Source organism: Brachycentrus maculatus, unplaced genomic scaffold (genome assembly GCF_059751285.1).
Source record: "Brachycentrus maculatus isolate JH-2025_06_01 unplaced genomic scaffold, ASM5975128v1 h1tg000624l, whole genome shotgun sequence".
Lineage (NCBI taxonomy): Eukaryota > Metazoa > Arthropoda > Insecta > Trichoptera > Brachycentridae > Brachycentrus > Brachycentrus maculatus.
In genome coordinates, this window is record NW_028281361.1 from 841,676 (window position 1) to 985,854 (window position 144,179).

General features: G+C 33.8%; 10 protein-coding genes and 1 pseudogene across 18 annotated transcripts in view; 5 read left to right on the forward strand and 6 right to left on the reverse strand.

Annotated features, from left to right (window-relative positions):
* The first annotated feature begins 1,474 nt into the window (after positions 1-1,474).
* Positions 1,475-12,628, forward strand: ry (xanthine dehydrogenase rosy). Its single transcript, XM_088273986.1, has 8 exons — positions 1,475-1,642; positions 4,742-4,896; positions 5,423-7,583; positions 8,250-8,558; positions 9,580-9,917; positions 10,673-11,477; positions 12,068-12,235; positions 12,390-12,628. Exons 1-8 carry the CDS (start codon positions 1,586-1,588, stop codon positions 12,438-12,440), a joined length of 4,044 nt encoding a protein of 1,347 aa, XP_088130112.1. The 5' UTR covers positions 1,475-1,585; the 3' UTR covers positions 12,441-12,628.
* Positions 12,629-13,699: 1,071 nt separating this feature from the next.
* On the reverse strand, positions 13,700-22,522 carry LOC148300981 (prolyl 4-hydroxylase subunit alpha-1-like). The gene is made up of 9 exons (XM_088274015.1): positions 22,372-22,522; positions 21,431-21,609; positions 19,699-19,817; positions 19,202-19,302; positions 18,402-18,555; positions 17,954-18,178; positions 16,466-16,534; positions 16,183-16,348; positions 13,700-13,827 (listed from the first exon to the last, which is right to left on the reverse strand). The coding sequence occupies exons 1-9, from the start codon at positions 22,398-22,400 to the stop codon at positions 13,700-13,702; spliced, it is 1,170 nt and encodes a 389-aa protein (XP_088130141.1). The 5' UTR covers positions 22,401-22,522.
* Positions 22,523-28,613: 6,091 nt separating this feature from the next.
* On the reverse strand, positions 28,614-38,746 carry LOC148300982 (prolyl 4-hydroxylase subunit alpha-1-like). The gene is made up of 12 exons (XM_088274023.1): positions 38,610-38,746; positions 37,795-37,971; positions 36,835-36,983; positions 36,124-36,280; positions 35,348-35,526; positions 34,887-35,005; positions 34,458-34,549; positions 33,717-33,870; positions 32,513-32,737; positions 30,813-30,872; positions 30,566-30,731; positions 28,614-29,128 (listed from the first exon to the last, which is right to left on the reverse strand). Exons 2-12 carry the CDS (start codon positions 37,965-37,967, stop codon positions 28,995-28,997), a joined length of 1,608 nt encoding a protein of 535 aa, XP_088130149.1. The 5' UTR covers positions 37,968-37,971; positions 38,610-38,746; the 3' UTR covers positions 28,614-28,994.
* Positions 38,747-48,085: 9,339 nt separating this feature from the next.
* On the reverse strand, positions 48,086-61,329 carry LOC148300983 (transmembrane protein 145). The gene is made up of 8 exons (XM_088274024.1): positions 60,749-61,329; positions 59,150-59,461; positions 54,501-54,660; positions 54,087-54,224; positions 53,455-53,561; positions 52,683-52,831; positions 51,049-51,153; positions 48,086-48,466 (listed from the first exon to the last, which is right to left on the reverse strand). The coding sequence occupies exons 1-8, from the start codon at positions 61,228-61,230 to the stop codon at positions 48,237-48,239; spliced, it is 1,683 nt and encodes a 560-aa protein (XP_088130150.1). The 5' UTR covers positions 61,231-61,329; the 3' UTR covers positions 48,086-48,236.
* Positions 61,330-63,087: 1,758 nt separating this feature from the next.
* On the forward strand, positions 63,088-87,658 carry LOC148300984 (terminal uridylyltransferase Tailor-like). 7 transcript variants are annotated; one of them, XM_088274027.1, is made up of 10 exons: positions 63,088-63,262; positions 70,406-70,548; positions 71,362-71,485; positions 73,313-73,569; positions 76,700-76,850; positions 79,084-79,216; positions 80,973-81,114; positions 81,677-82,093; positions 83,358-83,482; positions 85,354-87,658. In XM_088274027.1, the coding sequence occupies exons 3-10, from the start codon at positions 71,481-71,483 to the stop codon at positions 85,705-85,707; spliced, it is 1,584 nt and encodes a 527-aa protein (XP_088130153.1). In that variant the 5' UTR covers positions 63,088-63,262; positions 70,406-70,548; positions 71,362-71,480; the 3' UTR covers positions 85,708-87,658. The 7 variants fall into 7 exon arrangements, with proteins under 7 accessions (XP_088130153.1, XP_088130156.1, XP_088130151.1 ...); XM_088274030.1 differs by having other exon boundaries at positions 73,443-73,569; XM_088274025.1 differs by having other exon boundaries at positions 71,437-71,485.
* Positions 63,297-66,353, forward strand: LOC148300985 (mesoderm induction early response protein 1). Its single transcript, XM_088274033.1, has one exon. The coding sequence runs from the start codon at positions 63,783-63,785 to the stop codon at positions 65,013-65,015; it is 1,233 nt and encodes a 410-aa protein (XP_088130159.1). The 5' UTR covers positions 63,297-63,782; the 3' UTR covers positions 65,016-66,353.
* A 5,426-nt stretch (positions 87,659-93,084) lies between the features above and the next one.
* On the reverse strand, positions 93,085-105,016 carry LOC148300986 (uncharacterized). Of its 2 annotated transcripts, none has more exons than XM_088274013.1 (13): positions 104,946-105,016; positions 104,686-104,821; positions 104,466-104,609; positions 103,609-103,698; positions 102,483-102,585; positions 101,480-101,698; positions 101,069-101,230; positions 99,837-99,951; positions 97,471-97,689; positions 95,639-95,732; positions 94,226-94,392; positions 93,890-93,985; positions 93,085-93,360 (listed from the first exon to the last, which is right to left on the reverse strand). In XM_088274013.1, the coding sequence occupies exons 2-13, from the start codon at positions 104,818-104,820 to the stop codon at positions 93,216-93,218; spliced, it is 1,689 nt and encodes a 562-aa protein (XP_088130139.1). In that variant the 5' UTR covers position 104,821; positions 104,946-105,016; the 3' UTR covers positions 93,085-93,215. The 2 variants fall into 2 exon arrangements, 1 of the variants encoding a protein (XP_088130139.1); XR_015838866.1 differs by having other exon boundaries at positions 93,320-93,360; positions 95,686-95,732; positions 104,946-104,999.
* A 3,666-nt stretch (positions 105,017-108,682) lies between these two features.
* Positions 108,683-117,528, forward strand: senju (UDP-galactose transporter senju; the record flags this gene model as incomplete). Its single annotated transcript, XM_088274014.1, has 4 exons — positions 108,683-108,695; positions 111,187-111,304; positions 113,201-113,387; positions 113,742-117,528. Coding segments are annotated over 4 exons (996 nt in total), but the record flags the coding sequence as incomplete, so codon positions are not given.
* Positions 117,529-119,183: 1,655 nt separating this feature from the next.
* Positions 119,184-128,200, reverse strand: alc (5'-AMP-activated protein kinase subunit beta-1). Its single transcript, XM_088273996.1, has 5 exons — positions 127,740-128,200; positions 126,462-126,608; positions 123,954-124,085; positions 121,714-121,812; positions 119,184-121,522 (listed from the first exon to the last, which is right to left on the reverse strand). Exons 1-5 carry the CDS (start codon positions 128,061-128,063, stop codon positions 121,376-121,378), a joined length of 849 nt encoding a protein of 282 aa, XP_088130122.1. The 5' UTR covers positions 128,064-128,200; the 3' UTR covers positions 119,184-121,375.
* Positions 128,201-129,510: 1,310 nt separating this feature from the next.
* LOC148300989 (ELAV-like protein 3 pseudogene) lies at positions 129,511-130,918 on the forward strand (annotated as a pseudogene). The gene has a single exon (XR_015838861.1). The product of XR_015838861.1 is annotated as an ELAV-like protein 3 pseudogene (transcript).
* A 5,530-nt stretch (positions 130,919-136,448) lies between these two features.
* The window catches only part of LOC148300990 (PR domain zinc finger protein 10-like), a 23,068-nt gene continuing 15,337 nt past the window's right edge, over positions 136,449-144,179 (reverse strand). Inside the window, exons 15-22 of the mRNA XM_088273964.1 lie at positions 144,178-144,179; positions 143,888-144,012; positions 143,677-143,794; positions 142,629-142,748; positions 139,457-139,619; positions 138,441-138,622; positions 137,110-137,253; positions 136,449-137,022 (exon numbers count right to left, since the gene is read on the reverse strand). The exon at positions 144,178-144,179 is cut by the window's right edge and continues 212 nt beyond it. Coding sequence (XP_088130090.1) covers positions 136,594-137,022; positions 137,110-137,253; positions 138,441-138,622; positions 139,457-139,619; positions 142,629-142,748; positions 143,677-143,794; positions 143,888-144,012; positions 144,178-144,179 — 1,283 coding nt within the window. The 3' untranslated portion in view covers positions 136,449-136,593. The remainder of the gene's footprint in view (positions 137,023-137,109; positions 137,254-138,440; positions 138,623-139,456; positions 139,620-142,628; positions 142,749-143,676; positions 143,795-143,887; positions 144,013-144,177) is intronic.

The following is a 144,179-nucleotide window of genomic DNA, read 5'->3' on the forward strand; positions in this document are numbered from 1 at the left end:
TCCCCCATCTAAAGACTAGCAATCATTTGATTTCCTTGACCCCGATGTCAAAGATAACTTTTACATCAAGAAGTCGACTCTTATTGAACATGTCATAACTAATAAACAGTATCATTCATTCACACATGGGTAAAGCAAATATGAACTGGAATAGTATACTATTTCCATTACAAAATAGAATCCCGTTAAAAAGTATATTTGTTTTGTATTTTATTATATAATCTATTATTATCTTAATATGACATTTCTTAGTATCAATAAATTTAATATGGCATTTCTTAATTTCAATAAATTAAAAAATATATATCCCGGGTTATATTTGGTTCACGCATGCGATAACTGCATTATTTGATTAGTAAATTTCCATAATGTTGTAACAAATAGGGTTACCGATAAAAGAAAAACAAAATCTTCCACAATAAATCACCAAAAACAATGTGATTTACAATTACAGATTATTTAAAATAAAATAAAACCTTTTCAACAGTTACTATGTTGATTAGGTTCTGGAACCGATAATCGAAGATGATAAATCTAATTTCATGACAAGGGCATGATAGAAAGATCTTTTTTTTAATTTTCAATAATTATTTAAATACTATGGGGTTTTCGATACAGCTGAAAAAACATAGTTTCTTGTTATGACTTGTTCCTATTCTGTTATTTTTTTGTTATGCAATAGCATAGCAAAAAATTATAGATCAATCTAGTACTGGCTATTGTCTCTTTGGGGTCCAGTGCGGATTTTTTTAATAGTGTTCCTTTTGGGGACAAAATCCACCTCTACCCCCCTCCCTCAAAGGTACTGGTTTCATCTCTGTTTTATAGAACAGAGATGAAACTAAACTATGTAAAGTAGTAAAAGATAATAATAATATAGTAATTCCGTAATTCTGAATATAGAAATAGTTAAAACATCAATATAGGATAAAAGGCTTCCAATATATTCCATTTGAAATAAAAGAGGGTGGTTCAATAAAAAAGTTCGATTTATTTATTATTTATTTACTTCTTTGAATATTTTCATTGCGTTTATACAATATTTTAAGGAGTGGAGAAAAAAACAGATCTGTAGATTTATTGTCTAAAAACGGAGAAAAAGAAATATTCATAGTAATCCGCATATTATCTTCAAGACTTATAATAATTGATTTTATTATCATGTGCTCTTAAAAAGAATCTCAAGAGTGAAAAGAATACTGGTGATTTTTGAAAAATAATAATTTTTTAACCACTAAAAAATGCGCATAACATTTATGTGACAGCCCTGTTTACTAGTATCAAATTCTGCCTAATACCGTTATCTCAGGCATTGTTGATAAACTTGTGATCTCTTGACGAGATTAAGCCAACCTCTTGTAAATACAATCATATCTCTCGGAGAACCATAGCAATAATTTGCTAACTGCGGAAAAGTCATCCGACTGGTATTTTGAATATTACGTACATCGACCATTGAAGTTATTTCTTATTCAGTCTCGTTTCTCGTTTCGACCGCCGACGAGGTGCAACTTGTTCGTCCGCGTGTCCGGTTTTACATTCCTTTCAAACACTTTATGGTTTCGTGTCGCAGTTTCGGATTACAATGTCCGGGGAATCGCCAGTCGCCACGACTTTGACGTTTTTCGTAAACGGAAAAAAGGTAACCTCAACTTTGTGCAAATTAATTTGAATGATTTTATGCTATCATTTGTTTGTTTTGTGTTGATAATGCAGTACCAGATAATGATATTAGTTTATTTTTTTCGTATAATGACTATTATTATTATTATTTCTTTAAAAAAATATGGACTTGTGAAGGTTGATAGTGTGTAATGTGTAATTGTATTTATTATTGTAAATTATAAAACGATTTTTCACCTCTTTAAAATTTTGTTTTATCTTTTATGACTTTTTTTTAAACATGAGGAATTTCCATTCCAGGCGCCAGAAAACTTTGAAGACGGCGCTTAAAAATACGACTATTATTTGTGAACAGGGTTGGCAAAAATATAAAATATTTAATAATTTTATTTTAAAATTTTAATTTTATTCAGGATTTCTTCTATTTTTATTATGAAAACATTATAATTTAGGTCAAGTGAGCAAACTCATTAGAATAATAAAATTCTCTTCTAACCCTTACCCGCACACATTGGTGCATGGGGCATTACATAAGATCGACGAAATAATAATAATAATAATTTTGGATAATTTATATAGCACCATTTTCGTGTTATCTTAATCGTTAATTCAGGGTGATATGAAATAAATAAATATTTTTACATATATTATTTTGATCCCCCTGGGAATTGGACTGTGGTCCCATGGTCAATGTATACTCTGAGTCAAAGTTTCTGGGTTTTGAGACCACTGTACCACAACCTTGTTCCTATTTTTCAATAATGGGCTGCTTGGGGCTTAAAAAAATTAAATTGTAATATTTTTGTATATAATGAGAACACAAATATCGAATTTAAAAAAAAAAACAAACTAAGACCTTCAGCAGACAGCCAAAAGTGCTGACTGTGATTTTAGTTTTAAAAAATAACTATCCAAATAATGTGATATTGTTAGAAAATATTAATTACTTTATTTCATATTAACTACCTACCTATTTATATCTTATCTTAACTCTTATAATACTGTGTTAGTAACATCAACAAAAAAGCAATTTCTTACCTGATAAAAAAGCTATAAAAATTATAAAATTGTAAATGTCCCATGTTTTCTTTATGTTTTTAACTTTGTCTTGCTGCTAATCTATTGTAAGTATCGTGTTAGTACTTAGGCAACAATTTGTGTATACCCATTACCATTTTGAAGATGTCTTCTATGCGAAAGCGCTCGGTAGTCAGATCAAATTTGATAAAATGAATTTCTGATGAAATTCCATTGTAATGTAATTATATAGTATTGTAATGAATTGAATATATTATCCATTAAAATATCAAAAATACTAAAAAGAAATCACAACTCTTAGAAATTTATTTTTAATAATAAACCTTTTTACTTATGTAAAACTTGGAAATTACGCCGTAATAGGAGCATTTGCATGTTCTCAAAGTGTTATTTTAGATAAATTTACTCCCTGCAACATTTTTTTACTTTTCTTTGACACTTATTCACACCCAAATGGTGCAAACGGCACGACATCGGATTGATACAGTGTTAAATTGATTGTCAATTACACAAAGTAATTAGTCCAGAGCTTCAGATCCTTAAGTGTAGGAGTAGAATTTATTTAATGAGTTCCAGATCATGGTAGGATATGATGAAAGACATAACTGCTGTATAAGAAAGGAAAGGGAGCAGGAACGGTAAGTATGAAAAGAAGAATTTTTTCAATTTTGTTAAAGTTATCTCAATCGTTAGCACATGAAGGAAAGATGATCAGCCCTCCGCTTAAGGTACCAGTCCAGAGTAATATTGAATAAATATTAGAGTGAACAAATCACTTACATTTATTTGATCCCCCCCCCTGGGAATCGAACCCGGAACCTCCTGAACTGTAGCCGAGCCTGCTGACCATTACACTACAGAGGCGGACAGCTATGATTGATATTCAAACATTTAATGAAAACGAATATATAAACTGTTTATTTCCATACAAGTATTTTATGCGCAATGGTTTACGCAATAAAAATATAAACCTGTTATGATAATGTTAAATTGTTGACTATATTAAATTATCAGTTTAATCATGACTTTTGTAACTGTTGGGCAAATTGTTCTATCAACCTAATAAATGTAAAAACAATATCATGTGATGGTGAAATTTTCTCTTTGTCGATTTTATCATTTCACGTGATGCACCTTTCTATATTTATCTAGAATGTATAGTTTGGAAGTATCTCTTATGAAGAAAATGTGCTGTGGAAACTAGTTGGATCTTTATACTATAAATTAATTTATTTCGTCATACACATATCCACAATTTTAAATTACAACAATGTTTTCAATAATTACAAGTTATTTCTAACTTGCAATTATTTATTATTGAAATGATAATAATTTCAATAATTTATAACAACTGATGCCAGCCACAAGAGAATGAGTAACAAATCGCTCACTCCTTTTAAGAAAGTCACAAATAAAAAACTTGATTTTTCAGTAGAACGTTTTTAAAGTTTAAAAATATAATACAATGTATTAAAAATAAATACCAAGCCACTTATTGAACTTTTTACTGTTCAACAGATTTTTTTAGGTAAAACCTGAAGGTTTTTTCTCCATTAGAAAAATATTTAGTATATTTAAAAAAATAATCAAACAATACCTTTTCTTCAAAATGCAAAAACAACACTTCTGCCCTGTAGCGGGTAAATATTAAGTCAAAACTATGCCTCTTTTGCTGGGATATAATACATTTTCTGGGCATTCCAAAAACATCTTACTTAAACTTAAAATCGTCGATTTTTTATTTGTGACGTTCTTGAAAGGAGTGCAACTACTTTAGATGCAACTACTTTTCAGTAGTTGCATCTAAAGCGCTATAACTTTGTTTGGTAGTCATGTACATTAATGTACATTGATATACATAAACAAATTGCCAAGGCTTCGTTCCGTCTAATTGGAATGGTCTTATGTTGTATGCTTCAAATACATCTCCTAAAAAGTAGTTACTTTTTTATCACACTTTTTTAGATAGCATCAATCAATATGATGAATAGCAATAATTTTTTTTTAGTCTCTAGTCAAAAATATTGTTAATTTTCAGGTTTTATTCATTCCTTATAAAGTAAACGAAATGATCTTGCAGGTAGTTGAAGACAATCCGGACCCAGAATGGACGCTGCTGCATTACCTGCGGCGGAAACTTGGACTGTGTGGAACCAAACTGGGATGCGCAGAGGGCGGCTGTGGCGCTTGCACTGTTATGGTCTCCAAATATGACAGGAGTGACAACAAGATCATGTATCCTTACCAACATTATGTTTTCTGAGTTTATCATTCACTTCAAAAATGTTTTGTATTTACATATAGACTTGCCGTCACTTGATGGTACTCACAGTCACATAAACAGATAATTTTTTTTTATTATTTTTTTTTAAAAAAGAGAAATATTTATGTTTTTTTTATTATTAACACAAATATTTCAATTTCATACTATTTCTGTGAGCCTAAGCGGCTCATTATTAGAAATAGGTATCAAATTGTGGTAGAGTTGGTTCAAACCGAGAAACTCTGACTTAAGAGTCCGCGACACTAACCACGGGACCACAACCCGACACGAAGTAGTGATTTGTGTAGTAAAGTGAATATAGAATTGCTTTACTTAATTAATAAATATCATTTAGTGACAGAGCGTCAATTTACCTTAGCATAAATGTGACTTCATAAAAATTACCAATAATGTACTATTATTGGTAATTTTTATTCTTACCTCTTTAAACACAAAAATAAATAATTTTGCTATATTTTTCTGACTTAAATTAATCAGACATTTAGCGGTAAATGCTTGCCTGGCTCCAGTATGCTCGATGCACGGACTAGCAGTCACAACAGTAGAAGGAATCGGATCTACCAAGACTCGTTTACATCCCGTCCAGGAGCGTATCGCCAAGGCACACGGCTCTCAGTGCGGCTTCTGCACACCGGGAATCGTAATGTCCATGTACACTTTATTAAGAAGTATGCCCAAACCATCCTACAAAGACTTGGAAGTCACTTTTCAAGGTAATTTATGCCGCTGCACAGGCTACAGACCAATCATCGAAGGATATAAAACATTTACTGAAGAATGGGAGAATCATCAGATACTCGCTCAAAATTCCAATGGTGTATGCGGCATGGGGGACAAATGTTGCCGAAACCCACAGAACGCCGCGCCAAGCGGGGATGAAGCCCAAGACACTTTCTCTTCTAATAATTTTGTGCCATATGATCCATCGCAAGAACCAATTTTTCCCCCAGAACTAAAGCTATCATCCGAATACGACTCCCAAAAACTGATTTTTAAAGGAACAAATGTCACTTGGTATCGCCCAAAACAATTGACAGACCTTCTCAAACTCAAATCTATCCATAAAGAAGCCAAAATAGTTACTGGGAATACCGAAGTCGGAGTAGAAGTTAAATTTAAAAATTGTACCTACCCAGTCATCATAATGCCAAACCATGTTCCCGAACTCAATGTTATTAGAGTTTTGGATGATGGCATATTATTGGGGGCGGCAGTTACACTGACCAACATGGAATCTGCTATGAGTTCATTGATAGCAACGTTACCACCGTTCAAAACCAGAATTTTCAAAGCCATTGTCGATATGTTGTATTGGTTTGCGGGAAAGCAAATTAGAAATGTGGCCGCTGTGGGGGGGAATATAATGACAGGCAGCCCTATTTCTGATTTAAATCCTATCTTTATGGCGGCTGGTGTTATTTTGACATTCGAAAGTTCCAGAAAGCAGAGGAAACTTGTGATGGATCATTCGTTCTTCACTGGCTACAGAAAAAACATTTCGGAACAAGATGAAGTGTTAGTTTCTATCAAAGTACCTTATACTAAAGAGAATCAATATTTCAAAGCGTACAAACAGGCAAAACGAAGAGACGATGATATAGCAATAGTCAACATGGCTGTGGATGTCAAGTTTGATATGAAAAATGGAGCCATTATTGACATGAACCTCGCCTTTGGAGGAATGGCACCTATTACTGTTGTAGCCAGAAACACTACCACAAGTCTTATAGGGCTACATTGGAATGAAAACATGATGAAGAAGGCATTTGATAGTTTGATAAATGAGTTACCATTGTCTCCATCCGCACCCGGTGGAATGATTCAATACAGGCGTTCTTTAACACTGAGTTTGTTTTTCAAAGCATATTTAGAAATTGCTAATGAGCTATCTGGAGAAAACGTACCCCATGTGGATCAAATTTCTGATCGTGACATTAGTGGAATAGGGGGTTTTGACCACACCACCTTAAAATCTTCCCAATACTTTCAACTGACTTCCGATGAACAGTCAGGCGTAGATCCGGTTGGCCGTCCCGTAGTTCACGCTTCAGGCTTGAAGCAGGCTACAGGAGAAGCCGTCTACTGCGATGACATGACACCATTAGAAGACGAACTGTATCTTGCGCATGTTCTGTCTACTAGAGCTCATGCCAACATTGTATCGATAGATGCGAGTGAAGCTCTCGCCATGTCGGGTGTTGTATCATTTTTATCGGCGTCGGATATCGATGAAAAGATGAATAATATGGGCCCTCTAGTTCACGATGAAGAGTTATTCATTTCCAAGAAAGTAACCAGCCAAGGACAAACTATAGGAGTCGTACTTGCCGAGACCCAAGCGATTGCTCAAAAAGCAGCCAAGGCCGTCAAAGTGACATACGAGGATTTGAAACCGGTACTCGTTACAATCAAAGACGCTATTGATGCTAAATCTTATATCCCCGGCAGTCCCAAGAGGATTGTGAGAGGCGATGTTGAAACGGCCTTTAAAAATGCAGACTTTGTCATAGAAAATGAGTTCTATGTTGGAGGTCAAGAACATTTTTATTTAGAAACTCACACATCACGAGCTGTTCCTAAAAAAGAAGACAATGAATTGGAAATTTTCTCCTCGAGCCAACATCCTTCTGAAATAAGTGTAAGTAGATAGTAAATATAAATAATAGTAAATATCAATTATTTTCACTAATAACAAAATCAACTGTCAAAAGGAAGCATAGAGATAGTGCATGAAATATAGAGTTATTCCAAATTTCACTTATTGCCGTTGGAAATATCAGTGTGCTTTGTGAATCTGCACTACATTTAAATTAATTTTAAGCTCAGGAAAGGATCCTATTTTTTTAATATGATTTTTTTATTGCAAGGTCAAATATTAACTTCCTTCAGGTAAAATATTCCTTGATATATATCTGTATGATTTACTCTGATATTTTGTTGGATATTTGTCCCGCTAAGCCGAATCATCGAAAACCAGCCGCCAACCACCAATTAGCTGGTGCATCTCTTATTAAAATAGCTATCTAATAATATTATTTTTTTACATCTCACCAAAGATGAAGAAGAATATGGAAGTCTGGGCATTTACGGGGCTGACGACCGTCATAGGCTGGTTTAAGTGATCACTTTACACACGTGTAACATTCATCAATTCTACCCATTATTGACAATCACACTACTCAAATTCTTGGAAGTTCTATATATATGAACCAATTTTTAAACATTATATGATAATATGATAATGTTAACATTTATGCTAATATTATCAGATAATTTTTTTAATGTACTCAACCTTAATTTTCAGAAAATGGTGTCTTATATTTTGGGAATCCCAATCAACCGTATAGTGACCAAAGTGAAAAGAATTGGCGGAGGATTTGGCGGCAAAGAGTCCCGCGGACTGTTAGTTGCCGTTCCCGTAGCCTTCGCGGCCCACAAACTACAGCGCCCGGTTCGGTGCATGCTAGACCGAGATGAAGATATGCTCATATCAGGAGCTCGCCATCCATTTTACTTTAAGTACAAGATAGCTTTCATGAAGAGTGGAAAAATAACTGGTGCCAGTATATACATGTACAATAATGCGGGATATTCAATGGACCTATCACCAGCGGTAAATTATTTATTATTGACTTTTTTGCATTTAACCGCCCTCTCTATATGAACGTATGTGATAAGTCTGCTATATTATCGCCCAAATGAAACACATAGTATCCTGTACATTCAGTTACAAAAAAGTATACCCGCAACCAAAAAAATGCTTGTGATACGCCAAATTGTTCATAATCGCCCTACGCGTATGAATATCTCATACAACGAGTTTAGTATTTCGAGGTCAATATCGCTGGCTTCCTCATTTGCAGAATATGTCGAGACTTTATTGATATATCGCTCACTCCTTTCAAGAACGTCATAAATCAAAAAACTTGATTTCTCAGGACAACGCTTTTAAATTTTGAAAACATAACACAACGTATTAAAAATAAATATCAAGCCACTTATTGAACTTTTTACTGTGCAACAGATCATTTTAGGTAAAACCTGAAGGTTTTTTTCCATTTGAAAAATATTTAGGATATTAAAAAAAAAATTAAACAATACATTTTCTTCAAAATGTAAAAACAACATTTTCTGGCCTGTAGCGGGTAAATATTAAGTTAAAAATATGCCTCTTTTGCTGGGATATAGTACATTTTCTGGTCATTCCGAAAACATGCACAACTGAAAATTGACAATTTTTGATTTATGACGTTCTTGAAAGGAGTGAGCGATATGTATTACATTCAATACAAAATATACATATTTGTAAAAAATATTCAATAGAATATTATTACAAAAAAAAATCCGGCGGCACATTATGTTGAGAACCTTTGACCTGCAAAGGGTATAAAAGGCTATAAATAAGTTTTTTGTTTTGAAAAAATCTGGTACATTGTAAAAAGTATTACATATTATTGAGTAATGAAAAAAACCCAAAGATTTTTTACCTACTTTTTGAATAATAAATAATAACCCAAAGGTACGGCAGTTAAGAAAATTGCTAAGTATGAACGGGTTATAATATGACTTATCGCATATTTGATATTTTAGTAAACTTACCTGAAAATCGAGGTTTTTCAAAAATCATTTTACAGGTAATGGAAAGGGCCATGTTGCATTGCGAAAATTCCTACTACATCCCAAACTTGGAAGTAGTCGGTTATGTTTGCAAAACTAACCTGCCGTCAAATACGGCTTTCCGAGGCTTCGGAGGTCCTCAGGCGATGCTGTGCGCCGAGAACTTTTTGCGAGAAGTGGCCTTGAAACTTGGCAAATCTCCCGTCGAAGTGGCTCGGATGAATCTATACCAGGAAGGACAGACGACGCACTTCAATCAGAGCCTGACGCACTGCACTCTCACTAGATGTTGGGAAGAATGTCTGCTCAAATCTGACTATGAAAAACGCCGACAAGACATTGAAAAATACAACAAGTAAAATAATTAAATTTTTATTTTTGTTAATTACTAAATTATCTTTAAATAATACTATTATTATTTTTGTCCGCCTCCGTAGTGTAATGGTCAGCACGCTCGGCTACCGTTCTGGAGGTCCCGGGTTCGATTCCCGGGGGGTAAAATAAATATAAGTGATTTTTTCACCCTAATATTTATACAATATTACCATGGACTGGTACCTGAAGCGGAGGGCTGATCACCTTTCCTTCATGTGTTTATGATCAAGATAATACTGGGTTTATATGATGCAGTGCCCTATGCACCATTGGGGTGCAGATAAGGGTTTGAATGAATGAATGAATTATTATTTTACTTCACACGCATTACATATTTAACAAACTATTCATGAAATGTTTTTGATTGTTGAAATAACTATGCATTATTATTTATTTATTCAAGAATTAAAAGCATATCTTTAGAGATTTGTAATGTAACGTAAAACATCTTAAATCAAGCTTAACAATTTAATTAGCTTAGTGGTCGGCATGTTCGGCTTCCATTCATGGAGTCCTGGATATAATTCCCAATAAAGTCAAGTAATAGTTAATTTTTTCTGCAATAATTTATTAAGTCCCTCTATACAGGTGTTTGAAGTCCAAAACTGATTTCAATCTTGGCTTCAGATCAAATGAATTAGATACCGTATTGAAATTCAATCATCAACTTCACAATGCGGGATCGATAAGGTATTTTATAAAATGTGCAAATATTTAGATAAATAATATTTACAGGGATAATCGGTGGAAAAAACGAGGAATAAGTATGGTGCCAACAAAGTTTGGAATCGCATTCTCCATAAGCTTTTTGAATCAGGCCGGAGCCCTCGTACTGGTCTACACGGACGGATCCGTGCTACTTTCTCACGGAGGAACCGAAATGGGACAAGGACTGCACACAAAAATGATACAAATTGCTTCTAGAGTTCTTCAGATAGACTCGTCCAAAATATACATATCCGAAACGTCGACCGATAAAGTGCCAAACACGTCTCCAACAGCAGCGAGTGTCAGCTCCGATACTAACGGAATGGCGGTGATGAACGCTTGCAACCAGATCATGGAGAGACTGGCTCCCATCAAGAAGAGTAATCCTGACGGGAAATGGGAGGATTGGGTGGCTACGGCTTACCTCACCTGTGTCAGCCTCTCCGCCGTAGGTTACTTCTACACACCGAACATCGGCTATGATATAAACACTAACAAAGGAACCCCCTTCAATTACTACACATACGGAGTAGCATGCTCCGAAGTCGAAATAGACTGCTTGACCGGAGACCACCGCGTTCTAAGGACAGATATTGTGATGGACGTAGGGGAGAGTCTGAATCCGGCCATAGACATTGGGCAAATCGAAGGAGCGTTCGTTCAAGGATACGGACTTTACACATTGGAAGAACTTATATTCTCTCCGACTGGGACTATGTACAGTAGAGGTCCCGGAGCTTATAAGATTCCCGGATTTACAGATATACCGGCTGAATTCAATGTGTCTCTATTGAAAGGAGCTCCGAATCCACGAGCTGTATATTCTTCAAAGGTACTGTTAATTTATTTAGTATATTAAAAGCATTGTTACTTTTTGGTATGGTAATATAACACTCTCCATACAATACCACTTTTTAAGTGGTATTACACAAAGTGAAGGATGAAGGATAGTATTGTACTGTTAATTTACTAGCGTAATTTGTCCGCCTCCGTAGTGTAATTGCTAGCACGCTCGGCTACCATACAGGGGGTCTCGGGTTCGATTCACAGGGAGGGTAAAATAAATACAAGTGATTTTTTCACTATAATTTTTATTCAATATTACCCTGGAGTGGTACCTGAAGCGGAGGGCTGATCACCTTTCCTTCGTGTGTTAACGATCAAGACAACATTGCGTTTATATAATGCAGTACCATATACACCATCGGGTGCGGATGAGGGTTTGAAGATGAAGAATTTTAAATGGTAAAGACAAATACCTGAAGCATTCTCTGGCTTTCAATTGAACTTTTCAATGGAAAAAATGACTTTATTCCTTTTTAGGTGTGTAGAGATTGCTGAATCAGACTTCATTTATATCCTTCGTAGTCGTTTCTATTATATTCCTCTCAAATGAATTACACACAATGATTTTTTTCCTAGGCTATCGGAGAGCCACCATTATTCCTTGCATCATCTGCCTTCTTTGCGATTCGGGAAGCCATCACGGCTGCCCGTAAAGAATCGGGTCATGGTCCAGACTTCCAGCTAGTATCTCCCGCTACAGCTTCCAGAATCAGAATGGCCTGTGAAGACCACATCACAACCCGGGTAAGTCATTTGGACATATTTAATATAGAAATGTATAGTTTTTAAATTGCTGTTGGAATTCTTTATTGAAATGTTAATTTGAGACTTTCAAACTATTAATTTTGCTTGGTTAAAATAAAAATGACTATTAATTTATATTTGGCACTTTTTTCAGTTTGAAGAACCAATTCCTGGCACATTCACACCTTGGAACATTGTACCATGAGGTAGAAACAACAAAATAATAAATGTCAAAGTGCTCTTATAATGATGACAATATTTTGCGGCACCTTGTTTTTTTTAAACTCTGTTAATTATTATGGATATTATGTAGTTCTTATTAGTAGTTTTATAGTGGTGCAACAATTATTTATACATGATATTTTAATAAAATGGAAAAATTGACATACAACTATTTTTTTTAATTTTTATACATATAATAATAATAATAATAATAAAACCCTTATCCACACCCCAATGGTGCATAGGGCACTGCGTCATATAAACGTAGTGTTTTCTTAATCGTTTACACATGAAGGAAAAGTGGTGCAACAATTTATACATGATATTTTGATAAAATGGAAAAATTAATGTACAACTATTTTTTTAAATTTTTATACATATAATAATAATAATAATAATAAAACCCTTATCCAAACCCCAATGGTGCATAGGGCACTGCGTCATATAAACGTAGTGTTTTCCTAATCGTTTACACATGAAGGAAAGGTGATCAGCCCTCCGCTTCAGGTACCAGTCCAGGGTAATATTGAATAAATATTACAGTGAAAAAATCACTCATATTTATTTTACCCCCCCTGGGAATCGAACCCGGGTCCTCCAGAACAGTAGCCGAGTGTGCTGACCATTACACTACGGAGGCGGACATATAAATAAATATATACATGTAACTGTAAATATTTAACTATTTTATTTTATTTAAAAAAACACATATATTATAATATACAGATCATACAGACACTATATGACTTTAAACCTCCACCTTTGTAGTATAATGGTTAGCACGCTCGGCTACTGTTCTGGAGGCCCTGGGTTCGATTCCCAGGGGGGGGTTAAATATATACATATAAGTGATTTTTTCACTCTAATATTTATTCAATATTACCCTGCACCGGTACTTGAAGCGGAGGGCTGATCACCTTTCCTTCATGTGTTAACAATCAAGTTAACACTGCGTTTATGTAATGCAGTGCCCTATGCACCATTGGGGTGCGGATAAGGGCTTGAAGAGAAGAAGAAGACCTTATAACAAATCACATAAATTGAAAAATTTACTTTTTGCTGTATCTTAACGATATTATTATTTCATACTACATAATATATATTGTAATATTGTACAAAATTGTGTATTAATTAATAAAATACAATCTTATCTTTATTTCATAATAAATAACATTTTAAAAAGAATCCTCCACTGTCATTCCTTCATCATTGATCAAGACATACACACATTTCAATAAAATGTCACTTTTTATTGACACGTTTTTCAACAGGTGTTGGATATTTCATATTATTATAGCCCTGATCTTGATATTGCAAGTTGCACGGCTTTATGAGCTCTTGCCCGAGTTGACGAATCCATTTATTGCAAACTGAAAAGTAAAATATAATGATGTGTATAGTCCTCGCCCCAGCATGTCAGGATTTCAAAGTAATTATATATTTGTATATATATATAATATTTTTTGACATCTCATCAAAGATGAAGAAGAATATGGAAGTCTGGGCATTTACAGGGCTGACGACCGTCATAGGCTGGTTTAAGTGATCAATTCACACACGTGCAACATTCACCAATTCTACCCATTATTGACAATCACACTCTCAAATTCTTGGAAGTTCTATTAATATGTACCAATTTTGAAACACTGTTCTCGAATCACTAGAACTTTGTTAGAGACATCTATTGGTGAAAAGATTTTTACTAAGCAGAAACTCTTTTAAGTGATTACTTTAAACACATCGCTCACTCCTTTCAAGAACGTCATAAATCAAAAATCGTCAATTTTCAGTTGTGCATGTTTTCGGAATGTCCAGAAAATGTACTATATCCCAGCAAAAGAGGCATATTTTAAACTTAATATTTACCTGCTACAGGTCAGAAAATGTTGTTTTTGCATTTTGAAGAAAATGTATTGTATAATGATTTTTTTAAATATAGTAAATATTTTTCAAATGGGGAAAATACCTTCAAGTAAAACCTAAAAATATCTGTTGCACAGTAAAAAGTTCAATAAGTGGCTTGATATTTATTTTTAATACATTGTATTGTATTTTTAAACTTTAAAAACGTTCTCCTGAAAAATCAAGTTTTTTGATTTATGACGTTCTTGAAAGGAGTGAGCGACATGTAATATTCATTCTACCCATAATTGACAACCGCGCTACTCAAATTCTTGGAAGTTCTATATATATGATCCAATTTTGAAACATTGTTCTCGAATCACTAGAACTTCGTTAGAGACATCTATTGGTGAAAAGCTTTTTACTAAGCAGAAACTCTTTTATTAGTAAGCGAGGTCCGAATCCTGCATTATAATCACACACATGAGAAACGCCTGAAAACATCATTTTCATTTTTATTATTTAAGCTTATAATTTGACCAGATAATTTATTTACATTTTGAGTGTGTCCAAATACTTGTTCACAAGTTCTGGATTATCTTCCAGACTAAATGGAATGAAATGCCCAGACTTCCATATTATTCTTCATCTTTGATGAGATCGCTCACTCCTTTCAAGAACGTCATAAATCAAAAAACTTGATTTTTCAGGAGAACGTTTTTTAAGTTTAAAAATATAATACAATGTATTCAAAATAAATATCAAGCAACTTTCTGAACTTTTTACTGTGCAACAGATCTTTTAAAGTAAAACCTGAAGGTTTCTTCTCCATTTGAAAAATATTCAGTTTATTTAAAAAAATAATTAAACAATACATTTTCTTTAAAATGCAAAAACAACACTTTCTGCCCTGTAGCGGGTAAATATTAAGTTAAAATTATGCCGCTTTTGCTGGAATATAGTACATTTTCTGGACATTCCGAAAATATGCACAACTGAAAATTGACAATTTTAGATTCATGACGTTCTTGAAAGGAGTGAGCGAGATGTAAAAAATAATATGAAAATAACTCCTGTAATTGGAGTATTTGGACGCACTCAAAATGTTGTAAGTAATTATATATTATCACATTGTGACATAAGAACGATAAACATCTCCAGTATGATATTTGGGGTGTGTCACAAATCTGGATTATCTCCAATTATAATTGGAGATAGTCCAAATTTGTGAACAAGTATTTGGATACACTCAAAATGTTGTGAATAAATTAACTGATCAAATTATAAGCTAAAAAAAACAAAAGGATATTATCTAGCATTTCTCGAGTATGTGAATATAATATCCAGAATACGGACCTCACATACAAATGAAAGAGTTTCTGCCTAATAAACAGCTTCTCTCATCCCACCAAAGATGTCTCTAGTGAATTCAAATACTATGTTACGATTTTGATCAATATATCTAGAAGTTTGAGTAGCAAAAATTTGAGTAGCGTGGTTGTCAATCATGGGTAGGATTTGTGAATTTATGACATTTTGAGTGTGTCAAAAGAAAGAGATTCTGCTCAATAAAAAGCTTCTTTCATCTCACCAATAGATGTCTCTAGTAAAATTCTAGTGATTCAAGCACAATGTTTTAAAATTGGATCATATATGTATATAGAAGTTCCAAGAATTTGAGTAGTGTGGTTGTCAATCATGGGTAGAATTTGTGAATGTTACACGCATGTAAAGCGATCACTTAATCTTATGACGGTCATAAGCCCCGTAAATGCCCAGACTTCCATATTATTCTTCATCTATGTTGAGATGTCAAAAAAATAATATCCAGTATAGTTTGAAATAGCAATTTGATGATAGTCTAGTGATAAATATAATATTACCCCACTTGACTCCTTGCAATACCGGACAAGCTGCGTGTCTAGTAGCGAAGTTTCCTTCTCCAGACGGATACAAGTTATACCAGAAAACTGCGGAGCCTTTCTTTGGTTTCACACTGAGTCCAACTGTGGTGAACACGGTGTTACCTCCTTGCGCCACATCTGACATCTGATAAAAAACAATGTTATTGCCGTCTTGAAAGTTATTTAATAGTGATAATGGCTGAGAACTATACTTATTAATATAACTTATTTAATAGTGATAATAGCTGAGAACTATACTCACATAAAATAGCACCGTTCCTATTCTATTTCCATCAGGACTTACGTTGCCGAAGGAATTTTCATCTTCCCTCTAAAAAAAACAAAACAGATTTAACCCGGGGAACAGTAGACTTGGCATAGACAAATACTTTATTTGGTATGCAAGTATGAAAATGTGTTAGTAGAATCCCATCGCTGAATGGGTAATGCCATTTAGTGACTATATTGATGGTACCGTAGAACGGGGCTACTTGAACATTGATGTGTTACTTGAGCCCAGTAAAAAAAAAATTAGATCTGTATTTGGTCTACAATAAAGAATGTATCGACATAATTCATTGTTTCCCTGACAGGTGACACTTATTATCACGATACATTCATTATTGTAGACCAAATACAGATTTAAATATTTTTTTGTACTGGGCTCAAGTAACACATCAAAGTTCAAGTAGCCTCATTCTACGGTACTCGAGTTTTACTAGTAAAATCCTGTATTCTTAAATAATTACTTAAAATATTAAGTATCTACTATATTTTTTTTTATGTGTTAAAAGTGCGTTCGATGGCTTTATGATCCTGATGGACCCAAGCCAGATGCGATGAGTTTACGAGATAATCTGACGCTATATATGAAGGAAAGTAAACCTTTAACTTAAATTTCGTTACATATTGCTCTGTCCAAGAATGCAAAATGCGTCTTATGATATCACAGTGAAGGGCCCTTGAAGTAGTATTTTACGAAAATGGCGCTATGTAAATTATCCATAATTATTATGTATCAATTATTACTACGTATTCTTGGAGTTTTCAAGGATCGGGAAGGGAAACTCAACTACCAATTATCTTCCCCAGCCCCTATTTGCAGCAATCTGATGCATAGGACATATCATCTAATGTATACAATTGTTACAGCACAGTAATTCTAGCAACTTGAACTATGACCCCAAGCGCCCACTAGGAGCAGGGGGGGGTGCGAGGAATGTTTACATTATACCCTTATGAGACTGATACAGGGGAGACTGCACACACTTGTCCTTGTACTGTTATAGCGACCTGTTGAATAAACCGATTGCATCCTAATTACGAGTTATTATTACCAATACCCGAGCCCCGTAATACAGTGTTAACTCAATCATGATTATAAAAAAATATATATTAAGGCAGGATGACCAATACTACGCTTTAATTTATATATTTGTGGAATTAGTTCAATGGGTTGCAGATGACATAGGAGATGATGAGGGAGATTAGGATGAAGGATATTATTGCTATGTGGTAATGAAAATGAATGAGGAATAGTACATATCATAGAGAATGAAAAGGAGTATTGCAGCAATGGTTAGGGAACTCGGGGTGGTATACCCATACTTGTACTAGCTCGTGTTTGTTGTAAACTGATAATGTATACAAGTTCCTCGAGGAAAATCGAGATTAAATCTTATTGTATATGCATTGTAATAAATATAATGATGGGCATCTACTATTTTTTTTAAATGATGATATATTTTACCTTGGAGAAGTCAAAATGTGGAGCATAATGGCCTCCGATGCCATAGTTAGCAATCTGAAGGTCCTCTGAGGAGCCCATGTGAAGTCCCGTCATGTCGCTGACCCTCTGTGTGATGGCGGCTATCATTTTATTCTCGTGATCTTTGATCCAGGTTGCTTTACTGATGCGGTATGTGACTTTTACTGAAACGCCGGTTTTATCATCTACTACGGTCGCCCGTGTGAACTGCAATGAAAAATATTACAATTCACTTAACTACCCTACTCTCGGGTTATTTTCCGAGAAACAGACAAAAAAGTCACCTTTTTTTCTACAGAATTATGAAAACAATGTTTGTTGTATTTATACCTGACAAAACATATTAACCTGCCACAATTAAGCATCAATCAACCGAAAGAGTAGAAATACCTTTCCCGTCCCTAATGTGTAATAAATTTCGAAAACTTACCCTTAGTTTGGCAGTCTCCTTGATATATTCTATCTCATTGTCATATATGACATCATGAAATACAACAATGTATGGGTCCAAATAATGCTCCTCCAATTTAAAGGGAGCCAGTTTTAAAAATGGATGAGTGTCAGAGAGATAACGGCATTTTAGGCTGAAAAATATGAATCGATTATTTAATCCTGTGGCGAAAAATATTCACTAATCAGAACGCGTGTTCTGAAGGGACAATTATCTCAAGTGATAGTCGATGTCAGGCGGGACCTGTCATGACACGCACAGAAGAAGAGGATAAAAATATGTCAAGAATTACAAATTTGCAACATATAATAAAGTAATATAAACAAGATGAACTAACTACACGAACAAGCATAATGAGAAATTTCCAGGTACATAGATTATATCGACTAAAGAAATCTTGTTATCATAATTATATTTGGTTCTATTTTGTATATTAAAAGCATTGTTAACTTTGTGGTATGGTAATATAACACTCATCGTTCACTTTGTGTAACAATTTCATTTTAATTTACATTTGACCTGGAATGATTATTTTGAAACAGGTAGTCACGAAGTAGTGTTTTTAAAGCGCAAGAGTGATCACCTTGCCTTCATGTAATATGTAATGATCTAGATAACACTGCATTAACTTGATGCAGTGCCCTATGCACCATTGGGTGCGGATAAGGGTTATAAGGAAGTGTTTTTTAAAGTGGTATTACACAATGTGAACGATGAATGATAAGGAGATTGTTGTATGTATTTGGTTCTCTTTAGTTTGTTGGGTTCATACTTCATACTTTTTCTTAACATTTTCTGGCAACTCAAGATCTTCCCTGCAGAGTCCAGCATACGTACTTTCTGGCTTCAGTGGATTATGACTACTTTTCTCTAGAGTACCCTGTAAAAATAAAACAAATATATAATCAATATATAGATTTATTATAATTAAAAAAAATAAAGCTGAATGCAAAATAGAGGGTCGACGAGGTATGAGCAGAAGACAGATCTTCTGGCTCTTGAATATGCGAGATTGGACGGGGATCAGGACCGTCGAGACGCTATTTGGAGCTGCCCGAGACAAGGACAATTACTCTTAAATGTTAGTCGACGTCAGGGGGACCTGACATGACACAAATAGAAGAAGAAGAAAGGCTATATAATTTTAATAGATCGAGGTAATTATAAATGACCCCTTATCTCCCCTCAAACTGTTGACTTTCAAAAAGATTAGCCAGCAAAATTTTTGGTCTTTAAATATTACAATCCAAAAACAATCAAAACAGAAGTTACTCACGGCTTTAGGATTTTCTAAAATAGTTTTTTCATAATGTAGAAGATTGCCCTCGACTCTGGTGTTATTTGGATTGATTTCCAGAACTTGCTTTGATAGTCTTATTGCATTGGATAGATCCCCTAAAAATTAAAATGTGCAAACATTTTACATATTTTTTCATTCATTTACACATTTCAGACGGGTGTTATTTACTCCTGCGGACCGCTGGCGACGGGATTTGATAACTTTGTATGCATAGTTTAGATCTTAACAAAGATATTGGTACATAATATTGATATTAAAAAAAAACTTTTTTTCTGACTTTGAAATGTGGCCAGTGCAGAAGATAAAAATACCCTTCCCGTCCTTAAGCATCAATCGACCCAACGGGTAGAAATACCTTTTCCCTATTTTTTTTATATTGAAGATTTTCATCTTCTCCAACCAAATATATATGAATAGGGAATGCGAAACAATCTTATTTTTACAACATTTTGAGTGTGTCCAAATACTTGTTCAAAAAATCTGGATTATCTCCAATTACAGAATTATCTCAATTAATAAAAGCTTCTTTACATCTCACCAATAGATGTCTCTAGTGAAGTTCTAGTGATTCAAGAACAAGGTTTCTAAAATGGTTCATATACATAGAACTTCCAAGAATTTGAGTAGTGTGGTTGTCAATAATGGGTAGAATTGCTGAATGTTAAACGTGTGTAAAGTGATCACTTAAACCAGCCTATGACGGTCGTCAGCCCCGTAAATGCCCAGACTTCCATATTCTTCTTCATCTTTGATGAGATGTCAAAAAAAAAAAATCTAATTTTTCATTTTTCATTATTCGGTTGCATCCCTCGTTAATGTCCAAAAAGAGAACTATCAAAATCTGATGCATACTTCGAATGTTAAGGATTTTCGCATTACATTTGTGAACACCCTGACATTTCACAATCGCATAGAGGTCAGCGGTAGTGGATTAAATATTAGGATTTATTCTGTGTGCGGCTAGGGTTTTTTTTAGATTTTATTAATTGATTCGGCAGTAACTTTGTGGTAAAATCTATCCATTTTTAATTAATGTTTTACTTAGTAAATACCACTATTTCGTTTTTTTTAGACACCCGCAGCACTTTTTGTAACTCCTCGGTGCCTCGAGAGTGGCTTGATGATTTTAGGGCCACATAAGCTTACATACTCTCTTATGGTGGAGAAAGTCCTTAAAAAGTTTCTTTTATATAATAAATATTTCTTTATGAGAGAGTAGTACTCGTATTATCTTTGGCCTTTCCCGACCATTTTTTTTAGCGTATAAACACCCATAATAGTTTATAGACTAGAAAGAATGTGTATTTGATTTCAAAATTTTACCAGTTGTTTCGCAGTATGTTTGATAATCCTGAAATTATAGGGAACTTGGTTTATATGTTCTTGATAATCTTTTAAGTCACCATCAGTTTGGAGGTTTTGGATTCCGATATATAGGATCAAACTGCTGATGGTATTCCCCGTTGAAAGAACTACCACTACGCTGGACAATATGGCTTTAGATATTGATCTGTTCCGAAGCAGGATTCTTCTACTTTCTTAACAAAAGTATCAGAATTAATTATTTATTCAATTAAAAAAACAAATTTAATTTTATTAAATTGAACTGTGACAGAAAGGTATGTAGTCAAGTAGAGCGTAGATCAATGAGAAAGTGAGCTATGAAGCCAGTGAAGACAATGATTACTTTTACGCTTGTAAAGTATACCTGATAAAAATGCATTATAAGCGATGTATTCAAGAACATCTTCCTTTGATACGGTTTTGTCAATTTCCTCCTCATATTTGTGTAATGATTCAGTCATCCATAGATCGGCATGATAGTAGTCTTTCTCTTCATAAACTTGCTTTCCCAATTCAAAACATTCGTCAGCTGTCATTGGATCACTGGAATATAACAATTTTAAAGTCTTTCGAGGCTAAAATGTTTTTATTCAAACCCTTATTCGCACCCCAATGGTGCATGGGGCACTGCATCATATAAACGCAATGTTATCTTGATCGTAAACACATGAGGAATGAAAGGTGATCAGCCGTCCGTTTCAGGTACCAGTCCAGGGTAATATTGAATAAATATTACAGTGAAAAAAATCACTTAAATTTATTTGACGCCCCCAGGAATTGAACCCGGGACCTCCAGAATGGTAGCCTGCTGACTATTACACTACGGAGGCGGACGAACTGAAATGTTTAATATTAAATTTTAATATGTTTAAAATTCAATAATTTTAGTGGATATAAAATAGCAACAGAAATTACAGTAAAAATGTCCAGAAAATATAAATAAAATAAGAACCCGCATAGTGCTATTTCAGAATTACGGGGTAATATTTGGAAAACCCCGAAGCTGTACAATTCATGATTCAGATTAGCATGAATATAAATTTTTCATTGGGAATCTCGTTAATATGACGGAAGGAAGATGAATTCGCAATCGGTTTTCAACACATGGGTGTTCAAACGCCGGTAATTTATAAAGAATATGATATAATGATTTGAACTGGATGAGGGTAGAATAAAGATTTGAGGATCGGCCTTAACAGTTTTTTTTTGTCATAAATTCAAATTTAAATGTTTATTGCGAATATGTCCAATAGTGTCTTACAACATTGTGTGACTATGTAGTTGTAAAGAATTACATAACCTTACCTGTATTTGACGCCATTAAGTTTGCCCATAGCTAAATCATGTGTGTTTAGGTTATACAAGTCCTGTAATCTGACCAAAGCATTTGCTGCTCCATTCAAATCCTCATTAGTAGGATATGTTAAATTATTCTTAAACTCTGTTATTTTATTTGAAAAACCTAGAATTAGATAGATCTACATATTAATATATCGTTACTTATTATGTACTAATTAAAATAGTCTTGCAGGGGTTATTGCTATTCTCCATTATCATCCAATTATTTCTTATTTAACAGTGATGTCTTTCTTATTTAACAGTGATGTCTTTGATCCTAAGCTCCTATACTTACCTCATCTGTATCCCATCAAATATATAGTAGAACCTGGATATAAGAGATCCCGAGATACCAGGATATTTTGCTGTTATAAAGAGGTCTTTCTTATATCTATGTTTTCTTTTGCAGAGGAGTAAAATGACAGGACCTTAAGCCAGCTCTCTTTTAACCTGTCCCGGAGTAGGACCATATGTGGTCATCCAAACATAACTTGCCTCAAAGAGTATGGGTGCACATGAATGGCCGCGCTTATAACTAAAGCCTGGTGATATATATTTCTAAAATGGCACTTGTAAATACTACCATCTGTGGTGGTATTTAAACACTAAAACCACACTTCAGATTATTTTTATGATTTGTCCACGATATTTTACTTAAAACGTTGTTTGTGTGATGTCATCGTTATGATACTATCAAAGAAAACCCATGAAATAAAATATCGATAATTTTGATATATATCATATTTGCTAGTGTAAATATTTTTTTCCAAGAAAATATGTTGCTTTATAGCATTGACTATGATATAAAATTATAAATTGTCCTCAAGGTTCAAATGGTTTGCAATGCTACCCTTGAATCAAAATTTGACATGTTTTCAGTTGAATTTTAATGCCTTGCCTTTATGTATTTTATGATTAGATAATATTCCACGAAAAATTCTAATTTATCATAAAGTTAATAGCAATTGATGGAAATCAAAAGCATATTTGTAATTCATGTAGAGAAATGAATATTGGTTTATTTTTATTTATTTTATTTATTTAATTCAATTCATATAAAGATAAAGTTATGTGTACCTGTGAACGAATGTTTTTGAACTAAATACAATTAATTGTTGGTAATATTATTTTTTAAGAATTTATAAATGGATTTATAAAAGGACTGTCAGTCCATTTAATCTTCACATACGTTTGAAAATGCCATAACTAGGTGAAACAATTGCCACAATATTAATTTTTATGTGTTTTTTAAAAATAAAATACAACTTAGTAGACTCAAAAAATCTGTGTTTGATTTAAAGATTAATACAAAGACTAAGATAACACTTGGTGTGGTGCAGTGCCCCATGCACCATTGTGTGCGAATGACGGTTATAGAAGAAGAAGAAAGTATTGTCAAATACACTCACTGGCAGCAGAATCACTTATCTTTTTTTCTATTTCATTCCAATCTGAAGTGATGTGTTTTATTATTTTGAACGCATTTATAGGATTAGACACGTAGTTACTGGCATCCATCATAGCGGTTTTATGTTCAGAGCGGTAATCATCATGTAACCTGAAACATAAACCCAATAATTCCTTTTTTTCTTATTATGTATAATACATTAAAAATTTTACGTGAACTTATAAATCTAGACTGAGTAATTAGGACAGGTTAACAATGTATTTATTTTTAATATAAAAATAAAATTGTCAATCAGTAATTTGAGACTCGTGAAGGTGGAATCTAGCCCCAAAACAAGTCTTAGCATTATGCTCAACCTGCAGGTCGGCTGTCCAAACTCAAAACACAGTAAGGGACATTTTTTTGTAGTACGTTTTTTCTGCATTTTTGGACTAAGTAGATTCTACTTAGTCCAAAAATGCAAAAAAAATATTCAACAAAAAAAATGTCCCTTACTGTGTATTGAGTTTGGACAGCCGAGGTATGCTGCTTTTCTCCTTTCCCTCTCCCATAGTACCTATACTCATCTTTCTTATTCTCCAATGGTGTATAGGGCACTGCATCATATTGACCTCGAGTTATCTTGTTCACTACTTATATGAAGGCAAGGTGATCACTCCTGCGCTTTAAGGACCTGTCCAGGGTAATATTAATAAAAGAGTGTAAAATCACTAATATTTATTTTCACCCCCCCTTGGGAATCGAACCAGGGACCACCAGTGCGGTAGCCGAGCGCGCTGACCATTACACTACGGAGGCGGACACTATACTACTCATTTCTTAAATAGCTTAACTATCTTTCACCGTGAGCCCATTCAGTTACATCATGTGCATCCCAATAAACATATATATGCAGTAAGTCCTCCACTATCTGATTTCGACTTCCGTGAATTCGTACTTACGTCATTTATTTACATAAATTATTTTGGGCACTGCATTTGCACATCACACGAGCTCATAATATGTCTCATTCTACGATTACAATAAATATTATTAAGAAGAATGATCGAATTATGGATTATGTAAAAAAATTGTTGCTAATGCAATCTACGATAATTACCAAAACTAGGGAAATATTTATATTAATGTTTTACTTATAAATACCACTATTTCTTGAAATCTACTGTGACATGTGTTTCGATGCATTCCGCATGATTTTCAAACACCGTATGTGAAGCTAAATCCAAATTTTAGATAGTGGTCCTTGGGACGTTGAAGGTATTTACTTAGTAAAATATCAATTAAAAATGGATAGATTTTACCACAAAGTGACTGCCGAATCAATTAATGAAAATATTTACAATTAATAAGTACTTTGTATTGTTGGGTAATATATCCAAAATTAAACAAGGTTTATTGGATTGAATTCTACATTTATTTATGTATGTGTTAAAACGTGACGCGTTTCGTCTTATTAAGACATTATCAAACACTCCAGAGAGCGTTATGGAATTCTACCAACTGTCTGCAGATACAATAAATAAGTAGTTTGTATATTATTTTTTGACATCTTATCAAAGATGAAGAAGAATATGGAAGTCTGGGCATTTACGGGACTGATGACCGTCATAGGCTGGTTTAAGTGATCACCTTACACACGTGTAACATTCACCAATTCTACCCATTATTGACAACCACATCACTCAAATTCTCGGAAGTTCTATATATATGTATATGAACCAATTTAGAAACCTTGTTCTTGAATCACTAGAACTTCACTAGAGACATCTATTGGTGGGATGTAAAGAAGCTTTTTACTAAGCAGAAACTCTTATATTAGTATGTGAGGTCCAAACACTCGATTATAATCACACACATAAGAAACGCCAGAAAATACCATTTTCATTTTTATTATTAAGCTTATAATTTGACCAGATAATTGACCAGTCTTCAGCCCCATAAATGCCCAGACTTCCATATTCTTCTTCATCTTTGATGAGATGTCAAAAAATAATATGAAAATAACTCCTGTAATTGGAGATAATCCAGATTTTGTGAACAAGTATTTGGACACACTCAAAATGTTGTAAGTAGTTTGTACTTAAATGTAACTATGATGTATGTACACAGAAATAATTATGTACAAACATATCTGATCGAATAATAACTGCTAAAAATAACAATGTTTTATCAAATATATGCTATTATTTTCACATATTAATTTTCACACATGTACTATATTCTTTGAAACTAGCGCATATTATTATATACCATGTATCAAATAAATCCCAAATAATTTTTTTCGTCTCACATGATTTTTCGACTTACATGAAAACCTATGGAACGAATTAATCACCTAAGTAGAGGACTTACTGTATTAGTCAAAAATATAAATGAATCTAGAGTGCAGGACTCACTCTGCCTTTGTGTAATAATGACTTAGTTACCATCGCGTTGCCATAATTGTTCATAAAATAAATTTTCCAAACTTACTTCTGGAGTACTCTTAGTTGGTCTTCTTGTTCCATAATATAAGTTTGCAATGAAGTTAATAAAGCGTCTTCGGTTTCTAGAAGTGACTCCATTCCAGACAGAGCAGTGTATACCTCGGCTTGTACTCTCGCTGAAACACACAAACACGAAAACAACCAGAGAAGCCACATTTTACCGACAGGTTTTGAATAATATTGTATAATTCCAACAATATGTTTTTGATTTTTCCACTTAAAATCTGCACTTGTTCATTATTTCATTATTTATTATTTTAAACTAGTTTTCTGAGATGTAACCAAAATATAAAAGTTTTATATTTTAATTATTAAAACCACACACTGATTTTAGAGCCTACTAAATTGTATTTTATTATTAAAAACGCATAAAAATAAAATTCGTGATAATTGTTTCGCCTTGTTACTGTACAGTAGTTTGATAATGTCATAACTAGAGCGAAACAATTTTCACAAATTTTATTTTTGCGTGTTTTTGATAGTAAAATACAATTAAGTAGACTCTAAAAATCAGTGTTTGATTTTGATATGTAAAATATAAATTATGGAGTTCTGCTAATTAAACGCCAAATTAATAAATATATAAGTTTTTACTGAAATCAACCTTGTCAATGAGTGTTTTAGTAACTCGAAAAAGGCAAATTGATTGTAGATCAATAAGTTATCAGTAATTCTAGTTTTTAGATAAAGAAATGTTATCTGTGATATATTATTATACATTCATCAGCAGATAAAGCAACTGTAAAAATGCTAAACATTATACATGCACAATGTAATAATTTCCTGTATTGTATGTGAAATATTCAATATTTATATCCATTACTTATTTGCAGTAAAGGTGTGATTAATGGGTAACTGCTACTTTTTCGTTTTATTGATATGGTATTTACAAACAAATATTTTCTTTTTTGTTGTTCTCGGTTTCAATTCTGAATTCTTATAAATATAACAAAACTCAATTTCATATTGTGGATGGTTTAATTTTTGTGCCTATCTACCCAACTACTATTATTGCGGTTACCTATTTCTTTCTACTATAATATATACAGGATCTTTCATTAAGTGCTTTCTATCTTTAAATTTTAACAAAACAAAGTGTGCGTCAGAGATGTAGCATCAAAAATATGGTCGCTATTAACTGTGAAAGTTTGAAAGTCTTTATTGAAAGACCCTATATATATATATATATATATATATATATATATATATATATATATATATATATATATATATATATATATATATATATATATATATATATATATATATATATATATATATATATTTTAAACCCTTATCCGCACCCAATGGTGCATAGGGCACTGCATCATATAAACGCAGTGTTATCTTGATCGTTTACACATGAAGGAAAGGTGATCAGCCCTCCGCTTCAGGTACCAGTCCAGGGTAATATTGAATAAATATTACAGTGAAAAAAAATCACCTGTATTTATTTTACCCCCCTTGGGAATCAAACCCGGGACCTCCAGAACGGTAGCCGAGCGTGCTGACCATTACACTGCGGAGGCGGACAAAAATATATACATATATATAGTCACTATTTCTATTCCAAATATCTTACTAATGTAGGGCGCCGTGACAAAATACTAAACTTGTAAGTGCGACGCGGGCTGAAAAAGATTGGGAACCGCTGGCTTAACTCATTGCACCACTAATAAAGATAACATCATTTGTTCATACAACACACTATTTAATTTTAACAAATTTTTTTATTAAAATAACATAACGACTAAAATATACACAAAATAAAAATGGTAAAACATAAAAGCATCATTTTGTTGTTGTTCGTTAGCTAGGTCATTATGGCTCATCCCCAGGTAGTTTTGAAAGAGTGTATTCAGTTCAGAGTTGTGAAAACTATTGTAATTCAGTTTTAATGTTAAAAAAAATCACTTCAAAGATAAACCGGCGAATGGCCGGCTTTGTGAGTCAGTGACAAATTGACCTTGGCCAGCGATTCGCCGGCTTTGTGTTGCAATGGGATGTGTTGTTTTTGATGTCAAATTATCAAATATAAGAGCTAGAAATAGACAACATGCAACCAAATTCGAGCACTGATTGGCGTGATAAACTGAAGTCATTGAATCCAAAAACCGAATTGCGACTGATCACCCTGCCTATGAAGGCAGGGTGATCAATCTTGCTCTTCAGATCTGAAAGAAGTGGAAAGCTTTAGAAGGGATATAAATTATATTATTTAAGAAACTCAGGCAGATGGGTATTACTGCTATATGGGGAAGGAAGTGAAAAAGGAATAAGGCACTTTGATAATTAAAGATATATCATCATTTTCAGTAATTTATTAAATCATGTTAGTCATTTTCGAGGAATGGGAAAATTATCGAACACATCAACTGCTTTATCTGTGCTGTGTCGGGTTGTGGTCCCACGGTTGGTGTCGCGGACTCTTAAGTCAGAGTTTCTCGGTTCAAACCCACTCTACCACAATTTGATGCATATTCCTAATAATGAGCAGGCTTACAGAAATAGTATGAAATTGAAAAATATTTATAAATAATAAAAAACACAAATATTTCTCTTTTATTTTAAGTAAATTATGCAAAATGTAACTAATGCATTGTTTTGTCATTAAACGGTTGACATAATTTCATGTAATGATTATTTTTATTTCTTTCATATTAAATATGAAATTAATGTAATGTTTTATTATGCGATTAATGTTTAACTTTCTTATTTTGCTTCAAAACAGGTTCAGGGTACTTTATATTATTAAATCCTTCATCTTGAAATTCCAAATGACATGGTTTTAGTAATTCCTGTCCAAGTTGATGAATCCATTTGTTAGAAACTGAAAAATGTAATATGTTATAAATGAATATATATGAAATGTATTCTAACTAACATTTTCCAAATTCGGGAAAACTATTTGTGGTGTTCCAATCAACATAATATTTTTATATTTCTCGTAAAAACTACTGTTGATCATCAATATAGATATCTGAATATCAATAAATCTCCTTTAACAAGAATGTTTTTTTTGTAATTTTGCTCTGTGGAAATCAAAACAGATCACATGTCACAAAAGATTTGAACAAACAGTTGTATTTACCAATTAAATGTTAAATACAACAGGAATTAATTTGAATTTTGACATCTCAACATATGTAGATGAAGAAGAATATGAAAACCAGAGCCTATGACATGTCGTAGGGTGGTTAAGTGATCACATCGTGAGTAGAATGGTGAATACTACACACGCATAGCATTCACCATTCTACCCATGATTGACAATCACACTACTAAAATTTTTGGAACTCATACATATGCATAAACATGTGATGAGATTTATGATATATATCATAAATCTCGTAATGTTTCATGTTTGAGTTCGTGGGAGCCATTTATAATTGGTGTGAGAAATATTTTTTTGAGAAGAGATAATTTTATATTAGATAAATATATGCAAGATCCTAAACGGATTATTTTACATACTGGGAGATCCCTGAAAACATTATTGATTTTTTTATACAGCTTATGATTTGACCAGTAATTTTTTTCACAACATTTAGGGTGTGTCCAAATCCTTGTTCACAAATCTAGGTTTCTCTAATTAATACATGGACGGGTGTTTTTTTACACCTGCGGACCGCTGGCGACGGGATTTCATAATTATGTTTATATACTTAAGAAAATAACAAAGAGACTGGTACATAATATTCATATAACAATATTAAATATGTAATTCCTTCTTTTCTGACTTTGAAATGAGGCCCGTGTAGAAGGTAAAAATACCCTTCCCGTCCGTAAACATCAATCGACCGAACAGGTAGAATTACCTTTCCCGTCCTAAGTGTGTTAGTAAATAGTCGTATTTATCAATTAAATGTTAATTTCTATATTAAATATTAAAATTAAACACTGACTTTTAGAGTCAACTTAATTGTCATAAAAATAAAATTTATGACAATTGTTTCACCTTGTTATGGCATTTCCAAAGTACACAAAATCACCTGGGTATACTATATCAGCCACCTTCAATTTATTTATAGATTTGGCGTTTAATTTGTACCAAATGTGATTTTATGTAGTTTGAAAATGCCATTATGAATTGAAACGATTGTCACAATTTTTATTTTTATGTGTTTTTAATAATAAAATACAATTTAGTAGACTCTAAAAATCAGTGTTTGATTTTAATACTTAATACATAAATTGAAATGGAGTTCTACAAACTAAATCTATAAATAAATAAATGTTAAATATTAATTTTAATTGAAATTCTCACCCCACTTGACTCCCAGCAATACGGGACAAGCTGCGTGTCTGGTTGCAAAATTCCCTTCTCCGGAAGCATAAAGATTATACCAGAAAACTGCAGATCCTTTCTTCGGCTTCACACTTACGCCTATTACTGGGAACACTGTATGGCCTCCTTCGGCTACGTTTGTCATCTATAGTAAATATAAAATGCGTAATATATCTCAGAAATTAATTTATATTTCAGATAAAGTATTTTGGTTAATTAAACTCACATAAAACATCGCTGTTGCTATTCTGTTGCCGACATCCAGTCGAATTCCAGGATCATTATTCTAAAAATGGAAGTAAAAGATAACTAGAAACAGTGCGTAATATATTTTGAATTTTTAGGGGAATAACCCACAAAGCCTCAATTTAAGTGGCTGCAGAGAGGATGGTAAAAATACGGAAGGTTGACTTGTAAAATACATCATAAATGTCTAGACCAATTGATAAATAAAATCAAATTGAATTCATTTTGCAATTGGCGGGATCAAACTGACAATGCCAGTTTTACAGTTCATCGTCTACGAAGTATGGGCTACGGCACCTGTTATTAAATATTCTACTTCTTCCTACTCTTATTCGCACTGAATGGTCCATAGGGTACTGTATCAGACTGATGCGATTTAAACATCTTCTTCTTCTTCTTCTTCTTTTTCTAGATCCTAAGGATCTGTTTGTGCCTCCGCTTATAGCTCTTGGGATGTTGACTCCCAGCTGTCTTTCCACCTTTTTGGAGGTCTGCCTGGGGGTCTGCGTCCTTCAGGGATTCCTTGAAGGGCGATACGTGGAAGTCTGTCATCTGACATTCTGTTTACATGATCATTCCAGTTTCGCCTTCGTTGTCATCCCCACCTCACGATATCTTCCGTCTTACACATGCTCCGGATGTTGGTATTTCTTACTCGGTCTCGCAATGTGTTTCCGGTTATGGATCGGAGAGTCTTCATCTCGGAGGTTCGAAGTCGAAATTTTGTTCTAGAGGTATCTGCTCTTGCCTCAATCCCATAAGTGGCTATTGGTCGAACACACAATTAAAACATTCTTCTTCTTCTTCTTCTTCTTATTGTAGGCCTTACGGCCTGTTTTTAAGAGGGATTAGCCTCCTGCGACGTCGATTCCCAGCTATCGGCCCATCTCTTTGGTGGTCTGCCCGGAAGTCGTCTACCATGGGGTTGGCCGTACAATGCGATGTGGGGGAGTCTGGATGGTTCCATTCTCCTCACATGCGCATACCATTGTCTTCTTCGTTGCCTTCCCCACCTAACGACATCTTCGATTTCGCATATTTCCCTGATCTTGATTGAATTAAAACATGATTGAGTTAATTATATGAGGGCAAGTCTTACATTTCTGACATGAAGATTAGCAACAAAATTAAAATATATAAGACTTATGTACGATCCATCATGACATATGGTATCGAATACAAAGCAGCAAACACCGCAGTAATAAAAAAAAACGAGCTAAAAGTGTCAGAAATGAAGACTGTAAGGAGCATATCTGTCAAGAGTTTACAAGATATATGCAAAATGGAATATGTTGTTAGGTAGGGAAGGCAACGAATAAGACAATGGTATGTGCATGTGAGGAGAATGGAACCATCTAAACTCTCCAACATTGCATTTCACAGACAACCCCAAGAAGGACGACTCCCAGGCAGACCACCAAATAGTTGGATTGACAGCTCGGATTCGACATCGCAGGAGACTTATCCCTTTTAAAAACGGGCCACAAGGCCTACACCAAGAAGAAAAAGACATTTCGGATACAAGTTCTTGGTGATATTAAATAAATATTCTCATTTCATGCTTTCTCTATATTTTTAGTTGATCCCCCATGGGAATCGAATCCGGGATATGATGGCGTTGCTAATATGAAATATTGGTTAAAATATTTACATCAATTTCAAATTCATTTATATTTTTACCTCCATGAAGTCAAAATGTGGTTCGTAATGGCCACCGATGCCATAGTTAGCTATTTGTAATGGTTCAGAAGAGTCCATATCCAGTCCTGTCATGTCGGAGATCCTCTGTGTGATGGTGGATATTATTTTGCTTTCCGAATCGTATATCCAAGCTGATTTGCTGATACGGAACTTGGCTTTGATTGCTTCTCCTGATTTCCGGTCATACACAGTCGCCCGTTGAAACTATAAAGTAAATATATTTTTTTACAACATTTTGAGTGTTTCCAAATACTTGTTCACAAAATCTGGATTATCTCCAATTACAGGAGTTATTTTCATATTATTTTTTGACATCTCATCAAAGATGAAGAAGAATATGGAAGTCTGGGCATTTACGGGGCTGACGACCGTCATAGGCTGGTTTAAGTGATCACTTTACACACGTGTAACATTCACCAATTCTACCCATTATTGACAACCACACTACTCAAATTCTTGGAAAGGTCGTCAGCCCCGTAAATGCCTAGACTTCTATATTCTTCTTCATCTTTGATGAGATGTCAAAAAATAATATGAAAATTCTTAGTTTGCTTCTTGTACCATCATATTGTCGGCTCATATGTATTTTCAATTTAAATAAAATTTATTTAATAATAATTAACATAACAATAGGAGATCCTCACCAAAAAGTTACATTTCCAATATTATACAAAAAATCCTTTAAATGCAAATCTGTTTTGTTTACTGTATTCTATCAAAATCTAAAAGATGTGACAAAACGTGACCAATCCTGTGTTAAACCTATATAAAATCATTCAATCGCACCAAAACGTAACAATTTTACAAGCTAGAATCGATTATTTAAAATCATTTATAATGGAAATGTAACGTTTTGATGAAGACCCCCACATATACATACATTACAAACTAAAATTTAAAGCGTATACATTAAAATATAAAGTAGAAAGTAAGCAAGAACGCTTATGCAAGAATCTATGAATTGTCTTACATATATGTAGGAATATAATAAAGTTTTGGAATCAGATTAAGCAGATAATGAAAATACTAAGTCTACCTTTATTTTCCTATGAGGTTACCTAATTTATTTCTCATTTCGCCAACAAGTCAGAGTAATTCTAAATTTACATCATGGATTATATTTTAATGTATTTCTTTCTGGAAGATTCCATTAATATGTAAAGCTGTCCATAGATAACCTTACCCTCGGCATAGCAGTGTCTTTGATATATTTCATTTCATTTTCATACAAGACATCATGGAACAGTACAACATATGGATCCAAATAATGCTCTTCCAATTTAAAGGGAGCCAGTCGTAGAAATGGATGAGGACCGGAAATATACCGGCATTTTAAACTGAAAAATATTAATTTTATATTTCAACAATATTTTAACAATGATTTATTAATCGAATTGACATAGCCTAAAATAATTACTGGTAAGGGAAGTATAGTCCGCCTCCGTAGTGTAATGGTCAGAACGCTCGGCTACCGTTCTGGAGGTCCCGGGTTCGATTCCCAAGGGGGGTAAAATAAATATAAATGTTTTTTCACTGTAATGTTTATTCAATATTACCATGGACTGGTACCTGAAGCGGAGGGCTGATCACCTTTCCTTTATGTGTAAACGATCGAGATAACGTTTCATGGTATATGACATAGTGCCCTATGCACCATTGGGGTGTGGATAAGGGTTTCATTATTATTATTATTAAGGGAATGTAATGAACTATGAGTATTTTAATGTTTTTTAGTATTTTAATGATTTAGAATTTAATAAACCCAGATGATGACAAGGTTCTTGTCAAAACCGGTTGGTAAAATGTACTAATAATAAATAAAAAAATGGTTAAAACAAAGTTGTTTAATTTTATAAAGTTTAAAACAATTACCACTAAAAAACAATATATGATTATCAGTAAAACTAAACAATTGTGCACATACTTTTTCTTAACACTTTCAGGTAACTCAAGATCGTCTCTGCAAAGTGCTGCGTATTTTTCGTCGGGAAGTACTTGCTCAAACACTGTGGTATTCTACAAAACAAAACGTATTAAAATTCATTTTCTTAGATTTGTAATATCATAAGATAAATATTTTCATTAATTGATTCGGCAGTCACTTTGTGGTATCTATCCATTTTTTATTTTACTTAGTAAAAATAATAAAAATAATAATTAAAGAAATAAATAAAAATAAGAAATAGCTCCTACCCCCTCTTCAGCCTTCAACATCCCAAGGACCTACATATGGTGTTTGAAATGATGCAGAATGCATCGAAACACGTGTCACAATGGATTTTAAGAAAAAGTGGTATTTACTTAAATTAAATAATTTAAATACAGCCTGAAATTCTTATACATCTCTACTCACCTCATTAGGTGTTTCATGAATTCGCTTTTCATACCACTCAATGTTTTCTTTAATTTTAGTATTGTTGGGATTTACTTCTAGAAGTTGTTTTGAAAATAGAAGGGCATTTGTAGTATTCCCTGGAAAATAAAATAAACAGTAATAATGAATCCATAATATTTCATACAGTGGAACCTCTTATAATGAGCATAATTCCTTCCAAAATCTTACTTTTTAAGGGAAACATTTTTTGTTTTGACTGGCGCGGAAGTTCCGGCTCACAAATGAATGTCGTGAAAACTCTCTGTAACTCGTTATGCGAAATGTTGCTCGTTAGGGTAGCAACTTTTTCATATTTTTTTGGTCATTATCAGAGGTGCTCGTTATAAGAGGTTCTACAGTGTTATAAATTTATAATTGCATTATAAAAATTTAGACACTCAAAATGTTATGAATATTTACAATATTAGTTTAAAATATACCCAGAACGAATGAAGAGAAGGCAATGTGTTCAAGAATCAGCTCTTTTGATATGGTTTTCTTAATTTCCTCTTCATATCTGTGTAATGATTCTTTTACCCATTGATCCATGTCATAGTACTCGTGTGACTTGTAGAGTTGGCGACCTACTTCAAAACATTCCTCAGCTGTCATCGGATCACTGAAAGGATCAGATAAACTCACAATTATTTATATTTTAAATAGTTTATATCATATTTCTTTGTACAAGGATGTCAGTAAATATTAGATCACTCAACTTTTTAGAGGATGTTTATTAATATTTAGATGCTACAAAGTGCAATACAAAATTTTGCTGCTTCTGCTAAAGAGGCTTACCCATTCCAAGATAGAGCGAATTTTTTTTTACTGTTTTAATAATATTTTCATCATTTATAACATGTGTTTATTGTGTATTTATGGAACTGTACATTAATGAAAACAAGGAAGGCAAAGTTAGTAGCATCAGGTAAAGAGTTGAGGGGGAGAAGTAGAGGAACCGAGGGAAGGATGACATTTATTATCTTAAATTATACTGACAAAATAGTTTACACAATAAGCTCTATTAGAGGCAAATCATTACTCAAATAAAGTGTTATTCAGTAAAGTTGAATCATGATTTGTGCTACGGTTAAAATCTTAGCCAGGAGCTTTGATAAATTATAATGGTAGAGCCGTTATTTAACACTTAACTATGATAGATCATCCACTTTGTCGTTAAGACATTTGTTTTTGAACAAATTTTAAAATTTCAACTCACCTGTACTTGACACCATTGAGTTTTCCTATGGCTATGTCATGTGTGTTCAAATCATACAATTTCTGTAATCTTATTAAACCCTCGGCTGCCCCATTTAAATCCTCAGACGTGGGAAACGTAAGTTGACTCTTCAACTCTGTTATTTTACTAGAGAAACCTGCCAATCAAAATGGCGACATTATTAACACCTTAATGACCGGTCCCGCTCTGGTGCCAAAATTTGATCCAACCGTTAATGATTGATCCCTTATCCTGGATTTATAATTAGTCATAAAGTAAAATCATATTTATAACTCAATGCCTTCTATTGAGTAAAGCAAACACACTTGTTTCATTCGAAAAAAATTACAACTTTGTCCGGGACCAGTCCTTAATCTTTGGAACAAATTTAGTAACGGGCAGGGACAGTCATTAAGGTGTTAATATGCATTGAAGTAAAAATATTAAAATTATCAATCATCCAATTAAAAATGTCAAATTCATTTCAATGACAGTCAGTTGGATTGACACATGACAGTGAAATAAGCATTTAAAATTATTGTAGATTTACACCGATTAAAAATGTAACTTAAGAAAAAAATGATATTATGATGTAGTTTATATTACGATGACACCATACTGGTACCAAATACCATACTCATCTTTTCTTTCATACCTGTGAACTTGACTGAAAGATTGTTAGTTATTATGATTAAAATATATAAAACTCACTGGCTGCTGATTCATTTATTTTTCTTTCTGTCTCAGTCCAGTCTAGATTGATGTGTTTTATTATTTTGAATGCATTTATAGGATTGGATAAGTAGTTACTAGTGTCACTTGTGGCAGTATTGTATTCAGAACGGTAATCGTCATATTGCCTGAAAAATATAATTAGAATATCAAAGAAAAATGTATGATTGTAAATATAAAAAATATGTGTCACATTTCTTTGATTATAAAATATGCGTATTTGCTTATTTGGTGCTTCTAAATTCATGATTTATCTTTTAATATCAATAACTTACGAAATTGCAAAGTGATAACCTTTCTTCTACTTCTAAAAGCTTAGTGTCACTGCGCCATTGCAATTGACTTTTAATTATATTAAAGCTAGGTGATCAGTCCTGCTACCAGTCCAGGGTGATATTAAATAAATAATATTGTAAAAAAGCTGGTTTTGAGACACCTTAGCAAGAAGTAAATAACTAAATACATAATTTTTTGTTGTTTTTATAGACATAGACCTGATAAAAGTTTTGAATTTCTTGGAATTGAGAATTAAATAAAAAGTTGTTTTTTACAACCTACTTCACAATTTTGACTCGTATGCTTATTTTAATTTACCCCACAGTTGGCCACTGGTTTTGCTACAAGGCATTTGTACCTTGGTATATTACATAATACCACAATGGTTTCAAAGATTTTGGGTGAAAATAAGTAATTTTGTCAAACTGTTTGTATGAAAAGTGTTTTTTATTGATTTTATAGAAATCATCCGTCGATGTGAAAACCTTACGCCTAAAATCAGTGGTGAAAAAAAGAACAATTTTTTATTACATTTTACTTGCATAGATTGTGAAACTGAATATTTTCCACAAAGCGACTGCCGAATCGATCAATGAAAAAAATTTAAACCAATTTAAAAGTTAAACATATAAACGTTAATACTAGTGAAAGAATAATACTTACTGCTTGAGTGATTTTAATTGATCTTCCTGCTGTATAATGTATGCTTCTAGAGACTGTAATAAAGCATCTTCAGTTTCTAGAAGCGACTCCATCCCTGCAAAAGCAGTGTATACTTCTGCCTGAATTCTTGCACAAATGCAAGCACAGCAAAATAATGAGATAATCCACATCATTTGCCTGAGATAAAAAAAAAACAACAATACAATACACAAAAGACCGTTCTATTTTTATTGTTCCAACGCACCCTTACTTTAAAAATACAAATATTATTGAAACTTGATGTTATAATAAGAAAGCGAAGGTGTAAATGAAATCATCTAGCTCATTTGCTTATCATTTTGCACTAGTTAATTGCTAAACGATATGGCAAATACAGGTTTTAGATTCTAGTATTGACTTTACAATAAAAAATATATTGAAAAAAGGGGACTACATGAGAATGTCATAAGTGTTTCGACTTCATTAAGGAAAAATAATACTCTCTGCAATTAATCTTGTTCAAGCAAAAAGATTATTTGTAATATCTTATGATGTATTTATTATACTCATGGACTAGTATACATTACACAAGCTTGTACGAGAATAAATATGCAATCCTGTGACACAAGTGATCCCAAAATGTTTACAAGTTCTTGTAATATTGGCGACGGAATAAATATAATTTTTATTATATTCTGGGTAATGATCAGTATATTTAAAAAAAAACAAATATTTATCACGTTAAATATAAATATGATATTTTATTTTGCAATAGACTTCAATTGTAACGATCTAAAAACAAAAAAAGTAAAGAAAAACGCAATCATAATAAATACCTATTTGCCTCCAAACATTAATAAAATACTTTTATTAATAGAGAAACACTTTCTTAACCCAAAAATAAATTAAAATATTACATAACTTCATATAAGAAAACAAAACAACGGTTAATGGAAGATTAACTGTTCACAAGTTTTGCAAAGGAGAAAAAGCACTTCTGATGTACATTTATGCGCTGGACAATTTATTTCAAAGTAAGTTATTCAAATACCCCACAAAGTGTTAAATATTATCACCACGACAGTCTTAAAGATATAAACACAATATGGAACAACAGCCATTAAAGAAATTTATAGGCGTAGTGAAAAATAATTCAGACATTTTCGACTACAATTCCCCTAAATATTTCCACATTAAAATATATACTAGCATGTTTTTACAATATATTTTAGTTTTACTATGAACTAAAAATAAAATATGTAACTTTGAAGATTGATATTTTTTTAAATATATGGAATACATATGTTGATATATTATTTTTTGACATCTCATCAAAGATGAAGAAGAATATGGAAGTCTGGGCATTTACGGGGCTGACGACCGTCATAGGCTGGTTTAAGTGATCACTTTGCACACGTGTAACATTCACCAATTCTACCCATTATTGACAAACACACTACTCAAATTCTTGGAAGTTCTATATATATGAACCAATTTAGAAACCTTGTTCTTGAATCACTAGAACTTCGCTAGAGACATCTATTGGTGAGATGTAAAGAAGCTTTTTACTAAGCAGAAACTCTTATGTGTATGTGAGGTCCGAATCCTGGATTATAATCACACAAATGAGAAACGCCAGAAAATACAATTTTCATTTTCATTTTTGTGGTTGTCAATAATGGGTAGAATTAGTGAATGTTACACGTGTGTAAAGTGATCACTTAAACCAGCCTATGACGGTCGTCAGCCCCGTAAATGCCCAGACTTCCATATTCTTCTTCATCTTTGATGAGATGTCAAAAAATAATATGAAAATAACTCCTGTAATTGGAGATAATCCAGATTTTGTGAACAAGTATTTGGACACAATCAAAATGTTGTATGTTGATATACATTAATTGTTTAACTCCATCTTATTTATTTTTTTATTCTTACATTTTTCTACACCATATTCCATCTCATATTTGTTACGACGCCTGGATCACGGTATCTGATCAATAATTCGGCAATCATTCTTATCAATGGGAAAACTCATCTATTGTAATCACCGTTGAATGTTGTTCAGAATCCCTACAAAATCAAATTCAATTTGGGCCCATGAATGGATAAAACAAAGATAAAAAGATTTTTTAAACTCTAATTAAAAAGTAATAATAACAGATTTAAAAATATTTTTATTTCCATCTTGGTCGTATACAGCAATGCAGTCAAAGGATGAAAAAACATTTCGCCTTCCCGTTAGTAATTAAATTATTCCATAAAAACATACAGAATTGAATTTATTTATACCATACATTACTTTTCATTTACATAAACTTATTGATAACAAACTCGTTCATCGTTCAGACAGGAATTCACTCATTTGATATGGATAAAATTGATTAGCAACTAGTTATGAAAATGTATAATTATTTTTAATTTATTTTGTCAAAAAGAAGAAAAATTCGATAATTTAAAAGTCAGATTGCAGAATATCTGAAAAATTAAAAATCATGTGAAAAATAATAAATGTCATTATGTACCTGTATCCAGTAAACAAACACTGACAAATGTTGCATTGACCCTAGACTATGGTACTTGTTTCAATGTACCTAAATACGGGACTATCGTAAAATGTATGACGATAAGAAAAACTCACATTTTACTAAAAACATTTACTAAAATCTTTAAAAAATTGGTGCAACATGGTTTTTGAGAAATTCATATAAAATACAAATATAAAATATCAGTAAAAACTAAGATAATGCTAGTTGTCACTACATTCTCTGCATGTGTTGCCTCCATACTCTCCACAGATTGCATGTCCGTCGTAAATTTTACGAATGTCCCACAACTAGGGTTAAATCATTTAAAAAAAATAAAACCATACTGATACCACCCAATGGTGCATAGGGCACTGAATATAATTGACATCTTATCTTGATTGTTTATTATGCGAAGGCACGGTGATCGATCGCATGCTTCAGGTATCAGTCCAGGGTGATGATAATATCTGATTTAAAAAAACTCATTTTCACAAGGCTGGTTTTGAAACACCATCACGAGAAAATTGAGAGATAGAGGTAATATGTATTAGAATAAAACACCGAGACTCTTTAATATCATATATTTGAAACCAATCTATGAATCATTACACATTAAATACATGAAGCTATTCAAGAGTGCAAATTGACAAAGATGAAATATTCACAAGACGATTACTATTATTTATATTAAAAATCACAACCCTCAGTCTTTTCAAAATGATATGCAAGTGTACCTACATCTTTTCCCCTACTTTCTTCCCACACAAAACTAACCAAGATGGGAATTTGCATCCATCACCTTGTTTAATATTTCAATGAAAATGTAATACACTTTTTTATCAAATAAATTATTGCATATTATTACAAATTAGGGTGAAAGTGTTATATTCATGGGAGTGTCTTATAACCTATTTTGTGACTTTTAATTCTACTAATCCAGAGTATGAAATATATATTGGTAGAGGCGCCGCTAAACCAAAGTTATATCCTACGAAAAATAATCATAGTTATTTATCTCCGTGTGCAAGAATGTAGGTACTGGATTACTTAAAAGTCTTAAGTTGCAACTTTGAAAATTAGCTTCTTTCCACGATAGGGTATTTTCACTTTATAAATTATACTTATTTAAAAAAAATTAAGTTAAACAATAATACAATGATAAATATGCATATACATAATGCCGAACTTCCATATAATGAACTTCTATTTAGCAAAGTTTTCCCTGCCAAAAATTTAAAAAAAATGTTCAACATAGAACTTAAACAATGTCTTAATTTTGTCATGAATTATGCCTTCCAGCGAACACTAATTTCTGTTTTACTAAGTTATTTTTTCTGAGATTCATCTCCCATAATTCTGATATAGAATTTCAAATAATAGCACATAATAACATGTTTAGTGTACAATGTGTCAGCAATAACCAATAAATAATTTCTACCAAAAAAAATATATTTGCAAGTGGCTAAGTATAATTATTAAAAAAATCCCCAATTCAGATGTCCAATGGAAATATTTTCATACACACTTCAATTGTCAGTGTTCATACCAAGAAACGAAGAAAAAATATCTTATGGTGTCAGGTTAGCAATCATCATGGCGATTTTTTATTTGTATATTCACAAAATTCTATTAGATAAAACAAATTTTAAATCGAGAACAAAAGAGGTGTCGGAAGGCCCGAAAAGAGATGGTCTGACGACATAGTCGCTGTGGGGGGTAGAAACCGGCTGGAAATGGAAAGAAGGGGAAGAGGCCTATATCCAGCAGTAGAGGTCAGAAGGCTCATAAAGAAGAATATAATTCTATTCAATACTAAAATTATACATGTATTCTAAATTAGGAACATTTAGAGAATTTAGCTTCAAAATATGAAAGTTCGAATGTGTATGAAATTTATAATTTAATAAATTTTCTAGAATGTATTGTAATATGATTGGATAAAATGTTTGAAATTCCATTATGCAGTATGATGCAAAAAACATTTCAGATTTTCGAATGTGCATTTCACGCTTCTGCATACTAAAGAGGGCACATTTGCAGAGTTTGCACATGTCGACATGTCATGTTTTTAAGCCATGTCCTATTGTTTTTTTTTTCTATATAAAATTTTGATTAAGGATTACAAATATAAAAATATGAAGTGCCTGAAAAGACCCTATTACAGCCAGACTGAAGTGTGAAAGAGACATAATGAAGCTGCTGAAAATCTTAATTTGAATTTTTTTGCTCAGTTTACCAGCGCCATAATAGCCAAATATGTATATATATGCATTTAAAAAAAAAATTTAAGCAAATATATTGATGACTTTGGGAGGTGTAAACACATAGGAACCTTTTTTAAAACTTGTTCAGAATCAAGTACCCTCATCTTTTCTTGTGTGATTTTTTCAAATACTCATAGATTAAAATCATACATAATCATAGATTAAAATTGAATACATGAAAGTAAATTTTTCATACATAAAATACAAAATTTCTTATAAGCGAAATACCTAAATATAAATGTAGGTTTTCATTTATTATTATTATTAATAGAATACACATTTTTAGGTTATACCGTGTAATATTGCCCACAATTTAAGGATAATAAATATTCATTAAAGGAAAAATGCAATTTAACATGTAGTTTTACTTTTTAAAATTATCTAAAAAGAATAAGAAGTTATTTCAGTAATTAATCAAAAAGCAACCCTGAAAAGCGCCCTATTAAGATGGCCCTAATTTCGGAAAGAATATAAACTAAAATATGTATTCTATGTTAAAAAAATACTTTATCACAAATCTGATGAGTTGACATATGGATAAAGATAACATGTTTTTTAAAAATTAACTAGGAACATAAATATTTTCAAAAATAAACTCAATTGTCCTATACACAAAACATTGATATAAATATATAATATTGCGTTACAATTTGAGAGCAAAAATTTTAAATACGCGGGAATTACTTAAGGTGGAGAAAAATATTCATAATTACGGAAAAGGGGAAGTTGTATTACAAAAATATTTGTTATTTGATATAATTTACCGGCACACTTATTTTTTTTTAACGCTCAAAACTCTCGAAGGTATAAATTAAAATTGATTGGATGTCGTTAGCTCTAGTATTGTGACCAAATTATTAAAATCTCATTATGTCAAGATTGTTTAATAATAAAGGTAGTAATTCTAATCTACACAAAGTAAAGCTAGTTTTAAAAATTTAATTTAAATATTATTTACACGTACAGATTGTTAATAACATAAATAATACATATATGCAAGGTAATCAGATTTTTATATATTGTTATTACAATATCATTACAACCAGTGGCGTGCGCAGAGTTTTTAACCAGAGTAGGCAATAGGGTTGGGTAAGGATAAGGCATAGTAGGCACTGGTCGTGCTTCTATATGGAACGCTAGGAATCCAGGGTAGGCACTGCTTTGATGCCCATATAAAATGCACGCCTCTGATTACAACAGTACGACATGTAATACAAACCATACCATATTTAGTGCATGATTCAAACAAATTAAAATATGTTTAACAAAAAAGGATTGATCTTATGATACAGTCAAAGAGAAGTGCTATTTATTTTATAATTATAATCTGATGCGATACTGTTGCATTAACATATCGATTTGATAAGAAAAACAAGGAGCAAGTTGCTTTCAGGTCAAAAATTTGCCAGGTAAAATAATAATTATTTATTTTAGTTATGGAGAAGTCAAAATGGAATAAAAACCAAGTAATGTGCGATAATTTCTCCCCACAGATTTTACACACTATTCATGTAGGAAAAATATTCAATATATGTATGTATGTATCTGGCTTTTTATAGATGTGTCCTTAAGTACAATTAAATTTGATTGGTTAAAAAGTGTTTATTTACATTATATACAAAAATAGAAAATATTATACAATAATTGCTGTTGACAGAATAGGAGACAGTTATCAGTCCTACATGATTGAACTCTTCATTCTGTAAATACATACGATCAAAAAATTGCTGGAAAATTTAAAAAGGATGTAGTCTCAGCAAAAATTAAAAATGAAAATGAATAATATGTAAATGCTTTTTAAAATATTTATTTGTAAATTTGCTGCTTTGTTCGTTTCAACAATAGGTCCAAACACAAGTCACTGCAATGCCGGAAATCTGCCTAAAAATGAGTATTTCTGCAATATTTTATGGTTATGTATAGCTTGCCGAAATTAGCTGTCGACTCAACTATACTCAAACCCCTTAGATACAATTTTTTAAAGAAGACCGCAGACAAAATATCAGCACTTGAGAAATATAACAAATCCATTTCTTGCGATTGTTATGTGTTCTCTTCGGAATAGTGACATAGTATTAGTATTAAACAAATTAAAATGAAATTAGAAATTTTCAGGTTTTTGGGGGGGAAAAATGTATTATTATTCTGTAAGATAAGTATTGGTCACGGTGGATTTTAATGTAAGTGAAAAACAGTAAAAAAAAGTACTAAAAGTCATGCCAATAGCACTTACAGTTTAATGGTTCTCAAGCAAAGATAGTGTCCGAGATAGGGCCACCAGCCAAGGCTGACTGCCCATAACTAAATAATAATAAAAAAAATAGCATATGTTTGTTAGAATTGGCTGCATGGTGACATTATGTTTGGATTAAATGAGTATTAATCAATTATCTCGTTACAATATTATTAAACACAAATACAAAATTATTAAAACATTATTTTATGAAACACATACGGTGTTTGAAAATGATGCGGAATGCATCGAAATACGTGTCACAATCGATTTTAAGGAAAAGTGTTATTTACCGAGTAAAACTTAAATTAAAAATGGATAGATATAACCACAAAGTGACTGCCGAATCAATTAATGAAACGTAATGTTAAGCTGAGTCATTTCAGTGATTGAATGTAAAAGAACACAGAACGTAAATATGTAACACGTGCCAAAATAAGAGACCAGCTAAATCAATAATCTCATCCGCAAATAATAAAGTCAATATAAATTTGGCAAACAAGCCCGGTAATTCATCATTCTGCACCGCTTAACAGCCTAGTAATTCATCATTCGACATTCCTTACCAGTCCGGTAATTCATCATTCGACATTCCTTACCAGTCCGGTAATTCATCATTCGGTATACCTTACATTAAAACATCTTACATTAATTTGACACACGTAATTTTACTACATAACTTTACAATAATGCTAGCATACACATTACTAATACTGGAAATTGATAAATGTGTTTTTTTGGCAGTGAACAAAAGTGCTAATGAAAAAAATTGTTGAAGGAAATTTAAAAGTTCAAAGATAAAATATTAGAAAAGAATTAAATTTCCAGTATCATTAGCAGTATCTTTACAATTTGTCAATTACGTCTTTAGTGGCATGTCTAAAAAAGTCTTTTTAAACAAATTAATCAATTTTAGAGGGAATACAACTAGCAAATCATAACATGTTCTGCAAGTCGTTCCAATGAAAAATAGTGGATTTTACCAGACAAAATCTTTTTTTTTTTAAATAAAAAAAAAATTATGTTATTATATACTTTTCAATTTCATGCTATTTTCGTAGGCCTATGCGGCCAGCTATAAAAATAGGAATTCAGTTTTGGTTTGATGGGCTCGAACCTAGAAACTCTCGAGTCCACAACGCTAACTACGGGATGACACCCGGCATTACACAGTAAATATGTATTACGCTAAGAGTAGGCCATTCTGGAAAATTGCATGGGAGACATCATAACACATATATCGTAGTCATACAGGAGAAAGTGACCAAGTGCATTTTTTACAAAAACATGATCATTAACTATTTGATATCTTACTAGCTTAATATTGCCCTGAAAAAATCCCAAAGGATTTTAAACTTGGAAGTATAATATATTGACTTGGTATGACTATGTAAATGACTAACTGCATTGATGTTTATTTTCTTGCCAAGCAAAAGTGACTTGAACAGCCCTCCTGAACATTTTACGTTTTGGTAGTTGGTCACTTTCTCCTGTACGACCACGATATGTTGTCTAGATTTTTGCCATTGACTAATTTTTATATACAAATTCAAACTTTTGCAACTCCATGTGGTGTAGCTCAAAAATAAATATATAACTTACAAAATAACTTTGTCATAAAATTACTATATATATATTTCATCGTAACTTGATCATAATGTCGAATGGTTTCGAAGCAAACAGCTCCTTCCTCAAGATTAATTAGTATTAAAAACTGTCCGTCTCCATGGTGCAATGGTTAGCGTGTTTAGCTACCGTGCTGGAGGTCCAGGGTTTAATAATAAAGAATTTACACTCTAATATTGATTTGATATTAGCCTGGACTGGTTCCTGAAGCGCAGGAGTGTTTACCTCGCTTTCGTGTAAGTAAAGATCAAGATAACACTGCGTCAATATGATGCAGTGCCCTATGCACCATCGGGTGCGGATAAGGGATAGAAGAAGAAAAACTAAGAACAATAACAACATATTTGGAGGTTAACTGGGCTTCCGTAGGAATCTCAAGTGGCATAAGAGGTGAATGGACAGTAACTACCAATCAACACAATAAAATAGCTACCGAAGATTCTTACCCGAACCTTGCTAACCGCCAAATTTCTAAATATTTCGTAACATAGATAGTTTTTAGAATTAATTGATCTTGAGGAAGTAGCTGTTTGCTTCAAATTTATAACTAAGTTATGATAAGATACAAAGTTATTTTATTATAAAATTAATTTGTAAGCTATAAATCAGAAAATCAGTGCTTCAAATATTGATTAAACAAAAAGAATTAGTTTATCGATGGCCACACTTCTTCAGATTTAATAACTTCATGCGTATTTGACAAACCTAAATAGTCTACGTACGTGGAATAATGATTTCATATTTGAATTTTTCAAAAGTGGATTTTTATAGAATAGATAGCACCATTGACAACTGTTTAACACGAAGACCATAGACAAACAATAATCGTCAATAGGTACTTACCCAATAAATTATTTGCTGCAACAAATACATGTAATAAAGTACTTACTGCAATAAATACTTGTGCATATTATAATAAGGTACTTACTGCAATAAATTCTCTCACAATTTGAACAAAATAAATCAGTATTTGGACACACTCAAAATGTTGTAAATAAATTATCTGGTCAAATTATAAGCTTAAATAATAAAAATAAAAATGATATTTTCTGGCGTTTCTCATGTGTGTGATTATAATCCAGGATTTGGACCTCACATACTAATATAAGAGTTTCTGCTTAATAAAAAGCTTCTTTACGTCTCACCAATAGATGTCTCTAGTGAAGTTCTAGTGATTCAAGAACAAGGTTTCTAAATTGGTTCATATATAAAGAACTTCCAAGAATTTGAGTAGATTATAAATATCTGTGCCATTGTATGAATAAATCATTCCACTCACACCGAGCTCTGCGTTTACTTTGATCCTCACCGATCCTGCGCCACTACTTCGACTTCGGAATCTTCTGGGACTTGACCATCGCTACACCCACTGGACTACGAATCGACTACACGGACCTACGCATCTCTACCCAGCTCATAACTTTCGGGATTTACGACCCTGAGAGCGACGGAGCGGAGAAGTCACAGCCACACCTATACACAGTCTAGCGGTGTGTTGGACAGACGCTGTTTGTGCGAAACATTGTTTGGTATATACGTTACACTGTATATGTATACTCGTAATTTAAACTATGTTAATACGCTCTGAAGAATGATAATTTAGTAGGCTTTTTTTAGATTTCAAATGGATGAGAGTAGAATGCAAGGGGTGTGGAAATGCGGAATTTCTTTTTTTCAAATAACTGTTGATTGAATAGTACATTTCTATGAATTTGCATGACTCATATCACAATTCAGCACTTCTTGATATGAAATCATTATTCCACGCACGCTTCAGTTACAATGCATAATTAATCTAATCATTAAGAGTTAGTATTATCCAAATATGTTGTTGGCCTTGTGATTGGATGAGGTGGGGAGGGCAGTGAAGATGACGTCGTCGTCATCGTCCGCAACGAGCGCGAGGCGGTCCTCCGGGAAGCTGGTCCCCGAGGGCAGCAGCAGGCCCTGTCCGGGACGCGGCTCGTGCGCCGCCTCTGCCCCCCCCTCCCCGGACCCGTGCACCACGTGAGGTGACTCGTTGAATTCGTCTAATTCTTCCATTCCTGAGGAAAAAAAATCACCACTTTTAAATAACTTCTTCTTCTAACCCTTATCCGCACCCGATGGTGCATAGGGCAATGCATCATATAAACGCAGTGTTATCTTAATGTTTAACACATGAAGGAAAGGAGATCAGCCCTCCGCTTACGTGTGACACCAGTCCAGGGTAAATTGAATAAATATTATATTAGAGTGAAAAAATCACTTTATTTGACCCCCCCCCAGGAATCGAACCCGCGACCTCCAGAACGGTAGCCGAGCGTGCTGACCATTACACTACGGAGGCGGACGTCTTTTGAATAATTTTGCTACTAAAATATTGTGAATTCTAAAAGCAAAATATATTTAACTCTTTAGATACTGCGTGCCACTTTATCGACACGATACTTTGTGTTTTGAGTGCTGTGTGCCGATGTACAGTGGAACCTCTCATAACGAGCACCTCTCATAACGAGTAATTCGCATGAAGAGCAAAAAAAAGTGAAAAAGTTGCTCGCTTAACGAGCGACATTTTGCCTAACGAGTTACAGAGAAGGGGCAAGTCCCTTTTTCACGACAATCACTTGTGAGCCAGGACTTTAGTCTGTGTTTCACTTAACGACTGTTTCGAGTAAGATTCTGGAACGAATTATGCTCTTTATGAGAGGTTCCACTGTATAGGCATGTCCATCAAAAACTGCTATACCGATATCAATTTAAGTCATCATTATGTAGGGAACACTTCGGCTGTCCAAACTCAAAACACAGTAAGGGACATTTTTTTGTAGTACGTTTTTTTTGCATTTTTGGACTAAGTAATGTCCAAAAATGCAAAAAAAACGTACTACAAAAAAATGTCCCTTACTGTGTTTTAAATTTGGACAGCCGACTTGCCTATATCACGTATATATTTTTTAATTTAAATAACAACCACAATATTTTGTTCGTGGTTTAATACATTGACAGCCACCGGAGGCCGACACAAGGTATTTCATTTGCGTCTAGTCGGCCAGCTGACACTTTGAACTTAATTGAAATTAAGGCCAGCGTAGAAGGTTAAAATACCCTTCCGGTCCGTTTACGGCCCTTCAATCGACCAAATGGGTAGAAATACCTTTCCCGTCCTTAGTATGTTAATAATTTTAAATATTTATAAAATTTTGTTTGTGTTTTTTTATTATTCTGTTGTTCCCTTGAATATTGACAACTGACTTTATATAGAGTTGTCGGAATGGAACAAAGTACGGACAGAGGAAGTAGAATCTGATTATTATTTTAACTTGTGGTCACACTTAAAACAGTAGAATCGCGATATAACAAATCGCAATATAGCGAAAAATCATCATTTCCCGTGGCACTTTTATCACCGTAAGGTTAATAAGAAAACTAGTGAAAATATGTAGGTATTCAGTTCCCTATGGCCCCCTTCCTCCTTTGTTTGCAGAACTTGCGATCTTTTTGTGAACCGCGCAACATTTTTTGCAACGGCGCGCAACATATACATACCTAGTATGATTTTTTTTAAATTTCGTTTTATGTGAGAATTCGTTATTACGAATTAATATTTTTTGGTCCCTTGAATTTCGTTATATCGGGATTCTACTGTATATGGTTCTGGAATAATTGTTTTAAATTGTTTGGCTAAATAACATATTTACACACAAAAGAAACATTTAAAAAAAAGACACCTGCAATAATAGCAAATACGTATCATTCATGTCTCCAATATATTCGTGACAAAGCGTAAACAATATTTTGATAGTTCTTTACACAAGACATTATTTACTGTCACAATAACTGAAGGTTAATTGAGATGGCGCTATCGAGATAAAATAAACAGGATGTTTTAAATAGTACATAAGCAAAGGGAAAAGGTGTTTAAAGAATTAAAATACTTAAAAAATCCTTATGTATGTTTAACGATATTTGCTTGTTTAAGAGCTATATTTATCTTGTAGTGCTGTTTGTCGACCCTCAATTTATAAACTTATTTATCGAACCCAAAATTAATGTTAGTAAACATTCCGAATATTTAACTCCATAAATTGAAATTGTAATATTTTCATTAATTTGCATTTTGATCACACATTTATTTTAAATTAATGCATACACTACAGCTAGTGCCAAATACAGTGTACATATACTGTATAGAAAAGTATACAAAAAGACTGAGAAAAGAAAAATTAATACACATTGAAAAGAAATAAATAAGAATTTTAAATTTGATTTTGACTTGGGAAATACCACAATTTCGTAAAATCCATTGTGATGCATCTTTCGATACATGCGTGTTTGATAATGATGCGGAATGCATTGAAATACGTGTCACAATACATTCTAAGAAATAGGGTTATTTACAAAGTATTAAAGATGGATTCATAAAACCATCAATACATATATCATTTCAAGTACAGTACACAATCAAAGAGGAATTGCCTAAATGTTTCCACCTCTCTTGGTAGGCTATTCGGCTGACCAATCATCCTTCCCACGGACATTACCAACAGTAAATTGATTCTGCACCCGGGAAGAATAAATGGTCTGTGTTGTCCGGCTCTATCATACTTATTCAGTACATAGAAATCTTTGCGCTGTATAGAAATACCTGAATAATGTGCGGGGGCTAGAAGAAGGTATTGTTCTGATCTGGTAGGCCACAGGAGATGCGCCATGACACAAAACGCCATACAGTCTGCTGAATATGTTATACCTACAACAATAACTTTTGTTATACCTACAACAATAACATTTGTTTAACTTTCAACAATAACAATTTTGCAATTACAGTAAAGCCTTGATATAATAGACTAATTGGGGGGAAGGGGTGTCTGTTAAAGCTGAAAATCTGTTGTATAAACTTTTTTTTTTAAATATGACCACTATATTTAGATATAAATAAACAATACAAGACACAAACAAAATTATATTTATTATTTTCGGCCACTTGTCATGAAGTGACGTTGCTGTTTGATATTGACGCACTTGCTTTCAGTACTCCTGCTTTGAAAAAGGAAACAAGGTTTTCATGGCCACTAAAAATTGTTTACATGCAGCGACACTTGAATTTAAGCATGTATAATATTAACAGGACAGTTTTCAATTTTTTTACATTTGATTGGATTTTTGTCCATTATATCTGAAGTTCGTTAAATAGATGTCAGTTATATCGAGGTTTTACTGTACTTTAATGATTGTAACCTATAAATCAAATTCAATTAATTATCCCTTTAAGGTATTTTTCTCCAAGTTATAGGGACTTTTCTTGAGATATGTCCTAAAAAATGAAGGACTCTTCTCTTACGCAGATACAATTCTCATTGGTATTTTTGCCTAGAATTTTCTACATGAAATTATAGTAACTTTGAACATAAAGAGTAAACCCACTCACGAGTAGGTGTAGGCAGAGGTGTGAATTCTATATAAGCAGGAAAGCAGTGCCTACCCTGGATTACTCGCGTTCCATGTAGAAACACAACCAGTGCCTACTATGCCTTATCCTTACCTAACCCTACTGCCTACATTGATTAAAAACTCTGTGCACCCCACTGGGTATAGGCTATAAAACTTATAAAGTTGAAGCCTAGTAGGGCCAGAAGAAGTGGTGTTACATAAGCTATAGATAGGTTTCAGAGTATATAAGCTATAGATAGATGTTAGGTAATTCAAAAAACTCATTTCAATAACATAAATAAAAAAATTGAAGGTTTTATCTATCATATCGCTCACTCCTTTCAACAACGTCATAAATCAAAAAACTCGATTTTTCAGGAGATCGTTTTTAAAGTTTAAGAATATAATAAAATATATTAAAAATAAATATCATGCCACTTATTAAACTTTTTACTGTGCAACAGATCTTTTTAGGTAAAACCTGAAGGTTTTTTCTCCATTTGAAAAATATTAAGTATATTTAAAAAAAAAATAATTAAACAATACCGTTTCTTCAAAATGCAAAAACAACACTTTCTGCTCTGTAGCGGGTAAATATTAAGTTAAATTAGTGTCGCTTTTGCTGGAATATAGTACATTTTCGGGCATTCTGAAAATATGCACAACTGAAAATTGACGATTTATAATTTACGATGTTGTTGAAAGGAGTGAGCGATATGGTCACCCAGTGTTATCTTTTCTTCATCTTTCCAAGACTGTATGCCAAGTTCAATAGGTGACTGGTAGCGGTCTCTTATTTTTCTCCATTATTTCAATAGTAAAATCAACAGTACGATGGGTTCACCTTACCTAAGAGGAATTTAAATCTCCACAGAGGACTAATTTGCAGAGCTATGAGGGCTATCACCGGGAGGTATATGAACCAAACCAGGCTCGACGCCCCAAAGTGAAGGAGGAAGTTCAGCTTCGCCATGTTGTGCTCGTATAACATTGTATTTCTGCAAAATAAACAAAACCAATTTACAGCCTGAACAAAAGTAAATATATTTTTATTTTATTTACAACTTTACAGTTGGATAAGGGAATCGTTGACATTTGTCTAATGATTAATCTGGTATTTGAATAAATTTTTTGAAGAACATATTAATTAGATATTTCCTAATTTTATTTTGCTTTTTTCACTACATACTGTTAAATCATCTTTCATATATTTTAAATTCTTTATTTTTACTATTTTTCTGGTTAAAATGGTACATAGTGTATATTGTATAGCACATGCTTATTGTATAGTGTGGGGTTTTTTCCATTTCTGATGCAATATTAACACACTAAGGACAGGAAAGGTATTTTTACTTTCTGCGCCGGCCTTATTTCAAACTCAGAAAATAAGGAATTACATATTTAATGTTTTTAAATTAATTATGTACCAATCTCTTTTTTGAGGTCTTAACTATATGTACGCAATTATCAAATCCCGTCGCCAGAGGTCCGCAGGCGTAAAAAAACACTCGTCCAAAATGTGTCGAAGAAAAAAAAAGGCATAGGAAAGTATCCAGAATAGCAGTGTCTTTAAGTAGGTGGGTACCAATAAATGAAGATAAAAAAAATTATGTCCACTTACCTTAATTCATATATAAACCAAAACATTATTAATACTCGAAAGGCGAGAATTAGCCACCCAGGCCAAGTCTGATATTCGTCTATCTCCTCTATAATGTCCACTTCAGTCTGTAAAACAATAAACATTTTTAGTAATTGAGAATTACCCAACTGGACCACGTCTGGTATTCAACTATCTCCGAGAATAAGTTTCTGTCTTAACACTTTTGCAGACGATGCTCCAACTTTTGTATCCCCAAGTCATACAATTCTGCCACCATTCCTCTGAGATATCGAATAACCTCTTTCTTGACTTCATCATCAGTATTGGAACAACAATAAACTCCGATAGATATTGCGACACATTAAGAAAACTGAGACGTGCGATCTAGAAGAGAGGAATCTAGTCCAGTGGTGTGAGGTTTCTTCATGACAACGCTCGACCTCATGTCTCAAATCAAACTGCTGACAGATTTTGGCCGGACCCCCTCTACAGTCTGGACCTAGCCCCTAGCGATTACCACTTTTTCACAAAATTAAAGGAACACTCAGGTGGAATGCGCTTCCATAACACTTGGGTGGAACTCAGAAATGGAAAAATTTAAAAAAAGTTTTATAAAAATAATCTATTGTAAGATAATTGCTATTCATTACCATGTTCCATATGTAAAGGAGTATGTGGACCACCCCATAACACAGCCATATACCGAACACTACGGGTTTCCAGGTTAACTCTAGCCTGGTGACGGCCCATCCCTTGGCCAGAAGCAGCAGTAACAGCATAAACAGTGTCTAAACAAATACAATATCATTATTATCGTTGCTAGAGCTGATGACATCAGAACGCTAACTTAATCAGTCCTGCGCTCCTGATTCTTGGATCTAGGATTTGAATATGTATCATAGGATACAGATGAGGTGAGCGAAGCTAATGGTGAAAGACATAACTGCTATATGGAAAAAGAAATGAAAGAGAGAATAGTAGGAAAAAGAACCTAATCTCTCGGAATGGAACCTCGGCGTAAAACGGGGTTTATCTGTATATTGAATTTTAAATAATGTAGTTACCCTGCTCAGTATGTCGAGGATGTCACCGGCCACTTCCAAGTTGGAAAACCCGACTCCGTCGAAGGCAAACTTTGCCGTGTGCACGACGATGAAGCACAGAGCTATAAACTCCAACAGCAAGCTGCAGGTAAACAGCCTAGTCACCGGATGCCGCTGACTCCTAAAATTAGATAAAATAAATAATACAAATTGATGCGATATCTTCAATGTATCGGGAATCATAGATAAACCGGGAAATCTGCCATTGTGATCACGTATAAAACGTGCAAGTATAAAAAAATACTATCCACATTCCTACAAAGCTGACAATGTTGTCATTTTTAAAACGTTGACTGATACATAATTCTTGACGATTTAAGCATGGCAAGTAATGAAGGGACGAGATGATTCGCAGTAGGCGTCCTGGACAAGTTAACAACCAAAAGTTGGCAGTCAACATGTCAAGTATCCACCTCGTTATGAAAATTTTATTTAAAAAATATTTAACACAAGACCTGTCAAAGGTGCCAAATGAAAATATCGTAGTTTTAATTTTAGCTCTAATAATTTGAATGCATATTTAAAATATTAATGCATGCTTTTCATCCAGCCCTTTAATTTTTGGTTAATTAATCAACACAAGAATAAAAGGAACAGGCTGAATGCGTTGGAGATGTGGATCTATAGAAGAATGCTCGGAATATCCTGGAGAAACCACATCTCCAACGACGAGGTACTACGATTGATCAAAGAAAGGAAGCACCTACTCGCGACTATCTTCAAAAGACGCGCCCAATGGATCGGCCACGTGCTAAGACAAGAGGGTTTCCTGCACAAAATAATAGAGGGGACGATCGAGGGAATAAACGCCAGAGGACGCCCACGCCGCCAATACCTAAGCAACTTATACGAAGACATGGGCTGCTCGACGTATGAGGAGCTGAAGAGGACTTCCGAAAATAGGCGAGAATGGCGAAACAGATGTCATCTATTGCTACAGACCAATCCGCAGGATTGAGACCAGAGATAGAGAATTAACACAATTTAAACCTTATTATTGGACATTGTAATAAATATTTACAGAAGCCAACTTGTTTAATCTAGAAGCATATCATCTAATCATTTTGTATGATTCATATAAACACACACGAGCTTAAGATCGTTATCTTTGGATCAATACTTCACAACATATTGAGATACAGGCGGACCTCAACCTTTGAACATGATTGGTTCCTGAAAATGTGTGCGAAAGTTAAATGTTCGAAAGTAGAGGGATGTAAAAAAAAAAATATAAAAAAACAACAAAAATAGTTTTATTGATAATTACTAAGTACATATTGAATTAAAATTATATTTTCTTAATAAAGTTGTCAAAAGTTATTTTTGACATATCATCAAAGATGAAGAAGAATATGGAAGTCTGGGCATTTACGGGGCTGACGACCGTCATAGGCTGGTTTAAGTGATCACTTTACACACGTGTAACATTCACCAATTCTACCCATTACTGACAACCACACTACTCAAATTCTTGGAAGTTCTGTATATATGAAACAATTTACAAACCTTGTTCTTGAATCACTAGAACTTCACTAGAGACATCTATTGGTGAGATGTAAAGAAGCTTTTTATTAAGCAGAAACTCTTATATTAGTATGTGAGATCCGAATCCTGAATTATAATCACACACATGAGAAACGCCAGAAAATACCATTTTTATTTTTATTATTTAATCTTATAATTTGACCAGACAATTTATTTACAACATTTTGAGTGTGTCCAAATACTTGTTCACAAAATCTGGATTATCTCCAATTACAGGAGTTATTTTCATATAAAAAACTTCTTTAAATCTCACCAATAGATGTCTCTAGTGAAGTTCTAGTGATTCAAGAACAAGGTTTCTAAATTGGTTCATATATACAGAACTTCCAAGAATTTGAGTAGTGTGGTTGTCAATAATGGGTAGAATTGGTGAATGTTACACGCGTGTAAAGTGATCACTTAAACCAGCCTATGACGGTCGTCAGCCCCGTAAATGCCCAGACTTCCATATTCTTCTTCATCTTTGATGAGATGTCAAAAATAATATTAAAATAACTCCTGTAATTGGAGATAATCCAGATTTTGTGAACAAGTATTTGGACACACTCAAAATGTTGTCAATAGTTAGTTGTATTGTGACATTTTTTTATTTTCTTTATAGAGAGTTCTGTAACATGAAATACTATTATGGATTGCACTACGCACTTGAATATCTCAATATCTCATGAGATATCAATTCTCCAGCGGGATCACATTCTTCTATAATATTTAAAAATGTCTCGAGATGCGTAAAAGCTTCATTCATACTTTTGTTAAGGTGTTGATGATTTTTTCAGGTTCTTCTTTCTCACTTTCAATTTGTATATCTTTGTACATTTTTGTATTATTGCCAAAAAAAGTTTATAAATATGCGAAATAGGAAATTGTGTGAAAGTCGAATGTGCAATAGATGAGGTCCGCCTGTATTTGTTAAAAAAAATAGGTATACATAAAACCATTTATAGAATAGATGACATATTTTAACCGAATAAATAGGGCATTACAATATCTTTACCGTAGAATGGAGCTACTTGAACCTATATGTGTTACTTGAGCCCAGTACAAAAATAAAATAAATCTGTATTTGGTCTACAATAATGAACGTATTGTGACAGTAAGTGTCACCTGTCAGGGAAACAATGAATCATGTCGATACGTTCTTTATTGTAGACCAAATACAGATCTATTTTTTTTTGTACTGGTCTCAAGTAACACATCAAAGTTCAAGTAGCCCCGTTCTACGGTACATAAGTGTATTTTAATATCTATATATTATATTTAATATCTATCTATTATAGTTCAAAATAAATTAACCTTTCCAGGAGTACAATAATTGATGTCCGACTTTCTCTGGGTTTTTTTACATAAAATATATATATTTATTTTTAAATAAAATCTTTGTATTATGAAGATAGAAATTATGTAAAGATAATTTAAATAAAGCTCACCATCTCTAGGTTTTATTTTACGACAAAGTAAAATACAAATATCCACAGATGTCATTACTATACAAATTACATCATATCAACTGACAGATAGACTTAGACGTTCATTAACGTCGATACTCCTTTGAGGAAAATTCACACCGACGTTCATTTACGTTCATAGCCCCAGAAAGGTTAATAACTAAGAATAATAATAAATTACTTAAAATAAAATCAGAAATCAAAAACAAAATACATATAATGAAATCTATTTATATTATCAACTAGCTGTACCCAGCCATGCGTTGCGGTGGCTCAGCCTGGTAAATGGAAAAGAAAGATAAGAAAAGGCACACATTTCTAATATGTTTAATTTCATAATGATTGATAGCAATACATATAACTCTTTAGTGTAGAAAACCCAGATTCGTCAACAAAAAACATTGTAGGAGCCTTGCGTTTAAAATATGGTGCTGAACATACTTACGTTGCGAATTCTAATAGTTAGGTATTTATATAATTGTACAAAATTTTATCTTTACGCTCTGGAAAATGGTCAATTAGCATATGAGATAATAATATTTAACCTACATAAACACAAAGCATGACCTGATTACCGACATAAAATATTTATGTTGCAATCATAATAAACAAAGTGCCTTTTGCTATCAACATCTTTGTTTTTGTAATAAGATAAAATAACTAGGTGTTGATACATAAACAACATGGCATCCGATGAAATTATGCTATGATGATGAATTTCCTGTTACTAATATATCATCCCGCCAATATATAGTCAATTATTATCATACATGTTTCTTCAAACTTAACTAAACATGTATTATTATACATATTTAGTTAAGTGACCACTTTACAGACGTATAACATTCACCGTCATAGGCTGGTTTAAGTGATCACTTTACACACATGTAACATTCACCAATTCTACCCATGATTGAAAACCACACTACTCAAATTCTTGAAAGTTCTATATTTATGATCCAATTTCAAAACATTGTACTTGAATCACTAGAATTTTCACTAGAGACATCTATTGGTGAGATGAAGAAGCTTTTTGATTGAGCAGAAACTCTTTTATTTGTATGTGATGTCCGAATCCTGGATTATAATACATTCTTATATATTCTTCCATATTTTTCATCTATGTTGAGATGTCATAAAATAATATAAAAAAATAACTCCTATAGTTGGAGATAATCCACCCTCCTCCCCTGACCCCTCCTCTCTTCCTTAAACTTTCTACCTGATTTCCTTTTCCCATGCCTTCCTTACTCTATCATCATTTTGTTTTTCTATTCATGTTACCCTGTTTAAATTCTTAATTTGTAATTATGCTCTCTTATGTTTCTTTGTTTTTCTTTTTTCTTATCCTTGTCTTAACCTGTTCAAGCATTATCTCCCCACTAATTTCTAACAGACATCAAAAGGTACAAGCCTAGATCGTTCACACTAGTCTGTTTTTTTGGTTGGTTGGAAGATATTGCTTTATAGCAATAAGCCCGCCAATGTACACACATATTGTACAAAAAGTTCAAATAAATAAATAAATAAATAATCCAGATTTGTGAACGAGTATTTGGACACACTCAAAATGTTGTTGTAGTAGTAGTTATAATACAAAATATGTTGATAAATATTTACCTTACTGCATAGATTTGTAATGGCACTAGGATTATGTAGCAGACCCAGAAGAGTAGATATAATTCCACCGTGTTCTGTCTATCGAAGGAGAATTGAAACAGGAGGGTGTTGTACACGGACAGGTTGGGGTTTCCATTCACAACCCAAAAGTCATAGTTCAGTTCTTGGGGTTCCTTAGAGGATAAGACATTCTTGCGAGCGGTGTGGTTTGAAGAAACCGCTCGTATTTCGGAGAACCGCGTCTCGTTGTAGTGGTGCCACTCGCACGTCGTCGCGTTACGGTAGCAAGCTACCATTGATATGTACCAAAATCTGCAAAATGAAAATATGCACAGGTCACAGCATAATTCAGGTCTGAAAGTCATTTTTGTCTGTCTCTTGCTTGTCTTTAGGGTGGTGACTGACTGGAGCCATTTCGTTGTAACGTAACACGTTACGATGCGAGCATTCATCTAGTCAGTACAGCGAGCCGAGCGCTCTATCCATAGTTTCGGATGCTCGCCGCGAGCGATGTTACGACATTACATTACGAAGAAATGCTCCGGTCAGTCACCACGAAGTTCCTTTAGATCGAATAATTGTAATAATTTTTTCATTAATTGATTCGGCAGTCACGGTGTTTGAAAATGATGCGGAATGCATCGAAACACATGTCACAGTAGATTTTAAGAAATAGTGGTATTTACTAAGTAAAACATTAATTAAAAAAAGGTAATAATTTTTGGCTAAAACATGACAATAACTTTGTGCTACTGACATCCGTGGAAATAATTCCGAAAAAATATCCTTTCAAATATTTATAGTTACATGACCAAAATGGGCTTCGTTGATTTTGGCGGCTGCAGTAATTTAACAAAATATATCTGCATCTCGCTGATGGAACAGACATAGCTCTATTCTAAAAATTTCCTGTCTGTGAAGGACAATTGAGATTATCTGCTTATAATGGTGCATAGGACACTGCATTGTATATTTTTTGATAGTTAATTACATGAAGACAGGGTGATTAGGCCTGTGCATCAGGTACCAGTCCAGGGTGATATCAAATCAAAATAGGAGTGCCATATTGCTAATATATATATTTTTTTACATGCTAATCACTATATACTATAAGACTTCATATTTCTCTTTTTATTTAGACCTATAAAACAATTGAACATTTTTAAAATTTATTTATTGAGTTGGTGTTTAATTTGTAGAACTCCATAATTCATATTTTAAATATTAAAATCAAACACTGATTCTAACACAGTAGACCCTAAAATCTGTGTTTAATTTTAATATTTAAAATACATATTTTCGTACTAGAACTTCTTTGTAATTATGATAATGTGCAGTGTTTAAGTTAAAATACACTTTCACTTGTTTATTTGACGAATTAGGTGTTTTCCCGCAAATAAATGGATAAAAGCGCTAACTGGTCAAGTGTAAACATCATTAATCAAAACAATATGACAAATTAACATTTATTAAAAACATCACAATCTGGCATTAGAAGTTTTGTAACTTGTATGTAGGTTTTGAAAGAGAGACTACAATGCAACTACAATATTTTTATACGCGACGTATGGGCAAGTTAATTAATGATTTAAACTTTACCTGGGCTGTCCCCGATTTTGGATAACATATGTGAACTGATTCCCTTTTATAACGTTCCATGGTGTATCTTCGTCAATACACAGCTGGCCACGCTTGCAAGGTATCGTCCTCAAGTAATCTTGTCCCTTTTCATTGCACTTGGGGTGATAAGCCGTCACATTCAGCTGACCAAACATATGTTTGCACGCTTTCTCTTTATCGGCGACATTTCGGTTGCCGTAATAGTCCAAGAAAAGCGCACGATCGAGAACCGCGAACGTTATAGGAACGGGAAAATCAAACTCCGACGTGATGTTTCCATAAATATAACCATACGACTCCTTCGGTGAGTGAATGTCCGTTTTTTGGAAACCAAATTTGGTGAGGAATTTGAAGAATTCGTTTGTCTTGAAATTTCCCTTAATGTGTACGCTGTCCACGCTCGAGATAAATAAACATAAAATAGTAATACAGGCGCGGAACTTCACATTTGGCTTTGACATAATTAACACATTGTAGAAAACAATCACGGCGGTCTCCCGTGGAACCGAGTTTTTTGGATTTGACGCGGCCTCTACTTGACAATCTGACAATCAGCGATAATCTTGAACCGCCCCGAACCATTTTTTTATAATGCCAACACACATTCTTAGTTCATTCAGTGCCTCCTAAATAATGATAATGTACCTACTTATTAATTAAAATGGAGTGGTCAGCCCATACATGTGATATATGTTCAGAATCTTTTGAAAATTCGTGAGCATAATGTGTACTTATTTATGTTATCAACCCAGGTATTATTATTTTTTAAAGAGAAATATTTGTGTTTTTATTATTTACAAAAATACTTCAATTTCATACTATTTCTATAAGCTTCAGCGGCTCATTTTTAGAAATAGGTATCAAATTGTGGTAAAGTGGGTTCAAACCGAGAAACTTTGACTCGAGGATCCGCGACGCTGTCGTTAGAATCGAATCTGAGCCTTATTCAAAAATTACCTTTCCTGTGCATGCTTCTTTTTCTTTTTCTTCTTTATGAGTACTCTGACCTCCACTGCTGGATGTAAGCTTCTTCTCCTTCTTTCCATTTCCTCCGGTTGGTTGCTGCTTGTAGCCAGTTTTTACCTAATTATGTACCTTAAGTCCTTCGCGGAGCCTGTTAACCGCTATTGGACGCGTCTCCAGGTGGCAGATGGGGAAATGGTCGGCAGATATGCAGGGTAGGAGGAAAATAAAATACCTCCCGTGGACCAACAGGTATGTAGCTCTGACTCAGAATGGGCAGTTACAAACAGTGTCTGCTCCCTATGCTAAGGGCGGCTGAAACACAAAACTCACCAACCCGTCTGGCAAGTGTGGTGTTTAAATGCCAAACTCTTTCCAAATCAAATATGAACCCAAATTCCAAAACTATGTATGCGCTTTGTGTTATTGCCACATGTATCTTTTACAGTTGCGGTTTTTGAAAACGGATCCATATCGAAAAAACAATTCTAATAACACAGTTCATAACGTCCAAAATAGATGATCGACTGCAGAGGTTGACAAAATATTTATGGTCTGTAAGTTCATATTTGTTTTGTGCCATTTATTGAGAGAGAGAGAGAGATAAAAGTATTCTGTTTATTCAATATTTACACTGTCATTGACTGGTGTTTCAATCGGTAATACTGATATAAATGGTTTTTGATAATTAAAGTGTGAGAGATATGTTCATGATTTGATATTTTCGAGATGACGAGGAAAAAATAATCTATTGTTGTTTCGGGCTTTTGTGGAGTGTATATCAGGACAGAAGAGTGTGGCGTTCCATCCTTTCTGCCTACCCCTGCGGGAAAACGGCGTGATGGTAGCAGTCGTAGTAATAATGATGAATATTACTTACACAACGCGTGGTAGCTCACTGTTCATATATAGCGTCTAACGGATACATCTACAATGAGCGCATGCGTTCACTATCTTATTCTGTCACTTTGTAATGTGTATACGTCGCTTCTCGTCCAATTATCGATTATCGAATCACCATATAAGATGTTTCACTTCAAAAATAAAATGTCGTCAAACGGATTCTGGGAGGGAAAAAAGAGGAGTCGACGTATTATTGCGCCTTCTTCTCGGCCTTCGTGGGAACACGGCCAAGATGTAAGAACAGGACATCTCCCTGATTGACCTCCGGGATGGTCAAGCCGAAGAGCAGCTTGTTGAGCTTCTCGTCACGTAGTGTTTAGTGTATTATGTATAGAAGGCACTGAAACAATGCTTGTATAAAATATTTGTGCGACATCTATTGACTTAATTTGTAATTGATTGTCAAAAGGTTCGAATATGTAATGGAGTAAGTACCCTGAATGTTTCGCCCTGAAAGTTTCGCTGAAAATTCCGACAGGGTACCTGCGAGTGCGGAATATTCTTCAGCGGTGTTTTTTTGCAAGTTTCATCAAAAAAACATTTGTTTTTACCCACTTTACATTATAGTTTCTTATCGGGTGTAAAAATTATCCAGATGTCGAGCTAAAAATCAGTATGACGTGTAAGGTAGGTGTTTTGCAAATATCTTTCGTAAATATGACATGTTGACTATTTTGCTCTCATAAGGGACAGCAGTCTGATTCAAAATGAATTGACTATTTATAAGTCCACGTGGTTTTGTGAATTTTTCGTAAAGATAAGAAATTATTAAGAAAAATTCGGACTTGTGTTTGTATAAAATCAAAATATTTTTGTTTTCTAACATGTTTTTGGTTATGATCTCGGCTTCGAACGATTAAAGCGTTCGCTGTTTTGCCGACTGCGTTTCCGTGTTTCAGAGGGAAGGAATTGACCGCTTGTCACGCAAAATAATATTTTTCGCTTCGCTTTGTCGTTTGGAAGTGTTTTTTTTTTTTATTTACTCGATTTCGTAACTCGAGCGTTATGGGAATACATTCGGTAAAATAAATCTGTCGTTCCGTCTCCCGGCGCGGAGTCCGCCGCCCGCCGCCCAGAGGAAGGTTCCCGCGAGTGACGGAGCGGTGACACCGCGCGCCGGCCACTGGCACCCGCCGCAGAGCTCACTATGTCCGATTGCGCCGTCGCGAATACAAACGATCACGATGTCAGCATGGACATGGCCAACGACAAAACCCTCTTCGAGCCCTCGGTGGAGATGATGGTGAATGACTTCGACGACGAGAGAACACTAGACGAAGAAGAAGCACTAGCGGCCGGAGAGAGGCAGGACCCGAGGGCCGAGCTGTCCAACCTGCGCAAGGAGGGGGATATGCCCCTGGAGGAGCTGCTCGCGCTGTACGGCCTGGACCAGCGCCGAGAGATGAAGCCGCGCGCGGAGGCCGAGCCGCCCGAGCCGGCCGAGGACAAGCCGGACGCGTCCGAGCTGCGGCGCCTGTACGCGAGCCCCGCCGAGCCCGGCATCGCCGAGCCGCCGCGCTTCCTGCGCTCCGTGTCGCGCCCGCCCTCCGAGGAGGAGGACGACTACGACTACAGCCCCGAGGAGGAGGACTGGAAGAAGACCATCATGGTGGGCAGCGACTACCAGGCGTGGATCCCCGACGGGCTGTGCAGCTACGACGACGCGCTGCCCTACGAGAACGACGACAAGCTGCTGTGGAACCCGGGCGCGCTGGAGGAGCGCGAGACGGAGAGCTACATGGCGCGCGCGCGCGAGTTGGCGCCGGCCGCGCACGGGCTGGCCGCTGTGCCCACGGGCGCGCAGCTGCGCGACGACGAGCAGGCGCTGTTCCTGCTGCAGCAGTGCGGCCACAACGTGGAGGAGGCGCTGCGCCGGCGCCGGCTCGCGCGCGCGCCCTCCTCGCCCTCCTCGCCCGCGCCGCCGCCGCCTCTCGCGCTCTGGTCCGAGGAGGAGTGCCGCAACTTCGAAAACGGGCTCAAGGCGCACGGCAAGGACTTCCACCTCATCCAGCAGCACAAGGTGCGCACCCGCTCCGTGGGCGAGCTCGTGCAGTTCTACTACATCTGGAAGAAGACCGAGCGCCACGACATGTTCGCCAACAAGGCGCGCCTGGAGAAGAAGAAGTACACGCTGCACCCGGGCCACACGGACTACATGGACCGCTTCCTGGAGGAGCAGGAGGAGTCGCCGGCGCCGCCCGCGCCGCCCGACCCGCTGGCCGTGGGCCGCGAGGTCTTCTCCGAGCTGCCGGCCGCGCGCTCGCCGGGCGCCTCGCCCGCGCCCTCGCCCGCGCCCTCGCCCGCCGCCTCGCCCGCCCCCTCGCCCGCGCCCTCGCACAGCGCCGAGGACACGGACCCGGAGGCCGCGGCTCCCTTATAATACCCCTGACTCCCCCGTACTTGTATATTGTGTGTGGAACATTTGTGCCGTGAGATGCGAGCGCTTACTCGGTAAAACTCTAGTAGAAGTTGCTAAGAAGTTTGGTCGGGAGAGTGACACTATGGAGTGAAACGTCTGATGTATACATATAAACTATATTTTACATACGAAACATTGCAATTATTTTTAGATGACTGTAATTTTGATGTTCACTCTTGTGTATATTATTATTTTGATTTTAGAATGTAGTCCTATGTTTACGTAATCATGTTTCATTTTCAAGTAACTATTTTTATATAAAATTTGCGTATCAAAGAGTACTTTTATTTCTTTAATAATGTAGAAATATGTGTATTAGGTATAAGGTATGTCAAAATTGTCTTTGAATCTATGTGTTTTTTTCGATTGTTTTCATTAATTTTGCGATCTATTTTCTAGAATGAGTATTTCTTATTAATCGAGGATGTGATTGCATTCCGAATAAAGCAATAATATTTTTGGAATTGAGGCACAGATTAGAAAATTAAGATGAAATCAAATTAGGTCTTCCTATTTTAGCGGCCTCAACACGGATGTGCTGTATTGCGCAATTTGTCCCGTTCACGTTCGATCGCTCTGGATAATCCACATGAAATTTTGTGTTTCTTCACATTGTGTGTTTTCAAACAACATTTGCACAGCACAGCGCAAATGTCTAGAGGCCGCCATAGTCAATAAAAGACTAAACATAGTAAAATGTAAAAGTTCTTATAATAACTTTTGTTTCTTGAACTAATCGGCTAATATAGAAAGCAATGGGATTCTAACCTAATATGGCAACACCTAGACTAGTATTCCATTATCAAATATTATTTTTCATTCATACTTGACAAATATCGGCTGGCTATCTTTATTCCGGATATCAAATGGCTTAGTGGGTCTCCGCAAAACATATATTAGATAGATTCCTTAAATAATTGTAAAAATGAAGCAGAATTTTTTTAATTAAATGTGTTTTAAAAAAAATAATAACCCGCATAGCCTCTTCTTTTAGAGGCTGTAGGTAGGATAATAAGGATAGGGTAGGTAGGTGTGAACAATACATCGCAAACACCCAGACTAATTGAAAATAAATCTTTTAAATTTATTTTGCAATTGGCGGGAATCAAACCCGCCGTGCCAGTTTCGCAGTCGAGCATCTACCCAAAGCGCCTGTCGAAGTCCAGCAAATAATGTTCAAAATTGCAACTTTTTGGGAGAATAAAAAAAGGTTAATTCAAATACTGTTATCAGCATTCACTTATTATTTCCGATCTAATTAATTGATATAAAGTTTTAAATAAAAACTTAAAATAACTCCTGAAAATAGTAGTGTAATTTTAATTCCATAATATAGTAACACTTTTACTCAGTTTCTAAAACCATAAGTAAATTTAAATCTTTTTGAATAGTATTTCTTGTCTTTGAAAAATAACTTGCTTTTTATCAATGCTTAGATCACACTTTTTCACTTGAATGTCTAATGAAGAATTAAATGTTACCCATTCTTTGATAATTTGTCACTCAAACCTCTATGATTTCTAGCCTTTCAGTTTTAATGTGTATCCAAAATGTGGTGAATTCGTGTAAGAATGTAAAATAATCATGTTAATCAATTTTGTCTTGTAAATTTGCAATGCCTGCTATATCTACGGAAATGTTATCAGCTTTAAATCATCAATTTTTATTATTAGATTAAAACCAATATTTTTAGCTTTTCCACTTTTTTGAATAAAAAAAAAAAAAAAAAAAAAAAAAGTGGAAAAGCTAAAAATATTGGTTTTAATCTAATAATAAATTAAAAATGCAATTCCATCACGAAGTGTCAGTGGATAATATAAATCTATTAAATCATCAATTTATGTCTCGCCATAATAAATGTTTAAAATTTTCAAATATATTTAGATGAAGTCACCGAGAAGTTACATATGTATAAAATTATAATTATCACACGAAAATCTAAATTGTTCCATGTGTCTAATAGATTTTTCTTGAATTCTAGTTAAATTAATATTTATACTTTTTGTCTGCATTTCCATGTTTTGAAATAAGTTAACGGTCTCAGTTTATGTATCCTGATTATCTACCATTAAATAATACATTATTTTGACCCGTATCTGCACCCAATAGTGGCAAATTAGGCTTATAGGGCACATCAACTTGATGATACAGATTGATGCAACATTAACTTGAAGTAGTTTAATGCAACAATATATTATTTTTAGAAGTGGCGTTTAATTTGTAGAACTCCATTTTAATTTATTTATTAAGTGTTAAAATCAAACACTTGTTTTTTGAGTCTACTAAATTGTATTGTATTGTTAAAAAACATATAAAAAAATTAATTTGTGACAGTTGCTTCGCCTTTTTATGGCATTTTCAAAGTTTCGACATTCGTTTTGAAATGCCATAACAAGGCGAAACAATTGTCATAAATTGATTTTTTATGTGTTTTATTAACAATACGAAACAATTTAGTATACTCAAAAAACAAGTATTTGATTTTAACATTTAATAAATAAATGAATGCAACAATACTCTAATAGGAACATTCGTAAGTCTAGACAAAATGTAAGGATGATCTACAGTTCAATCACTTAAGGCACTTGTGACTTGTATTTGCTACTAGTACTGAATGAGATTTATTTTAAACAACTGTAATTCTTCACATTTTTCTTGTCTCACTACTGCAACTTTATATAAAAAATATGATAAAATAGTAAATAAGATTACTTGTTTTTTACCCCTTGAGTTATATTTATTTTAACGACTAGTTTCGGAAGCTACAGATGCTTCCATCTATGGGTCTTGATATGAACTTTTTTCATTCAAACCCGTAGATGGAAGCATCTGTAGCTTCCGAAACTAAAATAAAAATAAATATAACTCAAGTGGTAAAAAAACAAGTGTTCTATTTACAATTTCATCATGTCTTACCGTATTTCCTATGTATAATCCTTACAAAGTGAATGCCAAAACAATAAATAAAAATATAAGTTGTAAAAGTTCACGGTATTGTAAAAAATGGGTTGTGTGACATTTGTAATTTTTGGCCTGAAGTGTTCAATTTGGATAATTTATAGCTTTGGATAGCGAAAGATTATATTCGACTTTAAGTAAAAGTTTAGATTTCTACGTCAATGATTACTTATGTGACTTTTAGCATCGAAACCCGATAAATCCATTTTTAGTGAAAAGTTCCTTATAAATGCAGTTTTGTAGAATGTTAAACTTACAATAAGCCTGCAGAATCGGAATGTTCAATATCCTTATAAATTTGAGTATTTTAAATGTAAAAATATATTGTCAAAACGTACGTAGTACAGCCTAGAGTTAGTTTAAAACTATGACATCATTTTCAACTAATCACCTGCAGCCATTGCAATCCATGACCGGTAAATTTTATTCGATTTTGTAAAATATTATTATTTATAAAATTAAGACAAACAGGATAAAAGATCACAGTTTTTAAGCACCTGAAAATGAAATGACTAAAAAAGGATGAAAATCTATTGGGTTCAAATTGTAATATATCTTATGTTTATAAGTATAAAAGGGCAACGAATCTATATCTTAGTTTTAAAACGTGACATATCCGAAGCAAAAATGTTAATGAAAAAAAATTGGTTTACATGACTTTTAAAAGAAACGCAAATCAAAAGAATTGTCTATCTTTATCGTAACAGTATTTTATAATTTTGTTTGTTTAAAATTTAAAGATGAAATGGTTTTTCTAGATTATCCTGAAACTATGAAAGTGTATATGTCGTGTTTTAATACTAAATGTCATATATGATAAAAAAAAAAGTAATATTGAAAAATTATACTAATGCGCTTTAATTTTATGTGAATTTGTGTGAATAAATAAAACAATTAGCAAAAAAAACGTAGGCATTAAAATTTTACACAATCACGTAAAATTGGTGTTTTAAAATAATTATGAAAGTATTTCTTAACATCAAAACAAAGGAGAGCTGGTTTTGTTGCTTGGTATATATCATAGGGCCATTCCGTAAAGTAGGTAATCTGTCTGCTCTTATATTTATTAAAAACATTATAATTTACCAATTCCAAATATGCAAATGTAAACGAGAGGTGTCTAATATATCCTCGGTATGAATATAAAAAAAAATTAAGAGTTATTGAGAGTTCACAAACTTTTTCTTCGCTTGGTGAAGATTTTTTTTTATACTTCCTCTAGTTTTGTCGATTTGGCGTTATGACTCATCTTGCTTGCGTTTCGGTAACAACTCGGTAACCAATGATCTGATTGGTCTGGAAGAAACTCGGTATTTATACTATTAATGAGTGCTTATTACGAAGTAGTTTGCTATTCATTTACAACTCCACTCTTTCATATTGCAACCGAGAATATATTGATCGCCCTTTGTACGTGTTCTTACATGCATATGGAACAAAAAAGGAGTCTAAATCCTGTTTGATGGGTAAATATCGATGCTCCTGTGTTTTGTGAGCCCAGATTTATATACACTGGCCAATGAGAGATCACAAACTAAGATGTGTATCCGAATCATGTAAAAAAAATAGATATTGAGAAATAAATTGTGATGAAAAATGCAGAAACGCCATTTTAAAACATAAATTTTCAGTGTATTGGATTCAACTGTCATTATGTATTAACATGTTTAGTTATGAAATTTTCATTTTGTTAACTTATTGTGTTGATATAAAAAAATTGCAAGTAAAACTGTCCGTATTTGAATATATATATTGTGTTAATTTAGATTTTTTTTCAAATATCATTCCTCGTCTGTCTTTATTGTATGTATATTGCTCAATTTCTCTTAGACTGTCACAACTCAAAATTAGTAATTTTTCAGGAAACGTATTTAAATTACTATAACTTTATAAGTTAGTCATTGCCGAAGCTTCGTTTCATCTAATTATCATAAAATAATATAGCAAAATGACTACTGAACAAAGTTATAGCGCTTACTAAATGTGTCTGCTGAAAAAGGTCAGTTTTTGAGTTGCGACCTCTATTCGCGAATGAGCGGTTTATTAATTATAGGATTCATTTGTTTATATATTGTACCCTCTTTAAAAAGAAGTTAGTTATTTATTTTCCAACAAAAAATAAATAATGCTTAATGCAAGAATAATTTCACTATCATTTTGTATAATATTGATGTACATATTGTACTTAAGATTTAAATTTTATGTAAAAATACAAATCATTTTTTTAATTGTTTGTTTTATTAGAAAACCCTCAAAACTGTTATGCAAATCAAAGAATTTATCTTAATGTATGATTTTGTGAAACTTTGTCTTCTTGACCCCTGTTCACACCCAGATGATGCGTAGGGCACCACACTGAATCGACGCTGTGTTAACTCCATCATTAATTATAGGAAGGCAAGATGATCCGGTCATGCGGTCCAGATTCTCAGATCTAGGAATGAAGTATATTTGACAGGATACAGATGGCATAAGTGAAGGACATTTCTGTATAGGAAAGGAAATGGAAGAGGAATAGTAGATACTTCGTAAAGTGGTAATAATATACAACCTTGCTAACATTTTCTTAGGTCATCAAATCCAGTATTTTTTCGTTGATATATCGCTCACTCCTTTCAACAACGTCATATATCAAAAAACTTGATTTTTCAGGAGATCGTTTTAAAAGTCTAAGCGTATAGTAAAATGTATTAAAAATAAATATCAAGCCACTTACTGAACTTTTTACTGTGCAACAGATCTTTTTCGGTAAAACCTGAATGTTTTTTCTCCATTTGAAAAATATTTAGTATATTTAAAAAAATAATGAAACAATGCCTTTTCTTCAAAATGCAAAAACGACACTTTCTGCCCTGTAGCGGGTAAATATTAAGTTAAAAATATGCCGCTTTTGCTGGGTTATAGTACATTTTCCAGAAAATGTACTAAATCCCAGCAAAAGCCCTAACTTTTGATAAATATAATGCCCAGGCATTCCAAAAATATGCACAACTGAAAATTGATAATCTTTTATATATGACGTTGTCGAAAGGAGTGAGCGATATGTACCTAGAAATTTCTCACTGTGCTTGTTCGTGTAATTCATCTTGTTTATATTGCTTTATTTTATATTGTGTATTTGTAACTCGTAAACATATATTATTTACCACTCTTTCTGCTTAGTGAGGCGTTCATTTAAATGTATTGTCAAAAGTAATAAATAACTATTAGTCTTAAATATAAATTTAAAGATTAAGATCTACAATGAGTAATTTGCCGCAATGTTTACAAATAAATATCTTAATAGCCTACGCGTGAACATTTTCACAATATGCGAGTGTTGAACGATTGAATTTTTTATGTTGGTTAGCATTGTTATTGCATGTGCTGCCAACACTCATTATACAGATGCATTTTTATGCCCCAAATCACTTATTGGGCGCAGGTGGAGCCGTGAGGAGCGTGTTCTGCTCGGGCGTAATATGAGCCATGGCGTGAGTACGATTCCTTTGTTCTTTGTGTCCTTTTACAATAGTCTTTTGTTTAACTTTCTTAAAATAAGATCCTCACCTTACCGAGGGTTATAATTTTTTTTAATGCTTTTTCACTGCTGCAGTAACCCTTGCATAAGCCACGCGGCTATTTCTGCGTATGAAAATGGCGCCGGTTGTAACAAAAAACATATCACGTAAATTAAACAACAAGAAAATAAATCTATAAAAAGAATCAAATTCATATTTTATGAAGGTTTTAAAAAATGTTTCGGTAAATGATTGCTACTATAATGATTATTGCGTCATACGCCTCAGGTCTTGCCACGTCCACCTGTGCGATAGGTAACGAGTTTTCGGGTTCGATTGCTAATAGAGTCAATACCATATGAGGCATTTTCTTCGCTGTAATGTTTTTAATATATTGACCTGCTATCAGTGCGATATATTAAAATGTTATAGCAAAATGACAATGTGAAAAGTCTTATCATTGAGACTTTTCGGCTTGTCATTTAATAATAAGCCAAAACACTATTATTTTTAGGCAGTGCCTTATGCATCTTCGGATGCGGTTATGAGCCGGGTATTATTCCCATAGTAGTGCTGTCAACTTCGATTTTGAGACCCATAGGTTGATACCCATTTTGCCACACCTGTCTCCCATTTTCAAAAACCGCTAGCTCACGCTTTTTTTAAACAATTTTTAATATTTAGAGCATTAACTTTGTGGTCAGACATTTTAACAAAATTTTAGTTATGTTAGTATGTATATATATTTTTTTACGGTATAACTCGCAAAGCTTCTATTTTAGAAGCTTTTCTGCAGGTAGAATAGTTAGGATAGGGAAGGTATATATGAAAAATACATGAAAATACACTCGGACCAATTTGAAAATGAATATTTCTTGAATTTGTTTTGGAATTGGCAAGAATCGAACCAGCAATAGCAGTTTCGCAGTCGAGCGTCTGCCTGACTACGCCACGGTCCTTGTCGTGAATGTATATTAGTAGTTAGTTAGATAATGAATGGTTATATAGGAACATGTAACTAGCATTTTGTTTTCTGAGAAATTGGTAATACAAATTAAAGTATTTGTGTGTGCCTGTTTCTCTGCTTACGTTATCGCTTGGGATAAACTCACTAACTTAAGGGTGACGAAATGGTGTTTTAATTTGCACGGCACAGCGCATAAAGTCGCTAATACCACAAAGGAGACCTGCGCTAAGGGAAAATGCACTAGCGCTCATTGCAGCTGTAATCAAAAGCCTGTTTTGGTTGCAAGGTAATAAATGGAGTCATTGTAACGGTATATACACGGGTATACCAAACAATAAAATGACTCGACTGCAATCAGTGTTAAACGCAGCAGCGAAACTGATTATTGGAATCTCTACTTATGTATAAATCAATACATAATATGGCTCCAGAGTATCTAAAAGAGCTGTGTATTACAGATGAATTGGGTGATAGACATCTCACGCTTCTATCGGCTACAACAACTGCAATGGGCAAAGTGATCTTACCAGCTTGCAACCAACGCACTAAATTTGGCAAGCGTGCCTTTGCTGTTGCGGGGCCGATAGCGTGGAATGCTCTTCCACCAATGGTTAGAAATAGTGAGAGTGAGATGATCTTTATAAAAAAACTAAAAACTAAAAACATTTGTTTGCTAAGTCATTTCCACCATAATATTTTCCCCAATTCATTCACAGTGAAGTGCACTTGAGGTAGTATTTTATGAAAACGGCGCTATATAAATTATCCAAATTTATTATTATTATTATTATAAGTTTGAGTTCATGTATGTATTACGAGATGTATTTTTGCAGTTACGGGAACAGCAATAGCAACCTAAGAATGATAAGTCCTCGGAATGATTTTGTACAATCCTACATGGATGACATAATGAACGAGTTGACTGCGGCTTTCAATGAAAATATATTATGTATGAATCCTCAGCGCGCTGACTCTGCGACTACGGGCAATGTCCCGGGCCAGCACGGGGCTGCACAGAACCCCAAAAGAAGTAACGGAGTCCATCTGTTGTTATCTAACGAGGCCACATGCGTGGATCATATCTATGAAGGTTTGACATGTTTATATTTCAACTCGAGTGGACATAATGTCACCCTACCCCCATATAAGATTGGAGTTACATAATTCTATGTTTTCACTACAGTCATTTCAATGTTACGATTGACATCGCTGTTATTTTGAATTTGTACCTTTGATGTATGGTGTTGCCACAAATATTATTATCTTACATCAATTTTTGTTATTTTGTTTTATATAAATGTGCATTTTTTCTAATTATTTAACTCAAAATAACAAAAAAATGCAGCTCCGATCTTTTCCATAGGGGGTTTTGATATCAGTCACCTTTACGATCATTAATTGAAATTTGATACCCAATTGGAGAGATTTTTTTGTAGCAAATGGTTTTTTTTTTCTTTGGTTTATGTATCATGTTCTAGCCTGGATTTCTATATGTCTAATTAAATTTTGGGGAGGATCAATATTCAATTCTGTAATTTAACCAGCTCCCAAACTCCTTGCCCGAGTCATACTCGGTTTGCGTTGTAGTGATTAGCACGAGTGCTGCTCGGGAAAATTGTATTCCAACTTCGCGGAATTATTTGGCTGAGCCGAATATATTTATGTTATTGTTTTTATTGGCTAACCATAGCGGTGTTCGGGCAGTCTTGTTTCGGCTTGTTGGTGACGATTTCTTGCACCGGCAAATTTTCTCGCCAAAATTCGACTTGGTCAAAGTGAAATCTTTAAATTTTAAACTCAGTCTCTTCTCTGCACGCCTCCAACTCTGAATTAGCAAATAATGTAATGTTTTTAACCCTTAGAGTGCGAACTGTCGATAGATGGACTCTCTATTAATGCGTATAAAGTGCGGAGCGTCGGAATACCGACTATTGCGCAATTTGATTTAGGTATCGACCTGTACGGACGTGTCTTAGCGCGCGCATGTATAACGTTTTTAATAAGTTAATAACATTTATAAATACCCATTTAAAATTATTTTGCTTTGAATTTAACATTGATTTTTGTATTTTTTTGAGTAAAAGTTATTTATTTCTACCTACAAAGTGTCAAATTCGTCACGTAGTGATGATGAAAAGCAATTAGCAATTTATGCAAAATATGTGAAAATAAGCTCAGCATTATAAGGGTTAAAACAGTTTTATTTTATTTTATTATTGCTAATATTATTTATTATAATGTACAAAAATTGTAATTGCAAATTTTAACTTTTCGGTTCAATCAACATATTACATATCTAAACATTTTAGTACTATGCACTTGTAGAAATGTTTTTTTGTGGTTATTTACTTAATAAATTGTACGAAAATGTTCTCACTGGGATGGTTCAAACTGAAAATATGTTTTACAGTATTTTATCATAGAGTTTATAGTACATATACCAAAGATTACCATATTAGATAAGATTAGTTTATACCAAAGATTACAACTGAAGAAGGAATTACTGCGCTTGCTTGATGCATGTTAAATTGTATTTAATTATTATGGCGCACTGAAATCTGTTATAATCACCAAAGAAACGCTTAACGGAGTTCCGGTGCCAACTATAATGTATAGAGTTGGCAAAACAAGGATAAATGCTGTAGAAATGGAATCACTCGGACGAATATACAGCAAAAATTTGTATGATAGATGTTCAAATAGTAAAATAAGGAATGAATGCAAGGTTGAGGTAACCGATGCCAATAAAATTAAAAAAGGTGTGTTGAGATGGTTTGGACATGTGGAACTTATTAGTGAGGAAAGAATGGCAAAATAAATATATGAAAGGTGGGTATAGACCGGAGCATTTCGTCGTAACGTCGCTCGCGGCGAGCATTCGACTATAGATAAAGCACTGGAACGCTGTACTGACTATATGAATGTTCGCATCATAACGTGTTAAGTTACGATGAAATGACTCCAGTCAATCCCCACCTGAAGATAACTTGGCATGATCAAATACTTGGGTGTATACAGATCAGGAGTTGGAATAATCGACAGATGTGTATGAGGAGATGCATGAATATGGTAGAATGTTTGCACACATAAAGTGATGTGTGGTTCTTTATCCTCTCTGTCTTCTAGGAATGCGGCACGATGGTTAGTTAGTTTTTTATTAAATCCTCTTGCCACATAAATATAAAAATACAACTCTTATGCAAGAGTTTATTAACCCTTTCCGGTCCCCAAAAATTAAAAAAAAATCTAGGTAGACAGTTACATTCCAATTGGAAAAAATATTTTGTCCTCTGCTCCACTTACTGTTGCAATAGATACGAGTGACATAAATGTAAGCTTGGAATTTAAATAAATAATACTAATGATGAAAAACATGTCGAATAACATCCGACATGGTACCAAGGAGCAAAAAATCAATGTCGAATGAGATTTGACATTGGACCAGTAAGGGTTAACATATTTCAAATCGGTGTTTTTTACGCCTGCGGACCGCTGGCGACGGATTTGATAATTGTATCATTTAGTTTAGACCTTAACAAAGAGATTGGTACATTATATTAATATAAAAACATTAAATAATTCCTTCTTTTCTACTTTGAAATGAGGTCGGTGCAGAAGGTAAAAATATCCTTCCCATCCTTAAGCATTAATCGACAAAACGGGTACAAAAACCTTTCCCGTCTTTAGTGTGTTAATGCAAACACTACTAGTTTTAAGGACTATAGATGTTCTCATCAACAATCTGTTTTTGTATTTTTACCTCTCGGTGAGAATATCTAGTTCTCAAAACTAATCGCGTTTGTAAAAATGATCTCATGCAAGTGTTTTATTGTTTAAATCATTATATTTATTGTAACTGCAGACAACTGTCTGTCTGTCTCTACCAACTGGTAGAATTCCATATTAAACTGTTGGGTAATATATCCAAAATTAAGCAAGGTTTATTGGATTGAATTCTACATTTATTTATGTATATGTTAATACGTGATGAAGAGTGTTTGATAATGTCTTCATAAGACGAAACGCGTCACATATTAACATATACATAAATAAATGTAGAATTCAATCCAATAAACCTTGTTTAATTTTGGATATACATACTACCCAACAATTAAACAATCATGTTTTTAAAAATGTTAATGCCAAATTAAGCAATAGTATAAATATAAAATAATACATACATTTCGAATGTAGCATTTATTTTGGATGATTTGTTTCAGGTTCCGTGAACCAGGCTTGTGCTCAAGAGAGCATTGTGAGTCCTCCGAGGAAAATGACTTCTGACAATTCCGATGATAATTCCAAGACTAATAACACTAAAGGGACCACCAATGCTAGTACTTCTACTCTTGCCAATACGACTGAAGAAACGTAAGTTCAAACAGCCATGACCCACTTGCAACAATATTGGTCCGCAATGGAGTGTGCAAGTGACACCAATCTCAGAATGCTAAAGTCCTGTGTCACGAAATGGAGGTGGTACTCGCATAATAATACACACCTCATATTAAAAACGAAGAAAGAAAGAAGAAAGGAATGTATGGCTGAACAAGGGATAATTGAAAATATTAAGAAGAGTTTGTTTATTGTAACTGCAGACAGTTGGTAGAATTCCATATTGAATTGTTGGGTAATATATCCAAAATTAAACAAGGTTTATTTGGATGAATTCTACATTTATTTATGATTATTTTAATACGTGACGCGTTTCGTCATTATTCGTATTAAGACATTATCAAACACTCAAGTGTTTGGATATATTACCCAACAATTAAGACGAGTTCTTTAAGGTGGTATGGACATGTGGAACGAATGGATAATGAGAGAATGACTAAGAAAATGTATGTGGCGAATGTGAGCGAGAGAACAGAATGTGGACGGCCGAAAATGACTTGGCACAATCAGATCAATCAGAACCTAAAATCTGGCGGTGTCAAAAGTCTGCGTAGTCGGAAGGTATCTATGACTAGATGTATGGATGTGAAGGAAGCGAATTGTATGTCAGGGCAGAAGAGTATGGCGTTCCATCCTCTCTGCCTACCCCTGCCTCTTTTACAAGCCACCAGGTTCGCACCGCCCAGGACGACCACTGACATTTCGTCAGCGGCTCTTGTCTGAACTTCAGGATGCAGACCTGACTTGGAAGGATTCAAGGGAGCTGGCAACCGACAGAAAAGCCTGGAGACAGTTTGTGGACTCCATATGCTCCACATAGTGAGCGTATATGGTTTAACTTACTAATTATTCACAAGCCTGTCTTGCATATGTAATGAACACCCGGACTTTATTATGTTCTCTTTATTATTATAAAGAGAACTGCCTTTGCTCTCCAAATGGGTAGGGTGTTTTTATATCTATCCATAGATTACTATCCATAGGTTACTAATTATTCAATTCAATAAAAAAATCACACAAACATTTGAAACATCAAGTACATATGGTTTGCAATCTGTATAAATAATAATGTATATGTTCATTTTTCAAAATCTTAAATATTCTAGTTATCCACTGAATGCAGTGACCGAGTTTCATTGTTACCTCGTCTTTCGTTTAGTTTACTAAATCTTTTGTTTACAACATTTTGAGAGTGAAAGCTTCTTTACATCTCACCAATAGATGTCTCTAGTGAAGTTCTAGTGATTCAAGAACAAGGATTCTATATTGGTTCAAATATATAGAACTTACAAGAATTTGAGTAGTGTGGTTGTCAATAATAGATAGAATTGGTGAATGTTACGCGTGTGTAAAGTGATCACTTAAACCAGCCTGTGACGGTCGTCAGCCCCGTAAATGCCCAGACTTCCATATTCTTCTTCATCTTTGATGAGATGTTAAAAAAAAAAAATATAAATCTTTTATCCTGGATGTTGGTATCAGAAATCGGCTGTTCATTTTGCGGTCAAAGCACAGCAAACATGCTCATAGACTAGCAATGGCGAGATGTGAATTTGACCCGTTGTGTCCGTTGTTCGTCTACGGACCATTTATGATTCTAAGGTCAAAAGGCAAATGCCAGGCCCATCACATACAAGTTCAAATTAGCTATTACTTGTATATATGAATAAAAAATGTTCTTCCTGGTTCCAACTCTAATGTATGGAAGTTAAACATGGAATTGGCAAAAGAAGGATGAAAGTAGACTGAATGCAGTTGAAATGCGATCTCTCAGAAGAAGTGCGACAAAACGAGGTATGATAGATGTTCGAATAGTGAAATAAGGAAGGAATGCAAAGCTGAGATAAGCATTATCGATAAAATTAAGAAAGTTGTGTTGAGATGGTTTGGACATGTAGAACAAATGAGTGAGGAAAGAACGGTAAAACAAATTTATGAGGCGTAATTGGGTAAATGTAATTTGGAAAAGAAGCAAAGGAAGACCGAAAAAAACATGGCACGATCAGGTATGCCAAATACTTGAAAGAAGAAAGTGGTCAGGTTAGGAGTCATAATAACCGGCGGGTATGTATGAGGAGATGCATGAATGGCAAAGAATGTTTGCAAAGACAGAGTGGTGTGGCATTCTATTCTCTCTGCCTACCCCTGCGGAAAGCGGCGAGATGGTTAGTTAGTTAAAAATATTCTTTACGGTTTTTTTTTGTTACAGTGGTAAAGTTGAGCCGCTCTATGAATTGTTTTTGAAAACAAAAAAAAAATATCCGAACGCTGCAGCCATTATGTTCCTCTCGATCAGCTCAGTGATGCTCGAAACCGATAAGCTGATGAAGCAGTCCAGACAGGTTATTTATTTATTTTTATTAACTTTTCTTTACAGTGCTAAAAAACTTGTATTTTGTACACCATATGAAAATGTGATTTAAAAGAATTTTTTTATATTCCTAAATGTTGATTTTATTTATTTATTTAAACTTCATGTACAGAAAATAAATAAGTACATTGGCGGGCTTATTGCTAAACAGCAATATCTTCCAACCAACCAAAAACAGACTAGTGATATTGATCAAAACGTTTGATACCATATATCGCTGTTTGCAATCAAAGTGTAGGTAGTACTTGAACATTAAAAAAAAAACATACAAATCAACATTTTTTTACCATAGTTGAAGTTCAAATGTAACAATTTCATAATGTTAGCTCTGGTAAGTATCTGAAAATGAGAAAAAATACATCGCCAGTAGCCGCAGCAGCTAGCGTAGCGATATGACCGTCATGCACGACTGTCTGCGTACTACTGGCGCTGCTAAACATGTTACAACATGCGTTTGTACGCAAAGCGCGGCACGTACGCACACAATTGAGAAACGTTTATGATTTTATCCCCGATTTTTTTACAAATTATTTATTTCCGTGGCTGCAAATGAATAACTTTATACTAAAATACTTTTATTTAATACTTAATTGTATTACAGAGAAATATGAAAATTCTGAGCCCGTATCTATTATATTTTATATTGATATTCACATTTTTTAATTCGTGTTGTAGAAAAATTTCAGGGATATTCTTTATAACCTGAAGTATTCAAATTAAATATTTTTTGGAGGTTCTCAATCTGTGTTACGTATATTAGGGCCACATGTTATTTTGTTCTGGTTAATGATACCCTTCTAGTGGCATCTGTGGGCAAAATCTTGAAATAATATTGCTATGAACAGTCTTTTTTTACATTCAAACTATGATTATACGTAATGAATTTTATATGAGTCATCTGTGTTTCTTAACCTGTTAACCGGGCGGTCCGCTGTCCAATTACGCAACTTGTAACGGGCGCGAATGCTGATTCACTCCGTGTCTTAAATTCATGTCGCGACATGTATGGATGACAAATACCTTTGTTGTTGGAAAAATATACGTCCATATATATATATATAATAAAATAAACATATATTTCAAGGACGTATTCATATGTCCTACCCGTACCCGATATTGTTTACGTTTGACGTATTTATGCGTCCCGCCCGGTTAACAGGTTAAAAGAAATCTTAGACTCGTATACGAGTCATCCGTTGCGAATGTGTTAACGCATTGGGGAATGATTTTTTCATCTACCTTGATCCTAATTAGTATACTATAAATAAAAATAAAACCCTTACCGCACCCCAATGGTGCATAGGGCACTGCTTCATATAAACGCAGTGTTATCTCGATCGATTGCACATGAAGGAAAGGTGATCAGCCCTCCACTTCAGGTACCAGTCCAGTGTAATATTGAATAAATGAGTGAAAAAATCACTTGTATTTATTAAACCCCACTGGGAATCGAACCCGGGACCTCCAGAACGGTAGGCGAGCATGCTGACCATTACGCTACGGAGGCGGACAGTTATTATTAGTATAATTAGTATACAATAATTAGTATACTAATCACTAGTAACCACAAGCCCAATTCCGATCTGTACAATGTATTTTGGCATCTCGCACTCTACCAATAGTATGTAAAAGACGCTTTTAAGCTTTTACCGCAAAAAAAGTATTAATAATATATTTTCCTCATCGAAATTGCAACAAAATAATGTTTTTGTCATTATAAAATACAGGTTTCTAATGAGAAGGCCAAAATTGAATGCGTTTTGAGAGATTTGCGTTCTTTTTCGAGAAACTTTACTGCGTACCCAATAGGATCTCGAGTTCTGGGATTAGCTGACTTGACAAGTGATTTGGATATATACCTGGACATTGGTAAACCTTTTTTGTTATTTATTGATTTGGCATTTAATTTGTAGAACTCCATTTAAATTTATGTATTAATTTTAAATCAAACACATTTTTTTTGAGTCTACTAAGTTGTATTTTATTAACAAAAACACATAAAAATATTTTTTTATATTAATATATTGGGACAATTGTTTCGCCTAGTTATGGCATTCGATTTTCGTTTGATAATGCCATAACTAGGCGAAACAATTGTCACAATATTAATTTTTTATGTGTTTTTGTTAATAAAATACAACTTAGTAGACTCAAAAAATCTGTGTTTGATGTAAAATTAAAACATAAACTTTTTGTTGTTTTTACAGAATAAGCTTATTATAATACACAATTATAAAATTATCAAACAGAGTGTCTGATAATGTCTGAATAAGACGAAATGCGTCACATATTATAGTGTGTATGTCAATAAAAGTAGAATTCAATCCAATAAACCTGTTTAATTTTGGATATATTACCTAAAAATTTGAAATAGAATTCTACCATCTATTCTGTAGTTACTATAGATATATTGTTGATTTGCAATTTTCAGGCGGCATGTATTTCGGCCTGGAATATCAAGACGCCCACAGCCAGTCGGACTTTGTTTTCATGATGGAGCGGATGCTGGTGGGCATGCGCAAGGTCTGGAGCCAGACGTACCCGCTCCCGAGCGCGCGCACGCCCATCGTGACCACCTTCCACAAGCAGACGCAGCTGCGGTGCGACATCTCCTTCCGCCACGGCCTGGGCAACGAGAACACGCGCTACCTGGCCGACATGATAGCCATGCGGCCCATGATGGTGCCCCTCATCTTGCTGCTGAAGAAGTGGCTGAGCAACGCGCGCCTCGCTCTCCTGAGGAACTTTTCCCTCACAATAATGGTGCTCTTCTACATGCAAATCAGGAAATATTTGCCGCCAATTGCTCTCTTGAGGTCCCACTGTCATGTTGCGAGAATGGTTGCCGGTACGTATATTTAATTAAATCACTATCCGCACCCAACGGTGCATAGGGCACTTCATCGTATTGATTCAGTGTTATCTCGATCGTTAACAGATGAAGGCAAGGTGATCACTCCTGCGCTCTAGTCCAGTCCGACTAGTCCAGGGTAATTTAAATAAATATTTGGATGTAAAATCACTAATACTTATTTTCAACATCTCCTGGAAATCAAACCCAGGACCTTCAGCACGGTAGCTAAACACGCTAACCATTACACCACAGACACATGTAGGTCTTGAGAGTGAGCTATGATACAGAGGGAGGTCACAATAGCCCTAATATGGTCATAGTGCCATAAGGGATGCAAGATCTCTAGGTCTCACAACAACAAAAAATACACTAAGGAGGCGGACATCTCTAGATTAGTGGTAGATAACTGTTTTAGGAGAAAGGCTGGGTTAATTATTTTTTACCATCATGGAACTAAGTCATTAGTTCAAAATACGTACTTAGTAATCATAACTAACCCACTTTGGGTGGGAAAAGTATTTCTACCTGTTAGTGGTCCAATGTCAAATCTCATTCGACATCGATTTTTTGTTGTTAGGTCCCATGTCGGATGTTATTCGACATTATTTTCATCATTAGTATTATTTATTTAAATTCCAAGCTTACATTTTTGTCACTCGTATCTATTACAACGGAATGTGGAGCAGAGGATAAAAGTTTTTCCATTTGGAATGTAACTGTCTACCTAGATTTTTTTTTTTAATTTTGGGGGACTGGAAAGGGTTAATGCTTAACTCTTTGTTAAGGTCTTGTAAAGATTTTGTAACGATTTGGGCTTCTTCTGTTGGTGTCATGTCAGGCCCCCCTGACGTCGACTATCACTTGAGAGTTATTTTCCTTGTCTTGGGCAGCTCTAAACAGCGACCAGTGAAAATAATAATAATTTTTAACATAATAAAATAGAAGCCTAGTTTTACTTAAAAAATTGAACCACAATGATCTAATATGTACTGACTTTGTTTTTGGTTAATTGAGTCAAATGACAAATTATATTTGGTTTTCGGCTAGTAATTTTAGAGCTCGGATATGCTGAGTTAGTATGTAGAAATTTTGATTATTTTCGAAAACAAATTAAGGTCATTCTTTATTATCATCCGCCGGCATAAAAAATAACTACCTGAAATGTGCTAATGTTTAATTTTTAATTTAATGTTTAATAATTACCTGACCTTTATATTTAATGGCTGAATGAAATCTAACGGTGTCAATTGTTGTTTAGGTTGGGAATGCCACTATGCGGTACACCCGTCCGTGCTGAATGTTCTCGAGACGCCTCTGAATTTGATCGATCTGCTTCATGGTTTCTTCCAGTATTACGGCGAAGTATTCCAATATGAAACACAGGTATAATTTTTGTAATTTCATTAATTGATTCGGCAGTCACTTTGTGGTAAAATCTATCCATTTTTAATTTAAGTTTTTTTAGTAAATACCACTATTTCTTGAAATCTGCTATGACACGTGTTTCAATGCATTCCGCATCATTTACGGTGATAGAAAATGATGCGGAATGCATCGAAACACGTGTCACAGTAGATTTTAAGAAATAGTGGTGTTTACTAAGTAAAACATTAATTAAAAATAATTTTTGTATTCCCTCTGATTTAATCTCTTTTCGTTTCCAAAGCTACAAAAGAGGGCAGCTTACCTTTTTACTATCCAAATTATATTTTGTACTACAAATGGCTATGTGTACCGCGGCCGTGTCGGACCAAGGTATACATTACTAAGCTCTATAGCCCGCTTTACAGGTTTTTGCTCGCAAACGTGTATTTAATTTTTTGGACACACTTTGATGATGCAGGGTGAGATAAAATTTTTAAAAAATCAGTAGAATTATAAATGCATTGGATTTGTATTTACCCTTAGCACTCCCGCATGAAGTGTGGCGCGATTTTTAAAATAATATAAATACTCGTAAAAAAAGGTAATACACACTCTCCAATGTTCCCACACAAAATGAATGCAAGCCCCTTTTATGTATTCTTAGTTTTAAAGCAATTACATAATCGGTGCTAGGTAAAAAGTAATTTAACCACTAAACACTTGAATTTTGGTGAGAAAATTTGAGTCGAAACAAGACTACTCGAACATCGCTCGGATTAGTCAATGAAAACAAATACCGTAGAACGGGGCTACTTGAACTTTGATGTGTTACTTGAGCCCAGTACAAAAAAAATATTTAGATCTGTATTTGGTCTACAATAATGAACGTATCGACATGATTCATTGTTTCCCTGATATATTGTCACGATATGTTCATTATTGTAGACCAAATACAGATTTAAAATTTTTTTTATACTGAGCTCAAGTAACACATCAAAGTTCAAGTAGCCCTGTTCTACGGTACATTAATATATTTGGCTCGGGAAAATTGGTACGGAGAAGTCGGAGTATGATTTTCCCGAGCAGCACTCGGGCTCATCATTACAAAGCAAACTCCTTGCCCGAGTCACACTCGGGCTAAACTGGGAACTGGTTAAGGAGTTTTAGGGTTAATAAATTATACAAAGTAAATGCTAATTCTTGAAGGAACCTATCGAATTACCGGTAACCTGTGCGGTAAAAAGAAGCGTATTTCCCATCCATCCATCTAAACCCTTATCCGCGACCGATGGTGCATAGGGCATTTCATCATATAAACGCAGTGTTATCTTGATTGTTAAACACATGAAGGAAAGGTGATCAGTCTTCCGCTTCAGGTACCAGTCCAGGGTAATATTGATAAAATGAAAAATCGCTTAAAATTTATTTGACCCCCCCTGGGAATCGAACCCGGGACCTCTAGCCCGGAAGCCGAGCATGCTGACTATTACACCGCGGAGGCGGACTAGTATTTATCCAAAACAAAATTTAAATTCAGATAAAACATTAATCAATAATATACTGTTTTTTTAAACGTATTTTGATACGTCACCATTATTATCAATGTTTCCTTTTACAAAAAATCTTGTTCCTTAACCCCCACTCCCTATATTTATTAATCTATATATACACCTAAATATATTTTTGTTCGTTAGTTTTAATTTGTACCAGAAGATGAAAACATCTGTCGTTTTCGAAACTAGTCGTAAATATAATTAAAACTCATTAAAGTGGTATATTCAAGTGTTTAATTTTAATAAAATAATCATGTCATTCCGCAAAGTTAATGCCGAATCAATAAATAATATAGTATTTATCCATCCGGCGTATTTAACGGTTGGATTTGTTAGGTGGTGTGCCCGCTCCTGGGAAGGGTGATTCTGAAAGACCAGTTTCTGCACAATGGGGCGGGGCTCCCCGCGGAGATGTGGACCTACAAGCGCATGGTGAGCCAGGTCACCGACGCGGAGCGGCAGATGAGCCAAGTCAGCTCCTACGTCATGGACCACCCCAACAAGGACCTGTTCAGGACGGACTCCTGCATGTGCGTGCAGGACCCCTTCGACTTGTCCCACAACCTGACCAAGGCGGTCAGCCCGCAATTTGTGGACAAGTTCAAGAGGTTCTGCGGCATCGAGGCCGACAAGTGTAAAAAACTGAAGAGCAAGATTGACCCCGCTAAGTATAAAGAACCCTTTTGGTAAAAATTAATAAGGATTATTATTTTTTTAATGTATTAATTTTCAATCAAACACAGATTTTTTGAGTCTACTAAGTTGTATTTTATTAACAAAAACACATAAAAAATTTATATTGTGACAATTGTTTCGCCTTGTTAGGGCATTATCAAGCGAATGTGTTTCGTTTGATAATGCCCTAACAAGGTGAAACAATTGTCACAATATAATTTTTTTATGTGTTTTGTCAATAAAATACAACTTAGTAGACTCAAAAAATCTGCGTTTGATTGAAAATTAATACATAAATTAAAATGGAGTTCTACAAATTAAACGCCAAATCAATAAATATATATAAGGATGTTTTCCATAGAATCTCAGACTTGTCGAGGGTTTTTAAATGAATAGATGCCTCTGAAGGTGGGGATTAACCGGAGTCATTTCGTTGTAACGTAACACGTTACGATGCGAGTATTTGTATACTCAGTACAGCATTCTGAGTTCTCCATCCGAAGTTGGATGCTGCGAGCGACGTTACGTAACGACGAAATGCTCCAGTTAGTCCCCACCTTTAAGTTACCTGTTTTTAATAAACTGATATGTTCTTCTTCTTTTAATCCGTGTTCGTCTCCTCTGTTGGACCAGCGTCTGATTCAGCAATCATATTGAAGGAATGTTAAATTGACTGTCAATTATACATAGTCCTGCGCTTTAAGTACCAGTCCAGGGTAATATTAAATATATATTAGTGTGAAAAATTGCTTTTTTTTTAAACTCCAGTATGGTAGCGAAACGCGTCAGCAAGTGTTATATGTAATGTGACATTTAGTATCAAAACATGACGGTCCATTTTCATGGTTTTGAGATAATTATGAAAAACATTTCCGTATTAAATTTTTATAACTATAATAGTTTTAATACTGAAGATCACATTTACTATATGTATTGTGACCATACATATACTTTTTTTCTTATATCTCCAGTAACATTATTTTTGTTATCAATTTATGAGGTATCATTTCTTACCCCTTGATATCATTTACAATCTAATCCTTTTATTTTTTACTTTATTTAGTAGTTGAATGATTATTAACATTTTTTAAATGTTAAATTAAATGAGATTTATTGTCCTCATTAAAATGGATACATATTGCATTGATATAAAATATTTAAAAAACAGTAATTTTATATGATCATATCCTTCTTTCAATTAAATGTTTATTTTACTATAATATTTTTTTTACATTCAATTCAATCCTCTGGTATCTTGATGATAGTAATAAAAATTTGAATTCACTTCTTTTTATTTTTTATTTGCTTACATTTAGTTTCTGTCAATTTAGAGTGTTCGAAATCTGAAATTTAAAAAAATATTCTTGTACATTACAAAATGCATATGTTGTATTGCAAATTCTTCAATCAATATTATTTTTTGTATTGTTATTTGTATGCCAATTTATTAATTAAGTAATACTTCATTTTCACTTTAAAATTTTCATGTTTACGACTTTTAAAAGTAGATTTTTGTAAAGTATTTTTATAATGTACTTGAGAATCTATTGAAAATATATTGAAAATTAATTACTAGAAAAAGTGTACTTAAACACGACTAACCATTAGTGCGGTTGAGGCGCAACAAACCGTTAAAAATGGAACACTATTGTAAATTGTATGCCAATTTATTAATTAAAAATTAGTAATACTTGATTTTCACTTTAAATTTTTCATGTTTGCGACATTTAAAAGTAGATTTTCTTAAAGTATTTAAATAGAGTATGTACTCATATTTTAAATGTTTTTAGTTTTATTATTATTTTTTTTATGTAATTTCTAAGTATTATATAAGTGTGTAAGGGCAGTTTAACAGTGAAATTCAAGTATTAGTCAGTACCTGAGGCACTTTATTGTAAGGTACATATAATAATTATATTCTGTACTTTTATAACAACTTTTTAATAATAAAATGATTCGACTGTAATAGTTGTTTTTTCCTCTTCGTTCCTGGGTTGCTTATAATATTTTGATGGTCACATGCCGAAAGGTCATCCGGTAGAACCTAGATTATCCGGATTGGACTGGATCAGAAGAGCAAGATCACAAATAAAACCAAGAGATTGCCGAGATGGCGATTGAGAATATTGTTCCTATACTCGGTGAAGACCAAATGCCGCCTATACAATGTCTGCATTGCTTCTATTCTCTTATACGGCTGTGAAACATGGCACCTTATAAGGGCCCAGAGCAGCCGTGTACTGAGCTTTGAGAATAGGTGTCTGCGGATAATTTTAAGCGTGCGGTGGTTTGACTTTGTGAGGAATGAAGAGATAAGGCGTAGGACACAGCAAATCTTGGTCACAACTGTCGTCAAGAAAAGGCGATTCAGTTGGCTTGGCCATGTACTCCGCATGCCTCCCGAGAGCCTCTTTTACAAGCTTGCCTCTTTTACAAGGCATCAGGTTCGCGCCGCCCGGGACGACCACTGCTGACAATTCGTCGGCAGTTCTCGTCAGAACTTCGGGATGCGGGTCTGACTTGGGAGGATGCAAGGAAGCTGGCAGCCGACAGAAAAGCCTGGATACAGTTTGTGGACTCCATATGCTCCACCTAGGGAGCGGATATGGTTTAATAAACATTCTGGAGCTTATTCAGGTGCTTAGATATCATAACAAAATGGTTTGAACGCCTGAAATGTTAGTGGAGAGTCTGCGCAGAATAAAATAAAATTCAATTTACTACATAAATATTTATTATACATAAATATACATGCATGTTTTCATTACACTCAGTATGTACATACATAACGTAACTTAGTATAAATTCTAACGTGTAAACACAATTACATATGTGTATATTTAGCATACGAACTTGACCACTACGTAACACTTAAGTCTTTCAATTAAATCTTAAGAAGTAATGAGAGTGCAGAATCAATCGCAACAGCAATGGATTCATTTCATTAACAGTTTTCACAGCCAATTGTATTTTGGTCTAGTAAATAATAATCTCCAGTAACAAGATTGTTACCTTATTTTATTTCCTTGATTATATATATACACCGTTTTTTAATGCTTCTCAATAGAAAGTCAACTATGGACTCTCTCCTACGCTACTACAAAGAAGATTGAAGCATTTTTTTTCTTTATTTTAAATTCTTTTGCATTATACACATTATATAAAATATAAATACAAAAAAAGATCCCACAAAGGCACAGCCTGTGTGCGGGTTTTACAATATAATTTAGGTCATAGTAAAGGGCACTGGCAAGAATACAATAGATGTTATAAGAAGTAAAATTAGAATAATAATGTTAATATAAAATACAAAATACTTAAATACAGAAAACAATAATAAAAAAATATTTGTAAACTAAAAAATAAATTTAAAAGAATGAAAATGTAAAAAGTTAGCAAGCATGTACTTTATGAGTGATACGTCTACAAGAAAAAAGAGATTAAATCTGTCTCTTCAAAAAACAATCTCAGCAAAATTTTAAATCGATACAAACTCAGGTAATTAACATCTAACATATACTTAATTTATTATTAGATTAAAACCAATATTTTTAGCTTTTCCACTTTTTTATTTGACCAGCGACCGGGTTTCGTCGTTACCGACATCATCAGACCAGTCTGATGATGTCGGTAACGGCGAAACCCGGTCGCTGGTCAAATAAAAAAGTGGAAAAGCTAAAAATATTGGTTTTAATCTAATAATAAATTAAAAATGCAATTCCATCACGAAGTGTCAGTGGATAATATAAATCTATCTAACATATACCTTTGTGGAATAAATAAAAAACAGTTTTGGGGCTATGAAAAATGAGTGTCTTTGCTGAGTCTGGTTTTACAAAAAGGGATTTCTAATAAATTTAACGCGCAGACATTAAAATGCAAACTGAAATTTTTTTTTTACTCGGACAAATGAATTTTTGTTCATTAGAATGTGTAACTATCTACCTGAAATTTTTTTGGTGACCGAAAAGCGAATATTTTTTTCCAAATCAGAAAAACATTACAACAATAAATTATTACATTGGGGATTGAACCAGAATCTCAATATCATAAATACGCTTCACTATTTACTGAGCCACAACCCGACAAATTTACCTAAATTTAATACAGCCTTTATTTTTTAAATTTAGTTTACTAACATCTACAGGATACTCGATGTATACATAATAATGTCATTCTTATTCAGGTAGAAGTGAGTAACTAATAAACACATACAGAGAAATCACTAAGATTTTTAGTTACTGACTTATGCTCAAATAGGACGATGTATGCCTAGCAACATACCCAAAAAAGACACCCAAACCGGAAATGTATACATTATACACAAACAGCAGTTACCCATTTATAACCTTAAAATCTGTTGGCATAAGGTGATAAAGTGTATCTTACAATTTGTAACCAAAGAATTTGTTGGTGACAGTGTTACTGGTATACATTTTGTTACCTACATAAGTACACTTAGAAAAATCTGTAGGTATACAGTGATACTGGTGTACTTTACAATTTATAACCTACATAAGTACACTTAGAAAAATCCATTAGTATAGGTCTATACTGGTGTACTTTACAATATATAACCTACATAAGTACACTTAGAAAAATCTGTCAGTATAGGTGATTTAATAACTTTAGCTGCACAAAAACATACATTTATAATATTTTTGAAGTATTTTTATCCATATAATCTCTATGCTAGATGTAAAGATAGTTTATTATTATGTATTTTGTTATTTTTTTAATAAATGTTATTATTAAATTTCAGTTGACGCTTGAACACACATGACATGCTGAGAATATAAACATTATAAGAACATGTCGCTCACTCCTTTCAAGAACGTCATAAATCAAAAAACTTGATTTTTCAGGAGAATGTTTTTAAAGTTTAAAAATATAATACAATGTATTAAAAATAAATATCAAGCCACTTACTGAACTTTTTACTGTGCAACAGATCTTTTTAGGTAAAACCTGAAGGTTTTTTCTCCATTTGTAAAATATTTAGTTTATTTAAAAAAATAATTAAACAATACCTTTTCTTTAAAATGCAAAAACAACACTTTCTGCCCTGTAGCGGGTAAATATTAAGTTAAAAATATGCCGCTTTTGCTGGGATATAGTACATTTTCTAGGCATTCCGAAAATATGCACAACTGAAAATTGACAATTTTTTATTTATGACGTTCTTGAAAGGAGTGAGCGATGTGTGCTGTTGTGTATACTTGGAAGATACATATTATGAATACCATAATATGGATAAGTATAAGCAACTTTACCTGTATTTCTAATAATTCAGATATTTCTAAGTATGTTGTATTTTAGAAATGTCTGATTACATTATGTATCAATAAAAAAAGTTAAATTAAGCTTGCTGCCACAATGTTTACCAATATTCGTAAAGTGTTCATAAAATCAACCCTGGTTAGGTTCATATGGATGTGATGAGCATTGAATACGATAGAACAATAAATGTATTATTTTTCTTTAAAAAAAATAAACACATTGTTTAATTATTCAATGATATCATCATAGATTCAATTTATTTTATAATTAAAATGTAACTTTGTTGTAAAATCACTATAAATATTTTATTAAAAAAAATAAAAATAAAAAACCCTTATCCGCACCAAAATGGTGCATAGGGCACTGCTCATATAAACGCACTATTATCTAGATTGTTTACACATGAAGGAAAGGTGATCACCCCTCCGCTTCAGGTACCAGTCCAGGGTAATATTAAATAAATATTACGGTGAAAAAATCACTTATATTTATTTTACCCCCCCCCCCTGGGAATCAAACCCAGGACCTCCAAAACGGTAGCCGAGCGTGCTGACCATTACACTACGGAGGGCGGATTTTTTTATAACTTAATTATAGTGTCTACCGGTTTCGAAGCTAACCTTCTTTATCAAGACTGATTAATACTAAATTAATCAGTCTTGATAAAGAAGCGGTTAGCTTCGAAACCCGTAGACATTATAATTAAGTTATGATAAAATATTTATAGTGATTTTAAAACAAAGTTACATTTTAATAATAAAATGGAAAATCACAAAGTTAGTGCTTCAAATATAAATAGTATCAATTTATTTTGTTTGAATCCTTCACCTAGTCAGGATATACAGTTGGCATAAAATTAATGACCCTATCCGAAGACATTATAATTATTGCAAATGGCGTCATACGTCAATCATATTTGACATTTCGCTCACTCCTTTCAAGAACGTCATAAATCAAAAAACTTGATTTTTCAGGAGAACGTTTTTAATGTTTAAAAATATAATACAATGGATTAAAAATAAATATCAAGCCACTTATTGAACTTTTTACTGTGTAACAAATTTTTTTAGGTAAAACCTGAAGGTTTTTTGTCCATTTAAAAAATATTTTGTATATTTAAAAAAAATATTTTAAAAAACAATACCCTTTTAACAAAAAAAATACCCTTTATTTAAAAAAACAATACCCTTTCTTCAAAATGCAAAAATAACACTTTCTGCCCTGTAGCGGGTAAATATTAAGTTAAAAATATGACACTTTTTCTGGGATATAGTACATTTTCTGGGAATTCGGAAAACATGCACAACTGAAAATTGTCAATTTTTGAAATATGACGTTGTTGAAAGGAGTGAGCGATTTGTACCTAGAAATTTCTCACTGTGCTTATTCGTGTAATTGATCTTGTGTATATTACTTTATTTTATATTGTGTATTTGTAATTCGCAAAACGGGCACAAATATGTATCAACACTGGTGGCAGCCATATGACGGATATCGTCTTTTTTAGTTTACAAAAAAAAAATTTAAGGTCGAAATAAAGATATCCATTATGTACTCAATTATTTTTTTATTTAGTAAAATAGTTAATAACTAAAAAAAAATGGATGATTAATTTTGCGCCACCCTGAATCTGTTTGTAAACTACAGCTATCTATAATTAAAATCTAACTTTGTTTTAAAATCACTATAAATTTATAGTGATTTTAAAACAAAGTTACATTTTAATTATAAAATGGAAAGTCACCAAGTTAGTGCTTCAAATATAAATTATACAGCTATCTACTTCATAAATATCAAATATGATTGACGTACGACGCTATTTGGAAAAATTACAACATTTTCCGTTAGGGTGATTAAGTTTGTGCCACCTTGTACTATTTATTACAAGTTATAAGAACAGAAAAACTAAAAACTAACTAACCATCATGCCGCTTCCCGCAGGGGTAGGCAGAGAGAATAGAGGGCCACACCACTCTGTCCTTGCAAACATTCTTCGCCTCTTCCACGTTCATGCATCTCCTCATACATACCCGCCGATTGTTACGACTCCTAACCTGACCACTTTCAAGTATTTGGCATACCTGATCGTGCCATGTTCCTCTGCTTCTTTTCCCGCTAACATTCGCCTCATAAATAAGAACAGTTTTTTAGTAATAAGAACACTTGGGTCTATTAACAACAACAAAAAATGTTTCAAAAGCAGTAAAATGGCTTATCATTGGTCGATTTCAATGTATATATTTTTAAGACCCCCCGACGTGTACACTGGGAGCCGTGGTGTGCACCTTAGGCTTCTTAGTTTTACCGTGAGATCTAATGGTGCAGTCTTTTCCACATATAGCGCAGTTTTTATTTTGTTTCTTAGCATGGGTGTCCATGTGTTGGTTCCTGAAAAAAAATGGTGATTTAGAAAAATAACGATTTTCAGACAGAACAAACAGAGGGTCTGATAAAATAAACCCAGTAAAACCTTACTCAGCATTTAAAAAGAAATTAGGATGTATACTTCTTTGGGAAAATATAAGGCAAGGTACCTACCACCTCACGGTGATAATAAATAAATATTTAGAGTGAAAAATCAGTATTATTTATTTTGAATTGGGACTTAGCCAAACATGCTAACCACTACACTAGCTGATCCGCGGGTGTAAAATGTTTGATGGAATGCGGATGACACAAGTGATGAAGCTCAGGTGAAGGAAATTACCACTTTATGGGAATTGAAATTATGGATATTACTATGGGGAGAGGAGAATGAGAATATCAGCAATGGAATGCCACTCAGGATTACATACCCGTATTTGTGTAAATTTAATACTTAGCCATTTACCCTTATTCAAATTAATTTTAATTTTAAGGATGAATTTAAAAAAAGTCAGTAACGGACAGGTAAAATTGCCCAGCTGAAGTCTCTTACTTGTGACTCGATGTAGTGAATCTCTTGCTGCAAAAAGGACACTCAAATGGCCTCACTCCGGCATGGATTCTCATGTGCAAATTTACATCTTCACTCCTATAAAAAATAAAGGCATATTTCATATATTTTTCATAAGAGGTTGGACCAGAATAATAAGAAAGGGGGAGTAGTTCCGCGCAGCAGAGGACGGAGTGGATCTCTATATAAATACTACGCATTATTGATGCATGTGTTGCGATTACGTGTGTAGTAAATATGGTTACTTTATTTCCGATTACTTCTAGGTATGGCTTGGAAAATATCAAATGACAAAAGTACAAAATGAATAGGATTTACCTTGCAAAATGTTTATCGCAAACTGTGCACTTATAAGGTTTCAGGCCCGTGTGCGTGCGTGCGTGATATGACAGCGTGGACGATGAGGCGAAACTTCTCTTGCACACCCCGCACTCGTAGGGCTTCTCTCCTGTGTGCGTCCTCATGTGAAGGGACAGGTTGGAAGACTGAAAACAAATACAGAATCTTTGACAAAAGTCAATACTGCACTCGATGTAGTAACACCACACCAGGTCCTTTTTTATGCCTAACATTTTATCATGTACATATTTGTTTATCGTTTGGCAGTCTGTCCTGGCATTTTACACAAAAGATTTTAAATTTTTTGATCCATTTGCCCGTACACGTACAGGCAAAAAAATGGGCATTTCCGGATTTGCCGTACCTGATACAGGCGCCTCGTGAAGAAATAGCTTAAACTGGTTTTCACATATTTTATGAGGTAGTTTAATGTATTTTCACAGCATGGCTCTGTAGACTTTGTCACCCAATGTTGATATTTTTTCCTATGTTTCAAACATATTTTAATATCATAAATAAAAACCTGCCCTTTTTCCAGATAAAATCTTCATTAAAACTCGTCAGTCTGAGGGTTATCAAAGTTATCTACTACAAATAGTAGATAACTTTGACTTTACTTTTTCTTTTTATTATTGTATAACTCCACGCTGGAGGTTGACAATAAACATGGCAGTTTCGACTTTGTTTGAACAGCAACTTAGTGCTACCTATGGTAGAACTACTCCCTAAAATTATTAAACCAGGATATATGTCTTCTCCCTACCTTGAGTATACTTTCTAATATAGCATGTATCACTCCATACTTCTCTCCCCTAAATCTCTAAAGTAATCTAGTTTTCTATTTTTTTTTGTGCCTATAACTTCTCTTTTATTTCCTATGCATCTCAAAAGTTCTTCGTTTTCAACTCTCTCATTTCATGATATGTATTTTGGGCATTCGTCTACGCCACTACATTTCGAATTCTTCAATTTTTACTTTAAAAAAAACAAATGTTTATTAATTTTTATTTTGGTAATTAATTAATAAGCGGTTTAAAAATGCTATAGATATTGGACTAAAAGTACACAAGTGAAATAAAAGTTATGAACATTACATAGTTAAATTAAACACAAAGGGTGGGAAACGTATTTCTACCCGTTCGGTCGATTGGTGCGTAAGGACGGGAAGGGTGTTTTTACCTTCTGCACCAGCCTTATTTCAAAGTCAGAAAAGAAGGAATTATATAATGTTTTTATATGAATATTATGTACCTATCTCTTTCTTAAGTTTAGACAAACTATATGTATATAATTATCAAATACTTCTGATACACTGAGATTATATATTAAGTAGAGATCAAAGATAACTTTCAAAGACTTTATTTATATACTTTTTTTAAAGATAAAACTTACTTGTATAAAACTTTTCCCACAAACTCTGCAAACAAAAGGTTTCTCACCAGTATGAGTGCGCAGGTGTGTTGTCAGCGTAGAAGAATGGGTGAATCTGTAGTAAAAAGTACATTACAACTTTTGATAATTTTCTGTTTATTTATAATGTCTATGTTCATTGAATTACGAGGGCTGTCTGAAATGTTTCCGACCTCAACATGAAGATGGCAGTAGTTGTCAATAAAAATTGGGAAATGTATTTGCGCATGCGTTGAAAGGCACTCACCAATATTTCGACCATTTTGGACGCATAGTTATTGTTTGACAGTCGTTTGAGTGAGTTGTGTGAATAACATCGCTCAAGTGCATCAAATGGTGTTGAACACAGAGTCTATGAAGATGACGAAAGAACGTATTTGTTGCATACTAAATCAAGATTTAGGGATGAGAAAGCTGTTCGTGCGCTGGGTCCCGCGTTTGCTCACTCCGGACCAAAAACGTGTTGGAATGAATATCTGCACCGCTCTGTTGGCGCAGTTTAGGCGCAATGAGTCAGACTTTTGGCGCCAATTAATAACTGTAGATGAAACTTGGATACACCATGCTACTCCAGAAACAATAATACAGTCCAAACAGTGGACTGCGAAGGGGGAATCGGCGCCAAAAATGTGCAAAAACTATTCCTTATGGGCTGAGAAAGTGATGGCGACTTTCTGGCGGTTTTCTGAGATGGTCACGGAGTTATTTTCATAGATTACCTAGAAAAAGGAAAAACTATTACAGGAGCATACTACGCATCATTACTCCATAAGTTGAATACAGAAGTTACGGAAAAACGGCCACATTTGCAGAAGAAAAAAATTATGTTTCATAAATTCACAAATTACGGTTTGAACTACTTGACCACCCTCCTTACTCACCAGATCTAGCCCCAAGCAACTTTATTTTGTTCCCTAAGCTAAGAATTGCGCTCAGAGAATCGAAATTTTCATCGAATGAGGAGGCCATCACCTTCGTAAATGACTATTTTGCAGGGAAAGACACCAACTACTATTTGGACGGGTTGAAGAGATGGAAGCATCGCTAGGAGAAGTGTATATATGTAAAAGAGATTATTTAGAAAAATAAAAATAAATTTGAAAAAAAAGATTTGTATCATTGTTGGGTCGGAAACTTTTTAGACGTTTAGGTCGAAAACTTTTCTCGTATTTGATCAAAAATATCAGATCTTTGCCAGATCAAACATATTTACTGCGACAAATTGTTTTTTTTTTTCATAAATGTTTAATTGCAACAATAATTACACAAGAACGTTGAAAATGTTTAGCAGAGATTATTATTATTATAAAAAGTGAAAAAATTCATAATAAAAAAAAAAATAGAACTTTACCACTGCTAGTTATAGAGAAAACACGATTTACCATGATTTAAAAAATGTACGCAATTCCATTTAATTTTTGGATACATATTAAACATTCACACATACTAATGCATTTTTAAGGCATGCTATTGTCATGATTTTTATAATTACCAAAGAGATTTGAAAAATACAAATGTGAGTTAAATTTACCTTAGTACCTACTTAACTAGATTTAAAAATAATAAAAAAAACACTTGACTGCTATAAATAATATTCTTTTAATATTTCACACTGGCGACATTCATAACTCAATTTTTTTCTCTTCTATTGAAATTTTTTAGTGTCCAACATCTATCTTTATTCATTCTTGCCCCATTTTCATAAATATTTCTTCCTTTCTTGTTTGCCTTTTACGTAATATTAGACTGGATATTAGGAGCGCATTCTATCTTTTTCAGTATTGCCATTATAAAAATATAAATAATTATTAAACCTTTTGGCACAAACTATACATTGATGAGTTTTTTCTTTAGTATGTGACTTGGAATGTGAAGTGAGGAGGCGTGGATCGTAGAAGGATTTGCCGCACTCGGCGCACGGGAACGGCTTCTCTCCGGTGTGTTTTCGCATGTGGATGGCCAGGTACTGAGAATTCTGATATCCTTTGCCACAAATCAGACATAGATGCTTCTTTTCTTTCCAGGTGGAATGGCTGCAGCACAAAAAAAAAATACTTCAGAATCAATTTTTATAATTATAAAAGATTGGTAGTATACCAGTCATAAAATAATATTGTAAGTAGTCATTGCAATATTATTGAAATTCGAAACATACTGAACATCGACAACCTAAAAAGAGTTTACTATGCTATTGTACACTCACTACTACAATATGGCATTGTTAGATGGGGAGGTATCTACAACAACATACTAAACTCTGTGAAAATAGTTCAGAAAACAATAATTAAAGTTATTTTGAAAAAAAATATATATCCAACAAAATTATTATTTACAAAATTTCAAGTCCCAAACATACAAACTATTTTTTAAAAAAACGCAATTTTTCAATTACTAAGGGGTGACAAATATTTGAATTAAAAAAAAAGTTTATTTTCGAGATTCTTAAATGAATTTTCAACTTCAAAATGTAATACTAAACAATTTCAACATAACTTCAAATATTTTGGAACTAAATATTTCAATAAACTCCCTACAGAAATTAAAAAAATAGAAGGTATAAAAATTCTTAAGAAAAAAAATAATGCCCATTACATATAAATCTTGAAAAAAAATATAAAAAAAGAGTATTATAACATTAATTATATAAAACATTAAACCTTGAGTGTAAGTCCCTCTCCAAGCACAAGAGCTCAATCTCTTTTTTGGAGAGGCACAGCGAATCTAAAACTATAAGTTTGCCATATGTATAAATGTTTAGAAATTGTATTATGTTGTACTTAAAAATGTAACTATATTAAATAAATTAAAAAAAAAATGTAACTAAGGATATACGATGGAACCTCTCATAGCGAGCATAATTCGTTCCAGAATCTTACTCGTTAAGCGAAACAATTTTTGTTTTGACTGGTGCGGATGTCCCGGCTTACAGGTGAATATAAGGAATAAGGGACTTGCCCCTTCTCTGTAACTCGTTATGTAAAATGTCACTAATTAAGGGAGCAACATTTTCACATTTTACTTGCTCGTTATTCGAAATACTCGTTATGAGAGGTGCTCGTTTTAAGAGGGGTCACTGTATACTTAGTTAATATTTTGATATTTCTAAATTAAAAAAAACAAATAAGTTATATCGGTAAAAATGAAATAACAAATTGTTAATATAATAAATTAAAGGATTAATATTTTTAAGTAACCAGAGGTATTTTTGTTAGCTAGTAACAGTGAATGTTGTACATGTATAGGGTGATCACTTAAACCAGCCTTTGACAGTTCATAAGCCCAGTAAATACCGAGACCTCCATAGTCTTTTTCATCTTTATTATGACTTCAATATAAATAAGTGTTTATAGTAAAATAAATCATTGTTTGTTAAAATATTGCTCCAAAAAGTTTTTAAAGGAGAGAGTATGGAAGTCTGGGCATTCACAGGGTTTAAAACCTTCCATTGGCTTGGTTTACGGGATCACTTTACACACTATGTAACATTTAGCATCTGGCCATGATTCAATATCAAAATTTAAATTTTTAAACTCCCATAAATTTTAAGTGAAAAGTACTGCCATCTGTTGAAATATTTGTGAAGCTATGAGCTAAAATATTAAGATTGTACAAAGATTTGAAAATACTAAAAATGGGATTTTAACCTTTTAACCACGTCAACTTTGTTCCTGAGAGACGCCCGTACGCGGCTGTATTTAGCCGCTTTTAAAATGATTACTTTTATCATGTATTTAGTTAAGTTCTCTTACCCACTGGCGATGCATAGCGTCGAGAGTGAGACAGATATAGGGCATGATTATGGCGCGGACTAATTACCGACCGCAAGAAAAATCAGGGGTCTGTTCTTTTATTTATCCTTGTGATGTTACAAATTATTAGTCAGATATTTCAACAGATGTCATAAGGCCAAGGATTGATGTATTATTTTATCCAAAGTTCCACACCATGAAAAAATCCCTCCAAGTTGAACTGAGGTTCGAAACTTGGAGCAAAGTAAAAACACATACGGTTATGTCAGCCGCGTATGGGGCATGTTTTATTAAAACACATACGGTTATGCGAGCCGCGTGGATCCGGTTAAATTACTTATTTAATTTTTACAGTTGGATCCTTCCATAATAAAATATACATCATAAATATTAAATAATCGTAATAACAAAAAAAAAGCATTAAGACTAACCTTTTCATGTGCTTATTCAAAGATCCTAATTCAGAGAATTTCTTGTTGCAAAAATGACACGTGTGCGCCTTCCAAGTCATGTGAGTTTTAATGTGCCGCTTCAGAACTTTTTTTTCTAATATAAAATATAAATTCAATAAACAATCAGTCTAATGCATTAATGCAGAAAGAAACATTAAATTACAAACTTATATTTTAAAATGAAATAAGAGAAAAAATTATAATACGTTATTCTGTTTTTGACTCATTTGTTGTAAAAAAATGTATGTCCTGATATAGACTCCTAGCTTCCCGTCATTCATACGTCTAGTCATACATGCCCTCCGGTTACGTAGACTTTTGATGACCAGATTTTAGGTTCCGATTGATTTGGACACGCCAAGTATTTTTCGGTCATCCTCGTTCTGTTCTTTCATTCTTATTTCCAAATATAATATCTTATTCATTCTCTCGTCATAGATTTAACCCACAAAGAACCTTTATTAATCTTTTCAACTATCTCTAACTCAGGCTTATATTCCTTTCTGATATCTTCATATTGAAGGCAAATAAAATAAAATAAATTTATAGTTTATCTTTATAATTTTTATCATATATTTTATAATTAAGAATTCAATTAACTTGACATTGGCAAATGCACTATATTACATGTGCAACGCCATTCCATATTAAAAAAAAAATAAAATTGAATCCTCTAATTTTTCCGCCTCCGTAGTGTAATGGTCAGCACGCTCGGTTACTGTTCTGGAGGTCCCAGGTTCGATTCCCAGAGGGGGGTCCAATAAATATAAGTGATTTTTTCACTTTAATATTTATTCAATATTACCCTGGACTGGTACCTAAGTTGGAGGGCTGATCACCTTTCCTTCGTGTGTTAACGACCAAGATAACACTGCGTTTATATGATGCAGTGCCCTATGCACCATTGGGGTGCGGATAAGGGTTCGAATTTTTCGAACATTTGCATTTTTACACCATTTCTGCTTTTATCCTTCCTTTGCCAATTCTACGTTTCGCTGCCATACATCAGTGTTGGCACTAGCACTCCTTATGAACATGCTATAGTTACCTTCGAGTTCTATGTCTACAGAAACCATTCAATTGCTTGGTCAATCAATAAAATCAGGTGTCAATCATTACGAGACGTTTTTCTTTATTATTTCATTTCTTCTTCATTATTGAAATAAAATTTGTCAAGTTTTCACAGAACCAGCTAAATTTGAAATACTTACGAGCAAATAGTTTGTTGCAAGCGTTACACTGGAATGTTTCACCGGGGGAATGCACGGACATGTGTAGAGCGAGGTCTTCCGCAGTACCAAACGACTCTTTACATTCTTGACAAGAAAACAACTTTTCTAAATTCATCTGGTCCACAACATTTTCTGGCTCATCTGCGTGAATAGTAGAATAAAAATAAAGATATTTTGTAAAAAATAAATACATATGTTTAGTATAAATTGCAAAATTCAAAAAGGCTCTTGCCATGGGATGCTGCATACATCTTAGAAAAATCAAATGACAAATGAAGAGGTACTGGGTAGTTGGTAAAACTCCCCAATTGTTGATCACGATCGAATGAAGAAAAAACTAATTTCTTTGCCAAGATACCTCTAATTAATGTATGAATAATTGTGAATTACCTGGATTTGCTTCCGGATGTGAAGTGACCAAACTGAGGTTTATTAAATTATCAACATTCAAAGCTTCCCTGTCTAGAATTATAGAATCTGTTTGCTGCAACCAAAAAGTTTGATTTTTATTTGATATATCAGTTATCACCACACCTTCCTTCATTGCTGCTAAAGCATTTTCAATGAGATTGCATTCCGGCTCTAGTCCCAATTCTGGACATTCCATACCTAAAACAAATAAATAATAAAAATAGTTAACAACATTTGAAATAGGGCTGCGTATAAAAAAAAACTTCTTTTAAACCGGGAGGTATCACTTGACAATCGCTTAATGAATAAATATGAATGAAAATAGCCAATGTATTAATTACTTTCACTCTTTATTTTGTTTTTTCCATCTATTCTACGGTTTTTTCATACATATTTTTTGCTGTTTTTCATGTTGTTTTGCCTATTTTTCTGGTTTAATTAAAAAATTATTGTAATTAACTTCATACCCATAGTGTATGCTATATTATATTGTATACTCACGCATAGGCTATGCTCATATGGGATTGTTTATGAAATAAATATACATATAAATTAATGAAAAATAGATAAAAAGTCATTGAATACTGGGGAAAGACTAAATAAGATACTTGTATCTTTGTGTTGGTGTAGGTAGAGAAATGGAATGATGTGCATGTAGCACCTTTGGGTCGATGGTGATGGCGAAAAATTGAAATGACAGTGGCCTTATTTAAAACTCCGATTCCTATATTCCTCACTTTACCATAGGGAAGTTAATGCATGAACGTACTGCGCTGTGCAAACATTACATAAGTGTATTGTATTTTTGTATTGTATATTGTATGGAGTCAGCGGGTCAGTCAATAGTTCTGGTAACATACTTTTTTGCCGCTTTTGCTGGGATATAGTACATTTTCTGGGCATTCCGAAAACATGCACAACTGAAAATTGACTATTTTTGATTTATGACGTTCTTGAAAGGAGTGAGCGATATATCTCTTACCAGAAGTATCATCATCCTCAGAGACATGTCCTTCTACCATTGTGAAATGTTGAATGTTCATAAACTGTGATTGTTGCTCAACATATACTTCCAATGGTGTATCCTAAAAGAAAAAATCTTATAATAAAATCTTACAATTTTCCTTCAAAGAAAAAGATCTATGTTTTTAAACAAGGATTAAAACATTTAAATATAGCAAACCCCTGATTAACTGGAATTAGTGGAAAAAATCCTGGTTAAATGGATTTCACAATTAATTGTTTTTTTATTTATTGTTTGGGCAGCCAACGTAGTTGTAATATGTATCTATTTCGTATTTAAAATTTACTTGCTAAATACCAATATTTCTTAAAATCCACTGCGACATATCGCTCACTCCTTCCTACAACGTCACATATCAAAAACTTGATTTTTCAGGAGATAGTTTTTAATGTTTAAAAATATAATGAAATGTAATAAAAATAAATATCAAGCCACTTATTGAACTTTTTACTGTGCAACAGATCTTTTTAGGTAACACCTGAATGTTTTTTCTACATTTGAAAAATATTTAGTATATTTTAAAAAATCCTTCTCTTCAAAATGCAAAAACATCACTCTCTGCCCTGCAGCGGGTAAATATTAAGTTAAAAATATGCAGCTTTTGCTGGGATATAGTAAATTTTCTGGGCATTCCAAAAATGTGCACAACTGAAAATTGTCGATTTTTGATATATGACGTTGTTGAAAGGAGTGTGCGATATGTTTTGATATATTCAACATCATTAGTAAACACGGTGTGAAATATATTTTAAGATGGACTCGAAACAGTTATTTTGGTTCCTTAATTATGATGGAATTCATTTCTTTTTCTCGGTTTATATTTCTTTCCAGCTCAATTTTTTTTCTTTTTTTTGCTAGAAATACCAACTTCGTGCACTGGTTGGCGTGAAAAGCTTTAAGTGACGGAATAAAAAAAACAATTTACTAACAACTTATTTTAAACAAGTCATTATTTAATTTGATTATTGACCACTGCTTGAAACTTAAGATAAATTAGGCGTGTTCTAGACAGTAGTAATAAAATAATAAAAATCGAAAACTAGAAAAAGACCACTTTCATTTTAAATAAAAGAAATACACAAACCACATGTCTTCTTTCTTCTTCGGGTTCTTGAGGTGGATCAATTTTTTCATCTACAATGTCTATATGTGATGATTTGGATTGTAGAACGTCCTGAAAAAAGTACTAGCTCAATATTGTATGGAAAAATCATATAGGCAATGCAAAATTAATAAGATGCACGTGATGTGCACATACAAAATGAATAATTTATGGGATTTTCATCAGATAACTTATCACTCTGATTAATCCTTCCCTTACAGAGCTAAAAACTTCCGCGTGCACCGGTGATATGTATTTTATACACCATATGAAAATGTCGTTTAAAAACGAGAAAAATGTGAATATTCCTAAATGTTATTGACCATATTTGAAGTTGAAACGTAACGATTCTATAATGTTTGCTCTGGTGAGTATATAAAAAAGGGAAAAAAATACATCGCAAGTACCGCAATAGCTGACGCAGCAACACGACCGCCGCGTGAGACGATCTGCGCACTACTAACGCAGTCAACACATTACCACATATAGGTACACAGAGCATGCCACGCAGCGCCCACAAAGAATCGTTTGTGTATTGGTGATTTTATCCCCGATATTTTCACAAATTATTTATTTATGTCGCTGCAAATTAATAACTTTATATTATAATACGTTCATGTACTACATGATTATATTACGGAGAAATACAAAAATTCTGAGAACGTATCTATTATATTTTAAATTGATATTCCCATTTTAAAAGTCGAGTTGTAGTAAATACACATCACCGGGAGGGGAAGGTTGAATGTTATGATAATTGTATTCTTCGCTTTCTACTGAGAATTTAATAGATTAAAAATAAAACTTTGAAGAAGAAGATTGATATGAGGCTGGCTTACCTCAGTCGGTAGACACCCATAGAGAATATACTTCCTTAGAACAGAATCTGACTTTTCACATAGTTTTTTGAAGGAACAAGATTTATTAACTTGTCGCAGACACTGAAGGCATATGTTACTCGGCAGACCATCTCCGTGTACTACCTACAGAAAAGATTTTTTGGTTATAGTATCGAATTTTTCGTGGATAGTATTGTTATAAAGATAATATTGAACTCACTTTAACAGAAGCACAATACATTAGCATATCAGTGATAGCAGAATCACAGATAGGCTTCATGCCTGATTTTGGGCGCAAGCAAGTCCTACAGAGTGTAGAAAAGGGAGGACCATGACCATTTTCAAATGCGTCCATTCTAAAAAATTAATGAAATTAAAATATATACATTATGATTTTTATACTTAAGATCGATATTGTTGTATTAGAACTTATAACTCTGCCTATTTTTGGCACTATGCATTTTTTAGCGGAATACTAACTGTAATTTCGTTCAAAATGACAGATGACAGCAATCTGACAGTCGACGGTGCTTATTGGTGTTTATGCCAATGACCACAAATTACCAAACATCTAGGCGGTACCGACATTTCTTTAACCCTTTGACTACGAAAATCCGATACATCGGCCGAGGGCGTTTGTCCACTACACGGAATTACACGGAATTTTACCGTCCGGCACGTCAGTTAGCGTTTTAAAACGATGATTGTCTTGTGCTTTTGTCCATCTTTCTTCGGATCGGTGCGTGAACACGTTGCGCGTAAATTAATTCACGCTAAACTGTCGTAGTCGCTTTTATTTTTCATAACTGGATTGCTGGATGGTAAAATTCCGGGTGGTGGACAAACGCCCTTACGGCACTCTAGCGAGAAATATCAGATCCATCAAATGTGAGGTCATGATTTATAAAAGTATCAGATACATTTTGGATATAAAGACATGGGGATTCCTTCAGGGATGTACAAAACAAATCGATTCATATCATACTTGCTTCTCTCAATATGTTATACATCGATATTTTTAAATAAATGATCATATGTATCTTAAAATTAGTTGTGATATAACGAAAATTTAAGTGTCAAAAACATTTAAAGAGAAATTGTGTAATAAGTTGATGATTTCGTACATTTGGGAAGTATATTTTTTAGGAATGGAGATATTTATAAATATATAGCAAAGAGAGTGAATGGTGCATTGAAATCAGTTATTGCAAATAAAAATCTATCAGCGAAAGCTAAATTGGCAGTTCACAACAGAGTCCTGGTTCCAATCCTAATGTATGAATATGAAGCATGGAGTTAGCAAAAGAAAGACGAAAGTAGAGGGAATGCAGTCAAAACGAATCCTTCAGACGAATGTGCGACAAAACGATGTATGATGGATGTTCGAATGATGAAATAAGGAAATAACGCAAAGCTAAGATTAGCATTATCAATAAAATTAAGAAGGGTGTGTTGGGACGGTTTGGACATGTAGAGCAAATGAGTTAGGAATAACGGTATAAAAAATTATGAGGTGAATGTAGTTGGAAAAAGGAGCAAAGGAAGACCGAGGAAAACTAAGCATGATCAGGTAAATCAAATACTTAGAAGCGGTCAAGTTAAGTGTCAAAATAATCAATGGGTAAGTATAAGGAGATGCATGAATGTGGAAGAGGCGAATAATATTTATTTCTCTCTGCCTATTCCTGCGGTGAAGCGGCGCGGCGTGATGGTTAGTTGTTAGTCAGAAAACATTTAGATGTTCTGTAAAATATATTTATTTATTGCATGTACTTTGAAATATTATTCAGTATAAAAAAAAACCACTATAATAAAAGCCAATGCTTTTAATATTTTTTTATTCTCCCACTGCATTTACCACGCTTATTCGGATCACGTAGCATTGTACGAGTATATATTTACATCGTTGGCAAGTTTATGAGCGCGACTATTACGAATATGACCATGGCTGAATGTATGTAGGTAGGTCTTGCCCCTTTAAAAAAAATCTTTATGGACAGAAAAGGATATTTTCCCATAGAAAACACCAAAAGATATTCATCTTTCGTAAATATACATATAATCTTAATCTGTGGTCTGTGGTCAAACGTCAAAATATGTGGATGTAGGTTTTTGTGCTCTGTTTTCAAATAATTTAAAAAAATGAACACCTAAGTAATGTGTTATATTTGCCGTAAACTACATATTATAATTTAAATTCACCCAAATTAAACAATTTTTAAACCGAAGATTTTACTTGATTGAAAATGTGTACCGAGTGATGTTATTGCAAAAAAAATACATAAATTTTGTTTTCAATCGATAACAATGTTGAGAATAAAATGGAGGGAATTGTTTCCGACTAAATGGAGTGTAATAATTTTTATTGCATACATGTCGCTGTTCGTGAACCAAGGTAAACTTATTAAAAATAGAATGGATAAGATTTGTTATTAAATTTCGTGTTGCTTTTAATAGTTATTTATTTTACGAAATTATTTACGAGTATATTTTATTTACTAGCTCAATCAAAATAATATTTTATTTTATGGGTGTAGGCAGGGTTTTACAAACTTCAACCCGCAGCTTACTTGTTGATTAAAGATTTAAATTTATTTTTTTACCATTTTCCTAGCAACTTTACTCGCTTCAACAGTGTTGTAGGAATTTCGAATCCCAGTTTATAAAATACTGTGCGCAAATAAATAAAAGCCCATAAATTCCCAATGAATTTGTTTAATTAACATTTATAAATTATATTTTTACTACTAACGATCACATCTTGATCTGCCTCAAGAGTAGACGAAGAAGATAGAATGCCACACCATTCTGCCTTTGAAAACATTTTCAGTATTTTGTCCAGTGCTTATAATAATACATTGTAACTCTGTTTCTAGAATGCTAAGGTTGCACAATATATTTTTTTTAAATGATAATTTTATCATCGACATTTTTAATGATGGCATTGAGAAATACAAGAGGCCTATTACCAGATTGGTGAAATCCAATTGAAAAAGAGTCTCGAATTTTCCACCTTAATCTTAAAAAAGTTATTTTTTTAATATAAATACATATTGAAATATACAAAATAGTTGGTAAATATACAAAATATTGAAAGAATAACGTTTCTACCTCTCTAATGAAGTAGATACTTGTGTTTAGAGAGGGAGTTCGTTTTACATTTTTTTATATAAACAAAACAAATTATAACAAAGTAAATTAACATTACTTTTTATTGTTATTACTCTTTTTTACGACCACATTTCTATTCTTTCTTTATATATGTACTTAACCTGTGCTTTTACTCGTTTCTGTAAGTTTCTTGTGTTCTCATCTAATTGATGAAAAACATTTAAACAAATAATAATATATTTACTGATTTGGCGTTTAATTTGTAGAGCTCCATTTTGATTTATGTATTAATTGTTTAATCAAACACATATTTTATGAGTCTACTAAGTTGTATTTTATTGTTAAAAAACACATAAATTAATATTGTGACAATTGTTTCACCTAGTTATGGCATTTTCAAACGAAAATATGACATTCCTTTGAAAATGCCATAACTAGGCGAGACAATTGTCACAATATAAATTTTTATGTGTTTTTTTAACAATAAGTCGACTCATCAAATCTGTGTTTGATTTAACAAATAAAACAGAATAATAATATAATATATTACACTGTATTTCATTTCATGCTTTGTGTTTTTCATTGTTTGCGAACCATAAATATTTTTTTCAAATAAGCACCATGTAAATCACTTGTTACAATATTTCTAGAAATTTCTGCTAAACCATATCAATGTTGGATTGCCAAAGTAACAAAATAAATGTATTCTTAATTTGTTATGTGGCTAAAGACAAATTTTATTTTGATGTGGTCCTCGGCTTACCTTAGGTTAGACAGCCCTGGATATAATTAAATTTAAATATTTTAACCCTTTGACTACCACAATCTGAAATATCAGATTTCGGCACTCTAACGAGAAATACCGGATCTGTCAAATTTGACGTCATGATTTATAAAAGTGTCAGATACATACAGTATGTTAGGGATTCCTTCAGGGTTTTATAAAAAATTCGATTCATATCGTGTTTTTTTCTCTCAGTTATAAGTTAAGTTATACATCGATATTTAGAAATAACTGATCATTTATATCTTACAATTAATCAAATTACAGTAATACTATAAACATACTCAAAGAGAAACAAGAAAACCAAGGATAAACCAATTTTGTTTCCGCGAAAAGTAAGTTGTGTAAAGCTGTGATATTCTTCAAAAAAATATGTTCTTACGCATCAGGGTTAATCAACAACATGCTATAAATTGATACAAATATAATACAAATATTGCATTACTATAAAAATATATTTTTTAATTACTCACACCCTTTATTGTATTCCTTTCAATGCCGCATGTTGCCGCATGTCGGGAAATGGTTTAATTTACAGTGTTATGCGCACGTCACAAATAGGAAGTGGACATTAAAAGAGCAGCATTTACTTGTTAGTCTATTGTTTGTAACGTTGCAAACATTTAGTTAACTAAACTCCGACAGATATTTTCGTTGCACCGAAGATGAAATCTAAAAACAGATTTGTTTAAAAAATGGCACAGAGTGTTTATAAATTATCCAACACTTTAACTTAAGAATTTTTTATGTTTTAATCGCGGTATTTCTGGCATAGTAACCCCTAAAGTCCTGGTAACCAAAGGGTTTGTATGTGTGGGTGTAGTAAACTGGGGATACATTGTCCTTATTTTTCGTATCGTATTTTTAATCATTGAATAATTATTATTAGTCTTAACATTAATGAATTTGAATTATTATAATAGTAAAAAAGTCTGCGTAATCGGAGGGCATGTATGACTAGATGTATGGATGTGAAGGAAGCGAGGAGTGTATGTAAGGACAGAAGAGTGTGGCATTCCATCCTTTCTGCCTACCCCTGCGGAGAAACGGCGTGATGGTAGTACGGCTGTCCAAACTCAAAACACGGTAAAGGACATTTTTTTTGTAGTATGTTTTTTTTTGCATTTTTGAACTAAGTAGATTCTACTTAGTCCAAAAATGCAAAAAAAACTTACTACAAAAAAAAATGTCCCTTACTGTGTTTTAAGTTTGGACAGCCGAGTAGTAGTAGTAGTATAATAGTAAAATAAAAACCGTTAATCGCATCACATTATTACAAAGCAAATGTCCCTGTAAACTCATATTTTCCCATGTTTGTTTTGTGTTAACACATTTCAGACGGGTATTTTTTACGCCTGCAGACCGCTGGCGACGGGATTTGATAATTATGCACATATAGTTAAGACCTTAATAAAGAGATGATATAATATTCATAAAAAAAAAACATTGGATAATTCCTTCTTTTCTGCCTTTGAAATCAGGCCAACCAATCAACCGAACGGTTAGAAATACCTTTCCCGTCCTTAGTGTGTTAATGTAATTTTTTTTTAAATATACACAATAAGTTGCCCTTACAGATGTAGAATACCCCATTTTATTTATTTTTATTCCAAATAATATTTTTGAATTTCCTGTGAATGATAAATCATTGGAGATAAGAATGTAATATTGTGATTACAAGAGTTTCAAATGTTGTTATTGGAGCTCTAAAAATTATAATAGATTAATGTTAACATTACATGATCTATCTGTATTTACAATTATATAAATATTTTAGAAATAAGCAGAGATACTAGAGAGATATATATGAAAACTAGTCAATAAAATGTCAACCCTTAAAATTAGTTTATAGTGAAAATTGGTAATAAAATTTAATTCAATATATTACTTTTTTAATTTTTAATTATTTTTATTTGATGGAATAATCCGCAAGGCCTCTATTAGAGGCTTGTCTGCAGGTAGTATAGTAAGGATAGGTAAGGTAAATGTGAAAAATACATCACAAATATCCAGACCAATTGAAAATTAATCTTTCTTGAATTTATTTTGCACTTGGCGGGAATCAACCCCGCGACATCAGTTTCGCAGTTGAGCATCTGCTCAACTATGCCACGGCGACTTTCAGTGTCATTGTATAACCATTCATTAAGATTACCGTTAGTCTACCGATTTTAAAACGTACCTGTTTCTTTACCAGTATAACCAACACTACTATCATAACACTATTCTCAAACTTATACCTAGACAAAATTTTAATAACATGCTTTATTAATTAGACCAAAGACCAATATTCCTTAATGCATCTTGGTAATCAGTCTGACAGTCCGGTAATGCCTGATGTCACTGAGACCTGTATAGATTTTACACTTTAAATATTAATAATTTTAATTCTGTTTTTAAATGTAGGTATACAAAATACACAGAAAGTAAAATATATATATTTCTAACTAACTAACTAACCATCACGCCGCTTCCCCGCAGGGGTAGGCAGAGAGAATAGAACGCCACACCACTCTGTCTTTGCAAACATTCTTCGCCTCTTTCACGTTCATGCATCTCCTCATACCCGCCGATTATTTCGACTCCTAACCTGACCGCTTTCAAGTATTTGGCATACCTGATTGTGCCAAGTTTTTCTCGGTCTTCTTGTGCTCCTTTTTCCAAATACATTCGCCTCATAAATTTATTTTACCGTTCTTTCCTCACTCATTCGTTCTACATACCCAAACTATCTTTCTTAATTTTATCGATAATGCTTGTCTTAGCTTTGCATTTCTAATAGAAATATATAATATATATTTCTGATTAATTGTAATATTTTTTCAGGGATCATAGTAACCGCTTCACAAAGTTCCGACAAGAAGTATAATTACAGCACGACTTTAGTCGTCCTACTCACGGAAGTTTTAAAATTATTTACTTCAATAATTTTATACTGCAAAAAGTAAGTCTTATAATTTTTAATGTAAATGTTTTATTTCACCCATATAAAAAATGTCCCATTGTTTCAATTGAAATTATCCTATTTACCATCAGAATGGCTCGATAGACCCTTCGTCATCCGCATTACTTAATTTTCTTAATTATTTGATTGAATACAGGTGCTGTTTTTAATTTTTTTTTCATTTTTTATTTATTTAATATTTTTATTGAACCTATTATGATAATGTTATGAGGTTGTCCGCATCCGTGGTGTAATGGTTAGCGTGTTTAGCTACCGTGCTGGAGGTCCCGGGTTAGATTCCCAGTGGGGGGTGAAAATAAATATTAGTGATTTTACACTCTAATATTGATTTATTACCCTGACTGATGACTGGTCCCTGAAGCGCAGGAGTGATCACCTTGCCTTCGTATAAGTAACGATAAAAATAACACTGCGTCTATACGATGCAGTGCCCTATGCACCATTGGATGCGAATAAGGGGTTAGAAGGTTATGATAATGAATTTTGACACCCTTTATATACACAGGTTAGTCTTGGGAGTAATTTGTTTCCAAATTCATTCCGTTATTTTTCTCTTTAAAGCTTTATTTTATTGAAGAACAAAAAATATTGAAAATGTATTTTTCTAAAATATATATTTTTAAACAGACATGTCCATAGTTTTCCGTAAAGTAATTTTTTTGTATGTACCTGTTAAAAATTGATAAAACCCGTCCTTTAGCTGTCAATCAAATACAATAGATTTGATTATGCATGACATCAGCTAAGAATGTTTGAATGACCTTCCGTGCTTTTAATAATCACCTTCTTTTCAACACTTCATAATTCTCAAGGCCGCAATGTGTTTTTAGTAACTATGCATATTTTAAGTCAGTAACCTCATAAGTAGAAATTAGTCATCACTAAAATTTGTATTGCTGCTTAGCGATTACGTTACACAATTCAATAATTGTGCTTAGTAATTTGTCCACCTCTGTAATGTAGTGGTTAGCGAATCCGGCTACCACGCTGTAGTCCCCAGTTCAATTCCCAGAGGGGTCACAATAAATGTGATTTTCACTCTAATATTTACCATCATTATATTCATATGAGATCATCAATACGAGATGCCCTTTGCACCACTGGGTATGGATGAGGGTTATAAGCTATTTCTCTTTAAAAAAGATAAGAATATGTTGTAATTTTGGTCCACTTTTCTGGGGAAGCAAGTCAATTACTTCCAGTCCATATCCCCTCTTTATATAGAGCATATGGAGTCCACAAACTGCTTCCAGGCAGAATTATGTTACTGTGATAAATTTTAAATGAATTATCTTTTTTTTTACATGAAACAAGCGAAATAAGAATTATAAAATGCCTTTTAAAAATTAAAAAATATGTACAAGTTACGCAAGCTAGTATGAGTATGGGTATGCAGCCCTAAGCGCCCCAGCAACTGCCATTCTCCTTTTCCCTTTCTGCATGTTTTGGTAGATGGGAAAGGAAATGGAAGAAGAGTAGGTAGGAAAGGGAGTTTAGTAGTAATTGTCAAGGCACTTGGGTTTAACTCTTACCACTCTGTAGGCCAGACATTCTAGCCCGTATGATTCTAGTAGGCAGCTCCGTGGGCCACAATGTCTGGCCCGGTGCAGGTATAACTTTAATCACTGATTTCTCTATCACCCAAGTATATTCTACCGAAAAATATTTCAGATGAATACAGTTAATCTTAATTAACATGGTCATACGAATTGCCAGACAGAGTGTAGAAAATGGTAGAAAAATGTCGCATTTTTTTGATCAGAGTAGCTCATCAGTTGTGAGAAAAAATGGTCGCAGTGAAAAAGGTTAAATACCTGTACTCGTATAAACTGTACTCTGGAAATGACATTGACTTATGATGTATTTTGTTTTCAGTGAAAAAGTTATTACTATGTTGAAAGTAATTAAAGACAATTTGGTTCTTTTGGCGCTCTACTTCATACCCTCCCTGTTATACTCTTTCTACAACAATCTGTCCTTCATCAACTTGGTGACGTTTGATCCCACCACTTACTACCTACTTCTGCAATTCAGAGTCGTCATCACTGCTCTGCTGTTCCAAGTCAGTATAAAAAATATTGTAATATCTAACAAAATACGTAACACTTCTCTTAGCGACGTCATCTTGTATGTATGGATGTAGTCAATGATTAAGATAAAACTGCGTTGATACAATGCAGTATACTATTATGCATCATGTGGTTAGTAGAGATTCCCTTTAATAAAAATATATAAATATGATTTATGTTATATCTATTTTTCTGGGGATGCAAGTAAATTACTAACTTAATCCATATCCCATTTATTTGTGTAGCATATGGAGTCCGCAAACTGCTTCCGGGCTCTTCTTCATGAAAAGACCCTATTCACCGAAGAATTTCATTAAATATCTGAACATGTGGCATTTATATTACAGGTTATTTTCAAGAAAAATTTAAGCGCACGTCAGTGGGTCTCCTTGCTCATGCTGACGCTGGGCTGCATGATCAAGCACGTGGACTACGGAGGCAGCGCGGCGGAGAGCGCGAGTCTGGGCGTCGCGTCCACCGGTCCCCGCAACATTCTCAAGCAAATGTTCACGCTCAGCGCCGTACTAATATTAGTGCAGAGCTTCTGTTCGTCTCTCGCCGGCGTGTACAACGAGTACTTGCTGAAGAACAGAGGTCTCAGTGTAGATATATACATACAAAATATTTTTATGTATTTCGACTCGATTATTTGTAATGTTATAGTAATTATCCTGCAGGGAAAGGGAGAGGAAACCTTCAACACGGAATCACTCGGAGCGGTATTCCAAACCAATGTAATCATTATTATGATAAATAGTGCCATTATCGGTATCGTCACGTCCTTCTTTTTAAAGACGATGAATTCTATTTTGAAGACTTTTGCCAGCGCTCTAGAGCTCGTCTTTACGGCGATAGCGTGCTATTTGATATTTGGAATAGTCATTAATTTATTTACCGTGTTGTCTATTTTTATTGTTTCCGTGTCTGTTATTATATACTCGCAAAATCCCGTAGACAATCAGGCTAAAAGCATTAAAAATGAATCCGATCAGGTCCATCTGTTAGTGGAACCTGAAGATGTCTAATGAAGTTTATAGTCACAAATAGAAACATAAGTTGTAAAATAAGTAGCTCCACTCCTTCGAGATATAGTTGGTTGTATGTTTATATACATAACCGAAAAGTTCTGTTATATTCTCTTTTATATCTCTTTTAACATGTTGACTGCCAACTACGAGATATCTCGTAGGTCGTTCACTTGCCCAGGACGCCTACTACTAGTTATCTCGTCCCTTCATTACTACAATTTGTACAGTTACGAGAAAACTCGTAATATAATATGAATAGATAGCCTCAGGAAAGAGAATAAAAAATCAAATTTGGCTTAAATTAACAGAAAATACAACTATAAATAGTTTTGTTATTAAATTATTACTATGTACTATGATATCAATTCGACCATAGCACGTAGTAATAATTTAATAACAAAACTAGACCCTTAAGATAGGAATCGTGAAACAATCCATGGCAGTCAACGTGTTATGAAAGAAATATTTTGCCTAAAATTATTTATGACATTTGAAGTACAATGAGCGGTAATTTGTCATAATCCTATTTTGATTGCCACTATATTTTATTGTCACGAAACATATAACTTATACTAAAATAAATCATCTTCACTGTCACAAACATTACCAGGCAGTATTAATTTTGAGAAGTGCGATAAATAATATTTAATTTTAAATATATAATTGCCAATGTATAAAATGTGAAAGTATAGCAAGATGTGACATACGTGATACACACAAACTTGCCTGAAAGGTTAAAAATTAACATAATTAATTTTACTTTGTGCGAATGAATTTTTAAGCAGAATTATCCATGGCTGTTGATACAGGGTAACAGCTGTTAATACATTTTATCATATGCCTCTACCACCATATGGTTCTTTCGTTCTAAGAAAAATAATACTATATGTTCGGAATGTAGAATGAAAAATAAATAATTTATAAATGAACATGTCACAATTATTTAAAAATATATTTTTTAAACTACTTAACTTGTATAAAGAAATTAATTCTCTTAAAAGATTTTAATAATTCAAATCTGTGTTTATTTTTTTCGTCTTACATGTTTATGTTCTGTTTTGTTTGTAAGATTTTTTTTAAAAAGTATAATTTATTAATATTATATATATATTTTTAATTACAATGGTGACACCAAAAATTAAATTTAAGCTGTAATTTTTTAAAATTGTTATTTACTTTACAGGGTTCCATGATTCATATTTATAATAGTAAAATAAAGTTAATAACCCACTCCAAGCTATTGCACAGGAAAGTATAAATTTTGTTGCATTCATATGGTAAATAATATTTCAGTCGCTTTCAATCATCCATCTACAGGGAGCAAAATTTAAGACATTACTGTTAGATGATATTTACATTCCGTTAGAATTAGGTACTCTTAAGAGTTAAGAGGTACTCTTGTGCATTAGCACTGTATTAATAGAGTGCTAATGCACAAGTAATATTGTAATACAAACCATCATTTATTTTTGGTCAAAGATATTGACTAAAATTTAAGAAAAGTGATTGTTTATTAAGGGGAACCCATTTTTTTTTACATAACACGTGGATATAATTATCAAAATGCTTGATGTGTCTCTGCGAAACAAAAGATTCCTTATGGTAGGGACTGACCGGAGCCATTTCGTCGTAACTTAACACGTTACGATGCGAACATTTGTATAGTCAGTACAGCGAGCCAAGCGCTCCATCCATAGTTTCGGATGCTCGCAGCAATATTACGACGTTACGTTACGACGAAATGCTCCGGTCAGTCCCTACCTTTAAATATGATTAAACACAACTAGAAAAATGATATTTGAAAAAAAAAATTACCAACATAAAAAATTAACTCATCATGTATAACATATAATATTTGCAGCAGCTATTTAATAACAATAAAATATTGTTAGCTGGTCTCAAATTATCAGTATTTTTTCCCCAGTGATTTGAAGATTGATGTATTTTCATAGAAAATATCACAAAATATGATTGCTCCAATTACATTCAATGACCGTGAGCTAATTAATATGTATACATTTGGTAACCGACTATTGACTCAATCGTTGTACCAATTATTGTGAATACAGTAATATTTTATGCAAATGGCTCACATACTACAAGTATTCAAACATGTCTCTACGTTTTTATGTATTAAAATACGATCTCCAAATGAATTATTTTCGGTATCACAGGAGAGAATGTGATACTTAAACATCAAATATAAAAACAAGACCTTAGTAAGAAATTAGTATGTTAATCCTCTTTTACTTATGAAGACTTCTAACCCAAGATTAAATCAAGCCAAACTGGTCGATAAATCTAGGAAATGGCATGATGGTGATTGTAAAAACTCAAAATAAACTCTTTGCAACTTGATTTATTCTGCATTTAATTCATCAAAATTATTTTCTATGTACATATATTCAGGAATGAATTGTTTTAAACAAAGGGCGATTACAGTGAAACCTGGATGTAAGAGACCTGGACATGAACAGCGAAATCTCTTTAAAAGAGAGCTGGCTTAAGGTCCTGTCGTTTTAAAAGAAAGCATAGATATGAGAGAGACTTCTTTATAAGAGAAAAATGTCTCGGTCTTTTAGACTCTCTTATATCCAGGTTCAGCTGTATTTATGGGTACCAGCAAAACATTCCAAATTTTTGTGCAAGCGCTCCCTTTTTTTAGAAATAAAACTGAATCTTTGGATTTGTCTTAGAATTTGTAAATTTAACATTGTATCAGTTTCAATATTGACATCCGGAGAATGAAGGGAGTTGCGCCCGGAGATGAAGCAAACCAAGTAAAAATGAAACAACAAAAAAACAATTGTGTATAAAAATAGTTTTTTTGTCCTAGGTTGTTTTACAAAAATTGCATTTATATGCGTTAGAAATAATATCAGTAGACTTATGTATGTTTTATCTTTAAGGAGATGATGACATTATGTATTGGATTGTAAGCTGCTCAATGACCAATGAAAAATATTACCAGTTTGTATATAATTAGTGATTTGTATTATATACTTGAAATATACAATTATTTTATAGAATTTGTTCTAGAGCAAATTCAACTATGTACTATAGTTTTGCATAGACAAAACCAAATATAAAAAGAATTTTATTCAAATTAATATTTTGTTTCACTTACATTTATAATTGAATCTGCCTTGTTATTGTTTCTTCCATTGTCAAGCGGTAGACTAGGGATGGGTCTTCACCCTCTTCCGCCCCTCTTATCACTCTCTGACCAATGTTGGAAGACTGTTTTGACTTGAGTGAGCGGAAGTGGGTCTATATTTGATCCATAACTACAAATCAATTCCTTAAAGTCCTTTGAGTTGCGGTTAAACATCACTAAACACTGCGTCGATGTGCCATTTTGCTTATCAAATGGTGGCTTATAAAAACAGTGGTCCTGCACTCTGTGATTATATAAGGAAATCATGTCTAAAGGGTACTGACATTATAAAAGCAAAGGAATACAGTAAACCCCCCAACCCCCCCAACTTTATAACGTTGAGATAAGTACCACGTTATCGGAGAGAACGTTGCAGAGGGTAAATGTTTTAAAATTGTATTTTAATATAATAATGACTCATTTCAGTCATAATTTAAAACATTCATTCCTTATAACGTTCCCTCCGATAACGCGGTGCCTACCTCAACGTTAAAGGGGGATTTACCGTACTTTAGAACAAAAGGGTAGGTAATAAAACTTCAATTTCAACATCGTGTTAATGATTTATTATAACAAAATGATCTGCCTTTATAAAATTTAGAGTTCATAAGCGTAAAACTCATGCCATTAAAATATCATAGGAAACTATTTACAGATTGGCGTAACGCAGTTTCCACTACATTAGTATATTGCAACATATCCCCGCACATAATGTAGTATATAATATAATCCCAGAATAATAGATTGTTTGGAAGGAGAAAAGCACGTGTTCAAAGGCAGATTTAAGATTTTGCCGTCACTAGAAAAAGCAATAAATATTATCAACAATAAACTCTTGTATTTCTTAATAAAATTAATTTTTAAAATAACTACTGTTACAGTTGGATTTTCACCACCATAATTTTTATATAACATTTCGCATCTCCTTAAGTTTACTATAAGAATATACTTTGGCTGCTGAATATCATTTTCCAAACTAAATTTAGTATTCGGAATATGTTCACGTTGCGAGTAAACCTGACACCCGCGTAAGAAACTTTAAAACTTGTAAGATACCGTATCTACTACCGTCATGGACTTAGTTACAAAATAGCTCGGGGATAGCTTTTGCGAGTAGATAAAGTCTAAGGTATTTTGCAAATTTAATTCATTTTTCAAACAGGCATCAGAAAAATATATCAAAAAACATTTTATACAATTTTAAAGCCCTTTTGATGATTCTATTGTCCCCGTTCTGCCATAAATCACTAACCGACAATTTAAATAATGACTTTTCTCTATCCGTAACATGCGGCACCATATGGGTACACGGGACACCTCCCCGAGTTGAATATGTTAAATTATTAACCTACTTAATTTTAACTACTCGAATTAATTATAAGTCATTTGTTTGGGTATTTTGTGTTAAGATTGGCTGAGAAAGGTCACTTAGTGTTTGTTAGTGATTGTTCTTTGAACGGGGAAGATATATGTTGACATCAAAATATGTGTTTCGAAACATTTAATAAGTCAATTAATTTTCTGTACATTTTTTGCACAGCTTTAATACATAAACATGATTTGCAGCCTTGTTATTATTGGGTTGGGGAAAAAGTAATTTCGTATTTCAACTAAGTATTTCTTATTCATTATTGGTTACATCGTGAGTGTATATTACAATTGTATCTTTGTCAGTATTGCGCTTGGTGGGCTCAGTCGTGAACTATTGTGCGTCAAATATGGAGGTCTCAAAGGAAGATATTTTACATTTTTATTACCTGAAAGGAAAAAAACTGGGATTGGCAGGGAATACTTTACTTTGAGCTGCTCCTCTATGGCCAAATTCTGTATGGCTCGATTCTGTCCTCTACTGTGAACAACTCAAATGTTTGAAGCTGGCCATCATACAGAATTGGTGAATAAGAGAGGAATCATGTTTCATCAGAACAACTCCAAGCCACAGACATCTTTAATGATGCGCCAGAAGCTCCGGGAGCTCGGATGGGAAGTTCTTATTCATCCACCCTATAGTTCGAACCTGGCACCGACTGACTAACACCTTTTCCTGTCTATGGCCAACGCGCTTGGGGGTGCAAATTTGGCCTGAATAGAGGCCTGTGAAAATTGGTTGTCTGAGTTTTTTACCAATAGGGACAAGGGCTTATTACAGAGGGGCATTACGAAGTTGGATTCTCGGTGGCAACAAGTTATAGAACAGAATGGCGCGTATTTGACTTAAATTGGATGATTGTAACACTTTTGATAAAGCATTGAAACAATTTTATAAAGCATTAAAATATGAAATTACTTTTTCCCCAACCTTATATATCTCAGCATTTGAAATTAAATTAAAATCATAATTTAACAAACAGTATTTCTTATCATTCTAAAAATGTACAATTACATCACAAAATCATCTGCTGGATTGCCTTATGATGCATTTACACAATGTGGATTATCTTCCCTGTGTTTATACCATTCAAAATTTGCTAAAACTCCCAATCAAAGTGGGGTTTCATTATTCAAGAGATATCACCATATCATATTTTATCAAGAAATAAAATAAAAAAAAATTTACACTTAAATAATATACTCCGTGTGACGCTAGTATTGTCGCTCTCCTGACCAACTGTCGTACCTGCCTTTTCACAAATTTTACAGGAGGGTATCTTTTTTTTTGTTTGCCATTACAAGTATGAAAAATGTTCAAATATTGTTATCTATTCAACGGCAAACAATACACGTATGACACTTAGTGAGCGCATGTTGAATCTAAATATAATTTGTCAGTCACAACAGTCAGCGACAATATATGTGGTGAACACTATCTACTGATAGTCACTCTTCTCGAATACCCCACTTATTGATAAATCGCCTCGCATTGTCCAGTAATCCATGAACAATTTGTTTCTACGTACAAAAATTATGAATTAAAAGGATAATGATAAAGTATATTGCTTTTGTCGATAGCAATAGCACGCGGAAATATTCCCTGCCGGAACTTTGTACTGGCGGGTGCATCAGTAAAGTAATATGTCGCTATATTTAGTGTTAAGGCATACCATAGGTGAATCAGCATCGAGACTTGTACATCAATATTAATAGATAAACCCCAGACTTCAGTATCGATAGATTAACCTTTCATTATCAACAAACGTTTGCAAAATTATTTTCATTATCTGTCTCAAAGAAGGATGTACGAATTTGCAAATATTTTCAGTCTATATGTAGATTCTCAATCTTTAAAAAAGCTAGCTAAATTCAACAACGAGTAAAGAAGCCAGTTGACCTGTGTAAAAAGCAGCGTAGCGTTTGTGACAACCCTCGAGGCATCCTGTGACCTTTTCGAGCAACAATATGAGAAAGGATGAGAATAACAAACTCACATTTCAACTCCGATTTCCTTGTCTCGACCCACTTCCGCCTGGTAATTTCACACGCTGTGAAAACCAGGGGTCATATTTTTGTAAATGTATATCTCAAAAAATTGCTTTATATCCAAATAACACTTTTTGTTAGCCCTCTCGGTTAAACCCGAGAGCTTCAGATGACTCAACCGGAGTATCGTCATAAAAACACGAGATGTTTATTTTACGCTATATTATACCGAGTAATATTGTCATATGGGAAATACAAACGAACCGAAAGGGAGAGAAAAGGCGGAGAAAGCTTATCCCGTAACTCAATCCAAGTTCCGCTAACAAGAGGACTACTAAATGCCCCAAGCTTTAAAATAATACTATACCAATGGTAACGAGGCTAATCTGTACACAGTCCATACAGAATCGCCGATAAACAACAACAGTAGAGGGTCTAATCATATAGGCTTGTACAGTAAAGTCGTCACATACTTTTTTCTATATCTATGAGTGGCTGATAGTACCATCACACCGTCTTTAATCGATAAGGCATATAGGTGATTTAACATTACGTGATTTGGTTCTGGAAGCAATGTCGGCTCGCACTGAAATAAACACAATCCATCAATTATAAAGCGCAAACTAATCCATATATCATATGGCTAATTATCATTTTACATTAAAAGTGTGTCCTAGGGCATTACATCAGATGAGTATTCCAAGATTAGATTACAAGTCGTAAAAATATTCAAAGGATGTTTTATGAACCTGATAATACCATAAAGATAATACTTACTGATAATGGAGTGTCTTTATTTAAGATGACTTGCAACAGGTGGGGAGGTAATATAGGAGGACCAGACACTTTATCCCGGGGTTTACTCTGAGGAATTTCCTGAAATAAAATCACCATCAACTTGTGAATATCTGGAGCATTAACATTGTGCTTATCTAAATTATAACTTAAAATTACTTTATTGTATCTTCCTGTTCTTCTTGTCCTAGATTATACATAGTGTTTGATCAGAATAAAGTACACTCAGAAATAGGAAATATTTCAAATTAAAAAAGCAATTAGTAATAATTTATAATAAATTAATGCATAATTAAATGATTGAACTAAAAGTCCATTTCATATTATAAATGTCTCCAATTATTGGCCACCCCCGATTCTTTCGTCTTCAACTGTAGATCAATATATGTATAAGAAAAAGCTATTTGAGATTTCCACCCGAGCACTGCTCACCGCCAATTTTTATAAATTTTTGCTAAGCAGATAGTGTTTAATCCCGGGAGGCTGTGCGTTTTGAAACTGGCTGATGTTACAATTAAGCCAATGAGATAATGTAGTCATTTTATGACAAAGTAATTTTTAAAGTTATTTTATACAACTTGAACGTAATCATTTTAACCCTTTGAACACTGAAGCGCTTAACTTTTGACCAAAAAAATATATTTGACTAAAAATGAAATTTTGATCCAAAATTAATCTGAGTTCATGTTCAAACAAGTTCTCCCCCCTCTCACACTCGCGATGACGTCGTAATGAGTCAAAAGTATCTTCGCAGGTTTTTTCTTCGCAGCCCGGTATTCCAGGCCGTAGGATAATGAGGTTAGATGTTGGGTTCAAAGAGTTAAGGACAACCTCTTAGATTACAATCGAGACATACATGTTTCGAATAAATAACTGATTGATAAGTTTAATGAATTTTTCACATACTAATTAAAAAAATAAGATTCACGGTAGAAGAGAATCTTGTATTTTTCTTCATAAATTTATTCACTAACTACATAGTTGAGAACTATTAGCTAACCATACTGGAGATACTAATGTCTAAAAAATTCCAGCAACATAATTCCATTTATGTATTTAGGCATCATCACAGTCAAAGTGCAATAACAAAATGAAGGTCGTATTGAAAGAAGTACTAAATTCATTCAAATGAGAATTTTTTCAGACTGAGAACTTTTGAGTAAATAAGTCGAATGTCATATTGTAAATAGAGGGCATAGTTTTTGGTAAGATTTATGAATAATTTGTTTGTTTACAATTTGCGACGGCGTTGCATCCAGAAAAAAGTGGCACATAATACAAATGGAATTATAAATCGTAACAACTTATTGGCTTAATTTCACCAATCTTTTTTTCCAATACAAAATGCATTTTTACATTGTAAATAAAGGTTTTGAATAAATATAATACAAATTATGTTCTTATTATACCTATTCACTTTTTCATTCAATTGAAAGATATTTTCATCAGCTAGAGCAGTGTTCCGCAAACTTTTTCTATTCAAGGTACACCTACCAAATTAAGAAATTTCAAAGGTGCATATTTACCATATTATGGTAACATATTCAACATATTATGTTCAATGCGAAATGTGAGCCTACTTAACAATCAAAATTTGGAGCAATTATGTTATTATTTTCAAAAACTAGACTTTTCCGCGGCACACCAACTAATTACCACGATTCACCAGTGTGCCGCGGCACACACGCGGCGGAATAATGAGCTAAAGCAGGCACGGGGAACCTTCCTATTTCAAAAGGCCACATTCACTTATCTGATTCAACATGAGGCCGCAGTTAAGAAAACTTTGACACCCCCCCCCCTATAAACTAAATATTTTAATTATTTCACAATATAAATTGTTAAAAATGCAATTGAAAAAAATATAGAAAGAATGCATATTTACAAAAATTGGCATTAGTCAAAAGGCCGCACTAGAATAGCCAAAAGGACGCATGCGGCCTTAAGGACGCAGGTTCCCCATGCCTGAGCTAGAGGATCAAACCGCAGGCCTCACACAAGAGAAATTACCACAAAGCCACAAACCGACTTAAATTTTGAGTCGCATCTTATATATTCGGGAAATATCTTATAAGATCATATATATATAGAATTTGAGACAAATGTTTTTAAATTTACAATGCGTACGATGTTGTTAGGTTAAGTTACTGAATTATTTTGCTGGAAATCAAGATGCCATTGCATACGATGGTTAGGTGTGAATAAATAAAATACATAGTTACCTGTGAGTATTCTCTTTGTGTGTGAGCGTGAACACTTTCACTATCCATCGCTAAAGCTTGGAATACTTCAAAATCTGAATTCTTAACTGAAACTAAGTTGTTTTTGGAGCCCATTCCGTTGTCAATTAATTTCTGAAAATCAATCATTATATTACCATCTTGTATTATTTATTGATTCGGCATTAACTTTGTGGAATGACATTATTATTTTATTAAAATTAAACACTTGAATAATCCACTTAATCGAGTTTTATTTTATTTACGACTAGTTTCGAAAACGACAATTGTTTTCATCTTCTGGTACAAATTAAAACTAACGAATAAAAATATATTTCGGTGTATATATAGGTTAATAAATATAGGTAGGGGGGTTAAGGAACAACATTTTTTGTAAAAGGAAACATTGATAATAATGGTGACGTATTTTGAAACAGTATATTGTTAATTATTGTTTTATCTGAATTTAAATTTTTATATATTTCTAAATTTTCTAAATTATTCATGACTTGACCTTTATTTGTAACAGAGTGTAATAATTTAAGTGTATGAGAGTCAAATGAGTGGTTATATATATACACCTAAATATATTTTTATTCGTTAGTTTTAATTTGTACCAGAAGATGAAAACAATTGTCGTTTTCGAAACTAGTCGTAAATAAAATAAAACTCGATTAAGTGGATCATTCAAGTGTTTAATTTTAATAAAATATTACCATCTCATTCTTCTTCATAATCCAGAATGTGAGGAAAATTTACATCTCTAACATGACCAGTATTGTACGCAGTCAGTAAAAAGTTGTCTCGGAGTGCATATGTAATAAGAGAAATAGGGAAGGACGCGGATCAAACTTTTATTTTCTCGATGAAATTAAAATCATCAAGAATTATGCATGACAATTCTCAGTATAATATAAAATATGTGTATGAATATTCTTTGAATTTTTTTGTGGATAGGTACTAATAAATATTTATCGTAATCTATCACAATACAGGTTTATGAATTGGGGCCAAAATAATAGCGCCAATCAATAATTATTTTTGTGTATATGTACTAAAAATATAAACATATTCACTGCATAAATAAGATACCTTATATAAATAGATAAAATAAAGATAGATAACATAATCTTATGACAATGTTTAAAGCTCATGGCTGTCCACCAATGATTAATTTTAAGGTGAAATACGCTTATTATTGCTATAATCAGTCGGTTTATAAACCTCACAAACTAAAATATTTAAAAAAATTCCTTCATCCTTGAACAAATCTAAATTTTAGACATGCGGTATTTTAAAATGATGCGGAATACAGTAAAACACATGAAAAAAGTGGTATTTACCAAGTAAAATTTTAACTATAAATGATAGAGTTAGTGACTCCCAAATCAATTAATAAAATTAAAAATAATCTACCTATTATAATTAAATTTCAGCTATTGTTATTAACTCTCATGGCTACAAAAGAAGACATAAGGAATTCACGTTTTTAAATATTACCAAATAAATTTTTATAAAAAATTACAATCACCAACTTTATTGTGCACCCTTTAATGCTAGACGTCTATGAAAGGGTATTTGAGAAGGTAAGGTAGAATCTTTTACCTAGAAATGTGTTAATGGTGTCACAAATACAGTGGTCCTAAAAAGGACTTTTAAGATAATAATAGAATAAGAAATATAATCAAGAGCGAGATGCTGCTCTCTAAATAAAGAATTGATTTTGGTTTCATGGTTGGCTAACTACCTTCATAAATAGAATGGTTCTAAGAAAGACTTTTAGGTAATTCATAACAACATTGAATATGTATTGGAATTAATGATGTTTGCTAGGAGTGATGGTGCGAGTGTGTTCGGTACTGGAATTGTTTCTCAAATGACAGCTAGAGACCGCTCCCTTCGCCTTTAGCTAATTATGTGGGCTGCCACATAATTAGCTGCTGCCTGCTGAGGCGGAGTGGAGGGGGGACGCCTCTCGGGCGGCCGAGAACAAGCGGACTCTCCGTTAAGGAAAGTCAGTAATCACCGTGAGAACTACGGAGCTAGTAAAAGTACCCGTTTCTCGGAGAACTACGTAACCAGCAACAGTACCGCTTTCGAAAAGAACTTGGAGCTAAACGCACAGTACCGGTTCTCTGATGCAGACACTTTATAGTTCAATACCCACCTTACTCTGGACTATCACCAAAGCGGTATGTACGACACCAAAATCGTCGGGACTTGTCCCGAACCATTTCATGAAAGAAACCAGAGGCTGTTAGTGTATCATCCATATTACACAATACGGATGTCTCTTTACGAATAAACTTAACTTTTTTTGGTGGTTAATTTTAATACTGTGCAATTCCAAAAAATGTCAGGTTCTTGCTTATCGACCAACTGGCTTAGTGACCTAGGAAGGAAGGAAGGAAGGAAGGAATATGGGCTGTTTAATAAGGAGTACCCGTAAAATAAAATAAAAGTCAATCTCGGAGACTATAAATAATTAAAGTAAAACAAATATATACATACCAGCGATGGATCGTGCTTCCATTCACCATCCACGCAAAACTTATATTGGTGTTCTCCTTCTGGAAGATCTATTATAGTGACAAAGTCACCGTGCGACTTTACCATAGGAAGTGTCTTCCAGTCTGTGAATGTTCCACTTATAAAAACCTGTTGACAATTAATACGTAGTAAGTTATATCACCGGAGATCATATGACTTTATAAAATCATTTAATAAATCACATAAAGACTTAATATAGCATTGTTTTGATAGTAATATATATTATATTAGTAGTATATTGTATACTGTTAAAGGCAAAAGCGAGGAGGACAGTACAGGAGGTATAAGGATTAACTGAGGTTGATGGAGATTGATGGTGACTGGGAGTCGCGGGCTAGACAGAGATGGATGGAGAAGCTCCGCAAACGGTGTTCATGAAGTTTCTACGCGCGCCAGTAGCCGCACGGCTACCGGCACAACAGAAGTGACGAGGACACGGAGTGCGCAATGTGTGCTTCAATTATTAAGTCCGAAATTGGCATTTTCAACCACACTCATAGATAGCCCTACATGCTGAAGACAACATACTCGGGAGCGAGTTGGGAGCTATGAATTATTAATTAATTAGTATATTGTCGAACTTTCTGATCGTCTGTGGACTTTAGTGAGCACTTTTTATAAGTTGTATTTTATCTTGCCAAAACTGACTCTAAATATTATCTACTCTTCGTTGGTAGAATCCATTTTGAAATATGGAAAGTCTTGGGCCCATTCTACAGAGACAAATTTTAAAATGGTATAAAATCTGAGATATTTCATAGTAAAAAAAATTGTACACAGTTGTACAATATATATCATAGGTATACTGGCGAAAAACGTTTACATTAAAATTTATGTTATTTAAAGCCTGAATAAAATACCCGCTATTAAACTTAAACTTGAGTTTACTTTTAAAACCACATAATTATGACATTTCAAAATACTTAGTGTATGCTCTTATATCACTTGGACACAATTAGCATACCCCACTTCCTTATTCAAGAATCTGGATGATAAACTTTCCCCGATATAATCAAAGATCCAGTTAACACTACTCGGCACTACTCGGGTGCTAATGGGGGCCAGCAAAAAGCTATTATAACGCTCTGATATCATTATATCATTTTTAATAATGCCTTTACAGAGTTGATTGGACTTAGTTTCGCAGATTGACTAAGGAAAAGTACTATCGGTCAAGTAAATGAGGCAAATATGTCGCAGTAATTTATAAAAAGTTACAATTTTTTGAGACAATTTTACCTGTTTCCCGCCACCTTCCCACTTGAAGACTGTAGGGAGAACCTTACGGTTATCAGGGATTTTAGTTCCTTCTGAAACCGTGTTAGACCTAGGCCTCTGTCTATTCGTCTTAAATTCCATATCATCCTTAGATAAATTTTTAGTATAAAACGAGTCATCGTCGTCTGTGGATTTGTCGTCTTCTCGGAGAGACGATCTTCTAGGTTTGGGTTGTGTATTTTTATCGAATACGAAAGCCTCTCCCTCCTTCAGCGGTGACGGCGGAGCGTCGAGCAAGGCCGACTTCAGCCTCTCCCGGGGAGGGTTGATTCCAGCATTACCCATATTTTTTTTATTAAACTAACACAACTGTGAGTCAATACATTAAAATTAAATTAAATATTTTAATACGTCTCCGAAAGTACCATTTTCCCTCATGTCAACTGATGTCAACAGATTTTCTTTATATCTATGTATTTTCTATTTCTATGATATCCAAACATTGCCAGCGATATAATATTTCTTCCACATATCGCTCACTCCTTTCAAGAACGTCATAAATCAAAATACTTGATTTTTCAGGAGAACGATTTTAAAGTTTAAAAATAAAACACAATGTATTAAAAATAAATATTAAGCCACTTATTGAACTTTTTACTGTGCAACAGATCTTTTTAGGTAAAACCTGAAGGTTTTTTCTACATTTGAAAAATATTTAATTTATTTATAAAAATAATTAAACAATACATTTTCTTCAAAATGCAAAAACAGCATTTTATGCCCTATAGCGGGTAAATATTAAGTTAAAAATATGCCTCTTTTGCTGGGATATAGTACATTTTCTGGGCATTCCGAAAACATGCCCAACTGAAAATTGTCGATTTTTGATTTATGACATTCTTGAAAGGAGTGAGCGATATGTGTCAGCCTAAAAAATCACACAGACCAAATTTTGAAAAATATTATTCAAAAGAATAAGTAGTTTTGTATTATATACATGCACGTTTTTTTTGCTGTATACGGATTTGTAAAAAACGAAATTGGTTTTCTATGTACTTTTAACAAATTCATATATAACTATTTATTTTTATTTTATTGAATAGATATCAACAAACTCTTATTTATTTTAATTATATTATAAACTTGCTTACTCTTATGAAATTATCTTATTACAATATATTCAATCGTATTATTTTTAAGAAATTACTGATTATATGTATTTTTAATTTATTTTTTCATTATTACTTCTGGTTTTTATATCGTTTTTGACTCGTTTTTCATAATTAGTTCTGTTTTATATCGTTTTTCGTTATTTGTTCTTATTTGTTCTAGTTTTAGTATCATTTTTGGCTAAGTTAAATTTACGTATTTTAATATACACGAATTGGTCTGTTAACCGTGACTGAGGTTTTTTTTTTTAATTAAGCATTTCCATATTTTTTCTCACTTTATATTTGTACGTACTTAAAAAAATAACACATGAAAATAGTTTAAATACAATAAAACATTATTTTAGAATAAAACAAAATGAATTACTCAACAGCGTAATAAATTTGTAAATTTGTCCTTAAGTAAAGCGTAAGAAAAAATATTAAATACTTGAATGACAGTAAATATTATTGTTTTAACGATATTCCTTGCACCATGAAAAAAAAATGGATATTTCTATTTACCCCATTTGAAGACAAATGAAAGAGCATCCGTTTTTTTCCTACTATGACGTAATTTTGGTATCTACGTAACTCGTACTGTTTCCTGACAACACTGTTTTTAAACGTCAATGATCAAAAACACTTAAAAATGTCGGAACCGTGTCATGACGGTAATTGTCATGGTACTTCTAGTAGTTTTAGTGCGGACGAATCGCCCACGAAGTTAATAGTTAACTACATTCCAGAAGTCATGAACCAAAATATGATGTATTCCCTATTTTCTACTATGGGTAAATTAGAAAGTTGCAAACTTATATCAAACCGTGGTTATGGCTTCGTGGAGTATAGTGATCCGGAAGACGCACAGAAGGCCAAAAAGGCTTTTAACGGATTGCTCATGCAAAATAAAACTATCAAAGTATCCCACGCACTGCTAAACCCCGGCTCGAAACCGCCAATCAAGCCGGAAGCCGACTGGAACCTGTACGTGTGTAACCTTCCAAACGAGATGACATTACACGACCTGCACAATTTATTCGGTCAGTTTGGGAAAATAGTGAATTCGCGCATCTCGGCGGGCATCGCGTTCATCCTGTTCGAGGAGCAGTACGAGGCGGAGACCGCCATCCACCACATGAGCGGCGTGGTGCCCGACGGGTTCGTGCAGCCCCTGACGGTGAAGTACGCCAACAAGTCCAACCCCAACAAGCACCGCGGCGCGGCGCGCGGCGGCGGCGCGCTGCACGGCGCGCACGCGCGCATGCTGCTGTGCGCTCCCAAGGCGTACAGCTGGTACGGCGCGCTGCACGAGCCGTCGCCCTCCAGCTGGTCCGTGTACGTGTACAACGTGGCGCCCGACGCGGAGGAGCTCACGCTGTGGCAGCTGTTCGGCCCCTTCGGCGCCATCGTGTCGGTTAGGATAATCAAGGACCGCCAGACCTACAGAAGTAGGGGCTACGGCTTCGTGACCATGAGAAACTACGACCAAGCCGCCATGGCCATCCAGTCTCTCAACGGCTACGTACTCATGGGACAGCCCCTGTCCGTAAGTTTCAAGACGCAAAAGAGATAATGCATACTGTCGCCGGTAAAGTTGGGGAGTTCTAGTGCTGATACAATATCACGGCTTCATTGGGTGTGGACTCGTATCCTTTGTCTGTTTGCTGAACTGTCTCTGTTTGAGGAATCTTCTAATAATGTTGTTTTGATATTACGTAGTTTATTTTTATGACTTTAGGAAGTGGTCGGCCGAGGATGCAGGAATCAGACCGAGGCGCCCTTTTGTTCCTTGTTTTCTTTTACAATTAACATATTTACGCGAGTTCTCTATTTAAGGATTTGGATTTTATTATAAAGCTACACGACCTGCCTGTTGAGAGTTATTATCTTTATTTGTTATTCTTGACGAGAGACGTTTCAAAAATATCTCCACTCGAGAGTGTGATTAGCCATCGTTTAAGTTAGATGTACTTTTGTCATTTCAATATAATTTGTTATATTATTATATTATATTTGCTGCAATAAATTGCTGGGTTGGCCTATCACTTATCTTATTTTTTATTATCCTTTTCTCTCGTCGCCTCGGCATTAGGTTAATTCCCATCCGAAATCTAATCCGCATCGAGAACAGGTTATCAGTCGGAGCTTATCTCCAGATTTACATTCCTCATTTTCACTTATTATTAATTTTATCGCTATCAATTCATCATCACATATCCCTACTCTAATGTTTACAGAGTGTAGTCATCAGATGGTTAGCTACTGAAAATAGTGTAAAAAAGCAACCGGGGTGAATGCGCTCACTCATAAGTAGTGTCATTTCTGCAAAATGTGTTCAAATTCATTTATCAATCTTATACTGTGAAGAAGTGTAATAAAATTTTGTTTGTTTGTATTATTGGCTAACATGTTGATAAAAATACTCATTGCTTAGTTTGTTTATTAGTTATTTCTAAGTTCACTTATAAATTCTTTTTTCATTAACTTTATAAAATGTGCCACAAAGTATCTGCAAAAAAGTTTCAAGAAAAAAAAAAAACTTTATTTTATTATTTTAATTCTCTTTAATTATTTGGTCGATCACTAAAAGCTTTGGAAAACATCTAAAATGACAAACTTATACACTATTTCTCAGCCCTATACACTTCTACAGCATGGAGCTTTCAATTTGTCAAGCAATAATTTTTTTTTCTACTTAGGTGTTGTTAAAAAAATAGGGTACAATGTATTAATGGAATGAAAATTAAATTTTCAGAATATTATCTTATGGACCGTATAAATTAGGCATTTTTAACATAAGTAGGTTGACAATGCAGTGCCATTAAAGTGAAAATTGAACCCTTTATTTTACTATAAACTTTTTATTTACGAATGATGTATGTATTCATGAAATGAGACTTTTGAATGTATAGACAATCAGATTACCGTGAATTGTACTAGTAATCTATTTTTTGGAACTAATTTTATATAACTTATAAACAGTTTATGGTAAAATAAATCTACGAAAATACTACATATTGGTGCCCCTTAATTCGCTGTGATAAGAATGATTAGTATAAGACTAACTTATATATTTCATTATTTAAGATGAACATTTCCTAAAAAAACTAGCAGCCTAATTGAATTAATATTTAATGTTAATGAAATAGGATAATTAAACCATATCCGCTCCCTATGTTGAGCATATGGAGTCCACAAACTGTCTGAAGTAGGATATCTGTAGATTAACTACTGACAGCCAGTAACTGGCCACATTTCTTCTCGTACTTACACCTTGTTTTAAAAGCCATCTCATTTTCGGAGTTTAAGGCAATATTCATAGGAGCCTTCAAAAGATAATTCATTAGTCTAGATCTAGATTCACCTCTAGTTTTCTTTCAATTTCTATCTGCACCTAATGGTGTATAGGGCACTGCATCATACTGAGGCAGTGATAGTTGCACGAAGGCGAGTTTATCAGTCCTGCGCTTCAGCCATCAAGTCCAGGGTGATATTAATACCTCCCTCGAAGTAAAACTACAGCGCGGAAACCAAACGCGCTGACCGCTACACTACGGAGGTGGGCCAAATAAGCGTATCATTTTACTTACCCAATCTGTTTGATAATGTTCTCATACGCCAAACGCATTCACACTCGCAGGGAATAATAAAGAAATAATTTTCATTATGCTGGCTTGAAGTTTTATTTTACCAAATTGACAATCTTGAAAGCTGGTTACATTAAGGATATGGAGTTAATTTGTGACATTGTTAGGTTATCTGTTGAAATTTAAACATTATATTTGTTACATTACATGTTACATCTTTTGTTATATTTTTATTTGGACCTTGGTGAATCTACACCGTTTTGGAGCACAGCTCTCATGGTCAACTAAGTGTCTACCGAGAGACATTAAATATTGTTTTTATTTTATAACTCGCTATTAACTGTCATTTGACATCAAATACGATTAAAGTATACTAACATTCAAAAGCGAACACAAAAAGCATTATAATAAGTGACTCATGTTTATTGATATGTTTTCTAATTCGTATTTTTTTCATTAATTTATAATGAAAAAAAAAAGTTAAAATTTTGTAATAATACCAAACGCAAACATTTTTGTGCGATTATTGTAGTTTGGAGATTCTGCAGAGAATGTCACAATAAAAAAAGTCAAATATTAGCACACGCTGACATGTGCCAATATTATTTTAGTCTATAAAGATGTTTTGCTTTCTGTAAAATTACGATTTTCTTACATGTAACAGGTGCACAAATACTACGCAACGTTTGATGACTTATTTAATGAATTGTGCGAAGATGAAACACTCGTACTCACTTGTAGTTTCATCAGCAAATAATAATTCTGGGTTTAATTTTTTTTTTAACAAAAGGTATTTATACTTGAATCTACTAGACTTGATTGACAATTCCGATTTAGTCATTTTTGTGGCATCATTACAGGTAGGAGCTAAAAGAATTGTTACACTGATGGACCTGTACATATGATCATAGTACATCATTATTGACGTAAAATTACTTATTTACTTTAAAATCAATGTGGCGCTGTATTTTGAATATTTATAATTGTAAAATAAAAAATGCAAAAATAACCTCGTGTGCATCTCATCTCACATTTATGTACTCGGTAAATGTTTTTGTTCTGTAGAAATATGATAAAAAATGCTTTTTGAAAATGAACAGAATTTTTGTGATTTATTAAAAAAATTGATTCTTGTATTTCTTTAAACACTTTGAAATATATTCTACTGTGTGAATTTTTTAATAAATAAATAAACGCCAATTTAGTTAGCACTGAACTGAATAACTCTTTTGGACATGATTGGAATTTGGGTTTATTACTTGATCATTTAGGATCACAATGTTTGATTTAATTTTTCAAGATTAAAGTATCAGCCTGATGTAACGTAGAATTTGAATATGCGTATATTATTATTATTAAAGGATTTTATAAGCGTTAATACTACATTGCAATAGATTTGTAGGATGGGAATACTCACACTACATAGTATAAACATGAAGTCACTTATTGCACAAGGAAATTTATTATGAAAATCTAAAATCAAGCCTCACAAATTTGCTGTATCTTTGAGTCTGAAAAATCATGGTATGACCTACAATTGAAGTTTATTATACATGTAAGAATATAGAATAACTTTTTACAAAATACTGTCTAAAATCTTATCAATGAAAGAATCCCTAATTTGGTGGAGTAGTTTTTTGCTAAAACTGAACTAAACTTAATCGAACAAGAGACATACCGAAAGCGCAGAGAGATTCATTTTGTCATCAGGAGAGGCAAATTGACATAAAAGCTCACATTGTGAAGTAAATGTTTTTATTACTGTCCGAGTTAAATGCTTGTAAGATAAAATATTTATTTTTTTTATTCTGAAGTACTTTGATGATGACTTTTATAATTAATTAGTGGCATCAAGAAATATCAATACATATAGAGATTTGCGATTATCTAAAACTTTAGGTAATAATATTATTACAATGGAACTCCACCAAGAAATGTCAGAGATTGGCAATTACCTAACAATTTGATTGATAATATCATTAAATAGAATTCCATCAAGAAATTTCAACAATAACAACAAAAATTCTAAACATCAATGTATTTCTTTTATTATTATATATTTATTCCACACACATATTAAACTTATCTGGAGACCAGCTCCTAGAAGGTAAAACATCTCTGACTTGTGAAAGCGGATAAGGCATTTGCAAATAGGTATTACAGTCCTAATGCTAGACACTAACATTTTATATCACCAATTCTAAACACAATATGTTCACGTGAAATTTGCTTTCATTGTATATTTCATTTCTACGAGTTTGTTTGTATTACAATATTTCTTTAAGGATAAAATTTTTCAACAGGGAAGACAGATTAGAGTTTTGGATATAAGCTGGTGGTTTAACTAAAGCGCGAGAGAATCAGTTATCTGCATAACCCAACACAACATTTACGAGAAACTAAACTACGTATTACAAAAAATCTAAAATTGTTTTATTTTATATTTCTGTTATTTTTTAACAATTCCGCATCAGACTAAAAGATACACAAATGTGTGGCAATATTACAATAATTAAAATTCAATCATTCTAATTTTGTTTTCTGGTTATTGTTTTGTTGAAAAAAAAAGCATTACATTCACTACAATATAATTCACTTGGTTCGTTGTATTAATGAAGCTAATTAAGTCAACAATTAATAGTACATTTAGATTTGCTCATTGTCACATTATAATAAATAATTCTGTAAACTTAGTTTCAGCCGACAGATAGTTAGCGCAGGTACAATGTTTTATTTGTTAAAAATTCACATTAATGCCCAAAATAATTTGGAATAAAAAATCTCTACAAAATAAATATTAAAATAAGTACTCGTATTAATCAAATAAATTTGTACAAATTGTTGTGCATTTAAGAGAAAGTAAACAAATATGTACAAATAGTTATCAGTGACAAGAAAATGGGATTGTAACATGTAACGGGGAATTATCACTTGTTGTAATAGTAACTACGGAACACGGAGAAACGGGAAGATGAGTCTGAAGGAAGATTGTTAATGCGAAGATTTCGATATGTAGAAAGTTTTGAATTAACGAGATAACGTAATATTTAGACAGGTTAATGTTTGGACCGAGTTAAGTGCAATTCCATTATTAAGGGCAGACTTATTACGCAACCAATTTATTATTAACATCTATTTGCCTAATAAATGCGATTGTTAAAAGATTAAAATACAAAAATATGTTAAGGTACGTGCGATGTAAATTTGACTAGAGTTTTTAAGCTATACAAATTATAACGGGTAAATTATAATAATATATATATTTTTTATACATAACAAAATGGTCGACGGAGAAGCCGGATATGTGTCTCTAAAATCCTAAATTACGACTAATTATGTAAATTAATAATCTTCTATTTGTCAAATGTGTAAATAAAATCAACATTTCAATTATTTGTCAATTGCCAACTCTCTTGCGAGAGCATTGATCCCGAGGTACATATATAAAAGGCATCACGTTAAGACATTGTATCCATATTGGTAAATCAGTACTTTGTTTCCAAACACGCGACAATATTGCTTTAGGAATCTACACGACGGAAACGGGAACCTTTCCGGAACATAACTACGCGGGGATATTCGAGTTAGCGGCGGCCATCACAGTCGGTACCATTTATAACACTGTACACAAATAAATTACTTATCAAAACAAACTTACGACCCCGAAACGTCTCCCTCTTCCTACCTAAGCTACTTTATACACGTCTATGCACACATTTACAACAAAGGGAGAAACCGGAAACACAAACAGAAACTAGACGGCACCGTCGACATCCGTATTGTCGCCCATTCCGCAACTACCGAGGGGACAGATTCTCCTCCATAGAACTAATCAACGGACAATACGAGAAAATTAGAGAAACTTGTTATTTCTACAAGATAAGCTTACAAACCATAGCGCAAAGGGTCGTCCCGCCAAAACATAAGGCACGTCCCGCTACAAAATCTCACGGAACGTCATCTACTTCCGAAAAGCTGACAATCCGCCTTCCCACAAGTCGGGATACGGGCGTTCCAGCCCACAAAGTAGCCGATGGGGCTCCTCCATCCTTTCACAGGATAAAGGGCCGCGACAAGTGAAAAACAACGGTTTCAAACCGATGGCAAAACATCTCCAGGGGGTTGTCGAGGAGACCATCAGCGGTCCGTGTAGCGCGTCATGGCGCCGCTCGCGAGCACACTCATGGGCGGCAGCTTGTTCCCGTCCACGCTCGCCTTGTCCGGGTCGGCCGGCCCCTCCACCACCTGCACCAATCTCAGGCGGTTGGCGCCGTTCCGCAACAAGTCCGCCACGCCTGGAGCCTTTGCCTGGTACTGCTTGAGAGCGGGCATCTGGCCTCTAGCGACGCCGAGATCGGGCGAGAGCGGTTTCTTGGCCAAGTCTCGGGACGGCGTGAGGCGCGGAAGGGGCGCCTGCCAACAGTTTCTATTGTTGAGGAGCCCCGAGAGTATCTTGCTGTCCCCCTTTGCGGTGGAAGTGATGGGAGTGAGCGGAGGAGGTTGCGCAGATAAGATAGATTCAGATTTCAGAATAACGATGTTACTGGTGATCACGGTTTTCGATTCCTGCGGGATAAACATTCATTTTGTTATTTGAATGAAATTAAAAACAACAGCGTGTAGTATTATTGATAATGTAATACAAAATGTTACTTTATTTTCCGAGTATAGCGTTATCGGGTCGGGAATGGGGTTGGTGCTGCTCGTCACATTGTCTTTAGATACCGACGATTCTTCATTATTCTCATTGGTCAGGATTGTTTCTAGAGAGTTATCCTTAAGTTCAGATGCCACATTCTGAAAATACCATCATTTAATGAAATTTTAATAAACAAAATTTTATATGAAACTTATTCAATGTGTTTAATTTAAATCCCAAAGAAAAAGCAAAAAAAAAACCTTTTTGGTTACAGAATGGTTTGATCCTAACTTTTCCCACAATGGTACTAAAAATGTCAATACTTTAGGGTATTCCCATGTTAATTACATTGGTAATGTTACTCAGAGACAAAGAACTTTTTCTTTGTCTGTGAATAACTTTTCCCTTCTGTCTATGATTGAATAAGCACGATTTTAAATCTTCTATATATCTTTATGCGATAAGGATCATTCACAGTGTCATATTTTTGCCAAAATTAATATAGGGGAGACATTTTACCAACGTATGTAATATGCTTCTAAATTATTTCGAGGCACATTTTTATGAAATCAGTTTAACCCTTACCACCGAATTATCGCCATAGAGGCGGTATGGATAATTAATTGTATTACTCGGTGTTGCCCGCTATGGTGATAAAAAAATCGTGTTTAATATATTTTTTTAAAGTTTTTAAAATAGTTAAACCAAAATTATATTAGTACAATTAAATTTCCTGAAATGCAAAATTGAAACTGCTTTATTTTTTATTAAAATTAACCTTTCCGGTCCCCCTAAATTAAAAAAAAATCTACGTAGACACATGCATTCCAATTGGAAAAAATCTTTTGTCTTCTGCTCCACATACTGTTGTAACAGATACGAGTGACAAAAGTGTAAGCTTGGAATTTAAATAATTAATACTAATGATGAAAAAAATGTAGAATAACATCCGACATGGGATCTAAGAGGGAAAAATCGAAGTCGAATGAGATTCAATATTGGACCGGTAAGGGTTAAGATATTCTAAACCTGTTTATACAAAGGAGTGAAATGTTTTCTTTTTTAAATTGCAACATTTTGATTCGCAGTATATTTTGGTTGGTGAAATTTGAGATTAACACACTAAGGACGGGAAAGGTATTTCTACCCGTTCGGTCGATTGACGCTTAAGGACAGGAAGGGTATTTTTACCTTCTGTGCCGGCCTCATTTCAATGTCAGTAAAGAAGGAATTATTTAACCTGTCCAGGAGTATGGTCGTATGACATTCTTGAAATGAGTGAGTGAATTATCAAATCCCGTCACCAGCGGTCTGCACCCATCCTCAGTGTGTTAACGAGGTTTACCTGGTGATTGAGGCGAATGTGTTGCAGCAGCTTGGCCTTGGAGGCGTACTGCTTGTGGCAGGGCTGGTGCGGGCAGTGGTGCGGCGCCGAGGGCACGGCCCCCACGCAGGCGCTGTACCCCGCGGCCCACGAGCCCCCCGACGGCAGGCTCACCCCGCGGCTCGACGGCGGCACCGACCCTCCTACCGACATACCGACACTCGGGTCACTGCGGCTCGTAGCACAAACACCAAAAGCACTCGCCGAGGCGAGAATAACAATAAGAATAATAAATTTGCTTAATTAATATAGCGCCATTTTTGTAAAATACTACCTCAAGGGCGCTTCACTGTGAATGAATTGGGGAAAAGAAAATGGTGATAATGATTTAGCAAACAGTGTGTTTTTAGTTTTTTTCTAAAGATCATCTCACTCTCACTATTTCTAACCACTGGTGGAAGAGAATCCCATTCCATCGGTTCCGCAACAGCAAAGGCACGCTCACCAAATTTAGTGCGCTGGTTAGATCACTTTGCCCATTGCAGTTGTTGTAGCCGATCGAAGCGTAAAATGTCTATCTACCAATTTGTCCGGAATGCACTGCTTTTTTAGATACTCTGGAAGTATATTTTGTATTGATTTATACACGAGTAGACAGATTTTATATTCAACCCTTTCGGGAAAGCGTAACCAGCGCAGTTGGTGAAGTAGTGGGGTGATGTGTCTGAATTTAGAAATTCTTAAAATTAGTCTCTGCTGCGTTTAATACTGTTAATTGTTTAATAATTCTTCTTCTTCAAACCCTTATCCGCACCTCAATGGTGCATAGGGCAATGTATCATACAAACGCGGTGTTATCTAGATCGTTAACACATGAAGGCAAAGTGATCAGCCAGCCGCTTCAGGTACTAGTGCAGGGAAATATTTAACAAATATGAGAGTGAAAAAATCACTTATATTTATTTGACTCCTTCCTCTGGGAATCGAACCTCTAGAATGGTAGCCGGGCGTGCGGAGGCAACACGGAGGCCACTCACCGGGATGGTTCTTGAGTATGTGCGCCTTCCTCTTGGAGCTGCTCTTGTACACCTTGTAGCAGTGCTGGCAGTAGTAGTCCCGGGCGGCCCGCAGGATGGGCAGCTGCAGCTCCGGCACGGAGGAGCGGGCCACCTCGGGGTGCCGACGCGCCAGGTGGTTTACCTGCCAATCGTAACCATACCAAACATTATTCAATTTAAGATTTTTTTAAAAACAAATTACAGTAATAATTCCAATTAAGAGATATGTTTATTTGAAAAGTGTTGAATAGTTATTTACGTATTAGAAGCATCAGGCAAGAGTCTTCGAGATAGAATAAGAAGTGCCAGGATCAGGGAAATATGCGAGATCGAAGATGTCGTTAGGTGGGGAAGGCAACGAGGAGACAATGGTATGCGCATGTGAGGAGATGGGTCGATAGCTGGGAATCGACATCGCAGGAGGCTAATCCCTCTTAAAAACAGGCCGCAAGGCGTACAATAAGAAGAAGAAGAAGAAGATTTACATATTTTTAAAGATCACACGTTTGTACAAAAACATTATAATATATACAGCAGGACCTCTATAATCCGAATCCTCATAATCCGAACACCTCTGTAATCGGAATGCCCACACATCCCTCCCGTGATTCTTAAAAACGGAAATGACGGTGAAATACAGTAGAATCGCGATATAACGAAATCCAAGGGACCAAAAAATATTAACTCGTAATAACGAATTCCCACATATAACGAATTTTTTTAAATCATACTTAGTATGTATATGTTGCACGCCGTTGCAAAAAATGTTGCGCGGCTTTTCAAAAAGATCGCAAGTTCTGCAAACAAAGGAGGAAGGGGGCCATATTGAACTGAATATCTACATATTTTCACTAGTTTTCTTATTAACCTTACGGTGATAAAAGTGCCGCGGGAATCGATGATACTCGTATGTATTTTGTACACAATATGAGAATGTGATTTTAAAACCGGAAAAACGTAAATATTCCTAGTTGCTTTTACTGGCCATATTTAAAGTTGAAATATAACAATTTTGTAATGTTGGGTCTGGTAAATATGTATCTGAAAATGAGAATAAAATAATAATAATATCACAAGTAGCCGCCAAAGCCGAGAACGAGAACGGCTTGCGCGCTACTGACGGCCAGTGTTGTCAGACGTCAAAGAGTAGTTTTCGATATTGAGATTGTGAAATTACGAAATTGCGAAATTACGAGACGGCGAAAAAATTTTTTTTTCCAAAATTTACGCGATGAATTTTTTTTCGCCGTCGCTAAAAATTTCCTAAAATCCGTTAAAATTCCGTTATAATCCTTCAAATTCCGTTTGATCTCTTTATTCCTTCAAAATCCGTATAAAACGGACAAATTCGTATTTGTCCGAATTTGTCCGTCATATTTAATATTCCTAGTTGCTTTTATTGGCCATATTTAAAGTTGAAATAAAACAATTTTGTAATGTTGGGTCTGGTAAATGTTATTCATAATGTCATTCATTTGCAGCGACGGAAATAAATAATTTTAAAAAAAATCGGGAATCAAATCCTAACATAAAATCGTAAAAATACACAAACGTTTCTGTGTTTGCGCGTGTGGCGTGCTTTGTAAGTATGCGTGCATGTCGTACGAACACGTTACTCCGCTAGTCCAATAGTGTGCAGATTGTCTTACCCGACACTACGCCCCACTTAGGGCGCTTGTCCACTACCCGAAATTCCGTGTAATTTTACTGTCCGGCACGTCAGTTAGCGTTTTAAAATGACGATTGGCTTGGATTGGCTTGTGCTTTTGTCCATCTTTCTTCAGATCGGAGCTCTTGATCGGTGCGTGAACACGTTGCGCGGAAATTCGATCGTAAAATCGTCGTTTTAAAACGCAAACTGACGTGTCAGACGGACGGCAAAATTATTCCGTGTAGTGGACAAATGCCCTTACGATGTAGATAAAAGACAGATGCAATTTGAGGATTATTATTGTCAACAGAATCATTTCATTGAGATAAAAAGATGGATTGTAATTTAAGAATTATTATTGTCTACCATTGAGATAAGCAGGTGGACTGATTATGGGAGAGAATATACTTGAGAATTTTTATGGCATACAGAAATAATTTCATTGAAATAAGAAGAGAGATTATAACTACGTCGCCTACTTTCAAAATCCGCCAGATCCATATAAGTCGATTTTACAAAAAAAATCCAAATTCTCCGGATAACATTTATGTTTCAAAGATTTGTCTATCTTTATATAAAATATTTTAAAATAGAGAATTTTCCCATTTTTTTGGAAAGTTTTTCAGTACTCAAAAAAAAACACGAGACACAAATCGATAATGACGTCATCTTAACTTTTGACCTATCTCCGCTCTCTGATTGACCGATATGGGTCAGAAGGCAAGTTTCATGAATATATCGGAATTTGAAATACAACGCTGTTTTTAAGTATTTTTTAGCGGTGTTTTCAAGTATTTAAAAATTTTGAACAATAAAAACCACAACTGGCATTCCGATAGAGTATTTATTTTGAAATCTTATAAAACTGGATCTAGCGGATTTTGAAAGTAGGCGACACAACTAAAGAATTATTATTGCTAAAGTAAATCATTTCACTGACTCATTGACTCTAATTACTAATTACTCAAGATGATGGGATATTGTATGAATTACTTTTAAAAATCGCCGCGCGGCTTGAATAATTTTATCTTAACATTTTTTATTTCCGCGCGGCGCTGTGGCGGCGCGGCTTTGAAATATTTTTATCATAACATTTTTTATTTGTTATAAATTTACATAAATGTATTGGCACTTTTTCGTACGGGACAAAAGTGATTTTGTTATACATAATAACGGGATTTCGTTATATAAATGCATTTTTGTATGAAAAATTAGTTTTAGGGAATAAATTTGTTTTTCTTTTTCGATATACGTCATTTTTCGATATATCGCGATTACTTATATCGCGATTCTACTGTAATAAGGCAAGAAACACAAGAATGTGATACAAGGGCAAAAGTGAAAAAATATTTGACACTGAAGCAGTAACAAATACTTGTGCCTTAAATACATACCTAGATGGGCTGAATACATACCGAGTGGATAGTGGATATTCCTGTGCCAGAGAAGTGTTTTTACATGTTTACATCCAAGGTATGTGAGGGTTGAGGAAGAGCTTACCAGCATTCCGCGCCTCTTGAAACCCAGCTTGCAGGGGTGACACTTGAAGGTGAAGCTGAGATATGCCGTGGGGTCCACCGGGGGGACGAGAGCTGGAGTTTTGGGCGGCTTCACTACAATCTGTAAATACAATTTGTCACATCTGAGCAATAAATAAAATAACATTATATACAAAAAGCCATTAAATAAAAAAATTATTAAATAAAAACATTACCATAAAATTTGCGATCCATGCAGTTTCCTATACACCATTGGGTGACGATGTAGATTGGCAGGAGAGTGAAATATATATTTTTTTTAAAAAAAAAGATAAAAATTTGTGTTTTTATTATTTACACAATTTTTTTCAATTTCATACTATTTCTGTGAGCCCAAGCGGCTAATTATTAGAAATAGGTATCAAATTGTGGTAGAGTGGGTTTGAACCGAGAAACTCTGACTTAAGAGTCTGCAACACTAACCACGGGATCACAACCCGACTCATATACTTTATGAACGCAAGTACACGTGTGTTAACACCACTTTCCAAATGTACAAATAAAAAGTATAACTATCTATATTAGAGTCTTGGTAATATTAAATGTCAATGTCAATGTCAGTGGTGGCGTTTTGTAAATTGATTCGGCCATCACTTTGTGGTAAAATCTATTCATTTTTAATTTAAGTTTTGCTTAGTAAATACCACCATTTCTTACAATCTATTACGACATGTGCTTCGAAGCATTTGGCATAATTTTTAAACACCGTATTGTGTGTTTGAAAACCATGCAGAGTGCATTGAATAGATTTTATAGTAGATTTTATGAAATGGTGGTATTTAATAAGTAAAACCAAAATTAAAAATGATTAAGTTTTGCTTAAAATAACATTCACGCATGCTTAATATCGTAATAGTTGGTCACTCTGAATAAATAATTGCGTTTATTTGCAGAATCACTAAGCAGTCACATTAATGACACTTTTTCTTAACATGTGGTTAAAGCAAAGTAAAGGCCAGATATATCTAGCTGTGATCGCACTGCCGATATAAGATAGCGTAAGTACTAACCTCAGCAGTATCCTTCTTGGCGGAATTGTGTATCTTCTTGATGTGATCTTTCAGCTTATCCTTTCGTTTAAATTGCTTTCCACAATCCGGACAAAGGAACTCTCGGTGCTCGGAGTGCCTGGAAATGAGAGTTTGGTGTTTATTATCGCCTGAAAACCCAGACAGTCCATGTCTCGCCGATGAAGTACACCATTAGTGAGATGTGTCTTACTTGAGCATGTGCATCTTGAGTTTGTCTGGCGTCGAGAAGTTGGTAGCGCACATCTGGCAGGAGAAGCGGCGCACAGCGTGGAATCCGCGGATGTGCTTCTTTATGCTGGCGTAGTCAGACAGCCTCTGTAATATCATCAACGGTGATAACATTCCTATATTGTGTACAGAATAAAATCTCATAGCCAGTTAAGTTATAATTAGATTCACTATTGAGTAATTTTGGTAAGACCGTTAGTTTATATTTAGTAACTGACCACCGAGTGTTTTCATACAGAAGTCATAGTTCACCT

Excerpts from the sequence above, each read along its gene's own strand:
- ry (XM_088273986.1), top strand. The coding sequence starts at position 1,586 with ATGTCCGGGGAATCGCCAGTCGCCACGACTTTGACGTTTTTCGTAAAC. Across the intron at positions 7,584-8,249 it reads AACATCCTTCTGAAATAAGT|AAAATGGTGTCTTATATTTT; the intron begins GTAAGTAGATAG and ends CTTAATTTTCAG. Across the intron at positions 12,236-12,389 it reads AAGACCACATCACAACCCGG|TTTGAAGAACCAATTCCTGG; the intron begins GTAAGTCATTTG and ends CACTTTTTTCAG.
- LOC148300981 (XM_088274015.1), bottom strand. The coding sequence starts at position 22,400 with ATGGGCAAACTTAATGGCGTCAAATACAG. Across the intron at positions 21,610-22,371 it reads CTTAATGGCGTCAAATACAG|TGATCCAATGACAGCTGACG; the intron begins GTAAGGTTATGT and ends GTTATATTCCAG. Across the intron at positions 16,535-17,953 it reads CACATTTTGACTTCTCCAAG|AGGGAAGATGAAAATTCCTT; the intron begins GTAAAATATATC and ends TGTTTTTTTTAG.
- LOC148300982 (XM_088274023.1), bottom strand. The coding sequence starts at position 37,967 with ATGATGTGGATTATCTCATTATTTTGCTGTGCTTGCATTTGTGCAAGA. Across the intron at positions 36,281-36,834 it reads AATAAATGAATCAGCAGCCA|GTTTCTCTAGTAAAATAACA; the intron begins GTGAGTTTTATA and ends TTTGATTGGCAG. Across the intron at positions 32,738-33,716 it reads AAGACACTGCTATGCCGAGG|TTTCAACGGGCGACTGTGTA; the intron begins GTAAGGTTATCT and ends TTTACTTTATAG.
- LOC148300983 (XM_088274024.1), bottom strand. The coding sequence starts at position 61,230 with ATGTCAAAGCCAAATGTGAAGTTCCGCGCCTGTATTACTATTTTATGT. Across the intron at positions 53,562-54,086 it reads TCCTTTACATATGGAACATG|ACTGAAGTGGACATTATAGA; the intron begins GTAATGAATAGC and ends ATTGTTTTACAG. Across the intron at positions 48,467-51,048 it reads AGCCCCCGCACATTATTCAG|GAATGGAAGAATTAGACGAA; the intron begins GTATTTCTATAC and ends TTTTTTCCTCAG.
- LOC148300985 (XM_088274033.1), top strand. The coding sequence starts at position 63,783 with ATGTCCGATTGCGCCGTCGCGAATACAAACGATCACGATGTCAGCATG.
- LOC148300984 (XM_088274027.1), top strand. Across the intron at positions 73,570-76,699 it reads CGTGGATCATATCTATGAAG|GTTCCGTGAACCAGGCTTGT; the intron begins GTTTGACATGTT and ends GATTTGTTTCAG. Across the intron at positions 83,483-85,353 it reads TATTCCAATATGAAACACAG|GTGGTGTGCCCGCTCCTGGG; the intron begins GTATAATTTTTG and ends TGGATTTGTTAG.
- LOC148300986 (XM_088274013.1), bottom strand. The coding sequence starts at position 104,820 with ATGGACGCATTTGAAAATGGTCATGGTCCTCCCTTTTCTACACTCTGT. Across the intron at positions 99,952-101,068 it reads TTGCAACAAACTATTTGCTC|AAAAAAAAGTTCTGAAGCGG; the intron begins GTAAGTATTTCA and ends ATTTTATATTAG. Across the intron at positions 93,361-93,889 it reads TTCACTACATCGAGTCACAA|GAACCAACACATGGACACCC; the intron begins GTAAGAGACTTC and ends ATTTTTTTTCAG.
- alc (XM_088273996.1), bottom strand. The coding sequence starts at position 128,063 with ATGGGTAATGCTGGAATCAACCCTCCCCGGGAGAGGCTGAAGTCGGCC. Across the intron at positions 126,609-127,739 it reads GGGAAGGTGGCGGGAAACAG|GTTTTTATAAGTGGAACATT; the intron begins GTAAAATTGTCT and ends AATTGTCAACAG. Across the intron at positions 121,523-121,713 it reads ATAAAGACACTCCATTATCA|TGCGAGCCGACATTGCTTCC; the intron begins GTAAGTATTATC and ends TGTTTATTTCAG.